Below are 144179 nucleotides of genomic sequence, written 5' to 3'. Positions count from 1 at the left end.
CTCAGCAATCTTTTCCAAACCATAAGTCAGGTGAGGCCACTCTTCTGCTCCAGCCCCTCCGATCACAAGACTCTACGTGGGACGTCCTTGCTATTCTGCTGCAGCCACAGAGTGGCTCTGGCTGTTCCTCGAGAACCTGCCTGTCACATTCTTGCCTCTGATCTTTCCCTGGCTGTTCCCACTGCCGGGATGTTCAACCCTTGCAACTCCATCACCTCCTTCAGGTCTTTCTTCAAATGTCACCTCCTCACTGAGGAGCAATTAAAAATCACAACTCTAACCCCCAGGAACCCCATACTCCTTACCTGGATACGCTTTTTCTTTTGTTTTAAGTTTATTTATTTATTTTGAGAGAGAGAGAGAGAGAGAGACAGAGAGACAGAGAGGAGCAGAGAGAGGAGAGAAAGAATTTCAAGCAGGCTCTGCACTCTCAGCCCAGAGCCGGACATGGGGCTCCAATACAGAACTCTTTTAACTCTTTTAACTCATGAACTGTGAGATTATGACCTGAGTTGAAACCAAGAGCCAGATGCTGAACTGACTGAGCCACCCAGGCACCCCCGCCTTTTCTTTTCTCCATTGTACATGTCACTTTCTAACATACTGTGTTGTTTACTTTTTAAAAATTATGTCTGCTTGGGGTGGCTCAGTCGGTTAAGCGTCTGACTTCAGCTCAGGTCATAAACTTGCAGTTTGTGACTTTGAGCTCCGTGCTGGGCTCTATGCTGACAGCTCAGAGCCTAGAGCCTTCTTCAGATTCTGTGTCTCCCTCTTTCTTTGTTACCCCCCTACTTGCACTCTGTATCTCTCTCTCTCTCTCAAAAATAAGTAAAGAATAAAAAAAATAAATAAAATAAATAAAAATTATGCCTGCCAGGACAATTAAGCAAGGAAAAAACAAAAGGCAGCCAGATAGTAAAGGAAGTTGTAAAACTATCTCTATTTGAGGATGACATGATATACAGAAAATCCTAAGAAATCCACTAAAAAACTATGAAAACTAATAAATGAGTTCAGTGGGATACAGATCCCAATGGTTGTGGGATACAGATCAATAAAAAAAAATTATTGTTAACTAACTTGAATTTAAATTTAAAAAGTAAAAAAATTGTACTGGACAATCCAAAAATGAAATTAAAAAAACAATTCCACTTACATAGTGTCAAAACAAATAGAATACTTAAGAATGAATTTAACAAAGAAGTGCAAGACTTGTACACTGAAAGTCAGAAAATAGAACTCAAAGAATTAAATGGAGAGGCATCTCTTGTTTCTGTCTGGAGAACATCATACTGTTAAGATGAAAATAGTCCCCAAATTGATTTATAGACAATACAATCTTTATCTGAATTTTAACTGCCCCCCCTTTTTTTTTGCTGTATATATCCATGGGATAGAATTGACAGTCCACAAATAAACCCCTCTATGCTCCATTGATTGCAACAAGGGTACCAAAGCAATTAAATGATGAAAGAAAAATTCAGACAACTGAATATCCACAGGCAAAAGACTGAAGTTGGACCCTTACCTTATACAGTATGCAAAACATTAACTCAAAATGCATCTTAAACCTCTACCTACATGTAACCGCTAAAGCTATAAAACTCTTGGAAGAAAGCAGAGCAGTGAATCTTTGTGACCTCGGGCTAACAAAGCTTTCTTATTTATGATACCAAAAGCACAGGTGGCAAAGGAAAAGTAGATGAATTGCATTTCATCAAAATTGAAAAAAGTTTGTACTGCAAAAGATGCCATATAGAAAGTAAGAAGACAACCCACACAGTTGAAGAAAATACTTATCAAATCCTACAACTGAGAAGTATCCAGATTATATGCAGAACTCTTTTAACTCAGCAGCAAAAAGAGGAACGACCCAATTCAAAAACGCTGAAAGGACTTGAGCCGTTTCTCCAAAGAAGATGTACAAATGGCCAACAAGCATGTAAAAAAGATGCTCAATGTCATTAGTCATTGCAGAGATAGGAATTAAAATCCCAGTGAGATACTACTTCTGACCCACCGAGATGGCAATAACAGAAAAGAAAAGAAGGTAAGTGTTGGCAAGGGTATGGAGAAATAGGAGTGCTCGTGCATTGCTGGTGGAAATGCAAACTGGTACAGTGACTATGGAAAATAGTTTGGTCGTTCCTCAAAAAGTGAAACATAGAGTTACCAATCCTACACCCTAGGAATATACCTAAAAGGATTGAAAATATGTCCCCCAAACAAATACATGTATATGAGTGTTTATAGCAGCACTCTTCATGACAACCCAAAGGTGTAAACAATCCAAATAAACATTAATTTGTGAATGAATAAATCAAATGTGGTATATCCATACATTGGAATATTATCTGGCTATAAAAAGGAATGAATGATATATACCCCAACATGGATAAACCTTAAAAACGTTAGGCTAGTGTTGAAAGAAGTCAGTCACAGGAAGTCCCATGTCACATGATTCCATTTATATCAAAATATTCAGAATAGGCAAATCCATAGGGACAGAAAGCAGATTAGTGGTTGTCAGAGGCTGAGGTGAGGGGGAGGGTCGTGGAATGGGGACTGACTGCTTATGTGAATGTGGTTTCTTTCTGCAGTGAAGAAAATGATGGCTGCACAAACCTCAGTATAATAAAAACCATTGAACTGTATACTTTAAATGGATTTTTCTGGTATGTGCATTATATCTCAATAAAGCTCTGTAAAATAAAGTATGCTTGTTTATTGACTGTCTCCTCTAATAAGAATTTAAGTGACATGAGGACAGGGACCCTTACCTGTTTTTTTTTTTTTTTTTTTTAGGTTTATTTCTTTATTTTGAGAGAGAGAGAGAGAAAGAGAGAGTTCAGGGGAGGGGCAGAGAGAGGGGGAGGAAGAGAATTCCAAGCAGGCTCCACACCATCAGTGCAGAGCTCAATGTGGGGCTTGATCTCATGAACTGTGAGATCATGACCCGAGCCAAAATCAAGAGTCTGGATGCTCAACCAACTGAACCACTCAGATGCCCCCTTATCTATGTTCTTCACTCACTTATTTCCAAGCACATAGAACAATGCCTGGTGCTCAGTAAATATTTACTATATGAACGAATACAGGAATGTTTTGTGTTGACTTTTTCATGTCCAAAAAACATAAATACCTCTGCATTGGGCAATAGTGCTACCTTGGCTCATCATATAAACCTACCTGTAAAGGAGTTAATTTACTACCTCCTTCAGATGGAATTTTGATGAGAAATAGTGGAGAAAATAAGAAAACTCTGGAAGGTACCTGTCATCCATGGGAGAGGAGGCAGGATGGGTTATGGCAACGAGGACTGGGCTCTGTTCCATGGCAAAGGCAGACTCAGGCATCCTCTATGTCAGAAGGTACAGACTGGTCACCCAGGAGCCATTCTGGCCTCTGACATGTTTCTCTGGCTCCTGGCAGTACATTTGACATCTATGTGTGAATTCCAGAAAGGTGCTTTGGTCTCTGGCTGACACCACTCTCACTCAAGTGCTGTTAAAGTGGGCTTGGTGGGAGAAGCTAGGCTGGATTTTACCCTCCACACATTCTATCCCTTCATGGATGTCCTTGAAAAATGGACGTGATGTACAACCTTATACAGTGGCTCTGGGCATTAAAAAAATCATTAGTAGGTTTCAAGATTCAAGTGCATAAAGCTTATATGGGAGGTGATTCCAGAAAACGCCAGCAGAGGATTATGGACACAAGAGAGAGAAAGTTGAGAAGACAATTAAGGTCCATGATCAAACTTTTTAGTAATGGTCCTTTCTCCTGGTGGAAAGTCTGGGAAGCACTGCCTACAGTATCCTAATACAGGCCTCGGAATTATCCCAGCCTAGAGAGAGGGAGCTGGGGCATTTATACACCAAGTCCTATCAGCTGGTGAGGCCTGCTCCTGGGACATTAACTCCCTGATAATTCCAGCCTCTGCACACAGACAACAGGGCCTTCCAGTGCTTCAGAGAAACTCCCAGGCCCAGAGATGCTGTTACTGGCAGCTGGGAAGTCAGCTTGCACACACTGAAATAGTGAGGCCCTAGGATTTGAGCATAGCACCCATTGTTTCTTTTTGGTTGCCAAAATTTTAAAAATGAGAGCTTTTATGCAAAATATGAATTTCTGGTTTCTTTTTTTTCTTTTTTTAAATGTTTATTTATTAAAAAAATTTTTTTTTGTTTATTTATTTTTGAGACAGAGAGAGACAGAGCATGAACAGGGGAAGGGGCAGAGAGAGAGGATGACACAGAATCCGAAGCAGGCTCCAGGCTCCGAGCTGTCAGCACAGAGTCCGACTCGGGGCTCAGACCCACGGACCAAGAGACCATGACCTGAGCTGAAGTCGGATGCTTAACCGATTGAGCCACCCAGGCTCCCCATTAAATGTTTATTTAAGGGAGAGAGAGAGAGTGGGTGAAGGGCAGAGAGACAGAGAGACAGAGGATCTGAAGCAGGCTTCGCACTGTCAGCACAGAGCCCGGTGCTGGGCTTGAACTCACAAGCTGTGAGATCATGACCTGAGCCGAAATCGGACACTTAACCAATTGAGCCACCCAGGGGCCCCAAATTTCTGGTTTCTTGAAGAAGCAATGTGAACAGCTGGCAAAAGTAGGCTGACATTTCCACTTGTTGGAAGTGGATTATATTCCAGTTCTTCACTAGCTCTTTCCAGTCTCCTGCACTTGGTCACATTTCTGCCATGGCCCTGGTGGGTGCTTACATTTGTGATTCTTGCCTGAGACCACACAACTCCCAGCCCAGGGTGCATAAGTAATGGCTGACCTGATGTACCCATGAAAAATGGCATAAAGAAAAATAAGATATAAATGGATTTTTTCCCCCACTTCTCCCCAGAGAGCTATGACCTGCACATGCTTGGCTTGTGAGAGTATTGAAAACTCTTGCCATTATTATCATATATGTAGTTCCTTCTATCCTCCCTCAAACCTAGGAGGGGCCAGGACTTTGATCTGGGGCCCCTTCTCACATGACCGACCCTTGGACTTGCATGACCAAGCCCGAGACACTTGAGGACTCAACAGGCCAGCCCTTGTGTGAAGTCTCTGGTCTGGGCCTGGCCTGGGGCCAAGGCTTGGTGGTGCTGTCTGCTGGAGAAATCTGCTGACACTGCGTGACCTGGGGCCTACAAGTGCAGAGAGGGGGCCAAGCTGGGGGTCTTGTACAGATTTGAGGATACCTATTAGTAGCATCACAGTACTCAGTTGCCATGGAAACCAGTGACAACAGTCACTTGTATAGACTTCACCTTCCCACCTTGAATGCAGGACAGGCTACCATCAAAGATCATCAGAACAATTGTTTAGTCTCTGCAAATATAGCAAATCTGATTGTAGGTTCCTGTGGTTTTGGCACTGGCCTCTATCTGTGCGGCCCTATCTTGGGTTGCATGTCAGTACTCTAAGGGTGGGTCTTTTCCTTAAGCATCTCTATCTCTACAAGGTCTTTCCATGGAGACTCTCTAGCATGTCCATGTCAGAGCGGTGGGACTTTTTAGAGAGAGGCTCAGGGCTCCTAAGAGGCAAATCCCCAGAAGGAGAGACCCCAGAGATGCTCTGTCACCATTTATGATCTAACTTTAGAAATCAAGTGGCATCACTTCCACAGACTCTACCAGTGTGAGCAGGTTCAAGGCTTGTCCATCTCTTGGTGGGTTAGTTGCAAGGTCCTAGAAAAGCATGAGAAAGGAAAAAATGTTACAGCCATTTTTGGAAAACGTAACGTGCCACGGTCTCCTAACTGGGCCCTGGTCTATGGGGTGGGGTGCAACTCCAGGGATTCTGCAAACTCTGGAACTCTCATGAGCCTCTTGGCATTATTTGTCACTGGAATTAGCCAGCCAAAGTGAGACCACCATTTATGACTGCTCCATATGCTCCCGGGTGGTGTGGAGGTGTTTGGGGTTTGGGTGAGCTACCAGAGAGTTCTGCTTCAGAGATCTCTAAGTGAATAAACGGAAGAAACGTCAGATTCCAGTCAATATTCATCAAATTTCTGGGGTTTATTAGGTGGTAGACCCGCTCCTAACATTTATAGGGCTCAAAGCAAATGTACACATGGTGGCCTACCTACCAGATGTCTGAACATTTACAATTTACAAATACATACATTGCATTTATAAAATTTATGAACTAATTCTTAAATAAATATCTTATCTTGCCCTTTTGTCAAATACTCTTCATAACAACCTGGAAGGTTACATTTGAATTGGGATTTCTTGGGATCCTGGGAGTTCCTGAGTGGGGAGAACCAGTCAGTCCTCAGCCCTCAGCCCAAACCCTGCTTGCTTCACAGCCCAGCTGTTCCTACCACACGGGCTTTGAATGTGTGAGGGTGAACATTCCAGTTGGCATATTCAAGCCCTATCTGTGCCTCCTGCAAACAGCCACCTCGTGGTCATTTCTTGGGCTTAACATGTATGCACAGGAAGCAAAAGTCATCATGGGAGATAAATCAGGGAAAGAGACCCACAGGCCCCGGAAGCAGGCATGAAAACTCTTTGGGCAGAGAAACCTGGGTCCCAGTTACCAAGAGTGTAGTTTAGAAAAAGAAGATCTGGGCTCTAGGTGGGCCTGTCCTGAGCTTGTGGCCTCTTCACTCCATGTGGAGGACAGGGAGGCTCAGGGTGGTCAGAGAAGGGCCAAACGAGTCCTTTGAAGTGTGAGAGGCACAGGGCCTGCCTCTTCTGCCAGCCTCGAGGGTGCTTTCTTTGGGTTGATTTGGATAGATTTCCACAGGTAGGTGGAACATTGCCCTTGTATGTCTTTGGCGTTTATGAAGATGATCTGTATTTTGTTTTCAGTTCCAATAAAAGCAGGGGAGATAGGAAATTGGAAGGATTCTTGGACAGCAGTACCTGTGATTGCACGAAATTTCCTCCAAAACTTCCTAGGTATAATAACTGCCAGGTACCCAGGCACTGTGTGAATGCTGTCCATGCACCATTTCCTTTCATCTTTACCACAACCCTACGAGGCAGGTTCCATTATTTCCCCCAATGTACAGATGAGAAAATTGGGGATCAGAGAGGTTAAGTAACGTGCCCAACATCACAGTTTCAGGGTTTGAACCCAGGTTTCCTTAATTCTAAAGCACATGCTTTTGACCATTACACTTGAGGAGATCTTACATAAAACAACATCGTTTTTCTTTGAATTGTTAACTAGTGGGTTCCTGGGAGCCTCTTCATCTGGGGACGGGATATCCCTGGATGCAGGAAGCGAGCCACCAACCCATTTTCCTGCACACCGCAGTCTGAAAGTTGTGTTTCACATCTGGGCTTTCCCTTAGGCTGGGGCTTCCGTGAGAAGAAGCTTCAGAGCTGAACCTGACCGCACAATGCTTTTGTGATGAGGAAATATGCCAGCTAAGGAGGGGAAGGAATTTTTTCTGTTTGGTTTGTTGCCAAACCAATTCAAGACATCCATAAAATTTAAGTCTTTGATTCCCCTTATTTTTGTTCCCCCTCTGCATTTGGCTTTCCCATGAGCAGCCTTTCATCCCTTTTACTACTATCTTTGATTGAATTATGAAACCGGAAGAATTTGCAGAACTAGCCAGAGTAAATGGGTCTTGCTAATCCTGTGGTTAGAAGGTCAAATCAGCAAACACTTGGGTGTGAAATGTCCAGGGCCAATTTCCTTATGGCCTCTATTTGTAAAACCCGGGTGAGAAAAGTTATATTAATAACCATAACAGGATACCTTGAGTGGTTTCCCTATTTCACTTATCCCAGCCTCCTCTACGGCACACTGCAGAAATCCAACCATCCTGTAAGAAACTCGTCTACCTCTGTGACCCAGCTTTCTCATCTGGAAATGTAATTCTTTTTTTTTATTATTATTGTTTTATTTATTTTTGAGAGAGAGCACGAGTCGAGTAGGGGCAGAGAGAGATGGAGACAGAGAATCCAAAGCAGGCTCTGCTGACAGCAGCAAACCTGATGCAGGGCTTGAATCCACGAACCGTGAGATCATGACCTGAGTTGAAGTCAGATACTCAATGGACTGAGCCACCCTGACGCCCCTGGAGATGTAATTCTTTATTCAACTTCACAAACGTTCTGGGTGCATTAGCAAGTCAGGTTCAAGGCGGCAGCTCTGCTTCCAAAGAACAGAGTTCCCCGGCCATATTCGATCTTGTTGTTACTGACTTGCAAAGACTATGAACGCATGTGTATTCTCAACTGTGAAATGTCTGACACCATGTGGCATTGCTATAGAGTCAAAGAAAAGCCGATATGGCCGATTGCAGAATTGTTCCCATTTTTTTTTTTTAACCTCCCCTTCTGTGTATGTCCTTTTCCTTTTGACTGGACATGGTGACTGCTCTCCTGCTCAAATGATGTAGGGTTTGGCCCCGTGACTTGCTTGGCTAGTGGGCTATTTAGCAGATATAATACAAACAAACCAAAAACTTGAAATGCGCTTGTGAGATTAGATCTGTCCTCTGGTGCTTCTTTTGTCACCATGATAATGTGCTCTGGAAATCTTGTTCATCCCCAAAGACAAGGAAATGTGAGAAGCAGAACCAAAGCAAATCTGCAGCCTGGACTCAGGCTCAGCACAAAGCCTGGCTGACCACAGAAATGTGAGCTGGAAGGCACAATAAATGCTTATTGTTGTAGCTACCAGCTGGAGGCGTTTTGTTTTGCAGCGATACTGAGAAAGCTAACAGATACAGTCTATCAGGGTTCTTGAGAGAAACAGAACCAATAAGGTATATCTATATCTGTATCTATATCTATATATCGATATCAATGTAGATATCGATATATAGAAGATGGTTTGTTATGATGGATTGGTTTGGGTGATTATAAAGGCTGAGACCTGCTACCATGGCTGTCTGCAAGCTGAAGGCTCTGGAAAGTCCGTGATACTGTGGTTCCAGTCTGAAACTGAAAAACTGAGAACTGGGCACCAATGTCCACAGGCAGGAGAAGAGTGATAGCTCAGCTCAGGCAGACAGCGAACTTACCCTTCCACAGCCTTTTTGTTCCACCCCTTCCTCAGTGGATTGCAAGATGCCCACCTGTATTGGCAAGCGCCATCTTCTTCACTCAGGCTATGAATTCAAGTACTAATCTCTTCTAGAAACACCCTAGCAGACATTCCCAGATATGATGTTTCACCAGCTATCTGGGCATCCTTTAACTCAGGCAAGCTGACACATAACGTTAAATATCACAGAGTCGTTAGAGATGAGATTTGTGCCCTTTATTTCATTAACACAACTCAAGAAAGCATGAATGCCCACGCCACAGCTTCACCATGTAGCTTGGAGGAGTCTCCAGTTGACCCAAGCAGGCCTGCAGTAGAACTGTTCATGCAGAAACGCAAACGATGAGATCTGATAATACAGAATTTATGGATAACTTTTAAGGCTCAGCAATGGCCATCTAAGAAAGCTGGCCTGGCAAGGACCGGAGGGAATGAAATGTAGCCGTCATGAACGGGGCTGTGAAGTTCACGGCTGAGCTAAAATCATGAAATAAATACTGAGAGAAAAAAAGGAACATTTTATGTATATTCTCCAGGACTAAATTCCTCAAGACTACCTTCTGGGAGAGGAGTGAATGGTTTGTGTGTGTGTATGTGGGCTGTTTTTGTTGATTTCTTTTCTTCACTCTCTGGCTGTGGATTTGTTAGAAAGGATTACTTCTTTTGTAAACTGGTATTTGAATAACCTCTTAAAGCCACCCTGTGACGACATGTTTGGCCTCTGTGCCTGGACTTCTATTTCTCTTTCCATATTCACCCTCTGGGTGATCCCACTCAATTCCATGTCTATAGATCCCATCTTGAACCTGATAAATTGAAATATATCAGTTTTCAGTCAGGGCTGTCCTCAGAACTCCAGTCCTATACAACTGTTAATTTGAGGACTTTACTGATAAGTATAATAGTTCTCACCCACTAAGCATGCCCAACATTGAACTGATGTTAATTTTCCAAAAGAATCCTTGCTTCCTCTTCCATCCTCGTGAATAGAAATTTCATCCTTGGGGCGCCTGGGTGGTTCAGTTGGTTAAGTGTTTGACTCTTGATATTGGCTTAGGTCATGATCTCACAGTTTAATGAGTTTGAGCCCCACGTCAGGCTGTGTGTTGATGGCACAGAGTCTGTTTAGGATTCTTTCTCTCTCTCTCTCCCTCTCTCTCTCTCTCTCTGCCCCACTTGTGTGTGTGCACTCTTTCTCACTCTGTCTCAAAATAAATTTTATCCTTCTGATTGCTCAGTCCAAAACCAAAGAGCCACTTTGATTTCTCCCATTCTTTCACTCCTTTATGTTCAATCTGTTAACAAATCATGTGGACTCTGTTTAACACGTAACCAGAATGCAACCACTTCTTTTTTTTTAAATAGCTTTTTTTTTGTTTATTTATTTTTGAGAGACAGAGTTCGACTGGGGGAGGGGCAGAGAGAGAGACACACACACACAGAATCTGCAGCAGGCTCCAGGCTCTGAGCTGTCAGCACAGAGCCCGACGTGGGGCTTGAACTCACAAACCGCGAGAAAATGACCTGAGTTGAAGTCGGACGCTTAATCATCTGAGCCACCCAGGCGCCCCAGAATGCAACCACTTCTCACTGCAAGCAAGGTCACATCACTGGCTCAGGCCACCATGAACCACTAACCATCTCTCTGCTTAAACCCTGGACACTGTTAGTCTATTCTCAACACAGTGGACAGAATGAGTCCGTTTGGATGTAAGTCAGATATGTCGTGCCTCGGCTTCCTATTTCACTCACAGCAAAAGACAAAGTTCCTGCTCTGACATATGCAAATCCCCACGTCCCCTTGCTCACTTCATTTAGTTGGCTGGGCTCCTTGCTTCTCACGGACTATGCCTTGTCTTTGTGCTTGCTGTTCCTGCTGCTGGGAATACCTTTCCTTCCCCAAGACTCAGTGTGGCTCCCTCGCTTCTTCTTGCAGGTCTTCACTCAAAAATCATATTCTCAGGGCAGAAGGGACACAATAAATACCTGTAAAATGAATGAATGAGCTAGACGCTCAGGGAAAGTGTATTCTGGTGAATGCCACCCTGTTTGTCACACTCTGCCCTGGGGATGGATCCAGCTTGTCCCACACAGCCTCTGTCAGCATCAAGTCTGATGTTGACACTCTACTTACCTGTGCCAAGCACTTCCTCTCCTCTATCTCATCTAATTTTCCAACCTCCTCAGGAGTCAGATGCTGTCACCCCCAACGCTGGGGGTGCCCCTAGGCTGAGTCCTGGGGTCTCCCAAGGCCACTTCCTGAGTTCTTCTAGGCTTAGAGAGTCCTTCCCTGACACTGTAACCCCAGCTTATAGAGGGATGGAACGTTGTCCAATCTGACCCTTCAAGGGTCCTGGGCAGTTTGAAGTCCCAGGGCACCTGGGAGAACAAGGGCCCAGGACTGGAAGTGACACCCAAGAGGTCACAGGAGCCTAGCTCAGTGCCTGGCTCTGTGTTTGCTGACTGAATCAGTGAAAAACCTCCCCTCCCGGCCTCCTGGGAGCCGCCTCGGCATGGGACAGCAGAAAATGAGTCAAAGGGATGAATAGAATTAGATTGATTTTACGGGAACAATATTTGGTCAAAGTTGGAGTACTTTAAAAACTAGCCCAAACAACTGGAGGGTCCTGGGTGGTCTCTGAACTCAGAGGGATATAACTACATGTAATGGGGTGAAATTGAGCAAAGGAAAATGCTCTCACAGGAAAGCTGATTATATGGTGCCACTGGGTCCCAAGGAAGTGGTAAAATCCCTTCACTGAAGTCAATTTTGACTACTTCGGGGAAAGTATTCATCAGGCACAGAGCGGAGGTGGGGGCTACCCTTGGGGGGGTGTGTGTGGCTTCCTCCGACGCATAGAGCCTCTAGAAGGCAGCAGGGCCTTCTGCACTAAAGAACCCTAGTTTAGGGCCAGGGTTGGGAAGTTTGACCTGAAAAAGCATTTTGAGGAGATTGTGTGGGAAATCTTTAGTATTTCCTGAGTTTATGATCAGGAAATAGGAATGAGTTCATTTCTTGCCTCTGTGAACACCCTAGAAACATCTCAGTGCAGATGGGGAGACAGCAAACCTCTGGAACCCCCAAGTCAGCTCAGAAATGCAGATGGAGTGTGTGTTTGGAATTCCTCTTACATGGATCAGAGTCTCCTGGGGTTCCCCTGAGAGGTTTCTGGTCGGGTTTGGGGAAAGGACAAGGGACAATGGCAAAGAAATATCCCCCTTTTCAGTAAGCATGTGGGGGTACATGGCAGAGGGGATTTTTTTTCTTTTTCCCAACTTGTTCAAGAAAACAAAGGACTTGAAATGACAGCTCTCAGGCCAAACTCAGTCGCAGACGTGTTTTGCTTGGCCCATACTGGGTTTTTAGAAAACTCTGAGCCAGCATTTAAAAATCGGGTGATTTCACATAAATATCTGCATTTTGGAATGTCTTAACAATTCAGGAGGCCTAGGCATTCCAGTCCACACTCCAGTGTGGCAGCAGCCAGGGGCGCCCCTTTGAGATGAGGCCATCACTCTCCAGCCAATCTCAGTCCCCACCAGGGGGGCCTTCTGTATTGCCATTCGCTGCCTTCTGGATTTTGGATTTTGCCACTCTTGAGATAAAGTCATCTTTCATTTCAAGAAGCAAGCATGGGAATTTGAAAATTAAAGCAATTGCTTCATAGCACAAATAAATTGTACAGCAGACCAAAGGCTGTAAACCTGAGAGTAAGGCCTCACTGGAGTCTATGCGGGGATGGAAACAAATAATTCCCTGTCTTAGCTTGGGTTTCCTAGAAGCAGAGCCCAAGCCAAAGATTCTTGTGCAAGGGATCTGTTTCCTGGGGGTCTCAGGAGAGGGGGGCTAGGGAAGCAGGGCCCAGGGAAGGATCGCGGCCCCAGGGGACTCTGGAGCTGGACTTGCACAGCAGCACTGGTCCACTGAGGCAGGGGGCGCCCTTTCCCACTCCTGTGTCAGGTGCTGGGGAGATAGATGGAAGATGGGCGAACACCAGGGCCAGCGGCTGGCGTCCAGGCTGAGAAGGCTGTAAGCTGTTAGCGGACACGGCTGGGATGGGTGGGTGTGCTGGCTTGACGAATGGGATCCAAGTTACTATACCTTCTACCACTAGTTACAGGAGTAATTCTTACTATAGGGGAATTGACAAATATAGGGAAGGTTAAGGAAAAATGATTATTTATCCCACAACTTAGAGATAATAATTGTTCCTTTTTATATACCTAATTATCCTTACCTCTTTCCTTTAACTCTGAGTGAAAGTTACTTGGGTCCTCATCAGTTCGAATTGGGAGAATCCAGTGCCCTTCTCAGTATTCCCAGCATTCTGCGTGTGCAGTGGAGAAGGGGGAGCTAACTGGCCAAAGGCCACCCTCCTCCTCTGGGCTCTGAAATCCATCACAGTGGTTGTGCTGAGGTGGCTTCCAGGACTCTGCAGGGCAGACCTGTCTGGAGAGAGCCGGACAGCTGACTGGCTTGAAGACTCCCCGAGGGCCTTGCCTCCCTGGGGCTGCTCCCACCCAGCTCTCCTTCCCTCTTTCCTCTCTAACCAGTCTGCCTTGCCTTGCGTCTGCTGGTTCTCCCAGCCGCCTCCAGCTCAATTTTCTCTCTGGGCGTTTCCTTAACAAAATCCTTGCATGTTTCATCCTGTCTCGGCATCTGCTTCTCAGACCTGCACCAACACAGGTACTTACGTCCTCTTAGGGGGTAACTGCCGCTTCCTCCACAATTTGTGGCTGTCTCTGGCCATCTTGGCTTTGGCCCCAGCTGGAACATTCTGCAGGCAGGGGCTGGAGTGTCCAAAGGGAGAGAAGAAAGCAGAGAAAGAGGCCCCAAGGGTTCATCCGGCTGCTTGACAGCTTTCTGGGGGCCTTCTTTTTTTTTAGGATTTCTCTCTCAGGTGCTGCGTCCTGGCCTCCCTTGGAAGCCCACCCAAGAGGCTAAGGAAGGGCAGGGCCAGGAAACAGAGGCGGTACCCCACAACCAGACTGGGGAGGTGTAGCAGGTCTTGACCCTGACCCCGTTGATCTTATCTCTTCTATCATGCCTGGGGTCCTCATTCCCCATCTTGTAAGTTAAAACTTGATGTCAAGGTCACTTTCTTATTCTCTGTACCCCAGAGTGAGCTCCTCACCCAGCTTTCTGATTTTGACACTGACGTTTTGGTTTCCTTTTAGAGTAGAGGCTGCCCGTGCCCCACCCACTTCCCCTTGACATTCATCTTCATGCACCAAGGCTGCACATAGTAGGCACCTGTGAAAGCTTTTTCTGGTCATGGGACATGCTCAAGACTGGCCAGAAGTGCTGTGAAGTTGATGTTCCAGAAGACAGACAAGGCATCGGATAAATGCCCTAGCTTCTTGCCTCTTGGTTGGGATAATTCTGAGGATGCTCCACACTGCCTCCAAGGTTCCCCCAGGGATTGTCTTCTGGAATAGCTGGCTTAAGCAAACCTTTTACTGCCTCCTCTACTGATTCCCCATTTTCCGACCAGCATCTCTTGGAATTACCTCCCAAGTAAAACAGTAGCACTGGAATCGTTCTCTTGAGGTCTGTTTCAGGACAGCAGAGCATGCTATCTCCTCTTGGTCACTGCTGCTCTGGGTTAGATCTTTGGCTGAGTGAAAACCCTGAGGAGCAGGGGTGAGAGAGGCACATGAGGACCTGTGCTGTCCTGCAGGCCTGCAGTGTCATTGCTGAGAACACAGAAGAGCAAACCCCCTCTCTTGGAGGCCAAAGGGACAGGAAGCACAGCCTAAGGATCCAGATGCAAGGGTTGCAGAAGAGGACCCTTGGATTGGACTTGGCCCATGGGATGATTTTGTTTGCCCTGTAATTTTTTGAACTTGATTTAGTTGCCAAACCCAAAAGAGTTCACATAAAAGTCCACATTTGTGTCTCGTCTGGAAAAGTTGGAAGATGCAGCTGATGATGCCAGCACTTTCTCATCATGCCAACAAGCCACCCTAACTGAGCAGCTGCCGCCCCCTTCAGATGGGGCTTGTGTGTTCCAGGTTTCTACATCTCCACTGACCTGGTTTGGTTGGTTTCCTTGGCTTGAGGAGATCCTGTCTAGAGATGGCCGGGGTCCTAGACTTGGGGCAAAGGCATATGGCCCTGTGCTAAATCACATTGAAAGAATGGTGATGTTGGGGCTGCTGAGCTCTGGGCTTGCTATTAGGTGATGCATGGACTATGATTATTTCAGGAGCCTGGTACCTTCTTAACTGAACAAAGCCAAAAAGGCCAACAGGCCCTTGAGTATGAAGGCTCTAGTCCAGAGGTTCTGAAACCCTGGCCTTACTTGTTAAAAATACCAAGATATTTCAGGGCGTCTGGGTGGCTCATTCAGTTAAGCCTCCAACTTCGGCTCAGGTCATGATCTCACTGTGAGTTTGAGCCCCACATGGGGCTCTGCGCTAACAGCGTGGAGCTTGCTTTGGATTCTCTCTCTCTCTCTCTCTCTCTCTCTCTCTCTCTTTCTCTCTCTTTCTCTCAAAAACAAATAAATAAACATTTTAAAAATACCAATATTTGGGCCTTATCCCCAGGGATTTTGGTTTGACTTGTCTGGGGTTGGCCCAGGTACTGATATTTTTTAAGACAGCTGGTGCATGCCAGAGTAGGCTTGTACAGCTCAGGAGAGCCCATGGTGTGTCTTTTGTTGAAATGGACTGTGGTAGAAGTATTTACACCGCAGTGACTAGAGCTCACTCTGTGTCTCCAGGGAGCCTGTTGTTAGACATTAACCAGCATACCTCTAAAGAGCCCATGTCATTCTAATGGGAAATGTGACACGAGCTGTGGCCTTCAGAGGGATTAATATTCCCAACGTGAGATTTGTTGCCCAGTTTGAGGCAGAAAACTCTACACACAGAGGGCCTTAGGTCCAAGCTGGTGGGGGCCTCATGGAATCTTTAATTCAACTTGAGAGTTAGAATTTCCGTTCTTCTGATCATTAACTGTGTGACCTGGGATAAGATGTCCTCAACCTCTGGGCCTCTGGCTTCCTGTAGATTCAGTAGGAATAGCACTGTCTACCTCTCAGAAGGGTCGTAAGAATGAATAAAATCCCACAAACCGGTCATCGCCACAGTGTCTACCAGAGTCACACTCCATAAATGCCATTTGTCTCTCCTTTTGTCTGAAAAGGTACAAAGTACACAGTGTAGTTTCTAGAGCCTTCTTCAAGGAGCTGTGTCATGGCTGACCGCTGATCTGAGTGGGTATTGGAGAAGGTCCACTTGGAGGCCATCTGAGAAGAGCCACAATGGACTGGTTCTTCCATGGCTAGGCCTGGGCCCCAGGGGTGGTGGAGTTAATTTTTCAGGTGGAAATGACTCTTCCAACTATGACTGCTTTCTTTGATACAGGAGAATCAAGGGCTGTTGTCCATTGAAAGAAAAAAAAGAGCTACATTAATTACAGTCTCACCCATGACAATTTACTCTGACTAAAATCTCGCTGCTCACCGTTTCATATGATCTCTTTTAACCTGAAAAGCAGCTTTTTTTTGCTCCCTTTCTAACCCAGACCCAGTATTTAGCAGGGTAATGGGATTTATGATTTTGTTTACATCGGTCTCCGTGGCGATCCACCATAAAAGATCAGTTGCTTGGCAACTTGGCATTGTGGCGTTGCAATGGAGGGTGGAATTTTTTGTCCCTCTGAAGCGAGGGCTTAAGGAAGAATGAAAACTTCTGCTCATACTTCTCATGAATGCTTTTATTTTCAAGGTCAACCAAATGTTTTTTCAGGAAAGACTAATGCACTTTTCTTCAAGCGATACACCGTAAAATGTTTCTCCAAGATTATCCTGTCTCTGAGCCCAGGACAACCGGCTCTCGGTGCTTTTATTCTGTCCTTGCTGTTGCAAAATTAGGTTTGAGCAACTCTGGGACCATCATAATGGAGGGGGTCCTTCTCATTTACTGGCATTTTCTGCACTCATTAGCAAATGCTTTTTTTTTTTTTTTAATGAGCTGCTACACACTCTGAATCACTTCTCCTCATAGAAACCAGTTTCGTTTGGTTTGCAGTTGGTTTACCACGATCCCTTTGATGATGGGGTCACTCTTAGCAGAGGCCTGGAGGGCACAAAACAGGACCCCAATTTCCCTCTGAGGTTCCTATTGACGATAGGCGTTTCTACAAATGATCAAAGGGCCTGTTTTAAAACATGCAAATGCCCTTTCCTGACCTCTTTCTCAACACGGGTACACACGAAGGGGAGAAGTTGACTCATACAGATGTGCATGGACACAGCCTGTGCTGGATAGTGGAGGCTGTTGTGGAAATCACAATGAAGGTCACAGGAGCTAACTGAACACCTGCCATGTGCTTTACATATAGTACCTTGCATGATTCTTGCAACGACACTCAGCCTCAAGTAATCTGCTGGGAGGCCAGTCACAGCTGTTTTATCAAGGGAGACCACCCCTCAAATCAGTAGCTCCATCCTTGGCCCATGCTTCCCCCACTGCTGTCTCCCACCACTAACTTCTCCCTACCTTTGTTCTCTCAAGCTAAATTCAGACCCCAGCTCCTCATGGTGAGTGATCTCCAGCTGCCCGGGTCACAGGCGCATCTTTGCCCTAAGTCCACTTTAAGCTAAAGACTCTTCTGCATCTTGGTGAGGTGTGTTAATAATCTACTTGTTTGTGACTGACAGAAAGTATGCTAGGCCATGACACCTGTGAACTAGCAACTCTCAAACCTGAACGTGCATGAGAATCACTTGCGGGTCTTGTTCACATGCTGATCCTCACCCTCAGAGATTCTGATTCAGGTCTTGTGGGTCCAGTAAATATTTGATGAGATACTTCGTGATGTCCAGTTTTCATCTCACTTCTTGCCAAGGCCTTGGCAGCTTTACATTTGTGGACTGTTGATAATTTACATGCCTTGCGTTATATTTGTGGAGTGATCTATAATTTACATGCATCATGTCATCTGGCCCAGTGGGGAATGGTTTTGCCCATTTTACACATTAATAAATGGAGGCTGAGATGGGAGCTTACTCATGCTCAAAAGGCTGGATATAGACTACAAGCCAGACCTTTGGGTGCGGAGTCCCAGCCTGTTCACCCTGACTCCATTTCCTGTCATGAAGTTGTCCCAATGCTGTGAGGCAGTGGGACACACACACCTTAAGGAGACAGAGAAGGAACCTTGGTTAAGAAAGGAGTCCCCAAATAGAGGCTGAGAGCTTGAGGTCCAATCACTGAGTTGGCACCCAATTCTCCATCCATTAAACAGGGGTAATAGTACTTCTATCTCAGAGGTTGTGCCAAAGATTAAACGTGTATGGTGGGTTTGTCCCCGAGTAAGGTGTTACTAGAATTCCCAGTAAATAAGAGAAGATACTAGCAGTATGAGGATAGTGAGGCCACTTTTCACATTGATTTTAGAAATTTCACAGGCAAAGACACACTCTTGTGATTTCTGTTTAACTCTGCAGTGCTCATACAATTTGCAGAACATTATTTTTTGGTGGAATTAAATCTTGGTTCCGAGGTGGTCCTCCTCATTTTGGAATATGACAACCTGTGGTTGGAGTTCATTTTGTTTCTTTTCTTCCTTTGACTCACATTAAAGCATTTGCAAAGGGTTTAAGAAATTGGTTGTTCAGCCAGCTCATGGACACACATGTTACCAAAGAGTCAGGGGTGTTAGAGAAAAAGAAGAATAGATTCCAGTTATCAAGCACTGACCATGCACCAATCCCAGGGCTGGTGTGTAGAGGTGTGAGGGAGGAGGAAATCGAGGCTCAGATCAGAGGATACTGTGCTCAAGCTTGCGATGGAGCTCACACGGCTCAGTCTCCAAAGCTGGCTTCTTAACCACTCTGCTGTATTGCCATGCCTGTCAAACCCAACCCAAAATCTACTCCTGATTTATTAAAAAATTTAAATTTGGGAAGAAAACTTTTGCCTTCGTTCTATCACAGCTCAGGCTGTTTTCTGAACTGGCAAGTCCAAGGGCGTGATTCATTTCATCTTGAGTTTCTTGCCTCGAGACACCAATGTATGAGCGAGGGGCAAGGGGCAGAGAGAGGCTAAAGGCAGAAAGCCTGAGCTACTGATGCTTCAGAGAAGGCCTGTGGCACCCAAGGCCATATGTCCCCATAGTGTGGCTGGTTGGAAGGCCATGGGTGGTGGGTGCTGCATGGCCAATAGGCTTCTCTGGTGGTAGGTTGGGGTTCATTGGGGTCCTGGTGCCTATTAGGTGAATTCTCAGGCCTGATGTAACCGTGAAGCATCTGCAACTCTGCCTGCAAAGTTCCCTCTGTCAAGGTCTGGAAAGTTCCTGGGTTGACCCCTAAACTGGATAACTTGAGCCCCCCTGCAGAAGCATCAGCTCATGATGTCATCAAAAGAACAGCTTACTCTTCTCAGATACTGGTGTAAGGAGACACCCTGCAAGGTAGCTAGAATTAATTGCATTTTCCAGACATGGAAACTGGGGCTTATGGAAGTTAAATAAGATGCCCAAGAACACACAGCTGGTAAGTAAATGGGCTGGGTGAAAGCATTTACACCTAAATCTGCCAATTCTGAAATACATGTCCTTTTCGCTGTTCTATGCTGGCTTTCATGGAAGGCCCAGCCCCTGGGAATCTTCTATAGTAGGAATGGGCCGGTGAGAGAGGACTCTTGTGGAGTGGCTGTGGTGTCCCCAAGCCCACCTCCTCAGGCCACTTGGCAGAGAGACTGGTGGGTATTCACAGGTGTGGAAAGGTGCTGGAGGACACTCCTGAGCCACAGTGGGCATGCCCTTTTATCTGGACTTAACTGGGACCCAGTGTGGATTAAGTAATGCTGTTGAAGCAGTGTTGACCCGGCCTGAGCGAGAAAGAAAGAGCAGGAACATGGTGAGTGGATGAGCTAATGCCATGCAACGTCATGGTACTTGGCTCTGCTTCAAGAAGTCCAGGTGGAGGGTACAGTGGCTTTCAACATGGATGGACCCCCAGGATGCTTCTCTGAGTGAAAAAGACAAATCATAGAAGGGTAATATACCATTTATGTAAAGACATATAATTCACACAAAAATGCTATAAGGTTTCTGAGAGCATATATGTGCACACATGTGCATGTATACGTGTGTGCACACAAGTATCTAGAAGGAGTTGCTCTCTAACTCTGGCTACCTCAGGGGGTGGGATTGGAGTGGTGGGCTGGAGAAATATCCAAATACTTTAATTGTTAAAAGTAGAGTGGATTTGTGTGTTATTTTTGCAATTAAACACTAAATTAAAAATGATGGTTAAAAGAGAGAAAGCAGCTCATTCTATGATCACTGGTTGAGGGGTGCCATTTTGACAATTCTGCATTGACCATCCCCTGAATAACTGAGGCGCAGAGGATTCTTGCTGCAGTTCTGTAACTTCAGTCTTTGACTCTGAAGCAAAACAGGTGGAGGCTCTGCCAAGTTCCCATTGCTCTTATGGTTTGGGCCAGCAGCAGCCTTAGTAAAGTAGGGAAGTCCTTCCCCAGAGTTGGTGGCCCCTTGCTTTCTCACAGGCTTTTTACTCCTTCTACTCTCTCATTTTTAAATGTCTTTGACCAGTTTTGCTACAGGAAGAATAAATAGTAAAGGCTTAAAGAATCTTCCTTTCCATACACATCTAGATTTCACTAAGGAGTAAAGAAGGCATTCTGGAGGAAAGGATGAGCACAGTCTGGGACACTGGCAACCCAGTTTTATGCAAGTGATCCCATAGCTGGCATTCGAATCTGGCTTTGCCTCAGGCCACAGGGAGAAAAGAGACTTGTGGTCTGTAAAACAGGCAGATTCGTTTTAACAGAGAATTCCTTCTCAACTCATTAGCCATGGGATTAAACAGGTACTCTTTTTTCCCTTCCCCTTAATCTCTGATAATCCCAGATAATCTCCCTACTGAAGATGACAGTCCTCAATGGGGTTGACTCATACATCATCAAGGTTTGGGCAGCCAGATGCCTGCTGAAGTACAAGCTGTCTCCCTCTGGTGCTGACTCCAGTGAATGGATGGGACCCTGGAGTTGGCAAGTTGATCTGGTGTCAGAGTAAAATTTTCACCTCTCCCTTGGCTGTGTAATAGAGCTCCAGTCTTCATAATCCAAGAGTCCAAACCACACAGCCTAACAGAGGGTGTTGGAGTCTGGATCTCATGTACCTTTCCTTCCTTCCTTCCTTCCTTCCTTCCTTCCTTCCTTCCTTCTGAATGGTAAGACCAGCCAGAGTTCCTTGTTGTCATTGAAGTCACACAACACAGCAAAAGATTTGGTGAAAAATTATCCTTTCCTTGATGAGATAGCCTGGTGTAGGGAAAAGAATATGGATTCTGGAGGCAGGAAAACCTGAGTTCGAATCCCACTTCTCCTACTAACTAATGGTGTGATCTTGGACAAAACATTCATCTCTCTGAGCCTCAGTTTCCTCACCAGGAAAACCAATCTTATAATGGCCATCTTACATGGCTCTAAAACTTAGAGAGAACATATGTTTAATCTGCCTGGCACATACTACGTCCTCAATAAATGGTAGCTACTATTAACATATCATCATTTGTGCTGCATTCGTCAGGATTCATAGTCACAGTGACGTCAACCTTTTCACAATAAGACATAAGCAAAAGGGACTTCACTGGTTTATCTAACTGTAAAGTCTAGAATTTCAAGCATGACTTAATCTAAATGCTCAAACTGGTTTTCATGAGAACTCAGTCTTTCTTTTTCTCCACCTCTTAGGCTGCTTCCCTTTGAGCTGGCTTCATTCAAGTGAGAGCAAAGATAGACATCAATAGATCCACATTTATATTCTAACAGTTGAGCAACCTTGGGAGAAAAACGACATGTTTTCCAATTGCTTAGCATATTCGCATATTATTCTTTTAAAAAATATTTTGTTAACATTTATTTATTTTTGTGACAGAGCATAAGCAGCAGAGGGGCAGAGAGAGAGGGAGACACAGAATCTGAGGTAGGCTTCAGGCTCCGAGCTGTCAGCACAGAGCCCGACAAGGAGCGTGAACTCAAAAATCACTATTTCATGACCTAGGCCGAGGTCAGATGCTTAACTGACTGAGCCACCCAGGCACCTCACATATTATTCTAATGTGAATGATTTAGGTATATTATCTTCCTACCTCTACTCCAATTATTGTGTCTAGAATATTTGACTATGTTTGTCATGCTGTGTTCGCGTGTCTGACCTTGCATCCAGGGACTGGTAAACTCACATGAACCAGAAGGAGGCTTGGGGGGATAATCCTAAGGAGAACTGGGTTGGGTGTCATTATCAGAAGAAGGGATAATAGATATTGGGCAGGCACAAACAAAAGACTCCTATTACAAGGGCCTGGTGTCAGTGGATTCTCTAATTGCATGATTGACAGCCTTGGAAAATTACTGTTCCACAGAGCGTTGCCATTAATCGCTGTTTGTAAATTTTCTGATTCTCTAGTTTTTCAGAAATGCAAATGAGTGAGCAAATTAACAAGTACTTCTTAACGGATATGTAGGATTATAATTTGAAAGTGGACAACATCCTAAATTTCCATGTGAATGATCATGTTGCAGTTTTGTTTTGTTTTTAAGTAAGCTCTATGCCCAACAAAGGACTTGAACTCATGACCCCAAGATCAAGAGTTGTATGCGCTACCAACTAAGTCAGGTGCCTCCATGCTGGAGTTTTAAAAGCAATTGGAATGGACTTCTAGAAAATGTTTTTCAGTTCTTACAATCAATGTGGAGGGAACTTGGACACCCCAAGCCCCCAACCTGCTTTAGGCATATTGCCCCAGGACATATGCCATTCCTTCTGTATAATTGAGCACCTTTGAAAGTGGAAGTTCCTATCATGCTAGAAGGTTCTCCTGCCATCACAGAACACTGGGTTTGATTTGCTCCACTTCCACGATTGAATAGCATAACTCAATGACATAGAGACACAAACCCTTACTGAAGGGCACAATAAGTACACAAACGACTGATGCAAGACAGAATATGAATGCTACTGAAAATATATAAAAGGCTCTGGGGGATTCAGAAAAGGATAAATGTTTTGGGAGCTTAAAACCACTTCATGAAGGATAGGAAATTGAGATGGATTTTGAAGGGAGTGGTCATGTTTGGCGGAAGCTCTTCTTGGCAGAAGGAACCTGAGCAGATGTCATGAAGGGTTGTTTCCTGTTGGTCTCTGCCTATAAATACAGATGCTATCAACTAGGGATGCCTGGGAGTGCTGGAGGGTAAATAGCATGCCTGTGGGGCAGTGAGGTGTGGGGTGGAGTGGGGGAGGGAGAGAGAAAGAGGGCAAGCAGACCTGGGGTTATGCCATTATTGGGGCTGAGGGGTTGGTGTCTAGGGTTTTGCAGGTTCATTGGTGAATTTAAAACATAAGAGTGGAATTAAGCCATGGGAAGCTGTGGGGTCCCTTAAGTGATCTCCTATTTAGTTCATCCAAGGCTTTCTAAACAGGGAACCTCACAGGTGGGGGCAGCCTGGCTCCTTATCTGCTTGTTTCACTAGTAGCTGTGTCACACAGCTGGCAATACCTTTATTTGAGATGTTGTCTTTAAAATGGGTGCCTTGGGGTGCCTGGGTGGCGCAGTCGGTTAAGTGTCCGACTTCAGCCAGGTCACGATCTCGCGGTCCGTGAGTTCGAGCCCCGCATCAGGCTCTGGGCTGATGGCTCAGAGCCTGGAGCCTGTTTCCGATTCTGTGTCTCCCTCTCTCTCTCTGCTCCTCCCCCGTTCATGCTCTGTCTCTCTCTGTCCCCAAAATAAATAAACGTTGGAAAAAAAAAATTTAAAATGGGTGCCTTGGCAATCAAAGCTTAATGTCAGCTGCTTACACTCCAAGGGTTCAAGCCTCCAGAGGAGTTCTTCTTTCACAGCCCCAAATAAGAACAACTGGATTTCAAAGAGTGCTGTTGAGCTCACAAAATGCCCTCACAAGCATTTTCTATGGATCTGAGAGCAAGGTCTCCCAACCAGTAGACACACTCTCTCTAACTCCTTGCTTTGGATCTAGGGTTGTGGTTCAGAGGTGTGACCTGCCTTATAATGAATTCATTTCTCTGCCCCTAAAACTGGCCTTCCTGCTCTCCAACCTTTCCTTGAGCTCTATGTAGAGGCTTTGCAGCTTGATCTGGGAGTCAGATCTCACCACTGCAAGTTTCAGAATCTCAGCACTGCTAGCACATCAACATTATATATGAATGAATTAGAATTCATTAGGAAAGGCAGAAAAGACTAAACTCTCTCCTTCTCCAAGCAGATGAGAACCCAGTGTCCAGCAAGGCTCTATCTGAGAGATGACTCTCTCAGAATCATACAGACAGGAATTTTCAACAGCCACTTAAATTTCTTCCTTCACCCCATATTTTTATCATGGCCTGTTAATTTATGCTCTGGAAAGCCTTTTAAAGATTAAAACACTTTTTTTTTTGAATTTTACTTGGCTTCTGTTCTGTTATAATTTAGCTGAAAGGCAGGCCAGAGAGCAGGCTGTTTTGAAGGTCTAAGATTGGAACCAGGGTTCTGGGCTGCTGGATTTTAATTTATACCACAGCATGGCTACCTGTTTCTGGCTTTGCTCAGCTTACTTTTGCTTTTTTGGTGGCCACCTCTCCATTCCTGAAAAGAGCTCCTATTCTGGAAACAAACTCACAGAACAGGGAAACTTTCTTGCTCTCAGTTTCCTCTTTCAAAGACACTGAGTTTGGTTCACATCTCTTGGATGGTACAAAGATGAGTTCCAGAAGAGAAAAAATAAATCCCCGCCAAGTCAGTGGGTGATTCAGGGCCCATTAAGTCTTCCCTGGGGATCATGTCTTGACATTGGTCGTTAGCAAGTATTGTCTCTTCTTTCCTTCACTGGCCAGGCTTTGGCTCTAAGAGGCATTTCCCTTGGCAGTATTAACATGAGGGGGAGATACTCATGGGACACGGGAGGTGTTTATCTCTCGCTATCTAGATTTAACTGGAAGGGAGCAGTGGAGGCTGTCTGGCATCTCAGGGAGTGTCTGAATTCATAGACCCCATTGCCACCCAAAAGGGGGAGAACTAGTTTTAGAATTGACATTGTTGGCGTGCCATTTGTGACTGTGCCAACCTAAACACCTTTCATATAGAAACCTAAAACATTCTACCCGTGAAAGCCACCAACCTAAATAAGAAGGATTAGAGACCTCCTGATATTTGGAGATGTTTAAAAAGAGAGAAGTGAAAGCGGTATGCTCAGTGGGTGATGGCCCCCAAAAGCTGTAGCCACAATAAGGTGCCAGGGTGACAGGATTACACCAGGAAGAGAAAAATATCTGTACCCACAGCTTGGGTGGGAGAACTGTCAAAGGTAAAGAGGAAGTCTGTGATTGGAGGAGTCTTAGCCAAGTGGGGAGTCTGAAATAAATAGCTTTGCTTGGTGGTTCTTTATATCTCCTGTTGGCAGAGTTTGGGAGTGGGGTGAGCGAGCTGGGCTGTGTGAGGAAGGAAAATCACCGCAGATTGCTCTTGGCTGCTTCGTCAGTGGCCACCTGTGAGTAGAGGGTCTTCCCTGGGAGAGGTTCCATTTGATCCACTAGGAAATTTCTGCAAGAGTTGTTAGAAGGAAAGATTATCAAGAAGGAAATCAAGAATACAGGATGCCAGTTTTTCTTTTATTTTTGCTTTCTGTGTGTGTGTGTGTGTGTGTGTGTGTGACAGAGAGAGAGAGAGAGAGAGAGAGAGAGAGAGATGCATGGATTCCTCTTCAGCTAGTGAAGAACTGTGATGGTTTTTCCCTGTCTTGCTCATGGGGGCACACACCAAGGTCATGAAGTGTCAGGCGGCTTACTAAAGTCCTTGGTGAGCTCCTGGGGTAAACTGTACTCTGGATTCAAAGGCAAGAACGCACACCTTGTGGGGCAAAGTGAACTTATCACTGTATTAACAGTGTGGAGAACAGTTCAGATCCTTTCCTAGACCTCATTCCATCTGATTCCACAATACTTCCTGGGGTGGACAAGGTAGGCATTCTCCCCATCTATGGCACCAAGGTGCAGGCAGTTTGGGTCTCCAGCCAAGGGTATGTGTACCCCTTGGCAGAATCCTGTTCTCACCTCCTTTATAGCTTATGAGCTCATGAAACAGCTTTGCTGGGGAATTGGAGCTACTTGAAAGGTAGCATCTCGATTAGCAGTTGTGATTCCGTGGCCTGAAGGTATGTAACTGACTTGCCACCTCTCAGGGAAGGGCAAGCTCAACAAACACAAAGCGTTGGGTTAAGGTGTGCTGGCTTTAAGGGAACAAACTCCACACCTATAACTCTCACTGGGGTCAGGCAGCCCTTCTCAGCTCTCCTGCCATGTGACTCCTTACTCAGCCCTGATATCTTGGGATCTGGAAAGAGTAGAGCCCAAAGCAGACAAGAGCTCTCTGTCCGAATGGCAAAGGATGCAGGATTTTTAAAGAAAAAAATGTTTATTTTCAAGAGAAAGTGAGTGGAGGAGGGGCAGAGAGAGGGGGGTACAAAGAATCTGAAGCAGGTCCTGTGCTGGCAGCAGAGAGTCTGAGGTAGGGATCCAAGTCATGAACCCGTGAGATCATGACCTGAGCGAAAGTCAGATGTTTGACCGCTTAACTGACTGAGCCATCCAGGCACCCCAAGGGTGCAGGATTTTTAAGTAAAAGTGTGGAGTATCACATGGTGGTAGGTGCTGCGAAGAGGAATAAGAGAAGGAAAGTGGGAGGAGGGACAGGAAGAGCAGGAGTTGCATTTTGGAGCAGAGTGGCCAGAGAGGTGCTGCCAAGGGGATGCCATGTGGTAAAGTCACGGAGACTGCAAGGGATGAACCGGGAAAGTACCTGGGGTAGAACATTCCAGCAGAGGGAACAGCAAGGAAGTCACATTGCTGGGACCGAGGGGGGAGGGCTATGGAGGCAGAGTGGGGCAGTGATGCCCATTGTTCAGGGCCCAAGGGCCATCTGAGAGGAGTCTGGCTTTTCCTTTCAGTGAAATGGGAACCTGTTAAGCGTTTGACCAGTGGAGTCCTGTGCTCTATAATCACTGGCTGGTGTTGAGAAGAGACACAAGAGAGGCAAGGGCAGAAACAGGAAGACAGTCTGGGAGCCAGGGCACTAATCAAAGGAGAGATCACAGTGACTGGGTTCTGATAGACTTGATGGGTTTTGTGTAGGGTGTGAGGGAAAGCAGAAGTCAAGATGAACCTAAAATCTCCCCAGAGAATATAAGATGGTTGCCATGAACTAAGTCTGTGGAAGGACAGGTTATTTTGGGAGACTCTCTGAACGCCCTTTGGACATGTTAAGTGTGAGAAGCCTTTTAAACACCCAAGTAGGAATGTCCAAAAGGGCCAGTGGATATACATGATTGGAGACTGGGGGCAAGGCTCAGGCTGGAGATGTTCCAGGGCCAGCCTGTAGCATATGGATGTCATCGAGAGAAGAGCTGTGCACCTCCAGCATTGAGAAGTCACAGAGAAGAGGGGGACCTTGGGGAACATTTTCTGCTATTTTGGAAATGAGTTTGTCAAGACAGAGCTATAGCTGAAGTAGCTACTGACAACTTTACTTCCAATCACCTGCCTGTAGATGAGGTTCCTTTTAGCCTGGGTCTTTGTGGGTGACATTGACCTGTGCCTTTTCATTCTGTTGGGGCGGCATGGACCTGATGCTTTGAAGAGCCAGAGAAGGACTCTGGACACCTGAGACCTGCACAGAGCATCTCAGGCAGGGGCAGGTGAGGCACGCAGCCAGGTGGGGGTGTGACTCTCTTCTCCCCTTAACCTGCTGCAGAGCACCTCCCTCCAGCAGCATCTTGAACTTTTCAAGCCTGGGTTCCTCATTTGTAAAGTAGAGACAATAATGGTATGTGAGTCATAGGATTATTTCAAGGAGTAAATAACGATGAAGGTTAAAACCACTTAGTTGAGTGTCTGAACATAGTAAGCTTCAATAAGCATTAGCTACTATTGTTTTTATGTAATATTACCTTTCTTTAAGAGTACTTTGAGATTTGAAGTGAAAATTGGCAAAAAGGAGAAAAGTACCATTGACAATCAGGAGTTTGAGATAAATTTAAATGTAAATTGGACCATATTTTACTAACTCTTAAAGACTAAAGCTCTTGAATATTCATGTAAATTAACTATTTACTAAAATCTATGTTTGGGAAACCTGGATGGCTCAGTCAGTTAAACATCTGACTCTTGGTTTTGGCTTGGGTGATGATTTCAGTGTTGTGAGATCCATCCCCATGTTGGGCTTTGTGCTGAGTCTCTCTCTCCCTCTAATCTTTCCTCTACCCCCTCTCATGGGCATGTATGCTCTCTCTCTCTAAAAATCAAATCAAATCAAATCACATCAAATCAAATCAAATCACATCAAATCAAATCAAATCTGTGTAAACTAAAGGGGGAAAATCTAGGTGCTCCAATATTTCTCCAGTATTTACTTCAGTTAAATAAAATTCTATTTGATAAGCAGCTGACAATGTTTACTTTATCTAAGGAGACACTGAGATTTCAAGAGTTAAGTAATAAAAATCATCATTTCCCTTTTTCAGTGTGACTGAGTCTAGAGTCTGCCTTCGTTCTCACTGCCTCTGGGTCATTGGTTTCTTTACACTCCCTCATTCTTCCCTCCTTCTCTTACAAAACTGTGAGCTTCTTGGGAGCATGGTCATCTACACCAGGTAGATGTCAGGTGTCACTCACCCATGGACCCTCAGTTCATAGAGAGTACTCAGGACATGTTTGTTTGAAAAAAAAGTTATTGGTGACTGATTGAGTAACTGATTGACTGGATGAATGAATGAATGCATGAATGAAGCTCAGTGCTTTCCATTAAGCTCTCTGTGAAATGGAAAAGAAAGGTGTTCACATAGATCAATTAAAATATAGTGTGTGAGGGGCGCCTGGGTGGCTCAGTTGGTTAAGCGGCCGACTTCAGCTCAGGTCACGATCTCGCAGTCGGTGAGTTCGAGCCCCGCGTCGGGCTCTGGGCTGATGGCTCAGAGCCTGGAGCCTGCTTCCGATTCTGTGTCTCCCTCTCTCTCTGCCCCTCCCCCGTTCATGCTCTGTCTCTCTCTGTCTCAAAAATAAATAAAACGTTAAAAAAAAAATATATAGTGTGTGATTATTAGGGCAAACAATGTGTATAGGAAGGAGTTTTGAACTGCAAATCCAAAGGCCTTCCAGGGTGCATGTGGGCTGAGCTGGTTTTAAGGGAATCAAATTCAGATGCTCAAATTCCACATTGGCTGAAAAAATGGCTGCCTATCACCTTCCTCAACTCCCAATTCACCTGGCCGGAGAGAGGTATGGGCTCTTACTCATTATGAGTCTCTCCATGGGGTCTTGCACAGGGGTGTAAAAGTCTTTGGGGCAGTAAAATTATGATTCAACATATTGGTGTTGGCAAACCTTCTGTAACTGGAGACCACTGACCTGCAGAGAACCTAGTGTCTTTGTGTTATAAGCTGAGTTCTCCAGAAGCAGAAGCTGAAACAGAGTTTGGGATGCCAGCTATTTATAGGAATCAACACCTGCCATAGGAAAGGGGAAGAAACAAGATTGGGCAGAAGAAGTCAAACTGAGATGCAGGCCTGACAAAGGCTTGGCAACTCTTGGAGAGCTCTGGAGCAAGCACTGGCTACCAGATGGGTCCTCACTGGGCAGGAAAGGCACACAAGGCTGGCTTTCTTGAGGCTGAGGCCAGCCCTGAAAGAGCTGACAGTTGCAGGCCATCTGCTGGCTCACTTCCCACACTTGGGCAGCCAGGGTTTCCTTGGAGGGGATCTTCATGGTGCATCGTTATGTCTACCACACTTTTGCTGTGTTGTACGCAGTTCTGCTAAGGGTGAAATGTGGTGCTCAGAAAGGAAGTATTTGGGCCTGTGAATTTAGATGTTTTGTAGAGTGAGGCAGTGGGAGTGATGAGGATTTCTGCTCAACAACTTCTCCTCTTCCATCCTCAAAATAACGTCAAAGGATATATACCTCCTAAAGAAAGAGTCTCAAACATGAAGTAAAGGGGGCACCAATAAGCAATAACAAAGGCCTATTTCATCAAGATAATTCATGACATGGTGCCGTGCCTTCTTGATTGGACAACTGGTCTATCATTTATTTGCCTATGTATTGATCTCTTGTTTCAGAATTCAAATTCAGAAGTAAGGTTGTTGGCTAGGGATGCATATTAACACATATATTTGAAATTGAAATCAGCATTTTTCTAACTGAAACTAAGTCTGGTTTGCCTGCTTGGCTTGACAGTGTGGACTACTTTGCCAGACAGGTTATACAGGAGACGTTTCCCTGAACAAAATCAGCTATACCTGAAAATCCAAGCTTTTGAAGCAAATATATTTAAAGCATGAGATTTTATTAAAAATTGTTTTGGCTGGAGTTGGGGGATGGGTAATGAGAAATAGTACTCATAAAGTGTAGGAGTTCTTAATTGGGTTGATGAAAATGTTCTGGAATTAGATACTGACAACGATTGCATAACTTTGTGAAGACACTAAAACCCACTAAGTTGCACACTTTAAAGGGATGAGTTTTATAATATGTGAATTATATTTCAATTTCAAAAGTAAAAAAAATATTGTATTGGCAAAGTTGTATTGAAATAACAAGTATTTTAATTTTCCCAACCTTTTCAGTTTAAACAAGAAGGCTCTAAGTAAATGAGTAGCAGGTATAATTAGCAGCCATCTGAGAAGTTTGGGTACAGTCTTTTTGGTGTATTTCCCAGAATCAGGAAAGCAAATGACTAATGCCTGCGTAACAAATGTATTTTCAGCTCTTATGGTTTCTAATTCTTTTCTTTCAACAAAATTTAAGGATCAGACTGGTTTGTCAGGTGATAGGTCACTACTAACTTTAGAGGTTGTCATGGAATTTTTGGCATCATAAAACTTCTCATTCATATCTTATTTTGGGGAGAACAATGTTTCTCAGAGTTTCCTCTCTAGAAATGTTTTTTTCCATTGTTACTTTTTAAATTTTATTATTTTATTATCTTTATTTTTTAGTGTGGAGCTTGATGCAGGGCTCTATCCTATGACCCTGAGATGACCTGAACTGAAATCAAGAGTCAGATGCTCAACTGACTGAGCCAGCCAGAAGTGCCTCAAGAAATATTAAATAGGAATAGAAGTGACTCTGAACCCTATCTCATCCTAGTAATAAATGTTTTTCATCCATGGATACATCTAATTGGATTAAAAAAAAGTGCCATTTAAATTCTTTAAGATGTGAATTTTTAATAAAATTTACCTTTGTGCTTAATGGTTATTTATAAATAATTATTGAAGTTATAAGTTGGTGTAGAAAAAGCTGCTTAAAACTCACAGATTTATTTACAGTGATAATGAAATTAAAATTTCAACGTATTTACATTTTCTGTTCCAGAAAAGAATGGTACAATGATCACTTGTGAAAAAAAACATTCCAACATGAAAGTATACGACAATTGCTAAAGTGTACAAAGAGTAAATAGAATGGAAATGTGAGTTCAAGTAGAAAATGGACCAATAAGTTGATAAAGAAGACTTTTCATGAGCGCGCCTGACTGGCTCAGTCAGAAGAGTGTGAGATTTTTGATCTTGCCCAACTCCACATTGGGCATAGAGATTGGTTAAAAATAAATAAAGAAAATAAATAAATAATAAAAAAGAAGACTTTTCACATATTTTTAAAATTGATAAAATTTCGGAGTATAGAATTGCTCGGATACCTAAATCCCTTTGGCAACATTTAAAGAGCGATGTAATAATTTTATTTTAAAATGCTAATATTTACAATACTAAGGAAATGACATCCTCTGGAACTATTTAAACTTCCAGTAAAAGTTTTTTATGTCATCTTAAAACTGTGTGAGAGGGTGTATGGATATTCAAACCGCTTCTGGGGAGCACGCAAACCAAAAACTTAGGAGGCCACAGCTCTTGGGGGCCAGACAAGGGGCAACTAGATCTGCTCAGATGGGTGGAGCTTTAAGAGGGAGTGATGTGTGAGATGGACCTAGACAGATGGCGGAAGGTGTCTGCCAGGCGGAGGAGGGCCCTTGGCAGCTGCCAGCCTGGGGAGGCTGATGTTTTATGGGCATGAAGCCAGCTCCTGACATTTTCACCAGTATGCCCATTACCATAACTTTGAGCCTCATGAATGTGAGAACTAATACCTTGGCCCTTTTATAGGGACCTGAGTGAAAGAAGAAGTTAAGTGATGGGTCCACAATTTAGCCTCCAGGAGACACTGCCATATGCTGGCAGATGCGCTAAGTATTATTCTCCACTTTCTCTGCCCGTTGGCCAAACTGTAGCACCTTTTCATTGTTCAGCTGTGCCCTGAATTAGCTTGGCTCCAACCTCATTCTTTCTCTTGCCCTCAAGTGCAATCTTAGGGCCCACAGTATATCAAAAGAGCAGCTACTCATCCTCAGCCTTCCACAACTCGGGGCGGCATTTTCCATCCCTGTGATCTGTGGGGTCAATCTGAGACTGGATTTGGACAATGGACAAGAATAAGCTCTCAAAGAGCAGGAGCAGAGCTTTGGCTTCTCCTGTCTTAGTGGGAAGAAAAACCTTTGGTAAAGTGGGGGGGATGGGGTGGGGATGGGTCTTGGGTTGGAGAGTTTCCAATGAACTTGAAGAGAAACTCAGGCTTTTTTTACCCTCTGAGCTGAGTTCAGAATTTTGTAGATGTCTTGGGGGGTGGGGGGGAATTTGTGCTGCAGACCTCAAAATTGTATTTGTGTTGAATGGGGAACCACAAAGCAGGTATGATATTCTAACGAGTTCTCACACTTCTCGAAAATGCTACAATTAGAGCCTGTCCAGGGTGGCTCTCCTTGGGGAGGAAAGCAGCTTTGGGTCAGGGTCCACCCAGAGAAGAACCTCAGAGGCCCTTCTCACCCCCCCAACTCCCCTCAGCTTGGATTCTGCTTTTATGCATATTTATTTTAAAGTGTGTATACAGATGTGTGGGTTTTCTGGAAGGAATCTGAGAGGCGGGAAGCAAATGTGGCTGTGCAGAATGTTTTGAGCCGCAGCCATCGAGACCCAGAGGAAACGAGTTTACTTTTTCAAACTTGCCCAGATGGGCCGTGCGTGTGGGTTGTTAGCTCTGGCACCAGCTGCCAGGCTCTGTAAACACTGCATGGCTTCTCCCCCAGGACGTGTGTTGACTGTCATGCCTTACTGCCTAATTGGTTCTTGCTGAAGAGCTACGGGCTGCTTCTTTCTGGACTCCCTTGTTCTGTGGGGAAGCTTTGGGGGTGGTGATGGGCGTCAAGTTATTTGGTTCTGTCCCTTTGTTCATTTGTTCACTTCCCAGTGGACCTAACTTAACAGCTAAGAGGGACTTGCCTTCTCTTCAGAAGACCTTTGAAACATCTGTCCTATGTGTCTTTTGGGATGGAAAGGCAAGTTGAATTTGCTGCTTTAAGTCAAGTCTCAGGCCATGGGAGACTCATTACCCTCCAGCCATTTCCTCCAGCAACCCGTCCCCACAATCACGATTTTTGCTCCTCTCTGGGTTCCATTTTAAATTTTCCCTCTGGATGAGTGCGTTTTCTTTCTGCTCCTTTCATTCTAACTGCCCAGATACTGCTGTGCATAGGGGCGATACACGTGCATGCTGAGTTAAGTCAGCATGGACGGATGCCAGGTGCCAGGCTCCACAACCAACAAATCACACCCTCTCCACAGCCTCGCTACAGCCCTTCAGAGACTTATGTCTATAAATTGCGCCATGACAGGTCGCCTGGAAACTTCCTTTGCTGCTGGCAGCTCCACACCCATGCATTTCCTTTTTCCTGTAAAAAAATCCATTCCCAGCTCCAGCTCAAGACAGAAGGTCAGTTATATTGACACCTACTGCACACAGACACTGTATTTCAGGAAAATATTTTCACCTTTGAAAATTTTCATGTTGGGTCCCTTCCCCTCCCCATCCGCTGCCTAACCCCTCAAACCCTTGCAGTAACAGTCAACATAGAGGCCTGTCTTACAGCTGCACAGCCCACCCCCAAAAGGATGTGTATCTTGGGAAATTTTTCCAATGGTAGTGAGGGGCTCTGCAGAGATACCCATGAATTCTCCCTTCGATAGGGAGAGATGCCTGAGTTCTTTGGTGCATGGCAGGCAGGCTTTCTGCTTAGCTGATGATCTTGGGCAGGGTTTCTCTCTTCCCTGTCTGCCTTTCCTCATTTGTGAAATAGGAGACTAATAATTTCCCAGGAGGAAATATACATACAGGCACCTTGTAAGTTTCCAGTGTTGGGATGTTTTATGGGATGGTGCTCTCTCCTTTATGATGAAGCCAAGGGACGCTTTCCTGCTTTTCCATGGATGTCAATCTGTCTCCAGGAGCCTTGGGTTAAAATCAAATATATTAACTTAGGGAGGAGGTGCGGTGGACATTTGTTATTTTTGCTGTTCCCCATTCATACTAATAGCACCCCATTTCCTTTCCAGGAAATTACCTCATCCCCATTCTGTGCATTCCAGGGAATTAGCTCACCCGAGTTGGTAGACTGTCAATCATAGTGCCCCACTCTCCCCAGCCAGGAGGTGGGCTTGTTGTTCAAGTTGGGATGGCTGGATTCTCCCTGTTAGGTGTCAAATCTGGAGCAGTGTCACGAGTGAGGACATGTGTTGGAGCTGATACATGCACTCCCTCACCCAGCAGCCATGGTTCCTGTTCATTTTGGCTCTGAGAAAGACTAAAGTTAATGTTTCCTATTGGCCTGGTGCTAAATTAGCAGGAAGTAGAGTTCTTCTTACCTATCTGAATCGGTGAGCTGGGGGGAGCAAGTTAATCCTCAAATAGTGGTGGACTGAGGGAGAATATGAGTCATAAATACTGGGAGAACTCTCAACAAATAATGGGATACTGGATTCTGGCATGGCCAAATATACACGCCTTTCTGCATTTGTGTCAAATAAGGAAGACAGGGCATGAATCTCTTCTTCCTATTCTTCCTTTTCCTCTTTTTCTTTTTTGTTTCTTTGTTTTAATGGACAAAGATGGACCTTTTTTTTTGAGGCAACAGTTCTTTGTCTTAGTGTATCTATTTAGCTGAGGGAAGGGTCTCTGTTTATCTCTGGATGATCAGAGTTTGAGGGGTTCAGCTTCCATAACTGGAGTCTGAAAACCAAATTCGTCATTCTGAAGCAGGTTCTCTGGAATTGAAGCCAGTGCTGAAAGTATGTCAAACCAGTTGAACAAAACAAGTTGAAGGACCTAAGTCATGGCGTCTCTCTCTTTCTTCTATCACCTATGGCAGACGGCATAGTTTTCTTGCAGTCAAGCGTGAATCTTCCTTTGTTCCACCTGGGCTTTGGAGAGACACTTTTCTTTCAAAACAACTTTTCATTGCCTGAGCTCACTGGTAACCTTGATGTGAGCTGTACTTACCTCAGCAGAACTGCATGGGGCTTACAAACAATGTTAAAGTTCCAACAATTAAAAACTGTGGTAACCATATGAGCTTTTCAGTGGAGAGAGCCACATTTGAGATGGGTCTCAAGGACCTGCAAGTCTGGACAACACAATCCCAGAGAAAAGATGGACCTTGTCTCATAACTTGGTCTGAGAACTTGGGTAATGAGTTATAAGTTGCACTTTTTCCTGTATGTGTGGAATAGTAAATAGCTTCTCTTTCCTAGAACTCCAGTAGCATAGTGGCTACTGGAATGGTTAGCAGCAAATTTTCACTATTCTTTCTGTTTTCTCTTTGTGTTAGTTAGAGTAATGATAGCTGCTGTAACAAATATCCCCAGATTCCAGTGACTTAATACTAGTTTGTTTCTTATTCACTCCGTGAAGTCCATGGCAGCTGTCCTCCAAAGCAGTGACTCCGAAATCATCGCGTGACTTTGCTGTCTGGGCCGAATGCTTCTAGTCATGTGAAGAAGAGAGAAGATAAAAGGCATACCAGATATTTGATCACTTCAACCAGAAGTGCTAGCTCATTGGCCAAACTAGTCATGTAATCAACTTAACTATGAAGGAATAGGGGAAATAGGAAGGCGCATGTGGATATCAGTGAGCACTAATGCACTCTGAAAGGTCTGCAGTAAATGTCCCTCTCAACTCCTGGTGAAACTTCTCCTCTGCAATAAGTCTTTCAGGAACGGTTTGAAACCTACTCGATACTAAGGTACAAAAGTAACATGGCCTCTTCCTAAGGAATTTTATAATATTTTTTAAAAATTAAAAAAAAATTATTTTAGAGAGAGAGAGCATGAGTAGGGGAGGGGAAGAGGGTGAGAGAGAGAATCTTAAGCAGCCTCCATGCCCAGCGCAGTGCCTGACATGGGGCTTGATCCTAAGACCCTGGGATCGTGACCTGAGCTGAAATCAAGAGTCAGACGTTCAATTGAGTGAGCCACCCAGGTGCCTCAGAAATTTCTTATTTTAGGGAAGGCTAAACTTCTTAACCTGAAGGGATTAGGGAGAGGTCTTTTTCTAGCTTTACTGGTTGACATTGGAGTTTTCTTCATTTCCAGGCCCCTGAAATTTAGGCGAATGCATGTAAGGATGGCTTGCTGCACTGTACTCAACCCTTGCTCGAAGAGCCATCACTCAGAAGAAATCAACACAGAAGGAAGTTTCACTGGTGATACATTGAATGAAGGAAAAACTGCTAGGCACTCATTCTTTTGGGTCCAGAGCTCGTCTCATTTGCCTTTTAATTTTCTAGTCAGACTTATGCTTGGGGCTTTTCAGCTCACAAACAATGGGAGTGATTTCCATTGGGTGGTTCTGTCATCTGGTAGGTCACCCTGGAACTTTATTCTTTGTGCTCTGATTGAGAACAGAAATAAGCTAAAGAAAGAAAAAGGGCAACAAATCTTGACTCACAAGTATAATGTGAATCAGTAACAAAGCTCTACGTTTGGTGTGTGGGATAAAACATTGCTTTCTGTCCATCTATTTCCTGGTTCTAATTTCCAAGAACCAAGAAAAGAGCTTGAGAGAATGAGGAAGAAATAATAAAACCGTGGGGAAACTTGAGAGACATAATCAACGAGAGGCTGAATTCAGTATGAAAATATCAGATCGAGGTTACAAACGGAAGACCTGGAGGCCAGCTCCAGTCCCCATACATATTTTGATGGGCTTCTGGTTGGTTGGTCCACACAGCATTGGGTAGACAATCTGAATTAGTAGCCAGTATCTAAATACTTGGAGATTTCATGTAAAAAGGCAGATTTACGACTTCTTTTGAAAAATCAAAATTTGAAGCAACATTAGCAGAGCAGCAGAGCAATAATTGGTTTGAACTAGTGAGTGGTTTCCCGTTTGGATAAGACAGTGGCTGTCCCCTTGCAGTTGACTGTGGTCTCACTACTCCTTATTGCACCCCCAACTCTAAGCCCAGTGTCTATCTTCTTTATCTACTACCTGCTTCTTCCTAGCAAGTCTCATTCATTCATGCCCCCTGCCTGGACACTGTGGGTATTCGCATGTCATGCCCTAAGGGCTTCTATGCCTCAAACTCAAAGTTGCTGAAAGGCAGTTAAGACAAGGAAAGACTGATCTAACAGATATTTAAATACAAAAGAAGAAAAGAGGAATAAAAACCTTGAAGGCTGTAAGAAAAACTCAGGGAGTCTCATTGCTTCCCAGATTTAGAGCTCCTTGATAGTCCTGTATTAGGATGATAAACTGGGACTCTTTCTATCTCAGCTGTGACTAAAGCCCAAAGGCCAAGGATAGAGGATACAGTAAGTGCCAGGTACCACCCTGTTGTAAGTGAGGGGTTGGACATGGTCTGTTCCAGGCTTGCAAAGGGGAAAACAATCAAATGGGGGTGGGGGAATGGAGATGGAGTTTAGACAACTTTTTGAGGAGTTTTGCTGAGTGGAGCAGAGTGAATTGGGGCAACAGTTGAAAAAGATGAGCTCAGCCTTTGTTTTTTAAGCTGAAAGATAGCCCAGTATTTGTTTATTGATTGGAATTATTTAATAGAAAAAGGAAACTGTTGAGCTAGGCCCTTGTTCGAGTATAGGTGTGTGGTCTCTGAGTCAGTGACAGAGAATGAAGCTGCACCTTAAGTTAGAAGCCCAGATGATACATACGTTAAAGTCAGAAAGAAGGTGGAGCATAAGAGGCAGGCACAGTGACGTTGGTAGATTTAGACGTTAAAGTGTGGAATGCTCTTTGATAATTACAGCCTAGTCATCTTCTTTTCAGCTATTGATAATCATAGTGAAATTTGATTAAATTTAATTTATTGGGTCTTATCTTCATATAAGGTTGTGTAAGTTGTTCACTGCACATAGGGCACCTGGCTAAGAGGATGAAGTGAGACAAAAATTCAGTCCATGCTCTCTGCTCACAAGCAGTGGGAGCAGGAGTAAATCCCCTTGGAGTAGGGAGCATCTCTGTTTTCCAGTTTGCACAGAGCATCTGATGGGCTAGAAGAACTCTCTTTATTTCGTTCTCTGGTTGCATGATGTGAGTCAATCCTGTCTCAGAAATGGGTGTGAGATCCTTGAAGGAAGAGCCTGTCTCATGTTTGTTACCACCAACAGCACCCAGACCAGCATATGGTCCATGGGGCACTTCTATAATATTTAAATAGATATTCTATAACAAAGAAATCCATGCAGAATTTTTTAAAAAAATAAGGGGGGTGGGAATCTGCAGTGAAGACAGTCGGTGTCACAAAACAACCTTGAGAAAAGTAACATTTACGCCCTCCAGTCATGTATCACTGGGCTGAAAGGTGCCCACTGTGGTCGTCCTGCTGAGGCCTCTGCATGGAACACCCCTCCTGGAAGTCTGCGGTGATGTCTCAGGGCATTTAGGCTCATAGGCAAAAGATGTTCCTCTGGCTAATCTGAGTACTCCAAAAGGGTTTATGTTACTCCCAAGAGTGAGGTTTAGGCCCTGGAGCAATCTGACTCAATATTTTCCTTTACCAGGAAGGTAGTGCCTGTAAGATTCGCTGCATCATTCTCACTCCTTAGCATATCCAGAACTCTTTCATTGCATTTAAACTCCTCCCAGATTTCTCTCAAAACCATTCTAAGTTTTTTCATTTTTATTCTTCTCTCCAAGAAAGAGCAAAACTGAAAAAACAATAAGCTATCTTTCATGTGGATAGAACTGTGGTGATAGTATCTCTCAGGGGTACTGGTGTGAGGTCGACTTCAGTTCTAATAGTTGTGTGGCCTTAGATGAGTAATTAAACCTCTCTGGGCCTCAGGTTCCTCATCCAAAAAAAAAAAAAAAAAAAAAAAAAAAAAAAAAAAAAAAAAAGGGAGGTGGTACCAGGACTTTTGTAACAATAAACAAAGTAAATATAGGTAAAGTACTTAGGGCTTGGTTCATTGGAAGTGCTCAGAAAATAGTGTCATTGTCACCATCATCACCTTGGTGCAAAATTCTAATCTTGATACATTGAGAATATCCTTGATGCAAAATTCTAATCATAGACTGCACTCCCTCTTTCTGTCTTGCAAACTTTTACCTGTCCCCTCCCTCCAAATGCCACGTATATCTCTCATCATCTGACCTACCTTTCCCAGATAGACTTTCTCTCCAGAAGAATGTGAGAGCTCATTAACAAACCTTGCCAAAGATGGGCTTGGATCATGTTTAGCGCCCAAGACATCCCTGAGTACGATCCGAGTCCTCACATGTTCTAGGTGTAAGATTTTCTGCACGCAGTCTTGCCTGATGCTCACACTCAGAGCCCTAGAGACACAGAAGGATTAATTAAGGCCCAAGTTTGAGAGCCTGTGGTGCATCCTGCTTCCTGGAGGCAAGAGGGCAGCCAGAGCTCCTAGACACAGGCAGCTTTGTCTTGTTTGGAGACCAACGGGCACCCTCATTCTGGTCATTTTTATAATTCCTCTCAGTCTCTGTTCTCCATGCAGAGCTGACAGCCTCAACCAGAGTGCCCCAGGGAGGCAAAGGCCAACACTCGCCTTTGGAGAGAGCTGCATTCTCTCCGCAGGCCTTTGAACTTCCCGGGAGCATTGCTCTGGCCTGTAGATCTTATCTGAAATGTTTTCTTCAAGAGGCCCATTCCCTCACCCGCAGCAGCGGTGTGACACGGGCCACTCTCTCATCTGGTTCCCAGCAGCTGGAAATGTGAATGTTTGCCTCCCAGCCAGCACACACACAGACTGGGGCTGCCCCCCACATGTTCTTGGAGAACTGGCACTCAGGCCCCTTTTCTTGATGCTTTGTTAACACACACTTCAAATGAGTGGGCAGGGCTTGATCTTAATCAAGTGTCTCATTAATATCTGCCCTTGGCTTAGCTCCAATTCCCGAGTGCTGTGTGTGAGAGGCATTTGCATAAACACGCACATACCCTCACACATGTGGCCGTACCACCCACCGTCATAACATGAAGATCCCAAGCATATGATGAGCCTATTTTTTCAGCAGAGATGGTTTAAATAAATGGATAGAATAAATACTTCCTCTCCCAGCAGTACGTGCTCAAGGTCACCCAACAAGAAGGAAATGGGATAAAAGTTCCTGACTTGATAGTTAAGTCCAAGGCAAGCCCTATTCGCAACATGTCTTTTTTTCTTTTTGCTTTTTTTTAAACTCATGAGTGTAGATGCAATGGATGAGTGTTTGCTTGGGATATATCTGGGTATTTGGACCCAGATTACCATGTCAAGTTCTTCTAGCCCATGAAGTAGATGGTTGCTCTGGCCTGTAGATCTCATCTGAAATGTTTTCTTCAAGAGGCCCACCAGAAGGACCTCATGGAGACACAGTTTGAGGTTAATGTAAGCTTCAGAGCCTGAAGCTAGGTTTTTCCATGCTGAGTTCCCACAGTTGCATGCTGTTTCTCTAATTTTGGTTGGCATGCATGGAAATTAATGGGGGCAGCGTTGGAGGTACGGGGTCCTTTTAAACCCAGTTCCTGAGCCTCATCTCCAGACATATCAATCCAGCAGGTCCAGGATGGGGCCAGGAATCTGTGCTTTGACAGCCCCATATTCTGATATGGCTGGTTCTCAAAGATGGAGACCCTTTGAGGGCACTCGTGGATGCTCCCGCCCCTGAACCCCTGAATGCCGCCCCTTGAGGCCCCCTGAACATGGGAACTTGGCTGCCACTTTGCCTTCCTCATTCTTGGCAGCCTTGGCACAGTCAGCATTGGGGACAGGCCCTGCCTGTCAAGGTGTGGACGCTTCCTGCAGAGACCCTTCCTGGGGATGCCAAGGCATATTCTGTCCTTTGTTTCATTTGAGTTTTCTCTGATAGGATGATGACAAGTGCCACAGAAATGTGTAGATCACAAGTTCTGAATCGAAACGAAAATGTCTTGAAGCTCAAATGAGATTTTCTGCAATTTTTTAAATTATTTTTTTAGAGGTTTTTTTTTTTTTTTTTTAAGTAGGCTCTATGCCCAATGTGGGGCTTGAACTCACAACCCTGAGATCAAAAGTCACATGCTGTGCTGAATGAGCCAGCCAGGCACCTGAGATTTTCGTCAGTTTGAAGCCTAGAGACCTTTGTTGTTGCTATTGCATTAAAACAGTGCTATAAAACCAGGCATGGGGTGGGGAGGAGGCCACCTCTCTGATGGTTTTGTTGCCTCTGGTCATGTAATATTTATCAGGTACTAGTAACAGGCACGTGTCCATCATGAACAGTTCATTATTCTGTCAGACCCATCCTAAGCAAAGTCCTTTTTCCTTTTTATAACAGTTTTTGTTTTTTAAAAATGATTTTAAATTTTTATCAAAGTTATATATGTACATACTTCTGAAAGTTAAATAGCACCATAAGGCTTATAACAAAAAGAGTAATATCTCCTGGGAAATTTTCCCTCATTTTCTTTGTGAATTTCCTGTCTTGTTCTTGAACTCCCTTGCATATTGAATCCCCTGGGTTGATCCTCTAAATTCTTTATCTTTTCTCGTGTTCATCTCTTTATCTTTACCCTCATCTAAGGGATTCCTTTGTCTTTGTTATCCAATTCTCCATGGACATTTTTACTTAGCTACCATATTTTCTAATTTTCAAAATACTTTTCTTATTAATATTTACAGTATCCTGGTATTGCTTTATGGATACAATATATTCTATTAGTTCTCTGAGGTTTGTGATTTCTGAAGTTTTTATTTAGCCCTTTAAATTGCTTTTGTTTCTTCCAAGGCCCTAAGAAGGACCCAATCTCTTGAATTGGGGCCAAAGAAGAGACCAACGCTTATTTTTTATTTTTATTGAAAAAAAATTTTTAATGTTTATTTATTTTTGAGAAAGAGCCCAAGCATGAGTGAGGGAGGGGCAGGGAGAGACAGAGACACAGAATCTGAAGCAGGATCCAGGCTGTCAGCACAGAGCCTGATGTAGGACTCAAACCCACAAACTGTGAGATCATGACCTCAGCCAAAGTTGGCTGCTTAACCAACTGAGCCACCCAGGCACCCCAAGAGACAGGTGCTTATATTCTGGTTTTGGAGCACGAGGAAGCTGGAATGCAGACTCTTATTTAGAACTCCTGTTCTGTTCAGTTCAGTTTGGGAACTGAGACTGCCCTGTGCCTGTGTCTTTGAGTTCAGGGGTTTTTGGTTCCATTGCTCTAGACCCATGCTGTCTAATACCATCATCCCCTGCTACATGTGGCCATGGAGCCACAGAAAAATGGCTGGTCAGAAGTGACATGTGCTGTGAGAGTAAAACACAAACATGAAAGACTTTATGAAAAAAACTAAAATATCTCATTACACATTTAAAAATACTGATTACATATTGAAATAATAACATATTGGGTTAAGTAAAATGTATTATTAAGATTAGCTCTACCTCTCTTAATGTGGCTGCTGGAAAATTTGAAATCACATCCGTGGCTTGCATTATATTCCTATTTCACAGAGCTGTTCTTCTGTGGTTGCAGGGATGGGACCCATGGCTACACTGTTACTGTTTCAGCCCCACGTGTTAATGGGAGCCATTGCTTCCAGTTCCCAGTCCTTTCTGGGCTATGCAGAGCAAATCACTTGCTTCTCCCCAGCGTAGGCTCTTGGTTTCAACGGCTTCTGCTTCCTCTGCTCTGTTTAGGTCAGTTATTCCCCATAGGCTTTCCACCTTAAAAAAGTCGATTGACATATCTCCTCTCCCATTCTTCTAGCATTTATGGGTTGGATATTTGTCTTTCCTGTCATTTTAGTAGGGTTTGGAAGGGAATGGCAATAAATACATACAATCAATCTGCCATTTGTAAGTTCTAATGGCCCTTTGACTTAAAATAAACCAGTAACTTTAAGGACCATGATAATTTCCCCTAAGATCTCTGTGCCAGCCAGCCCAGACTGCAATAATGAAATATCATAGACTGGGTGGGGGCTTAAACAATGAATTTATTTCTCATGGTTCTGCAGGCTGGAAGTCCCAGATCAAGGTGTTAGGTGATTTGGGTCCCTGGGAAGGAATCCCTTCATGGCTTGTAAACAGTTGTTTTCTCACTGGGTCCTCACATGGCAGAAAGAGAGAGAGGAAGCAACTCTCTGGTATCTTTTCTTATGAGGGCACCGATCCCATCATAAGGGACCTACCTCCATGACCTCATGTAAACCTAATTAGCTCTCAAAAGCCTTATTTCCGGGGCGCCTGGGTGGCTCAGTCGGTTAAGTGTCAGACTTCGGCTCAGGTCATGATCTCCCAGTTTGTGGTTCAAGCCCCGTGTTGGTCTCAGTGCTGACAGCTCAGAGCCTGGATCCTGCTTCAGATTCTGTGTCTCCCTCTCTCTCTGACCCTCCCCTGCTCATGCTCTGTCTCTGTCTCAAAGATAAATAAAAACATTAAAAAAAAAGCCTTATTTCCAAATACCATCACACTGAGGGTTAAGGGCTTCAACATACAGATTTTTGAAGGGACATGATTCAGTCTAAGCAGTCCCCATTCTGGCTCATGGTGCAAGATTTTAATCAAGAAAAGCTTCTAATTGCTCTTGACACACATGTTGTTTGCTCCCTTTATCCCCGGGCACATGCTTGCCACCAGGATATTCACCTCAAAGTTTGTTTCATCTTTCTCATAGCAAAGCCTTGTTCCATCACCTTTAATATATTGCTGGAAGACTTTTATCCAGAAATTGATAAGACAATTATAAAATTTATTTGGACAAGCAAAGGACCAAGGACAGCCCAAAAAATCTTGAAAAAGAACCAAGTTGGTAGACTCATGCTACTTGACTTCCACGCTATTAATTAGATTAGAGTGGTATTGATGACAGGCTGGACATGTAGATCCATGGGGCAGAATAGAGCATCCAGAGATAAATCCACAAATATATGACTAAATGGTTTTTGATATGAATGTTAAAGTGATTTAATGGGGAAAGGAAAATCTCTCCAAGGAATGGTACTGGAACAATGAGACTCATACGTATATGAATATCCTATTATGTGTGTATCCTATTATGTGTGTCCTACTTTATGCAGAACAATCAATTTGACATAGATGTAATATCTCAATGTAATGTTTAAAACAATAAATCTACTAGAAGAAAACCTAGAGGGATATCTTCATGACTTCAGGCTAAGCAAAAATGCACCGGAAAGGATACAGAAAGCACAGATCATAAAAATAATGTAAGTTAGAAGGAGCATGAGGATACATTTTGGGGGCAACAGAAATGTTCTGTGTCTTGATAAGCATTTTTCAAAAGTGAATGGTACATGTAAGATCAGCACATCTACACTGTGTAAGTCATGCTTTAAAAAAGGAAAATAGGGGCGCCTGGGTGGCTCAGTCGGTTAAGCGTCCGACTTCGGCTCAGGTCATGATCTCGCAGATTGTGGGTTCAAGCCCTGCGTCAGGCTCTGTGCTGACAGCTCAGAGCCTAGAGCCTGCTTCGGATTCTGTGTCTCCCTCTTTCTCTGACCCTCCCCTGTTCATGCTCTCTCTCTCTCTGTCTCAAAAATAAATAAATGTTAAAAAAATAAAATAAAAAAGGAAAATAATTAAAATATAAAATGCTCTTAAAATTCACCTACTGGGTTCCATTTTATCAGAAGAACCTAAAGAAGTTACTCATCTTACTTCACCTACTTCCTTAATTTACACATTCTTCTAACTGGTGTAAATTGAAATATTTCTTAGTTTATTTGTTATGAAATTTCTTTCTCCAAAGATATATCTGTTTAGATAAGATGCTTGGCCTGCCTAACTGGTAACCTGGAACTAAAAACAGGAAAAGGAATTTCTTACAATGTCCCCCAAAACACTTGGATTGTTAACAGCTGAGTTACACATCTCTGCATATGCTCTCCTTTATGGCCAAGTTGCTCTTTTCAGAATTCTTATTCCATTGCATCAGCTGACAGTATGCTTTGACAAAGCATCTTTATGTATCTGTATCACCCAGGAGGCCTTCAGGTGTATGTATTAAAAAATTCATCCTGGAATGGCATATTCTTTAAGGAAAATGTATTATCTCATGTTACGAGAAGTTTGCAGAGAAGACAGGTCCAGAATGGGTTACACTACCAGCTCAATAATTCATCAAAGTCTTCCTTTTCTGCCATTCTCAACACAACCAGCTTTGTCCTAAGGTATTAAGTATTCCTATTCATGGTTGTACCTCATGGTTTCAAGACAGCTGCTGCTGCTCTAGGCATCACATCAAGAAAGAAAAATCTAGAGGATGAAGATCCATTTCTTATTGTCTTTTTTCTTTTTTTAAGCAAGAGGATCTTTCTCAGAAACCAGTCAACAAACCTCACTTGGCCATCTCATTGGCCTGACATGCAAAGGGAAATGGGACTGTCATTGTTGAGTTAGACTCACCAGGCCCTTCCCCTGAGGGTGGTACTTAGGCCATTCTCCTTGAAGTCATGGGCATATACTGTAGGGTTTATACCTGTCCATAATTAATGTCTGTTAGAAGACTGGAAATGGCAGTCTTGATGGATATTGGGTTGGCAATTAAAAATATCTGCTACAGTGACATTTGTGTTTGTTCTGTTTTCCTCAGAAACTTAAACTTGAGGATAGAGACTCTTTGCCCCATTTCCCTATATACACAATGAATAGCCTACTGTGTACTCACAGCAGGCCAGCCCTTCATAGTATTGCTTGATTGATCACATTCCAGAAAGAATCTAATTCTTCTCAAAAGGCACTCAACAAATAATCTCAAAATGTTTCATGATCTCAAAATGTTCTAACTGATGGGACAAGTTTAATAAGAGTACAGCTGAAATCATATAAAAATGATGTATTTTTAAGAAAAATGGGATTTTATTATACAACCAACTAGAGTATCCTGTTTTGGGGGGATTTTCCTAAGTTTCCAGGTTATCCTGCTTATCTTGGTCTTCAGTGTGACCATTCAAGAATACGAAAGAATCAGGAGAACTTTGACTTTTTAAAAATTGATGTCCCTGCTTGTGGAGTGGGTTTGATGTCTACTTCTTCCGGCCTTCATTAGTGCTATCACCTGTCATCTAGAATGATCCAATTCGAAGGATACCGCCTTGATGCGTTCACTATATATGGGACCAGATGTTATTTGAGCTGGGAGCTGGTTTTTCCCTGGAGTCAGGGGGAGCTGGTAGCTCTCTGAGATGCCTGGAATATCTGGTGCCCAGTTTACAAAGCGCTTTATGACAGCAGATGGAGGTGTGTGGAGCAGGGGATTCCAGAGTGGCTCGATGTCAGCACCCCTGCAAGGAGGGGGGTCTTGTTAGTTGACCTAAGAGATTCCATTCTAATGTGCTGAAGATAGATTTTAGGCCTGGCCTTTGCTGAGGCTAAGAAAGATTCATTGCAAATTTCTGTTTACTTGTCTGGCTTTCGTGGGATAGCCAGTGTTTTCCCTTGTCTTAGGTTATCTTTGGCTGGAGGGCAAGAAAAATAGTCAGTGATGTCTTGGAAGTTTAAGTCTATACTATATGGCTCTTCTAAAAACTATTTGGTTATCCAGCAAGATATTTCTTGTGTTTCTACATCTACAATTTCGCTGTGGTTTGGCAATATCATAGCTTTTCATGGCTGCCAGTCATATCTTAATTGGATCACCTTGTGGAAACTTCAGAGACGTTTCCTAGAATTTGTTTCTAATTTCTGATGCCGACCCAGCTTTTATTATTTAAGGTGAGACAGACATGACAATCTCCTCATTTCCTTTTCTTTAAAAGAACTTGTAGCATTTTGCAAAATATCTCCCAGAGAGTGCTCACTGGGGGGTAACATTCTCCTTTCTTGGCAAAAAATGTTCTTGCTAGCTCTGTGACCCCTCAAATGATGGTAACTTATTTTTTTTTTTTCAAATCTGACTGAGGAACTAGGTAGCCAAAAATTCAAAGGGGGAGAAAAACTTTACTTTGTACTCATCCCTGAGCCCATTGTGCTGTTATTTTTAAAATTCATGCTTATCTACCTTATTCTATCTTGTATTATGAGCTACAAATGTCCTTGCTTCTCTAAAAATTTTTTTGCATATGCAAAATTATAAGCTCTTTGAAGGCAGGCAAAACATTTAATTCCTCTTTCATGTTTCAACATCAGCCAGAAAGGCTAACATGGAATAGGTAGGTGCCTAGGACATACTTATGGTTAAAATACTTGAAATACACCCATGGAAAACACTTCAGTCAGTATTTGGGTCTTAAAATCTTTTTTCCCACAACATCTAATGGCATGGAGAAAAATGGTTTTAATGAAAAAAGCCAGGCACAAACTTTACCTATAACGGTATTTCACTTTTTTTGTAAATGGGCATAAATATGTAGACACAGGAGACAGACTGGAAGGAAATACGATAAAATAGTAAGCATAGTAATTTTAGGGTGATGAGATTAATTTTAATGCTTCTGTGATTTCACTTATGTTCAAATTATCTACAATAATAATTTTATAGTTAGAAAAAACTAAACTTGAAAAGTTTTGCGCAGTTATTTTTATTTTTTTGAATTTTATTTCTTTATTTAAGATTTTATCTATTTTTAAAGATTTGATTGATTGAGTGAGTGATTTAAAAAGGCAGTTTTTAAAAAAATTTTTTATTTGGGTGGGCTGGGGGGAGAGGCAGAGGGAGAATCCCAAGCAAGCTTCACGCCCAGCCCACCGCAGGGCTTGATCTCACGATGGTGAGATCATGACCTGAGCCTGAATCAGGAGTCGGTTGTCCAACTGACTGAGCCACCCAGGCACCCCTTTAAGCTTATATTTTTAAGTAATCTTCAAATCCAACATAGGGCTTGAACCCAGAGCCCTGACATCAAGAGTTGCATGCTGTACTGACTGAGCCAGCCAGGTGCTTCTGTGCAGTTATTTTTAAAAGATCATTTTCCTTAGCTATTTTAAACCAAAACATTGCAATATTTATTACATTATGGCAACATTTTGTATCTAGTCTGACTGTGTGCCAGGCACTGTGTGGAGTGCTTCACATTATTATCTCTTACAGTTGTTACTTAATGACCTTGCTCCATGTATCTTACTATCTCCATTTTATCCATGAGGCAGTTGATACACAGAGAGGCAAAGGGGCAGCCCCACAGGAGGAGAGGGTATCTGGACTGGGTCTGGCAGATGAAAAGTCTCAGCCATTAACCACTCACTCCACTTGCTCCCAGTTGGACATCACACATGGATCTCCAGCACGGACCTTTGGCACCTGTCAAATTTATGCTATTCTTTTTGCCGCTGGCTCACGTATTAAAACATGTCACGACTGTATCATCTTTCTTAAGTTTTTAGTCCTTTGTAATTTATGAATATATATCAATGTAACAAACACTGATAACACAATTGTAATGGTAAAGGTTATCATATGTGTAGAGAAATTGAACCAATGGGGAACATGCCCCACACTTTTGATGAGAGTTGTCAGGGGAAATTTACTTTCCAGGTAAAACATTACTCTGTAGTGTTTTAATTTTGTATAATGAACATGCATTATTTCCAGCGCAAGAGGACAATGAAAATATGAGAAAAGATGGAAATAATTTGTAGCTGAAAGCTGGGTCAGTAAATTTTTTCTGTAAACGGCCAGGTTGTAAATAGCTTCAGATTTGCAGGCCATGTGGTCTCTGTCACACCACTTGACTCTGCTAGGGTAGCAAAAAACAATCAGCAACATTTCATAAAGGAATAGGCAAGGCTCTGTTCCAATAAAACTTTATTTACAAGAAACAAACAACAGACCAGATTTGGTCCATCAGCCATCATTTGCCAACTCTCGTGTATTAGTCTCTTCTTAACATTGTAGCGGATTACTGCAGATTAGTGGCACATAAACAACACAGTTTTCTTCTCTCCCACTGCAGGAAATCACTACCACTAGGCTAGAGTCAGATATCAGCAGGGCTGCACTCACCCTGAAAGCTCCAGGGGAGATTCGGGTTCCCTTCTCTTCTGGATTCTATGGCAGCAGGCTTGGCTGGTGGCCACATCAGTCCCTGCTTCTGTTGTCACGTTGCCTTCTCCTCTTCTGTAGGTACATCTCCCTCTGCCTTCCTCTTACAAGGACACCGTGATTGCATTTAGTGTCCACCTGGGTAACTGAGGATACTCTCCCCATTTCAAGGTGCTTAACTTAATCATTTATGCAAAGTCTCTTTTGCCATGTAAGTACATTTACAGGTTCCAAGGATTAGGATGTGGCTATCTTGGGGGCCATTGTTCATTCTCCCACTGCCCTGTTCAAAGTAACTGGAGGCTTGGGGGCTGCTGTAAAAAGAAGACCAATTTAGGATCTAGCTCACTTGAGTTGGGCCCCAGATCCAGAACCGTATGTATGGCCTTTGGAGGGTCATTTTACCTCTCTGGCTTTTAGCTTTTCTCATTTATGATGTGAAGGAATTAGACTATATGGTCCCTACATGCTTTTTGAGCTCTGTCATCTTTACATTTTATGATTTTGATAAAGAATATCTTTTAAACATCTGCCTTATGTCACAGTGACCTTTATGGTAAGTAATATAAATCCATTCTAGGCATCTTTGTGCTAAGTTGTATCAGGGAAGATTCAATATTTATCAGCAAAATAAAGGAAGAGATAAATTTTAACTATTCCCAAGTTAACATAAGCATAGAGGAATTATAAGCCAACCCTCTCATTAAGAATGAAACAAAAATTTTTACATGCCACTCTGCACAGAAAAGCATTCAGAGACTCCACAAAAGTACTTTAAGAACTTGTAGGTAAAGAATAATAAACTCAGGATAGTGAGAGAGATAAGATTGAATTACTATGTGGAACTAGATCAAGGGAAAATATGTAAAGCCATACGCTTAGGGCTTGTGCAATTCTTAAAGGTAGGCTGTAATTCTGTCTCTGAGTTTGCTAGTGGCAAGAGCAAAGAGGGAAAGATGATCATGTAAGAATAACATTGTTAATAGAATTTTAAAAATTGCTAGGAATGCCTGCAACATGAGTGATGTTTCCCAGGAACCTCCCTAAACAGGGAGACTAAAGTTGTTCTAACAATATCAGGTCATTTACTCATGCATTCAACAGGTATTCACTGATTGCCTACTACCTATCCGGCTCTGTACTAGTCAATTAGGAAGAGAGGTGTAAACCAGAGAGAAATGCCTCTGTGCTTTTGGTGCTCACAGTCTGGCACTGGGTGCAAATATTGACATGTGCAGTGAGTACCAAAGAAGTGGAAGAACAGCGAGGCACAGGGGTCTAAGAGCAGGTAAGGAAGTTTCCAGATAAGGTGGAGATAAGGCTTGTGCCCATGTTAAGGATTTTGGACTTTGCCTTACGGTTTATGTAGAGTGTATTAGTGTACTGTCAGCTGCTGTAGTGAATAACACCCAAGATGTTGGTGGCTCAGTGCACACTCTAGTGTTCTTAGAACCCTCATAGTGCTCTGACACTGTATTTCTGGTAGATGGGCAGTTTTACCTCAGATGGTGACTCTGTTGGGTGTTTCCTCCATCTTCTGCTGATAGTGGGGGTGAAAGGGAAGTCGTGAGAACATAGGTATGTCTTAATCACCTTGGCCTTGAAAATGACTCCTGTTGCTTCCACATAATTCGCTGGTAAGTGGTAAGAAATTGTCCCAGAGTCTCCCCTACATGCCGGAGGAGGGGGGAGTGGAAAGATAATCCCTGGCTGGGCAGCCACTTGGCAGCAGTATCTCCCCACTCTGGAAGGGGGCGTGGGATTTGGAGGACAGTCAGCTGTTTCTGCTGCAGGAAGCCCCTGGAGAGCTGTTAACAGGGTCGTGGTATGCTCAAGTTTGAATTTTACAAAGGCCATCCTGACCGCAGAATGGAGAGTGGATTGGAGGGGTCAAGACCAGACACAGAGACAAGTTATATTGTGCAATAGAATCAATAGCAACAGTTACAGCAGAGTGCCTAGTGCATCTCTCAATGACAGCCAAGGACATGATGCCAATGTGCATGTCAGTGAAATCCAGGGTGTCAGGGGACTGTCAGTTAAGAATATGTTCAACAAAGGGATTCTTTTTTCTTTTATAAGCAGAAGTCTGTAGGTAGGCAGCTAATTGGCTGATGCCAAATGTGATCAAATGTGCCCCAGGAGCTGGTTTCCTTCTGTCTGCTGCTTCACTGTCTTTAGTGTGTGGTTTTTATCCTCAGGGTCACAGGATTGTTACTGCAACACTAGGCCGGAACAAGGTGGGGCAGACTGACCAGTAAGAGTTGTTTCCTACTGACATTTTATTCAGGAAGGTAAGACCATCCCAGGGACCTCCACATCTCATGGCTCACTTGACATCCTGGGAGTCTGAGAGGCTGAGTATTTTAGCAGTGTGTATGCAAGCACGTGCGTGTGTGGGAGTGTGTGCGTGTGTGTGCTTATGCACATGGATGTGTAGGAGGGAGACTTGACCAAGCATTGTAGGGGACACACTGGGGATGAGCCATGAGACTGGAAAAGTCTAGATTGCTCCTAAAGACTAGCCTTATAGCAGAGGGTAGTATTCTCTGCTGAAAACAATTGTTCCATTGAGGCTGGGAACGCCACAGCTTTTATTCTTGTGCTGACTCTCCAAAGTCCTACAGATGGTTTATAAGTGATCTTCTCCTATTCATAGTGCAGTCACAACACCAGTGTGAGGAATCTGTTTGAATGTCAGGGATAAACATCTGAGCCCTGTGATCTAGATGGCACCAGCTCACTGCAGCAATTCCTGTCACCCCAGTCCCAGGCTAGGAAGTGACACTGGGTTACCCCAGCCTCCCAGATGCCGCTATGGGAGAAGGGGGGTATGAAGATGAGTTCAGCTCTGGTTCTCTCCCTCCCAAACCACCTCTGCTGCTGAGAAGGGAGGGAAAAAAGAAAGAAGAGGAAAATTTGAGGGCTGGTCGGGAGATCTGGAGGCACTGGTCCCAAGAACTCTCCTCTTTACACATCCACAAGGTTAGTGCCTGGTCACCATGGCTCTAGTCAGACCTGTGGTAGTAACACCTCTGCCATGTAATATGTGTGTAGCAGTGACTTTCAAAAGTCTTCTTCTGGGATGATTCCTCTTGAAAGGAGTTTCAGGTGATACTAAATGTGTTAAGAGGGGTATTTGGGGGAAAGAACCCCTCAGCCCCTGAAATAGTATTAGACATGCAGGGACAGACTCTGCTTTTTGCAGCCTTGTGCTTATCCATGGATTCCCTTTCCCTGGCTGTGGCAGCTGTCCTCAAGATGGCATTTCAACTCCCTGTTTCTGCACAGGGCTCCTGCCTTACTGGCTTCCTCCTACTTCCCATGGTGTTTGTTGCTGATTTCACCTGCGTTCTGGCTTCCTTGTCTGGGAAAAGGGGTTATTATTTATCATGCAGGTGGACATATGGCTCACCTGCATTAGAGGAAAATGAAAAAGAATTTTACTTCCATCTCATTTACTCCATTTACTGTTGCTTAGATTCCCTGAATGGCATCTTGGTTTGGAATGCAGGCATTCTTTTTTTTTTTTTTTTTTAATATTTATTTATTTATTTATTTATTTAGAGAGACAGAGCATGAGTAGGGAAGGAGCAGAGAGAGCAGGAGACACAGAATCCGAAGCAGGTTCCAGGCTCTGAGCCGTCAGCATAGGGCCCGATGTGGGGCTCAAACTCACTAATGGTGAGATCATGACCTGAGCCCAAGTTGGATGCTTAACCGACTGAGCATCGTCGGTGACCCAGGCACCTGGAATGCAGACACTCTTTATCCTCAATAGCACAGTCTTAGACTGTATTTCCTCTAATCTCTGAAATCAAAGGGGTTCTAAGTGCCCAATGATCAACCATCTATTGAAGGATGAGGTTGATTTCCTTCTTTCAAAACAAGTGATTGGTTATGTTTCTCAAGAGGACTTGAGTTCCTGATGTCTTCTGTGCCATCAGGCTGCCACCCTGCTGCTGATGCTGACCCACATTCAGTGACACCTCAACAGCACTGTCCTGTATTTCCACTTAGTCTGAAAGACCATTTGTGTAGATCTTCTCTAAGATACCAACTTATGGGTAGGAGGTGTTTATCAAGATGTAAGCATCCATTTCTTTTTCTGACTGACTGGGTACAGAAATCCCAAGAAATAGGAAGACACATTCTGAGTGGAAAAGCTGTAGATCACCTCTCTCATTATAAGCTGTTTCTCCTGCAGGGGTTAAAAGAGACTTATTCCTTGTGAGATGTGAGATGATTCATTTTCAGAAATACCGGATAAAAGCTGTGCTGTCTGTCTAGTTAATAGTAGGTTTACAATCTATTGGAAACAACCTATTGGAAACAACCTATTGGAAAGATGTATGAACCCATCCCCCCCCTCTCCACAATGGAGTCCCAAACCCTTAGACACTTCACTTCCTGGTTCTTCCCCTCTCCATTTCTTGGGCTTATTTTTCACGGGCTTTGCAATGAGTAGGCACCAAAGAACTGAAGTGTCTGCATCACCTCGAGGAATGTACATTTGTTCCAATCAGACTACTTTTTGGCCTTATGTGGGCATAGGTGACTTCTGGATGAGGCTGTAAACTCTGTAGTACTCAGCCAATGAGGAACCAGGGGAGGGACTTCATGCTAGGAGATAAATTGCCTGCTGTAATGGCCTGGAGTATGCCTGTCCATGAGACACCTGCTCTTGCAGGAACGTTGATTAAAACCTTGCTGCACTGTGTCCGAGTCTCCATGTCCCCCCTTTGATTGTGGCAATGGACTTATTTCTCACACCCCTGCTACACAGTTTGGAACTGAACATGGTAACAGCAAAATGTAACTAAGAAAAGGAAATGAGTTACAGGTGGTAAGAGGTACTTAGCAGGTACTGCACCATGGATGGAGAATATGATGACAAACCTCTGGTACCTTGGCTGAAAGAAAGCTTTCCTCTGTAGCTAATAGGACTACTAGTTTTGGTTTTTAAAATGTCCCATTCCAGCCACCATACATTATGTGTGCCTCCTGACAGAAGCATGAAACACCACCTATGCAGTATTTTTGCCAAAAATTCAAGCCCGAAATTTTGTCAAGTCTAGATTTGATTTATCAATTTATAGGATACAGAGTGTAGTATAATAAACAAATATATCTAGTGTTTTTCCCTGTTTCCTGTCTCAGAGCTTCAAAAACTCTTGGAATTCACCCAGCTCAGAAGTGTTTTATGCTAATGAGGAAATCCTGGTTACTCCTAGATGGTTTCAGGATGGGACGGGTCACTAGAAAGACCAACCATGGGATTGGTTGGAATCCTGCTGTAGCCTCTGGTGGGGCTTTCCTTTTTATATTAGCATAGTTAACCACATTCCAAGACTGCAAAACTCTGCAGAAGTGAAATGCATCAGCCAAGTTTGACCCAAGGTTTCCCAATCTATTGGCCTGTGGAACACTTTCTTCTTGCCATCCATTTTAAGCTCCATGGAAAAGCGTTCTCTAAATTACTCATTTGGGAAACAAATTATCCATCTGGTTTAGCACAAAAAATTTCATTTAAAGAATCTTTTCTGAGAGGATTAAGAAAAAGAAAATACAGGGTTCTTCTGGCTTTTATGAATTACCAAGAAATGAAAATGCACTGATTTAGAAGAGATTTAAGAAGAAATTAGCCTTTTCAAAAGAATGTCGTTTCCTATTATGTTCTGTTGTACACTGGGCAATATATCCTTACCTGAATAATTTGGAAATGATTTACTAAGTTTACAAAACAGTTTTAAATTTTTAGCTTTGGCTTTCACTATTTTTAGGGGGAAAAAGGAATCAAAACTTGATTATTAAGAAAATTGAATAATTTTTAAAATCCTTATCTTGTTAGTTGGTCCTTTGATTCAACTCTGATAGTCTGCCCATCATCTGAGATTTTAATAAATACATAGTCTATGTTTTCATTTACATCATTAAAGAATGTTAGGGACACCTGGGTGGCTCAGTTGGTTAAAGTGTCTGACTTTGGATTTTGGCTCAGGTCACGACCTTGAGGTTTGTGAGTTTGAGCCTTGCATCAGGCACTGTGTTGATAGTGTGGAGCCTGCTTGGAATTCTCTCTCTCTCTCTCTCTCTCTCTCTCTCTCTCTCCCTTTTTCTTTGTCATTTTCTCTCTCTTTCTCAAGGTAAATAAATAAACTTAAAAAATTAAAAATAAATAAAAGCTGTTGAACAAGACAATTCCCAGGTCTGAATCTTGTGATGCATCACTAATGAAACGAATGAATTAATTGATTCAGTCATACATCAACCCACTCATCACTATCCCCATTCATCCACATTGCCCACATTTTATCATGATTTTGTCAAATGTTTTTTCTGATATCAACATTTTCTGCATAAACCACAGTTCTCTAAGCTACTAGTCTAACAACCATTTCAAAAAAGGAAATGAGGTTAATCTAAAATGGCTTGTTCTCAGTGAGCCTATCAAAGCTCATAACAATCACACTGGTCTTTAAATAATCTGTTCATGTTGCTTGCCTGAGATTGAAATCATATGGTATTCAGAATATGCCTTTTTCTTCTTTCTGGAAATTGAAATAGCATTTGCCCATTTCTTGTCTTTTGGCCCCTCTCCTGGTCTTCATTATTTTCCAAGGTCATGGCTAGGCATTGATTCTACCATTAGCCTCAGGTATGATTTATCTGGATCAGAAGACTAGAATTCATCTTAGAGTGCTACAGAGTTCAATCCCCTCTAACCAATACTCTTTTTGCTAAAGTAATGTCTTTGAAAGAGAATACAAACTCATACTTGCTTTTTGCCATCCATCAACATTACAATATAGGTTTCCATGGAAGATCTACTTCTTCTATACATGTTTTTCAAGCAAAGTTGATATGACCCATCATAGCTTAGAACTGCAAAAAAAAAAAAGTTTATGGCTATTTTTCAGAGTCAAATATGTATTAAATTAGCAGGATACTCAGTTCCTCTGGAATACTTGCTTAACCAATCTTCCTGTGACAGTTTTTCAAGATTTCCAGGGTTTTAGCCAGTTCAGGGTGCTATTTTGTTTGGTGTACACACTGTTGGAGAATCTGATTTACTCACTAGCTCCACTTGTTCCCACACCAGTTTGTTACCCTTGTGCACTGCTGGGATGGTTCTTCTGCTAGTTCAGTGCCTCTGAGTTGGACAGTCCTGGCTCCTGAAGCATTATACTCCATTCTTGGTCTTCCAAGGTAAGAATCTTTGGATTTATCCTCCTAAGCCATTCACTGTCCAAAGTGGTCTGAATACCAGGGTGGCTGGGTCAGAAGGTCCATCTGAGCTCAGCCATACTTTGGCCCAGAAAGAGTTCTCTTCTCAAGATCGCCCAGACTTTGGTGTGAGCCCAGATCTCCAGCCACATTCCCCTCCCTCATGATATATTCTTTTGCAAGGCCCTTCATGCTTTTCTTGCAGACATCAGTGAGAATATCCCAAATCCAATAAGGTGGGGGTTGAGTTCTTTGTCCTGGTCTCCAGTACAAGTTTATCAGTTTTTCAGGTCTCCAAACCACAGGAGAAGAGGCAGTCTCTGCCATGCCACAAAAGCCCCATCATGCTCCCTCCTAGGGCAAAGGGGGCCGGGACTCCCTAAATTTGAATGACCAAGACAGCCATGACCGCATTATTCTGTCCTGCTCAGAGGGGTCTTCCTGTCCTTACCTAAAAGACAACCGTTTTTGGTTTTGTTTTTTTGAGAAAGAGGGAGAGACAAAGAGAAAACAAGAGCTTTGATCTAGGGAGAGGGATGGAGAGAGAGAGAGAGAGAGAGAGAGAGAAAATCTCAAGCAGTTTCCACGCCCAGTGCAGAGCCTGATGTGGCGCTCAGTCTCACAAACCATGAGATTGTGACCTGAGCCGAAATCAAGAGTTGCATGCTTAACTGACAGCCTCCCAGGTGCCCCTCTGCCTAGAAGACAACTTTTGAACTGCAGTTCCTCTAGCTAAAGCTCTGCCTAGTCAGCTCTTGCTGCATGAACATAACTAAAGGAAGACATTTAAATTGCCTTCAATGTTTTTCACAAGCTTAGTTCATTTGAAAGTTTGTCCTTCTTCCTTCTCTTCTTTTAGAACTCTGATAGATGGAGCTCAGTCATGGACTAGTGGGAGAAGGAGGGACCATATCAATCTGGGTAGGCTAAGCTGTGGTAACAAAGATACCTAAATATGTAATGGCAACAATATGGAAGTTATTTCTCACTCACATGATGGTACTAGGCTGGTCAGTGAGGCAGTGGGACAGTCCTCCTGAGCAGAGCCACCCTGGGCCTAAGTTGATGGAGACTGTCATCTTCAACGTGTGGCATGTCAAGAATGTATCTTACACCTTACTTTTTTATATATATAGCTTTTTTATTTTGAAATAGTTTCAAACTCAGAGGAAGTGGCAAAAAATAGTACAAAGAGTTCCTGCACTTCCCTTAGTGATTATATCTTACAGAAACAGAGTACATTAGCAAAACGAAGAAACTGACATTGATACAGTACTATTAAGTCAGGTGCGGACCTAATGTGGCTTTCACCAGATTGCACCTGCATTTTTGAAAATATGCCTTACTTCTCACCAAATGAGACATTATTGTGCGTGCGTGTGTGTGAACGTGTGTGTGCGTTTCAGACACTGTGGTAGACTTGCTTCCAGGGGCTGTCTGGATAACTGAATGGCCTCCATCACTGCCAAGTGTTTCTTCCATCTAGCCGGCAGCTAACCATATGATCTCACTTCTTTTCCTGCCTCCTTATATCTACATCCAAATGCATTCCAGTGGTATTCAATCCTGGACTCACATAGATCCGGAGGAGATAATTTTCTCAATGTCCAGTTACTGCATGGCTTAAAGACAGCTGTGTCCAATGTACAGTATACACCTTTCCCTCCCACCAAAATTCTGGTGTCGATTCGACTGAAAATCAAAGTCTGTGTTTTTCAAAATTCGTGTTCAGTTTCTTTTTCTGCTTATCCAATGGCCCAATAATTCTTAGAACAGAATTGGCTCCTCTTGAAGCCTCTGGTGGATAATGGCATCATTTTATTGTGTTTTAGTTTTCATTTTCAGCTTAATACAATGATCTGGAGAAAATACTTCCATCTGTATGCACAGCTCTATGGCACCTCCTTGCCACTGAAAACACTGTTCTTAAACTGCACAGGAGAGTTTAAACAATTGTGAAATTCCTAAAACTGCCCATTTGGTTGCCAAGAAATCTTCTTCTGGCTGGTGTCCAAAGTGGTGGCCTCAGCTACCTTTCTGGAGCCCGATTTCCGACATGGCACTCTTTTACTCTTAATAAATGGTTTGAACATCTAAAGTAGCCACAAGGATTCCTGGCATTTGTCAGAGGCGGAAATCCGCATGGCAGACTGAGAGAGTCATAAAATCTTTGTTTTAGTTTGGACTCGTTTAAAAACTGGAATGAAATTAAAAACGTTTTTTTCTTATGTGGTCACAGAGGTTTCCTCTTAAGAGATGGGAATTCTACCAGGATGTAATGTATAGGGAAAATGACTATTGGAGTTTCGTTTTTATGCTTTGTTTTGCTCATCCGTGGAAGTATGAATCTGCTAGCCTTCTTCTGAGTGTGCTCGAGCCCCTTCCCTATAGTCAAAGCCCTTTGTCTCACATGTATTCTTACTGGTGAGTTTTAAGTGTTTTTACACCATGGTCTACAAATATGCTTCCAGAACGTGCCCTCCTTTGTGTGCAAACATCCATTCCCACATTCTCATGTTTGCGGATTCTCTTTGTCTTCCAGAAACACTAGTGTCTGTCCAAACCTTTCAGACCAAAAGGGTGTAACTTTTGGTTTGTGGTCTCATCTCTCAGTGTCTCTCATTTCAATAACACACAGAAGCTCAGAAAGTTCTGCTGGAAAGGGAAGAAACGGTCCCTCATCCCTGTTTCCCAAGTTGCTCTATTTTAGACACATTCAAAGGCACGAGAATAGAAGGCATTTGGTGTGGTGATCCTCTAGTTGCTGGACAATACTGATTGATTAGAGACCTGAAGACTATTTATAAAACCATACTTTAAACTAAGAAATATGTCAGCAAATACAGCTTCAAGCTTGAATGAAATTTGATCTTGAAGTTAAATAAGAAGTGATTCTTGTGATGAATAAATTCAGTTTTTTGAACTTTAATGCATCCAAAGCCAGCTGAGAGCCATGATTGAGATTTTCTCCTCCACCAAACCCTCCATGAATGTCTCCACCTTTGGCCAGATGCTGTGTTTGTTTCCAGGGACACAGTCCTGATAGCCAGCCCTCAAGGGGTTCCTGACCCTGGGGTGACAAGCACGACAGTCACCTAACACAGATCTGCGTCCTGAGGACTGTGAACATATGTACAACAAGCATATGGGGGCCTGGAGAAAGACTGGGGAGGGGTTGGAGATGGCAAAGAGGTGTTGGAAGCTGTTTTCAAGATGAAATAAGGCATGGCCTGAATCTTGAAGGTCAGGGAGGAGTTAGCCTCATGGGCACGATTAAGGATGGGCATGTTGAGGCAGGGAGAGTGCAGAAAACACAACTGTGTAAGAGAAGAGCAGGGGGTTGAAGAGAGAAGAGGTTGAAGCTAGGGGGGCTTCCATACAAAGTCAGCTTAAGGAGTTTTAACATTTTCTTCTGCAGGCACTGCAGTGACTAAAAAGTTTAAGCACAGACATGATGTGGGCCAATTTGTGGTTTAGAATTACCTGCATGTATGTTATTTATTGCAAATAATAGGTGGCCCATGTGATACAAAAATAAGAGGACAGTTAGGCCAACCTGGTCCTTTTGAGGAAGACTTATCCGTTGAAGCACCTTGAAAACCTTAAGTGGTTTATTCTTTCAATGTAGGAGTTGTGGATTAAGATGTGCTTCTAGAAAAAAAGTTTCCTTTATGTTCCCATGTGCAACAGTGAAATTCACTCCACTAGCTCTCCAATTGCTCCTTGCCCCTTGGTAAGTGGAAATCAGTAAAACTTTATTTTGAGTAGAGGTTAAAAAGAGACTATAAAAGCTTGGGTGGAAATATTTACACATTTTCATTACAGAAATTAGAATTGAGAATATTCTCTGGCTAGCAGAATTTATATACTACTTACGTGTAGAGAAAAGTTTTCTCAATTAAAAATATTATGGTCTATTGAGATGCCTTGAAGATGCTAATGCTTTAAGACTTATTAACCACAAAAAGTGACTTTGAAGAAGACTGCTGGCAGTTTTATAAAAAAGATAAAAGGTAATACCAAAACCAAATTGAAGAAAGTATATTTTTCAGACAAAAATATTAGTGGCATGACATTCAAGAGAGAGCTAGCTAAGAAACTAATTAGAGCAAGGGGCTATGCACCAAGAATAATTCTACTTATGTTACTTTCCAGCACTCAGATAATCAATATGAGGAAGTTTTCAAGTTTGACTCCACAAGTATGTATTAATTATTATTTTAAAAAGTTTATTTTTGAAAACAGTTCTTGAACTATTTTGTAGATCCATCAAAATAGTTAACACCAATGCTAGTCAATAAAAAATAGTTCAAAATGACATAACTTTAATTGTTTCAATGCCCATTTCCCTCCAAAAGTGTCCCAGGTGGGGTAATAAATTGCTTTGAATTCTTTTTACTTTTTGTACTAGTTAGGCTTAGGTTTCCAGGTTTTGTTGTTTTTCCCAATGGCAGCGGCCTCAGCAAGGGATTGGCTTCTGTTTCTCTTTTTTGTAAAGTCTGGGGCCGACTGTCCAGGGCCTGCATGCAAGTCTTGCCCCTTCTGTCTGACTCATCCAGTGTAAGGAGTTCCCACTGCCAGGTCTGGCTGTTCCAGCCTCAGCCCCACAGGAAATCGGCAGTCAGCCAGAAGGAAGGCAGACGGAAAAGAAAGATGGGCCATTTGCCAGTTGTCTTTACGGAAAATTTCAGAAATTGTCTCATCACAATTCATCTTTTGTTACCTTGGCCAGAATTTAGTCACAGAAGTGTGCTTAGCTGCAAAGGAGGCTGGGAAATCCAGAACTGGGCATGGCTGGTGACGGATCAAGGTTAAAATGAGGGATGTAGGGGCACCTGGGTGGCCCAGTTAGTTGAGTGTCCGACTTCTGATTTTGGCTCAGGTCATGATCCCAGGGTCATGGGATCGAGTCCTATGTCAAGCTCTACACTGAGTGTGGAGCCTGCTTAAGATTCTCTCTCTTTTTCCCTCTCCCCTCTCCCCTGCTTGCATGCACTCTCTCTCTCTAAAATAAAACATAAAATAATAAAATAAAATAAAATAAAATAAAATAAAATAAAACAAGGAATCTATTACTCTGAAAGGACAGTACATAACAGCAGTCCCCAGCACACACCCTCCCTGCAAACCCATGCCGCCCTCCACCAACCCCACCGGCTGACTGGTTTGGTTAGAGAACACTCTTGTCTGTGCTTTGTAAGTATGCCAAAGACAGGTCCTTAATACCTCAGGCCTGAATTAGTGTTCCTCATAACATTTCCTTGAATCTCTCCTTTCATTTGAAGATTCATGCAAATTTTGGTATTATTCTATAATATTTCTGTATTTGGTTTAAAATATAAATTACGTTAGGGTTTGTTAGGGTAGAAAAAACAAACACTCTAGGAAAATGCACCTATTTTGTCTGTGTACACATAACTCTGGCTTGAGGAGAAACTGTTTCTCTAACCTTGGATGGCTCAGCTATCCAAAGGGTATTTGCATTTTAACAGGGCTCTTCAAATTCTAAAGAAACACATTTATTCTGGTGGAACTGAGGTGACTAGGAAGGTACTGTGGACACGTTGTGGGGGGGGGCTCCCCAGCCCTCTACTCAGACCTCCCAGATAGACATCCCTTGGCCATGAATTTTGTCTGTGTCTGCGACTGGTCCGGGGTTTTGATAGACAAGGGATTTACTTCTTTAATTCACTGTTAAAAAAAAAAAAAAAGCAGAGGCAAACTAAAGTTCTAAACGAGGAGGCCTGGAAACCACGTGTTCTCTATGCGTTGTTCGTGTCAATATTTAGAATTCCTGTGTCAATTATTTGGAACTTCAGTATGAGCCATACGCCCCTTGCATCCATCCACTAATTATTATCACACTTAGCCACAGCATGCACAACCTTCCTAGAAAGGAAACTGTACAATAATTATAAGGCAGCATGTCTAACATCCTCATGTTGCGAGGCCAAGATTAAATCTTTAACTAACGCTTTAGTTCCCATTAGAACGTAATAGATACGCTATAGAGATATCTATCTGGAATTCTGAATGTGGGTGGGAAATAATTATTCATTCAAAGAGTTTCGATCATATGCCCACATGTGCCACTCCTGTGCTGAACACTGAGGATAGATCAGCGACCCAGAGTGAGTGTGGATGTCAGCCCGGTCATAGACCAGACACTCACGTGAGATTTAATGAATTAATTGTAATACATGCTATGAAGGAAAAATACAGCCTGTTGAAAGACTGCATAATAAAGATACCTAAGTTACTCTGAAGGTCTGGCAGGCCTTCCAAAAGAGCCCCACCCACAGGATGACAAACTTGGGGAACGGTGTTTTCAGGGCAAATGGATTGCCTGTGCAGAGGCCTCTGAGCTGAAAAGATCTTGAGTTATTAAAAGAACTTCACATAGGCCACCTTAAGGAATTATTGAAGGGTTTAAGCAGAGAGATGATGTAGTTAGATGAGCCTTATCCAAAGACCCTGGGGGTTGGTGACATTGGCTTGGGTTGGAGGGCAAATGGCTCAGGTGGAGTGGAGGCTGGAACTGGAAGTAAAGACAGGTAGGTGGAGATGTAAGGAAGGATACAGGACATAAAAGTGACAGGGCTTGCACGTGGATCAGATGTGGGTGTGCCGGGGGGTGAGGGGAACCTGAGAGGGGACAAGTGGCACTGTAGGTGGTGGCACCAAGTACTGCAATGGGGGTCACGGGGGAAGAGAAGGAAGGGCAGACTTGAGGGGAAGCTCATGAGTTTGTAGGATTTAAGAGGTCAGTAAACGCAACCCTTCATCTGACAGTGGCAGTTACTCAGGCCCAGAAATAAGAAAATGTCTCCATCTGGGGTGGCCTTTCTCCTTCAAGTGTGAGCCAGGGACCAGCAGCATGGGCTTTGACTGGAAGTTTGTTGGAAATGCAAAATCTCGGGCCCTCCCAGAATTACTGAACTATGTTTTAACAGGATTCCTCAAGTGATCTGTATAAATAAGATTTGAGAAGCACTACTCTAAGGAGCTCACTACATTGCAGAGGCGGATTAGTACTAAAGTAAACATATGATTTGTAATAACTTTTCTTGTTTGTATTAAACTTTTTCTGTCTACGTGGGTTAGGAGAGATGCCCAAGTTAAAAAAGTTAGGTTGAGGGCTGCCATAATTTAGGGATACTTTATTTAATGGACAAAGGGCTCCTAATGCTTTACCTGTAATATTAAGGAAGGAAGGAGGGAAGGCAGAGAAGGAAGGAAGGGAAAAGAGAGAGAGAGAAGGAGAGAGAGGGAACAGGTAAGACCTTCAAAGGCCACGTATGCAATGGATTGTTCACAATGTGAATTTGGGATGAGAAAGAACTGGCCCAGTCCACTGAGCATTACATATTGTGGACACATGCTTCAATATATTCTTAAAAAGGGAATCAAAACTCCCAAATTCCTTTTTCTTTCATGAGTTTCTTTTTAAGGAAAGGATATCGGTAATGATTGTGGATTTCTAAACATTGCTCACATAACCAGCACTATAAAAACTCCTCAGCAAGATAGTTCCTTTTGTGTTTGCTATTTGCTAAACCCCACTGGGCAGAAATTCCAGCTCGCACTGTGCCACGTGGCAGTGTGCCGAGCACATTGTTGGTGCTCAAGTCTCAAACCTCAGCACAGGTGTAGAGTTCAGAAATGATGCATAGCAGTGTATGGCATCTAGTGTTGTGTGACGAATTACTGCAAAACTTAATGGCTTAACACAACAAACATTTCTAGTCTCATAGCTTCTGTGGATTAGTAATCTGAGTTGGACTTCACTAGGTGCCTCTGGCGCAAATCTCTCATGAAGTTGCTGTGAATCTGTTGGCTGGGGCTGAGGTCAGGTCTGTGGGGGCCACCTTCTCTGAAGCCCACCCAGGTGTTTGCTGGCAGCCCTCAGTCCCTTGCCATGTGGGCCTTTCCATGAGGCTGCTGCCTCATTTCCCCAGGGCAAGCCATGCATGAGAAAGAAGATAGATAAGGCAGAAGGCAAAATCTTTTTATAACCGAATCCCAGCCTGGTCACCTGATCATTGCTGTCATTCTGTCTTTAGAAACAACTCATTAAGTCTAGCCCACACTCAGGGGGAGAGGAGCTGCACAGGGTGTCGCTATGTGAAGGTGGGCGTTCCAAGGGACCTGTTAGAGGCTGCCTACCACACAGAGCTATTTTCTCCTTAATTTATATTCTTATCAGAGCGATATGATACTTAAAGCTTCTTTTCCAATGAATCATTTTTTCTTTTTTAAAAAAATGTTTATTCATTTTTGAAAGGGATCTTTTTAACAGATGGGATGTGCTCCCATCTGTTAGCACAGAGCCCAACATGGGGCTTGAACCCATGAACTGTGAGATCATGACCTGAGCTGACAAGTGTCAAGCACTCAACTGACTGAGCCACCTAAGGCACTCCATGAATCTTTTTTTCTGAGCAGCCCAGGGTGTTGGGTTTTCACCCCAAATGTTCCAAGGAGAGACCTGGTTTACTGCTTTTTGCCGGTGAATAAGACAGGACCAGAAAGCCTGCTGAGGAGATCTGAAAGGGCTAGGAAGGAAGGGATGGGCGACTGTCCTGGCTGGCAGGCCTCTGCTGCTCTGCTGGCCACCTCTCACATTCCAGGACCTTGCATGCAATAGGGAAAAGGTCTTCTCCTGTCCATTTCTTCCCTCCTCTCTGCCTTCATAGTTGAGTACATTCTAAACTAGGCCGATCTTTTTAAGATCCCTTTTTAAGGCAGATCCCTTACTCCCTTCTTTGCATTTCTGAAAGCCCAACTCAAAGTACCAGCTCTGCAGCAGGGCTCATACCCTACCCCATGCTCCTCTAGACCTTCATGACTGACAGCCTGCATATGCCTCCCCTGGGCAGGGTGCTAAGCACTCCAGTGTAGGCAAAAGGGACCTGTTCCCTGCCATTAAAGACCTCACAGTTCATTTGGAGAGACAGATACTAATCAAATGACCACATGAATAAATGTACAACTGCTACAGAAGAAGTGGACCAACAATGCAGAGACCCAAGCCAGGCTGGGGGTTTGCACAAGGACTCCGAAGGGACATTTATGCAGAGTCTTAGGAGGGGAGCAGAATTGGCTGGGTGTGGCAGAGAGGAGAAGTCATTGAGTGGAGGCAAGCCCAGGACAATGTTAAGCGTGGCCCTTCTGAAAACGGAAAGAAGGCCTGGGAGCCTGGGATGAAGATCCAGTGGCAGGGGCAGGGGAGAGCAGCACACGGAACATAGGCTGTGACACAGAGGTGGGGCACATCATTTAGTGTGTGTTATGGAGAGACAAATGTGGACGACTGAAGCAGCCCATAGCTCAAAGCCAGCTTGGGTGTAGAATATGGGATTCCCAGCTTCCCAGGAAGGTGACAGATCTCAGAAGATTTAGGCCCCCTGGGACTTTTTGGGCCAATTCAGGAAGGGAAGTGGACAGTCTTTACACCTGAGCTCCTCCCCTACTCCCCTCCCCCATCACTGTCCCCTCTCTCCAGAGCTGAAAACTCCTCCTGGACCACCCCATGGAGTCCTCCCTCAGCCCCTGGTTGTGCCTCTTCTTCTTGTCCCTCATTCCAGCCTCTGCCTTGATCAGAGTTTCCTGCCATTGTCAGCTTTCTGTTTTGTGAACACACTGAGCTTATGCCCACCTCAGGACCTCTGCACTTGCAGCTCTCCCTCTTTGGAATAATCCAACTTCTACTCCAAATGCCCCTTCTCAGAGCAGGACCAAGGATGTAATTTGTGGGGTTCAGTGCAAAATGAAAATGTGGGTCCCTTGGTTTTAAAAGCAGGAAACAAGCTTGTACCTTTCTTCTTATGGTCTCTTCTTTGACCGTCATGGGGTTTTTATTTGCTATTTAATGTCATGCTTCCTTGGGCATGAAGAAAGTTGTAGGCCAAGTGCAGACCCTCACAGGCTCCTGGGGGTCACGCTTAACGTCGCGCCTCCTTGCGCTGGTGCCACAGCCCTTGCTGGGCACAGACCCTGAGAAACCATCCTCGAGCATATGCTCCATTACCCATCAGACGCCACTTACAAAACACAGAGCTAAAGATAGAATTACCAAGAATTTTAATATGGCAACTGCAGGGTATTAATTTCAGAGTGGGGAGGCCCCTTTGAACATAGGGTCCTATGTGACTGCATTGTCTCAGGGACCTGCTCAGATCCCGGATCTAAAATAGCACCATTCCATACACACTGTGCAAGGCACACCATATCGGATCACCCTATTTTATGTCTCTTATAGCAATATTATGTTCCAAAAGTATCCCTTTAATCTGTTTTCTCTTTTTGTTGTCTGCCTCCATCACGAGAATGTAAACTTTACAAAAGCTTGTCCTAATTATCTCCATGCCTAGTGTGGGAGCTGGCACATGTAAGACCTTCAATAAATATTTGTTGATTGAATAAATAAATGTAAAAGGGAATTTATTGTGCATAGTTTTAAGTAAACTTGCTGTTTCTCCTAGCTCATGCAAACTGGCAACAAGACAGAACCTTCTAGCTAATCATTTCTCAGTCCTTTATTTGGAGTTACTGGTCAAAACCTGGATGTTCCTGCCCACATCATGTCCATGTAAAGACAGGTCCAGTCTACCTTTGCCTTGAAACTTGTTCCTGAATTCCTCTGGCCCCTGGGTGTTTTCTCTTTCTGTTGCCTTCTCCTGGCCTCAGTGCTGACAGAAGGGCACAGGGAAGCCTGGTCTTCACAGTGACCTGTTGTTTCTTTGTTCATCTATGCCACGGCTGGCCTTCCTGGCACTCCCATCCTCCCCTTCTTGGTCTCTCTGCCCACAACCTAGGAGGCTCTACCGCCTGGGGCGCCCATCCAGTCACTGTGACGACAATCACCTCCCATGTTGCTGAGCAATTGCCACTCATCTACAATTAGCCTGGATTTTTGGAAAGCTCCCTAGTGTACCAAGATCTCCTGTTCCTACTGAATATAGGCAGTAATTCATCAAGATGAATTCTAAGCAGCTTAAACTATAGCTTTTAAAAATTATATATTTAGTGCATTATTTCTGACAAGTGTGCCATTAATGGAACCCTGAAAGTTTTCTTAGTTATGTAGAGAGTTTTATACTAAAAAATAATGCAGCATGAAAACTACCAGAAGGGTGGAGAGAAAAGTGTCTACACTGTAGTTATAAATGATTTCAAACAGCTCTATTTCATATATGAGATGAAAAAATATAGAAATGAAATAATCCTCTATTTTTAAAAGCAACCTTGGATCTTATTTTTTTTCTAATAAAAATAGCAATATTTTGGGCAAATTCCCACATGTGGTGTGTATGTGTATGTGTTTCAATTTAAAATGTGGTTTAGGTCTTTTTCTGTGGGCTACTCAATTTGACCAGACATATGAAACCAAACTATTTATTGCATGCATAAATATGATTTTTTCCTGCTTTTTTAATGGAATAAATATTAATGGCTAATCTTTCTGGAGCAATTTTCCCCTCTGAACAAAACATAAGAGTGGACATGTGCGATGAAGCATTTTTTTTAAAGTAAGTCTTTCCACAAACCAGCATCTGGCTTTGTTGATTTTCTGTATTGTTTTTTTTCTATTACTTTGATTTCCATTTTTATCTATATTCTTTCCTTTCTTTTCCTTTCTTTTCCTTTGTCCTTCCTAATCTAGCTTCTTAAGGTAGACGGTTAAATCACTGATTTTAAACATTTTTCTTTTCTAATATAGGCATTTAAAAGAACACATTTCTCTCTAAGGATTGTTTTTGCTGCATCTACATACAAATTTTGACATGCTGAGTTTTTATTATTCAGTGCGAATACTTTCTAGGTCTCTGATGACTCTTTCCTTTAAAAAAACTATTTGTTATTTAGAAATGTGTCATTAATCTCTAAATACTTGGATGTTTTCTAGCAATCTTTGCTAAAAGCATCATATTATTGATCTCTGATTTAATTCCATTGTGGTCAGATTTCAGTCCGATGCCATTTATGGATACTTGCTTTAGCATGACATATGCATCTTTAATGAGCCTCCAGAGCACTTTTTGTTTTCAAATCTCACTTCAAATTTCTCTCTCCTCTTTAAACTTAGCATGGAGTCTAGCTAGAGTGAACATGTATGCCCAACAGATAATGCCAATGTGGGCTCTATTTCTGTTGGAAAGATGTTTATTTTGCAATTAACAAAGATTGGTGGGCTTCCCCTTAAAATGTTGACTCCAGGGCACAGATTTCAAATATCTCTCCTGAAATCAAGTAATGAATATAAGAAAAATGTGGTCATTTCTGTGGTTTCCAGTGAGTTACCTTTGACAAGCAAGAGACATCCAGTGGGTTGCAGCCTAGTACAAAGTGTAGGATTTGTCACTATCATTCAGTATTTAAGTGTCCATGTCATTGTCCTATCATGGTTTCTAATTCATTGACATCCCACAGTGCCCTCACAGTCTTGAGTATGGCAGATACTCAAGAAATTCTACTTCAGGGGCGCCTGGGTGGCTCAGTCGGTTAAGCGGCCGACTTCGGCTCAGGTCATGATCTCGCGGTCCATGAGTTCGAGCCCCGCATCAGGCTCTATGCTGACAGCTCAGAGCCTGGAGCCTGTTTCAGATTCTGTGTCTCCCTCTCTCTGACCCTCCCCCGTTCATGCTCTGTCTCTCTCTGTCTCAAAAATAAATAAACATTAAAAAAAATTTAAAAAAAAAGAAATTCTACTTCATTGAATGATGAATAGGTAAGGAGTATCCTCTAGCAGTGAAATGGTGACACTGAGAAAACAAATTTATGAAAATGGACATCCCCATTAGACACTGGACTGAAATCTTTAATGAAATTAATGAATTGGATGTTGCCAAAACACTCAAGTCGTTGTTAAGTAATACTGCAGCTTCTCTGAAAGTATAAAGTCTTCATTAAAAATCACAACTATTGGACTCTAAAATCAAGCCCCAAAACTTTAACATGAACATAGTGAGGAGCTTTATTTATCAATTAAGAAGTAAAGGGTTGAATATAGCATCACAGTATAACATAACAAAAGGCAGAGTTGATGACAGGTGAAGGCAGAGGAGAGAGGTAGTTTTCTCTCTTAAAGGCTGGCTGGTATATTTACATTTGTTGGTGGATTAAAGAAATGTCTGCAAGACAATTTTATCCTTGTGATTAAATTTAATCTTGTATGGAGAATGGTGTGCCAATTATATTTTTATGGTTTTGTTTACCAGATTCCAAAAGAATGTGTTGATTCAGTACATTTAATTTTCAAATCAATGAGTATCATGTACCCAGATTTGCTGAATGTTTGACTCTTTCTGCTAATAACTGGTTATTCTGGTGTTGCACTGTGCCTAGTATAATATCTGATACATAGTAGATGCTCAGTACATATTCTTGGATTTAATTGATTTTTCATACAACTGGAATGGGAAACAAAGTAAAGCCTTGCTGTCATGAATGTTCATTTTTATTTAAGTGGGATTGACTTAGACTTAGAATCAATAGCTAAAGAACTAAAGAAGATCCTTTTCTTTCTTCTATATCAACCCCCATTTCAACAACACTCCTGTTCCATTCAACCTTGCTCATGACTTTGTAAAACTGACTTTCACTTTTCACTCCTCTTGGATGTGAGGGCATTTTTTGTTTTTAGAACCCTGACTGATGAGGCGGACTTGGGCTTTGCTAGGTGTTAAGTCTGGTTCCCTGGAAGGAGACTCTGAGAGAACATTTGCGAGCAGAAGGTTTATTGGGAAATCCTTTGACAAAGAAGCAAGGGAAGCAGGATGGGGCAGAGGGTGAAGGTACTGTGACACAGGTGCAACCAAGGTCTCAGCCAGTCCTACCAGACTCTGGATCTGGGCTTGTTCAGTGTTGTCTGAGGTCAAGGCTAGGGAGCCAGGCTTCTGCACCCCTGTCATGGATGCAAGCTGCCCTTGGAGAGGGGCGGGGGTGGTGGTAGTGATGCTTTGGATGATTGGACAGGACAAATCCCTATTGCCAAAAGCCATTCCCAGAGAGCAGGTGAGCTGTGAGTCTTCAGGCAGCAGTGATTCTGGCAGCTATGGGACCATGGTCTCCATTCTAAAGGGTAGCGGGCCACAGCGCCCGCTGCAGCTCGTGGGTATAAGGTGAAGCAGGGGCAAGAGAGGCGAGGAGGGATTCAAGGGGGTGTGCATAATGACAAATCCTAGATTCTAGGTTCTAAAGAGAGGTGTGAGAAAGGGACGGTGAAGGCAGACCAGTGGACTGTAAGCCCTGGTGGAGTCCTGGAGCAACAACACTACACCTGCCAGCACTGGACCTTAGGGGTTCCTAGCGCCGGAAACGCAGACCACAGGTTTCCGAGCTGGTGCCGGTGAGTGCGGAACACAGGACGCGAGGGAACCAGGAGCGTCATCTACAATGACAGTAAACTCACTCAAAAGGTTGGTTTAAAACCACAGGAAAATACTTCAAAAAAAAAAAAAAGATTCAAATGTCTTTTATTGTCCTTTTTTGGTATTTGAAAGAAAAAAACATTAAAAAGTGTGTGGAGGAAGATAAATACATGTTTTGTTTAAAACAAGACCACCAGTTGAGTCAGATTTTAGTTCCTAAATGAGATTTCTTAGGATCCAGGAGCCCTTTTCCACTCTCAAGCTGTGGCCTTTTTTCCTCTTTGGGAGCTGCTGCAGCCACCTCGGACCTCTCGGAGTTGTAGAGTTGTAAACCAGTCTGTCCAGATACTCCTCTCTGCTCCGTTTCACTGCCCTTCTCCTTGGGAGGTTCATTCGTAACCATCTGCACATGGCTCTACCGTTCTCTGCTGCCTCGCTTGGGGCCAGCTGTGGCTGCCAGATGTCTGACCTCCTCTCAGGGAGAGAGCTGGGGTCACCTCTTCTGCCTGGAGGCTTTCAGCTTTTGTGTCATTCTCTGAACCTGGTCTTGGCTTCCAGCTACTAGGAGAAAGCCAACTTTGATCATGCTTGGCTTACAGAACACCATTAGAAGTTGGAAAGTGCTATAAATTTTATTTTGGACAGAGCATTTTAAAGGCTAATGAATGAAATTGAATGCATAGAATTTTGTTCTCTCTCTTTTTGTAGATTTCTGAAAAAAAAATTCCACTCTTTGCTCATACTTAACATCTAGCTATCTAGATTCCCCACTCTTGGTGTCTGTTTCTGCTGGTCCCATTTCTGGGTCTGACTCAAATTTCTTTCCCCATGTTGATTTTTTTTCACCATGCAAGTAATCACTATTTTGAATAATCTACTCTTTTCTCCTCTCTTCCTCCTCTTCTCCCTTCTTGCAATATAGTATCTTTATTTTTCTAATACCCTTTCCTGAACAATTCTCAACTTAGAGATAATTCCCTCTGTGGTGCTTCATTGGTCTTTAGCCTCATAGTTAAGGCTTTTTTGTCAAATTAGTCTTAGAATACCTTTGTGGCGTTTCAAAAAGGCTGCTGAAGCAGTTTTGCTATTGTGGTTAGGGACCTTTAGGTGGTCCGAGGCTACTGCTTGAATTTTGTGAGATGGTTTCTAATTCATTAAGTTGGAACATTTTAAAGCATTTAAGTTTGGTTTGTACATGGAATTCATGTTGCTTGGTCCAAGTATTATGGTTCCCCATGACTCTAGGGACATTAGTTGGACGGTCATCTATCTCTGCTTTCTCAACATCATTGTCAGCCATAGATTACTGAGTTTCCTCATCATATGGGTCAACAGGAGGATCTTCCCCTAATAGCACATAACATGCCCTAATCACTACTATTGTCAAAACCTGGCATGAATGCTTCAGCAGTGTAGAAAGTGAACTTTTGTCGCTACAATTCCAGGACATCTTTTGCAAGTAGAGTTTTGAGCGTCTATGTTTTCCTTAATTATTATCCAGTTAATTATTCTTATCCAGTTAATTAAAAATATAAAGTATTTCTCTGATTATTATCCAGTTGATTAAAAATGCAAAGTATTTCTCTGATTATAAAGTGAATAGGTGTTAATTGCAGAAAAATTAGAAAATGATGAAAAGTGTAAAGAAAAAAATAAATTGACCTTTGATTGCACTGATTACAGAGAATCACTGTTGATCCCGAGGCAATTGCTTTCCAATTTTTTTTTTCTTTTCGTATTACCAAAGTGGGACCAAAAGAGATATATAGCATGTAAACTTTAATTCTTTTCATATTATGGACAGTTTCCCATATCATTAAATGTAAGATAATTTTTAAATGACAGCGGTTAGTTATAATTTAACATTTCTGATTTGTCCTATATATTGGCTGTTTTGAATGTTTTATCATCACAAATTATGTTGCCATAAACACTGAACACTCCAGTAGAAGTGTTATTATTATTGGGTCATATTATGGTATTTTGCAATCTGACAAAAGCTTGTAAGATGAAGGCAAAATTTCAAAATCAAATTTATGAAGATTTTACGATCTTAAAAGAGATTTCATTATTGTTTTGGATGAACAATTGGGTGAAGTCTCCCTTTCATTTCTTCTTTTTTGTAGTTTATAACATCATTACAAAGATCTGCATGTGGAATGTTCATCCCCACCATTTTATTGGTGCCAAATGGGGCACAGTGAGTGAGGACTTGAGGAGGGGCTCTATATCCTCACCAAGCTAAAACCACCAGTTTAATCAGTGTGTCACAGTGGTCACGTGCTTTACTGAAAGCCAGAGAAGACTGTCGACCTCAAATTTGCCTGGACTTGTATTGTCTGACCCTGCAGTCTATAGCCCTGTCATCCAAATCCTAAGCCACCACTCTTCTCTCATGTCTATAAATCTATTTGTCACCACCATTTCTCAGCTCTGCATTTGTTGGACCAGAAGTTAAAGACAGAGCTCCTCATTTCCTGTGGCCATTAAGATCTCTCTGCTCTTCATTCAAGGAGTGACCCCAGGGTGATCATTTTTTACTCCCTACCTTAATGCATCCTCATTCTTGTGCAACTCAGTGTATTTCTTCTAGGATGTCATCTCTTCTTCTGAAACAGTTAACTATTCTCTCTCTCTCATACTCTCCTTTCTCATTGGATAGTAAATTATGTTATGTGATGATTATTAGTTTACCTGCCATGCATTCCTCATTAGAGACTACCTATTTATCCTGATATTCCCTCTGTCTTCCCAGAACTTGCCAGAGTGTGTGTAATACGAGGTGCCCAAATATTGATTAAAAGTATGAATGAGTGCTAAGCTTTCCTAGCTGCCTACTTGTGTATAACTCATGGGATATTTAGAGGGGAATAGACCGTATTGAAGACTATTGTGTGTATGGTGAACAGAAGCTTTTTTTTTCTTTCAGATGGCTTGTACCTTTCCAATGTATTAAGAGCAAATGGAAAGGTTTCACTAGGTTTTTAGCCTTTTACTCATAGGCTCTTGAACTTTTATAAGACTGTTTTTTATCCATAGAACTTTGGCTTATTTGCCACCATGGAAGCATCCCAAACTGGACCATTCTGCTCTCAAATTCATGAGAATTGATGGGAACACTTAACTGGATTTATTCCACTTGGTTATCTCCTAGTCTTTCTATTGTGTCTCTGCACTCCTCTTGCTTTTTAAACTCTGTAAATATACAGTATTTTATAAATGTGCCCATGGATAGTGTGTATATAAGAGGAGCTCTCATGATATGAAAAAGATGAACCAAGAAAAGACTCAAATAATTACTATTAATCTTTTACATTAGCTGGGATTTCAAATTCCACAACAAACACTGCTTCCCCTTCAGCATACATACTGGCCCTTTACAAAGGAATGAAATTTTGTTGAAACTTTGGGTCTTTGTGATAACCAAAAAAAATACAAGAGTATATTTCCTATACATCAAATCTTTTAGGGAGAAAATTAGCAAGTGGAAATATTTAAGGTAAATTAATTGGTTTTCTAACTGAGAAAAGTAGAATGGTATCTCTTCATATTGGACTATAATTAATTGACCAGTAGTTCTTAGAATATTTATTTTGTTTTGGAATATCCAAGTTGCAAAATTAGGAAGAAAGATTTTGCTACTGAGGACATTTCAAACATGTAAGCATGTTTTAAATTGGTTAAATAAAAGCATGTAGAAGTTAAAGGATTCGTTTTTATGCATCCATTTTAGTCTAATTGTCAGTATTGCCTTTTTAGATTTATAATATTGCTGAGCAAAAACACTTGGGTCATGCATTTTAAAACGGCCTCTGCAATTTTGACCCAGCTAACCAAATATCTGGGGATACACAAGAGTTAGTGAACTAGAACACTTCAACTGGCACAGGCATACTGACACGCAGGTCAGGTACAAAATTATACATAGTATTCAAAACCTGCTAAAGAACCTGATGTTTCTATATAAAATTATTATAAACAAATAAAGCATAAGGCAATGTGAGGCTTGTATTTTAGCTGGAGTCCAAAGAAATAATATTCTCTAGCTATGAGGCTAATGCTGCTTTGTTTAGTTTTAATTTTTGAAAAGCCCTGTGTTTAAAAAATAATTTACTTTTGTTGAAGTTTGATCATTAGTATAACAATTAGGCAGCTGCTAATAATCAGTTCTCTTTCTGGGGGTCTCAGAGGAAATGAACAGTTTTCTTGTTCAGCATTCTTGAAATAAAAATTGCAGGTCAGGTAGAACTTTCTGGGTCACTGTATTCCTTCTGTGACTTGGGGGAGGAGAAGAAGGAGGTGAGAAAATAGTGCTTATTTTACACTAATTGCTCTTCCCATTCCTTGAACACTCTGATGAGCTAACAAGATTCCCAAAAGAAGCTTGGGCTTTGGCTCAAGACCACTCACGACCCACCATTCAGTCCACTCTCTGCACCCCTAAGACAGATGGCACAGTGATGTGTTCCACCTATAGCTTCATTGCAAACCATAAGTGCACAAACCATGCTCACTCTCACGTGAACCAAGCAGCCACATCTACGTGTGCATGGACACCACTGTTCTCAAAACTGGCTCTGTGCATTGACCCCTGGGGCTGGTTGGTTGATCTGTGGCACAGCGGAGATTGCCATGGTGGGGGAGTGCTTGTACTAGTTCCGTGGCTGGGTGAGGCATGATCTGGCTGGGGCTGTTGCCACTCCCCATCAAAGAGAAAGAAGGTTGTCACTGCCATTCTTTCTACTGCCTGCAACCTTAGATTTTAGGGACTAGTGACTGTGGAGACTGCTGGCGTGCCCTCCAATAAAGATGTCCCTGGGTCATCTCCCCATGGGCTGATTAGGGCTTTATCATCCCGTGATAGAGGGGGAGAGCACCCACTGATCATGGCTGATAGACTTTCGCCTCATCCAACCACGAGCTGCTTAGTGATAAAGCTGCATGCATCCCCAAACCTTCCTATAGACAGGTGGTTGTGCCAGGAAGGGCTGAGCAAGGTTGCTGCCTGTTAATTTAGTGGCTTTGTTTGCACGTTTCCTGTACAGATAAGTTAAGCATATATGTCAGATATATAGTGTATTTGATCCTTCATGTTCAGTTGATAGTGGGTCTAAATGTCTCATTTCTTCTCTTATATTAGAGCGTGTGTTCTTGATTTACCAAATGCTTGAGACCTTGCTGTGTAGTATGAGATGGAGTGCTAAGCACTGAGTAGAAGCATCATGGTCCCCCCATACACAACTAATTAGAAATGGTTATTGAGTTTTATCAAATGTGTCTTTTTTACATTTTTTTATTAAAAATTTTTTTTTAACGTTTATTTATTTTTGAGACAGAGAGAGACAGAGCATGAATGGGGGAGGGTCAGAGAGAGGGAGACACAGAATCTGAAACAGGCTCCAGGCTCTGAGCTGTCAGCACAGAGCCCGATGCAGGGCTCGAACTCACGGACCGCGAGATCATGACCTGAGCCGAAGTCGGCCGCCCAACCGACTGAGCCACCCAGGCGCCCCTCGAATGTGTCTTTAGGAGGCTGACACTGTATTATGCTTTCCCTAATTTCTTGGTATGATATGCTATATTGAGAGCTTTTTTATGTTGAGTCATTCCAGAATGGTGTATACCAAGGGAGTCATAGTATGTACAGTGGCCCTTGAACAACATGGATTTGAACTCTGCAGGTCCACTTAGAGACGGATTTTTTTTAATGTAGTACTGAAAATGTATGTTCTTTTCCTTACAGTTTTCCTAACATTTTCTTTTCTCTAGCTTACTTTACTGTAAGAATGCAGTATATAATACATGTAACATACAAACGATGTGTTGACTATATTATCAGTAAGGCTTTCAGTCAACAGTAGGCTATTAGCAGTTCAGTTTTGGGGGAATCCAAAATTATAGGTGGATTATCAACTGAGTGGAAGGTTGGCATCTGTAAGCCCCACATTGTTCAAGGGTCAACTGTAATTATTTTATATGCTGCTGGATTCTATTTGCAAATATTTTATTTAGAATTTCTGTGTTTATACTAATTTGAAAATATTTTATTTAGAACTTATATTCATGAGTGAAATTAGTCTGTAGTATTTGTCCATCTTTATCAGATTTTGGTATTATGGCGGTCTTAGACTTCAAAATGAACGGAGGAACTTTTCTGCTGACCTAGAGTAGCAGAGCAATGATCTGTTGTCATAAATCATTTCCTGAACTTCAACCTCACCTCTGCAAAATGAAAATCACAGACTTCTTTTTCTATGTTTCAGAATTGCTATGAAGATCAAATGTAACGGAAATGTTTTGCAAATTAAAGCACGCTGTGCAAATGTTAATTATTATCATTCTAACCCAAAGGTTGAACTTGTCTGTGTATTTATAGCTGCATTGCCTTCAAATATCTTTTCCTCATCCTTTCTCTTTTATGTACTTTGCAGGTTTTTGTCTAATTGACTTGGAAATCCACTATGATTAAGAACTCAGTTTGAATTTTTTTGAATGTTTTTATTTTAGACAGACAGCGCAAACACACACACACAATGGGGGAGAGGCAGAGAAAGAGAGAGAGAGTATACTAAGCAGGCTCTACACTCAGCACGGAGCCCATTGCCAGGCTAGATCTCACCATGGTGAAATCATGACCTGAGCCGAAATCAAGAGTTGGAAGGTTAACCAACTGAGCCAACCCAGGCGCCCCAGAACTCATTTTAATCTTTGGTTCTGGCTGTACTAATTTTATGACCTTTCATCTAAACACTGAATATTTTCAGACTCAGTTTCTTTTTTTCTTAATTTTTTTAATGTTGCATATTTTTGAGAGAGAGAGAGAAGGAGAGAGAGAGAAAGAAAGGGAGAGAGACTGCATGAGCAGGGGAGGGGCAGAGAGAGAAGGGGACACAGAATCCAAAGCAAGCTCCAGGCTCTGAGCTGTCAGCACAGAGCCTGACGTGGGGCTTGAACTCATGAACCGTGAGATTATGACCTAAGCCGAAGTCAGATGTTTAACCGACCAGGTGCCCCAAACCTCAGTTTCTTTATGCAATAAGGATAATAGAACATTATTCCATGGGCTGTTGTGGGGGTAAACCTACTTCAACCACTCTTTAAAGTTTACTCATGGGGTATCTGGGTGACTCAGTGGGTTAAGTGTCAGATTCTTGATTTCAGCTCAAGCCCCACATCCAGCTCTGCACTGACAGTGAAGAACCTACTTGGGATTCTCTGTCCACCACTCTCTCTCCCCTTTCCCTGTTTTCTCTCTCTCTCACAAAAAAAAAAAAAAATTAAAGTATACACATAAAAAGCATATCTTGGTGTCTGGCACAAAAGAAGCCTGAAATAAGTGTTAGCTATTATTACTATTATTAATAATACTACGTTTAGAGATCGACTCTGAATTCTTTGGAAGAGCTGGGTTGGACTTATGAAGCAGTTTGACTCACTGAGAAGCTTGTTACTATCCTGCTGTTAGTAGGTGAAAAGGATTTCAATTCAAGTTCTTCCCTGAAATGACATTTTAAAATTTATTATTATTATTTTTAAAATTTTTAAAAATGTTTATCTATTTTTTTGAAAGAGAGAGCACAAGCAGGGAGGGTCAAGAGAGATGGAGACACAGAATCTGAAGCAGGCTCCAGGCTCTGAGCTGCCAGCACAGAGCCTGACACAGGGCTTGAACCCACAAACCGTGAGATCATGACCTGAGCTGAAGTCTGGCGCTTAACCAACTGAGCCACCCAGGCGCCCCAAAATGACATTTAAAAAAAATATTTATTTTAGAGAGAGAGAGAATGTGGGGGGGGGGGGCAGAGAGAGAGGGGAACAGAGGATCTGAAGCAGGCTCTGTGCTGCCAGCAGACAGCCTGACGCAGGGCTTGAACTCACAAACTGGAAGATCATGACGTGAGCTGAAGTCAGATGCTTACCTGACTAAGCCACTCAGGTGCCCCACCCTAGATGGCATTCTGATACACACTAAATAATTTGGCTTTTTGTTTTTGTTTGTGTTTTTGTTTTTGTAAATCTTCACTTTAGCTACTGCAAATTGTGTGACCACATGCACATTTGGGGAAGAACTAGGTGATTTTCCACTATTTTGGTGCTCTGGGATTTGAAATGCAAAAGCACATATTTGGAACTGTGTTATTTTATTACATTTGGATAACACCCCAGATTGTATGCAACCCTGTTGAAAGATGGGGGAAAGAAGAAATCTTGAGAAGTTTTTTTTCCCCCAACTATACATCCCTTCTGCCAATCACTCCTGACTGGTTGTATTTATGACTCAGATGTCCCCAAAGCAGGGCCCGACAGGATGGAAGAAGAAGCAATCTGAGGGTGGTTGCTTCTTTCCAGAGGTCACTCCTACCCTCAGGTTCAGATGGGTAAGATCTGGACACACAGCATGCCATGGAGAGTTGGTTTTCCTGAAAAACTTGAGAGAGGAATTTATTTGTATTCCCCAAACAAACCTGAGGACATGTCCACTCAGTGTGCTGTCTGAGGAGCTGACTGCAAAGAACAAGCCTAAACCTTTAAGATGGTTTTTCTTAGTGAGAGTTTTACCTTAGTCTCAGCCATTGTGGTTATTTCTTCGTTCATAACAAGTCACCAGTGTTCTGAGTTGCAGCGTTGACTGCGAACCTTGTTTTTGTTCATTCACCAGAGTGGAAAATCATAGGGTTCATGTAATTAGCAGTCTAGAAAAATATCAACAAACAGATGTGTCTTCTGTGGCCAGAAAATTTTGAGCCTAGGAGACCACCCTGAGGAGTAAGTGACATCTCGGGGGACATGGTGTGCAGAAATGCTTGACTGTGCAGCAGTTCATAGGGACAGAGGGGATTGTGGCCACATAATTGCTGTTTTTCTCCAACATTTTATTTAGACTTAGGAAGGCTATTTTAATGTGGCTATAACACCAACCAAATGATGGATCTGCATGGTTTCCATCAAAAGTAGCTAAAAATATGTATATTTTTGACAAAGTGACAAAGATACCTCTTGTAACTGTTCCCCTACCCAACCCTACCCCAACCTTCATGTCTGACTTAATTTAGTATGTTTTGAGGTATTTTGCTATCACTTTGGTGGCATAAGTAAGGTATTCAGTTTGCAAAACTCTTATGAACATTACTCATTGTCAGTGGTGTGCTGGCACCAGCTTATACTGGTTTGTACCAGCTCATGAGGGCTGGCAACACACTCAGTGGCACCATGTTGGTAACTTGAAATGGGCCATGGTAGGAGTGTTTATACCATGGACATCAGCAGATGCTACCAATCATCTCTCCAGAATGCTGGCTGTTCGACACTTCCCAACACTCTGCCTCGAATCACTACTCTTTCAATGTTTGAGCAATTGAAACAGAGTTGTGTTTTAAAACTTACTTCATGGACTTCACAATCCATGAAGATACCTTCTACGACTGGTCCTTCTTGGAAAAGGGGAATTTCATTCTGTAGTGAATGTTTGGCTCCATGTGGAGCCAATATATTTTCTTTTTATTTAAGTTTTTCAGGGTTTGGTTTTCTATTGCTACAATCCAAACAACATTCATTGGCATCATGACGAATCTGCCAAGTAATTTCTTCCTGATATCGTAAGAAGTATTGTATTAACCCTGCTGCTAGCCTAAGGAAATCACTTCTAGGTCTCCATAACCTGGAGTGACATAGTATACTTTACCCATTTTATAAGGGGCTAAAGGCATTTCTTAGATAGTATCATTTATTCATAAACATCTATTGCTCCTAATTTGAACACAAATAAAAAGAGTCTGGAGAATCTCAAATGAAGAACTCTTCATTTAATTTGCTGCCTCAATCTTTAGAAACAGGATGTGGTTCCAGGAAAAAAAGAACATTTGGACAATTCTATAATTCATCAGTGGTGGACACTCATGACAAACACTCTTATGATATTTGAACAGATTCCTCTAAGCCAAGGAAGAACATAGTCTTTCTGCCATTGCCCAAATTCGTGTGTCATTCAGCCTCATGGGGAAAACGCCCTTCTTTGATCTACAGAGGACACTGTGTTAGTGTAACCACAGTGTAATTCCCTACATTCTCCTTATTGGGCAAGAAAGATGAGGCTAATCCACTTGGATTCATGCCTTTCCCAAATCTCAGATTTGTCAGCATGTGGTGTGGCCTTGTACAGTACCTGGAACAGGGCAGGTTCTCAGTAAGTGTGCTGAATGAATGGCCAACAATGACCTTAATAAACAAGTAAATCACCTGGTACTGCGAGGCACGCAGGATACAAAAATAACTTGTTTATATTAGTCCACCTACTTAGGTACATTCTGAAATATTAGTAAATATTTGTTTCAGCTTTAAAAGAATAAAGATCTGTTAGAACACAGGCTTTTTCTTTAATTGAAAATTTTATTCACATATTGAAAAAAGGGTTTTTGATACTTTTATTAGTACATTTATTAGTCAACTATTTCCCTGAAGTTGTAATTTTGCCTATTTCTCTTGTTACAGGAAACAGGTGAGGTTCTTAACTCATTGTTGCTGAAATAAATGCACTTAGCATTTCCCCTTCTCTCCCGAATCCCAATCTGGACTCTCTCCTGTGACTAATTATGCTCACTTAATGACTCAATCAGCTGGTTTAATTGCATAGCAGAGTTAGCTTTAAAAGAGAGCTGGTGGCTTTATCTATTAAATCACAGTAATCACAGTGATCAGAGTGCTGTTGAGGTCAAGGTAGTGAGGTAAAACCTGAACAAGGCAAGTAGTTTTATGCAAAGCAAAACAAGAAAAATTTCACTATATCCTAATCAGTCACAGAAAGTGACCTCAAACCTGGCAAGTCTAGTGGGTTTTTGTTTTGTTTTGTTTTGTTTGGTTTGGTTTTTGTCACAAGTAGACAGGGCAAGATAGTCCAAGCCCATTGTTGTGTCTCCCTGATAAGGCTTGTGAATGGCATCTGAAACTGCAGAATGGGGACATTTTATGTTGCAAGAAGCCACTGGTGAAACCCAAGGTAACAAAACAGGTCCTTTGAATTTCCTTTTTGCAAAGAGTTCATTCTGTTAGGTCTTTACGTTTGTCTTTGCACTAGAAAACCAACAAAGTCCTTGGAATCCAAAAGTATCCACCCAGTGGCCTACAGATGAAATAGTTACTAAAAGAGCAATATAGCAGTCAATTCAATAACAGAATAGGCCAGAGATACCCAAACTTTTTTAGTTCAAGGCTCCTTTAATGTCACAGTAACTTTTTCATGGCACTCTAGGCCAAAAGAAATAACAAATAATTCCATTTATGGAGTCCAAACACCTTAAGATATTTATGTCCTAACAACTTAGTAACTGTTTGAAAAAATAAAACACATACATTAAAAAAATATTTTATTTCATTCTTTAATAACCGCAGTTACTACTGGGGTGTGTGTGGCTATTGATACTGCATAACTTCTCAGACTTTGGAATTAGATTGGCCATCACCCTCTCATTTCCTCCTCCACATTGGTTTTCATGCAATACTGGCTTTTAATCATAGAAACCACAAAAAACCCAGTTTTGCAAAGATATGGCACCATCAAAAGGATGTCAAGTGTCTCCACATTTTCTTCAAAAATCTAACATATTCTGTTATGTCCTTTGGTGTTCACGGTAGCCTTGATACATAATGTGAGAACCATGGATACAATCAATAGTAATAAACACCCTTGGTTCATCATTAACAGTGACAACTTTTATTATACTTCAGCAGTTATTTTGAAAACTGCATAATGTGTTTCATTGTGATTTTGTTTGAAGTTTAAATGTTTTGATCATCTGTAATACTTGTCTAGCAAAGAATTTCCTCATTGGTAAGGAGGGTCAAGACAAGTAGTTGTCTGTCTCCTATAGTTTTGAGAATACCACCATATTTAAGCATGTATGGGTCAATTTTTGTCATAATTGTTCATGCTTTTCATAAAAGGATATATAGGAAAGTTGTTGAATTGAGTTGAACTGGCAACTAAACTAGATGGGTCCAAAAGAATTTGAGTAGCTGGATAAGGAAAGTAGTAAGAAGTAAAGCAATAAGATATAGGATGAACTAGCCTTTCAATGGAAAGATTGGAAATCCACATTCATCCTTGAAGACCCAGCTCATAGATAATCTTCCCTGAGAAGCTTCCTGACTCACTGTTACTAGGAGGAACTATTCCGTGTTGACCTCTATCGCACTATTGACCACACTGTTCTATGACTGCTGGCTCATACACTAGCCTCACCCACTCCATCCGGAGCTCTTCGTCTTTGTTATTCAAGAACCAAGAACAACACTTAACCATGAAAGAATAGATAAATCACAGCATTAATAATAAAAGCTATAAGAGTTGGGGGAGAAAAGTACTGATAAGAAACAATATTGCTAAGAAAAATTATAGAGGGTATAGGAAACATAGGAATTCATAAGAAAGCAAAGGGGAAGAGGAGCTTGGGGGAGGCATTGTAGGTAATCAAAACAGTAAGTGTGAATTTCAGCAGGTATGGATAGAAGTGGAATATTTGAAAATATATGAGAAGTTCTGAGGGGTTGAGAGGGCAGTGGATGTCTGGAAATGGTAGGAGTTGAGAATGGAGAGGCAGGTCTGGGCTTGAACATTAACAGCCTTTGACTGTTGTGAAGAGTGTGGGTTTAATCCATCAGACAAGCGGAGCCAATAGGGGATTCCAAGCAGGGCAGTGGAATAATCAGACCTGTGTTGGAAATAGAGTGCTCAGGCTGTGGGGTTGGGAAGTGAATAAAGGCATGCAGATCAGTTAAATGACTTTTCGAATAGCCGAGAAAGGAAAGGAGGCGGATGTCCTTCATAGGGCCTGGGTCTCTGACTCCATGGCCTTCCTCAGCCTTTTATGTGAAATGTGTTGATATGACATGACAGAGACATTTTCAAACTTTTCATCTTGAAATAATTTTAGACTTACAGAAAAGTTATAAAAATAGTAGGTATGGTCCTATAGAGTATTCACCCAGTTTTTCTTAAAGTAAACATCTTACAAATCCATAGTACAGCTCTAAACCCAGGAAATTAATGTTGACAAAATACCAGTAACTGATCTACACACCTCATTCGATTTTGTTTTTTCCCCATTAATGTTCTTTTTGTGTTCCAGGATCCCACACTGTATTTAACTTTCACGTCTCCTTATCTCTTCCAATCTGGGCCAGTTCCTCATCTTTCCTTATGTTTCATGATCTTGACACTTCAGAAGACAATTGGCCAGCTGTTTTGAAAAAACTCTCTCAGTTTGGGTTTATGTAATATTTCCTCATGATTAGTTTGCTGTTATATGTTTTTGGCAGGAATACAGAAGGATGTTGTGCCTTTCTCAGTGCATAGTATCAGGAAGTACATGATACTGATATGTCTTATTATTGGTGATGACTGATGAACAATTGGTGAATATCATGGTGAACATTTTAGAAAATCTTGGTTTTGAGCCTCTCTCCTGTCTTCTCTACAAATTTAGATCCTTTATTGCTTTTATTCATCACTTCATAAAAACGTTCCATGAATTCTTTGGTATAAATTGGTCTCTCTGGAGGCACCCGGATGGCTTAGTCGGTTAAGCATCTGAACCTTGACCTCAGCTCAGGTCATGATCTCGCAGTTCAATGGTTTAAGCCACACATTGGGCTCTGTGCTGATGGCACAGAGCCTGCATGGGATTAGCTCTCTCTTTCTCTCTGCCCCTCACCTGCTTGTGCTCTCTCTATCTCAAAATAAATAAACCTACAAAAATAATAAAGTTTAAAAAAAGTAAAAAAATAAAGTGGTCTTTCTGTTCTCAAACAGCAGTCATGTTACTGCTGACTTCCCAGTAGAACCCTTCTTTTCTTCCTCTTAGTAATAGACTACCCCAAAGTGCAGCTGAGTATGTGGCTGTCCAGCCGGGGATTATGTTTTCTGATTCCCATGAAACTAGGTGTGACTTTAGACCAAAGTGAGGCCAATGGAATGTGAGTAGAGATGACTCCTGCTCATTAGAGATAAGGGCTTTTTCCCCTAGACTGCCTCTGGGAGCCATCACCACCCATGCAGACTAGAGCTGCCACCTCTGTCCCTGACTAAACCACAGGACAAGGATGGCAGAGCTGCTCTGGGACTGTTTCATCAAAGAAATAATACCACTGTATTTGAGGTCTTTTCTGTCACAGCAGCTAGCCTATTCTCCATCACAGGTACATAGAGTTAAGAGAGCACAGCCAAGAGGATAGGTGTATTTTTTCTTCATATGTTAGCCTTGTTTATATAGATATGTTGCTTGGGGGGAGGGAGCTAAAATTGCATCATATATTCCTTATTATTTTCCAGAGGCATATTCCATAGCTTATGGATGTGAGTGTTCCAGGCTATTGCATTCTTTTATGGAGGTGGGAAATATGACAAGCTGTCAGAGAATTCTTCTGTTTCAGCTAGGTGTAGGTTTGCAAATAGTAACATATGGGTTGCTACTCCCGTCTTCTAAACACAAGACAGACATTGCTAATTGATCCCATTACTCTGCTCCTGACTTGAGATACAGCATCATAATCTTTCTCAAATAAAATGCCAGCAGCTGCTACTTTTCTATTGCAATTGATTCAAAATATGGCTCTTGTTTGCCATCCTGGAACTAGAATTTTCATAGAAATAGTTAACCTTATCAAGTAGAATATCAAGTTTTCTCCATGAACAATTCTGTCATTTTATTATAATTGGAGAGACTATTTTAAGTATAGATCAGGTGGTAACTAAATACATAAAAGATTTTCCTTATCTTTTTCCTTCACATTTAAAGGGAAGAAACATCTCTCACCACTTTTCTTCACTTTTTAATTCCCCTGAGGCTGGGTTTACCATTCACCTGTGGCTATCTAATACTCATAATTGTTTTCCTGTCTCTCTCTCTCTCTCTCTTCCTGGGCTAGGAGTTTCTGCAGAAAAAGGATACTGTGTGACCACTGTGGTGTCCTTGGAGCCTGGGTACAGAGTGGACAACTGTCAACAGAGGTCCCATTACACCGGAATAGCAAACTCCCAGATCTCGCTCTTAATGAAAGATTCTCATCAAATGAACTGGGGCATGGAGGTGCCAACTTGCCCTCTGCCTCCACGGTTGTGGATGTGTGGAGAAGGGAACGTGGGGAGTCACACACTAGCAGTTGGAGCTTTCACATTTCATTGGTCAAAGCAAGTCACATGACCACTCCTCACTTCAAAGAGGCTTCCAACTTACAGTGAGGTAGAAGAGAGATGCGAAATAAGATATTTGTGAAAAATCCTAACGACTACCACGTATCCAGGAAGTTGTTGGAAATGAATGCAGTCACGTCTGGCTTTTGCTTAACAACTGGGATGAGAACCTCAGAGACCACACTTTTCCCTCCCTACAGCTTGAAAAAAGCCAGAACAGAGAGACAGTTACACCAAACAGTACAGCTACAGGTCAGCAATATGAATTCCCATCATTATCTTTGTGTCCCCAATCAGAAAGGAATATATTTTCTTTTTAAAAAGGAGCATCAGAAAAAACTTGAAATTTTCAGAAGGGATTACACGTATTCTTAAAACACTTCAGCAGTGTATCTCCCACAATTGTTTCAGATGAACTAATTTCAGTGAAAAATATCTCTTTTCTTCTTATAGAAATCCAAACCTACTTATTTATTTATTATTTTTTTAAGTTTTTTTTTAAGTTTATGTATTTATTTTGGGAGAGAGAGCACAAGTAGGGGAGGGCAGAGAGAGAAGGAGAGAGAGAGAATCCCAGGCAGGCTCTGCACTGTCAGCGCAGAGCCTGATAAGGGCTTGAACTCACAAACCATGAGATCATGACCTAGGCCAAAATCAGGAGTTGGATGCTTAACCAACTGGGCCACCCAGCCACCCCTGGAACTTTACTTTTAAAACATATTTATACTGAGCATAATGACATTTTATTCATTAAATTCAGAACACTAAATATTAAATATTCATTAAAGAGCCAGTGTTCTTTTCTCCCATGCTGCAACACCAAACCTAGAGCATATGGGTGTCCAATAAAAATTTGGTGTTGAGTTGGTTTTTCCCTCTTTAACTTTTAACTTGGAGAAAACTCTCTCCTTTCTTTGTTTCTTTCTCTGTTGGCCAGAAAGACATTCTGAGACTATGGAGAGTTAATTTAATCCTTTTAGCACTTTAAAAAGATTTGCTAAATTTTTTACATCCTGATTTTCAGTGTTAAATGTAATAATGGTGCAAGTACTTATTTTAATTTCGATTTATTTTCACTAGTGTTTTCACTCATTGTCATTATGGTTTGGCTTGAGAAAAAAGATGAAAAGATCCCGCGTACTAGAATTTCTCAAACATGAAAGGCCGTTGCTTTGTTGAAAATCCTGTTTCTCATCACCATCCTCCTTTGGACCCAAGGAGGATGTGGTGCATCCCCATCACAAGTTTGTTCTGTAGCATGATGTGGGCAATAATGGACTGGGAACAGGCTGTGGGTAAATACCAACCTCCATGGCATGATATACAAGGCCTTACATAATCTGACCCCTCCCTACTTTCCCAGTCTTGCCTCCCACTGTTCTCTCTTTTCCAGAGTAGAATAATAAATGTCCCGTGGGTAGAGATTGTGCCTATTTCATTTAGCATCAAATCCCTAAAACCAACCACAGGAGGACTTAATAAACACCTGTTGGGTGAAGGACCCTGCTGTAGTCTGGGCATATGACTTGCTCTTTCCTACTATCATGGCTTCCCTCAAGCTGTTCCCTAACTTGGCAAAATCCCCACCCTTCTTTCAAGGCTTGGCTCAGCCATCACCTCCCTTGTGCACCTCCTTCAACCCAGCAAGCAAAAGTGATCGTTTCTTTATTTCTGTGATGCCATGAACATGTCCCCAGGATGTGTTATTGTTCTATACCTGCCCGTCTCACTTACTGAATATACAACACCTGAACAGTAGGATATTGTCCTATTTATTTCCTTTTACCAGAACCTAGTTAAAGTGTCTGGCATAAACCCTTTGTATTTAGGATTTGTTGGTTATAGCAGTATACCCTCATTCACACAGGTCTTAGTTAGAATCATACAACCAAAGACTAATGTTTATACAGACATCTAATGAATGCTTGCTGACATGAAATGAGAAGCAAGCATAAGATCCAGTGAACCTATATTTCAGATCTCAGGACCAATGTGATCGCTCCAGATCTCTGTTGCTGCGATGAAGCCTGTGCCCAAGTTTCAAGGTGACCATCAACTCTACCATTGGGGGAGATGCTCCTTCCCACTTTTACTGTTTTTTTCCATATAGAGGGTGCACAGTTAGTGTAGGCTCCTGGTCTCTTTCTGCCACTTTATTTACTCCGTCCAGGGACATACAGGGACTTACTTTTTTTTTTTTAATTTATTTTTTAATTTATTTTGAGAGAGAAATGGAGAGAGCAAGCAGGTGAGAGACAGAGAGAGAGGGAGAGACAGAATCCCAAGCAGACTCCAATCTGTCAGCACAGAGCCTGATGCAGGGCTCAAACTCACAGACCATGAGATTATGACCTGAGCTGAAGTCAAGAGCCGGACACTTAACCGATTGAGACACCCAGGCACCCCAAGGACTTACCTTTTTGATAAAGCTGAGAGGAATACATTGGGATTGCTCATTTCAGCCCCTCTCTTTTCTTTTAGATGCGCACAGAAGTATGTGTTTTCCTGTGCTCCTCCATGTCATAAGTTTCACCACGTTGGGAGCCCCCTGTCATCCAGTGCTTTCTTTGGCTGGATGATGATGCTTACCTAATTCTGGGGTTCACAGCATAAGCCCATGAGCATATAAGTCCTGAAGCTGCATCCCCCCCTCATCAGCTTTATCAGAAGGAATGTGAAGTTCCAGTCCCCGGCTCACACACATTGGGTGGTGGGGCATGGGGATTATTTTTTCTCTATTGGTTTAAGCTCAGGTTGGGGAGAGGGCTGCTATTTATTGTTTCTCCTCAAAAGACCCAAACAGCTTCCATGGTGTGACAGGGGGGTTCCAGGAGACAAGACTGAATCCATGATCCACCTCAGATTTGCTCAGAGCCCACCCTGCTGCCAGCTCTGGGCAGTCCAAGCATAACGTGGGTGGAGGTGAGGGTGGGAAGTCCTCTGAGGATCTCACTCTTGGGTGTGCTTCATTTTTAACTGATTACTGGTAGCTCACCACACAAGTATGCCCTGCCACAGGCAATAGTTCAAGCCTCAAAACTATTTCTTTCTTCTCCCTTCCGTTCAAGAACTAAGACTTCTATTCCTTCCAAAACTCCTAAGAAAAAAATCTGATCCATTTATTCATACTTAGGAATTAGAGTCCAAAGAAGTCAATTAGATGGATGATTATGCCCGGGGATGCCTATACTTTAAACATCTAGAAGGCGGAAATACATTAATCCAAAAGATTCAAACTGAAGAAATAAGCTGGTGTCCAGCTGGGAGCATTTCTTTCCTCACGTAATCTCTGGGCTTTCCATGTGGTCTCTCCAGTGGCCTCCCCAGCATGGTGACTTTGGGGTAGTTGGGCTGTTTACATGGCAGCTCAGGGCTCCAAGAGCAAATGCCTCATGCTACATGTACATCCTAAGCTGGCACAGGCTCTGTCTGGGTAGGAGCTGCAAAGCTTCTTATGCCATAACCTCAGAAGTCCCATAACATCACTGCTGCTGCATTCTGTCAGTCCAGCAGTTTACTGAAACCAGCCCAGATTCAAAGAGGGGATAATTAGACTCCAACCCTCCATGTATTAATCAAGTGCCTACTTAAAATGATTAAAGCCTTGGAAAATGGCTTCTAAAAATTAAAACATATGGAACATTAAATATAGCTGAATTAGATTTCCAATCCTTAAGAAGTATCATTCTGATTTATTATCATTTTCTATAAAGTCAGCCACTAGTAAGTAAGGCACTCTATTGTTCCACTTAAATTAGATATAGGGGTGCCTTCGTGGCTCAGTCAGTTAAGAATCCGACTCTTGATTTTGGCTCAGGTCATGATCTCATGGTTTGTGGGTTCAAGCCCAGTGTTGGGCTCTGCACTGACAGTGCAGAACCTGCTTGAGATTCTCTCTCTCCCTCTCCCTCCCCCACCTTTCAAAAAAGAAAAAAAATTAGTTATATCCATGGGACTTTCTTTGGCCAAAAAATAAAAAATAAATAAAATAAAATAAAATAAAATAAAACGTAAATGTGACATGTCATTTCCAAGCAAAAGCTTTAAGAACCAATACATGATTTTCCATTTCCTTTTTTCCTACCCCCAGCGACTGTGGAAATGTGTATGGGATGGCGGCATCACCAACCTGGGTCCCTGAGGGATTACGATGGGCCAGGTCACCCACCAATTTAGGATGTATATGTAGCATTAGCAAGAAACAATTCACTGTTGCTGAAGCCCCTGAGACCACGAGGGTCATTGTCACCGCAGTGCGACCTAGACTGATCCTGACTGATACATGGTTATTCTTCAGAATCACAATCTTTCAAAAACACCTATCTTCTTGAAGCTCTGAGTCTGACATTTTTGAAAACATCTCACATCTCATGTCCATGTTCTCTTAAGTAGTTGTCTAGAGAGTTCAGTTGTTTGTTTATAACAAGCATAGGCTTTTTTATCTTGAATTTGAAGGGGAACAAATAGCTCACTGTCCCATATCCAAGACAGAAGAACTGTCTTCTGTTTCTCCTGCAATTTGTCAATGAATTGAACACACAGCTACCACCTGGAAAGCATTTTTGCTGCAAGTGGATGAAAACTCCCCAATCCATGGTTTAATTTTAGTTTTGGGAACTGAGAGAATACAGAGAACCACTGAGAACAAGTCCTCATCTGGCACTTTCAACCCGTATTTCCCTATTTTAATGGTCTATGTGTGCCTGGAGGTGTCCTGTCCTCTGAGGACAGGTCTACTAATATGTAACCTGGACCAGGACAGGCCTGTGATTTTCTTCCATGATAATGAACATTTTTCATGTGTGACAGCAGGTTCACCCATTTGAAATTTTCATGGTTCCTGGAACCTTTTCTCCTTAGGATCACATCTGCTACGCTCATTTACAGTTGTACTCCCCATCAGAATGCAAACTCTGTGAGGGCAGGGCTCTTTCTGTCTCATAGCACTGAGTACAGTGCTGGCCCAGAACATGGACACTGTTGTCAAATGAATGACTGAAGCCACCATCTTTTTAGCAGCAAGGTCTTATGATACCTGGCAGAGCTGTCGTAGGTCACAGAGACAACACCCAACCAAAGACTGAGAGTTATTACAGACAATTAAGTATTTTGTTGTTGTTAAATACTTAAAAAACCATTTACTGTAGAGCAATCTTTAAAAATGTTTTCATTACTACATTTACATTATTTGGTCATTTGCATTCAGACCATTTCTGTAGCATTTAGGAAGTAATATGGACATAAATTTATTTTCTTATTTTGATCTTCTACCCAGTACTTATTTCCTGAAAAATGTTGAGAAAGAAGAACTTCCTATACCCTTCTGGGTCCATGCCCTGAACTCCATATGTGAATAAAGATACTCTGGTCTTTGACCTACAGGGTCCCATACCCTCTCTGTCCCAGGGTGTTTCTGTCTATCCTGCTGGAGGTAAAGGGAGGGAGGATCCTATCAGCAAATAGATGGCTTTAATAACAAATTATAATATTTACTCCATCTGCCAAGCTTGTCCACTCTGTTGTGCCTGGCACCTTATGTGAGCCCTATAGGTTGGTGGTTGGTGGCTGTGATGGACACCTAATGTCTTTGTCAGTCCAACTCTTTTTCCCTTTCTTCAGAGAAGTGCTGCTTTCACTTCTCCAGCTTGTCGGTTCAAGTGAGGGCTTCCAAGTTTTTACTCAATGCCATTTCTTGGGCTAAAGAAGTCCCCTGACCAACTTTTCATCAATCCTAGTGCTCCGCTCTCACACATCTGGCCATAGCTGATTGACTACCTGATCTAGTTTTGACCAATCAGTGCCCTTCCCTGGCAGTTTTTTAAGTGCAGCTGTGGAAAAGGGTTGGACCACTCTCTGATGGTGATGCTGAGGGATAAAAGGTATAGCAGAGCCTGGAAGACATATATATTACCAAGTAGAGAAGGCCAACCTGAATGATTTAAGGTAAAATGCAGAAAGAAGCAGAAAAGAGAGGGAGAGTGCAAGAATCTTGTCAGGGTTCACCCCATATTCTAGTTTTTTTGAGCCCCAGCTCTTTCTCTGTCTGATGACTGGGTTGTTCAACTCTCCTGCAGAGTCTGTGAGATAAATTCTGCATTCTTCCTGAGCTAAACTGGTTCCTGTGGCTTATGACCAAAGGATCTGACCAATCCAGTGGTTTCCTTTGACTTCCCCATCCCCATCAACTCCCTTTCTCAGGATATGTGATCAAGAATATCTGAGAATTTCTAAGTTTTGAAATAAAAGTTCTCGCCCATGTGATATTATAAGGGAATAATGAACAAAACCATTGTGGAAAGTCCCTCAGGTTCATGATGAATGGGTCACTGTTTCCTCCCTCTCTCCTCCTGTTGCCCAAGTAATGCAGAGTTACTTAGGACAATTTGTCTTCTCCTAAACGGGAGGAAAGTTTCTCAGGCCAACTTATGACTCCACTATATCTATATACTTAAAATGTGTGCATGTCTGGTGCCCAAGGATTTGGGGATATTTTGCTACCCTCCTTTGGTATACAACTCTTTTTATGTTAAAGAACTTTTAAAAATGGAAACATCCATAGTTCTTAGGATAATGCTGTACACTTTGTGGTCACCTCTTGGTGTCTGTCTGCTTATCAAACAACTAAGAAATCTCTACCTCTTGTGGATTTTTAGAAAGTTCTTACTCGATACCTGTGCATCCCTCCTTTCCTGACGTGAACCTGCCAGAGGACTGAGACTATGGCCTCACTCTTGTCTTACCATCATACTCATTGGCCTGAGCAAGGCATACAATGACTCAGATTAGGCTTCAAACCAATCAGCAGCAGGACTGAGAGAAATCTGGTCATCTTGTCCTTTGGGCAGGTTTTGGTGGGAATTGGTAATGGGGTGAAATTCAATTTGTGTCACAGAACCACCATGCCTGAATTTTTTGGAAGATGACATAGTTAACTGCAGGTGGGGGCAGCTCAATTCAATGTAAGGTCAAAGTTGACACTGTACAAGTGTTCATTTGGCTAAGAAGCTGCTGACTATATTCATAAGAACGTTTTCCTTTCAATATGAGAATGATTATATCCCCACTTTTGTTTTTCTCTCTTTCTTTAATTTCTATTTTTTTCCTACTTTCATGCTCTTATGTTGGAGGTTTTATGTTCTTTAAATTTTTTTTAATGTTTATTTGTTTTTGAGAGAGAGACACAGAGTGTGAGCAGAGACAGAGAGAGAGGGATACAGAATCCAAAGCAGTCTCCGGGCTCTGAGCTGTCAGCCCAGAGCCTGACGCGGGGCTCAAACTCACAAACAATGAGATCATGACCTGAACTGAAGTTGGATGCTCAACTGACTGAGCCACCCAGGTGCCTCAGAGGTTTTATATTCTTATAAGCCAACTGAAATCTTTCTTGGAACAAGGCAAGTGAACATAGATATACATATGTGAGTGTTTTTACAAAATAAGTACCAATCAATATTCCTTGTGGGCTTCAGGACTGAAAAAAAGGGAAGGGATTGAGATCCAAGCTGGGAGGATTTGGTGGGACATGGAGAGGTCTGTGCTCTCTAAGAGATAAATTCATGAGCAACCTTAAGAACAATGATTTGTGTTGTCCCCAATTATTTGTGATTCTTGTCTAGGACACACATGCTCAAGGTCATGTGTGGCTTCTTAGTTTTTTGAGATGAAGTCATTCATATCCTTTCTGACCAAATCCATGTGCCAGGGGTACAGATAGGAAGACACAGTCCTGCCTTCAAAGAGCTCATGGTCAAACAGCAGAAACATACATAAAACAGATCATCACAATAAAGTGTGATGTATACAATAATAGAGATGGGCAAAGAATTATGGGATCCCAGAGGATGCTAAAAGGATGATATAAGAAAGACATGATACAAACACACACACACACACACACGCACACACACACACACACGCACACACACACACACACGCTAGAATATTACACAGTTATAAAAAAATGAGATCTTGCATTTGTGACATGGATGGACCTAGAGGGCATAATGCTAAGTGGCATAAGTCAGACAGAGAAAGACAAATACTATGTTATTTCACTCATATGTAGAATATAAAAAAATAAAACAAGTGGATAAACAAACAAAAAACAGAAATAGACCCGTAAATACAAAGAACAAACTGATGGGTGCCAGAGGGAGGGAGGGTGGAGGGATGGGCAAAATGGGTGAAGAGGAGAGGGAGATATAGGCTTCCAGTTATGGAATGAGTAAGTCACAGGAATATAAAGTACAGCATAGGGAATATAGTCAATGACCTTGTAAAATCGCATCATATGGTGACAGATGGTGGCTACATTTGCGGCGAGCCTAGCATAATGTACAGGGAAATTAAATCACTATGTTGTATACCTAAAACTAATGTAACATGTTGAGTACACTCAAAAAAAAAAAAAAGAAAGAAGAAAAGAAAGGCTCTGTGATAAGTGGAGAGGGTTTAAGCTTAGGGTCTAAGTGCATTGGTTTTAACAGTATACTCTTAAAAAATTTTTGTTGAAGTTTATTTACTTTTGAGACAGAGAGGGGGGGGGAGTACAAGCAGGGGAGGGGCAGAGAGGGGGAGACCCAAAATCTGAAATAGTCTCCAGGGTCTCAGCTGTCCACACAGAGCCCTATGCAAGGCTTGAACTCATGAACCATGAGCTCATGACGTGAGCCGGTCTGATGCTTAATCGAATGAGCCACCCAGGCGCGCTTTACAAGTAATACAAGTCCATTCTCCTCAGGGCAAATAACTATCATCTTAAACACTGCAAGCCTCTTCCCGTAAACCTGTTGTCTGAGACACAAGCTGAAGATGCTACCATCTGAGGAAGAGCATTGAAGAGCAGCATACAGCAGCACACACCTTTCTCAGCACACAAGGCATTAAAAAAGAGAGGGCAATAAAGCTTGTGTTGTCTAAAAAAGGAGAGGGAAAAAGAGAGGAACAGGGAGGGAGGGCAGCCAGGAAGAAACCCAGGTGACAGGAAGCTCAGAGAAAGGGATGTTGAGAGGTAACAGTGAGGACACAGATGAAAGCGATGCTGGCTTTATCTCTCAGGGGTGTGATGCTTGTGATGCTCAGCCAGGGTGGTGGCCTGGTGCAGTAGCACAGGTTGCTTATTGCACCAGTGCACTCAGCCAAGAGGGAAAAGCGGCTGAACCAGAGCCTGCACCCTGAGCCATGTGCCTCCATGCGGGGCTGACTCTGCTGGTGGGAAGGAAAGGCAGTTTTCTAAATTATATAGAAGATTTATTAAGCAGTGGCCTTGAGTACAACCCTCTCCACCCATATGTTTCTGCCTTTAAATGAGTGCTAGCCTTGGCTTTCATAGCTATTTAAACAAAAATTTCATACTATGCTTTTTAAAAACAATGTTTGTTACATGGCTTTAACATCATAAAAGCAACGCATAATCTTCAAAGCATGGTGTGGTGGAAAGTGTGGCGTTTGGAGTTGAACAGATGTTACTTCGCATCTTGGTTCTCTCATTAACTGCTCTGTCGTCTTGGACGAGGTGGCCAATCTCTCTGTACCTAAGTCTGCCTACCTGTACAAGAGGGATCAAACTGACCTTGACTTCTGTCCTGGGGATGAGAGACCATATCCACAAATGGTTTATCATTGGGCCTGGCACACATGTGCCCTATAAACAGGAGATATTATTACATGAAATCTGGAAATTATAGGAGGAAGATGGGGGGAGCAAGGATTATGCTTCATCTTTCTACCCAGTCACAGCCAACTTTAATATGTTAACATATTTTCTTTTAGTCTTTTCTCTGTGCATTGTTGTCTCTGGTACAGAGTTGAGATCACAGTACGTGTGTGTTGTGCTGTTTTTGTTACAGTATAAGCCATGGCATTTTCCTATATTCTTAGAAACACATCACAAATGTCATTTTTAATTGTTGCATAGTGGGCATCCTGTGGCTATACAGACTTTACTTAACCAATCCCCGATTGTTGGCCCTTTGAGCTGTTTCCAGTTTTGGGTTTTTTTTTTCACAATTATAAATCCCATGCCTACTTTTAACTGCTTACAGGTTGCCAACCCCTTAGCATGCTGTTGTGTGGAAAGAATGCAGGATAATTTACAATCCAAGCACTAGACCAATGTTCAGATTATAAATTTGCCCGAGAAAGGCAGGGGATAAGTAGCTAAAAGCCCAATGATCCTTCTGTGGCTGACCCAGAAGATGAGATCTTCCAGGTGATGAACAAAGAACCGAATCAACGATGCAGGTGGAAATGAGAAGCATTAACAGGACATTCAGCTCAAATTTTTACGGTGACGAATGCCGTGTCTGCAGAGCTGAGAGAGTCGCTGAACAAACTCTTAGAGCAAATGAAGTAAATCACAGGTAAGCCCTGACCAGGGCACACCCACAGGCGGTTTCATACATGAGAGACACCTTGGAGATGTTCGGGTTCTCAGCAGCCTTCTTACACAAGACCACACTCCAGACAGCTAAAGCATAACTATCTGAGAACCGGGTCAGCCTGCCAGTTCCTTTAATGCCACGGCCGCTGCCCATGGAGTGCCATGTGCCAGGTGCCCCTGGCAGGCTCTGCTACCCCTCCCATCAGTACCAGGAGCTCTTCTTACCTGTTTTACAGGTAAGAACATTGAGGCTTAAAGAGATTAAGCAACATGCCCAGAGTCAATGACTAGTAGGTAACAGGGTTGAGCCTCTCCAATTCAGAGCACCTACTGCCAGCCCTGTGTGTGGTTCCCTTTTGAGCCCCAGACCCCAGGGTTTGTGCTGGTAGCTTGTCCACCACAGGGGGATTTATGTCACAAGAGGCAGATGCTACAATTCAGGGCTTCTCTTGTTGCTGAGAGCCTTCTGTTCACCACTGCACTATTCTGCCATCCTACTAATTGCATGTGTCCATCCAATACATGCCTTCCTTTCCTCATTGAAGAAAGGAAATAAGACAAATAAAAATGAGGCCTTTATGTATTCAATGATGGGGCATCAACCCAATTATATCAAGTCAAACAGCTGATAAACTTAATTCTGAACCATTAAGATCACTGCCTGATTAGGGGCGCCTGGACGGCTCAGTTGGTTAAGTGTCATCGGTTGGAGCCCCATGTTGGGTTCTGTGCTGGCAGTGCGGAGGCTGCTGGGATTCTCTCTCTCCTCTCTCTGTCCCTCCCCTGCTTGTGCTCTCTCTCTCTCAAATAAATAAATGCTCAAAAAAATCACTGCCTGATTGAATTCTTTATCTAGGTCAGTGTGATGTGGGAAACAAAGGCAAAAAAGAAACAATTAAATTCCTTACAACTTATAGCACATTGACAAGTCCTTGAGACAGGCAGAGTGACATTCTTCTAAGAGTTCAGCTGCCTCCATGTTGACAGTTTGCTAGGGGCAAAAGGGAATCTTAGCTTAACATTATCCCAACCTCCAGGATCCTGTAAGTCTACTTTAACATATAAAATTCCTTTGGAAACTTCCTTTATCTCTACTTCCCAAGATATATGTTAGCAATCATTGTCCAAGCATATGGCCCACTGATACACATCTGAAGGGTCTCATGACTGAAGTTTTATTAGATAATAAAAAATGACCTTTTCCTAACAGCAGCTAGCCCCCTCAAGGTCCTGGAAACCTTGCTTCCAAAATTCCTTAGAGACTTATGCTGTCCCTAACTCCCTCCCAACTTGAAAGTATATAATCAGTCACTGCTCACAACCCCAGTGCAGCTCTTTCTGCCCACAGGTCCTATTCCCATGCCTTAATAAAATCACCCATTTGCACCAAAGACGTCTCAAGAATTCTTTCTTGGCCATTGGCTCTGAACCCCAACATTTCCACATCAAGTGGTCCTCAAAGTGTGGTGTCCAGACTAGCAGCATCACCATCACCTGGGAACTTGCCAGAACTGGAAATTCTCACAACCTACCCAGCCACTTGTGTTTTAACAGAGACTTCAGGTGGTTCTGATGTTCACTAAAGTTTGAGAACCACTTTATTTTATTTTATTTTATTTTATTAATTAATTAATTTATTATTTATTTATTTGCTTTATTTATTTATTTTATTTCTGTCAACATAGGTGAAAAAGCACTTACTAGAAAAATTCAGTTCATATAAAACATGTAAAAATATTTTTCTGTAACTTTTCTTAAAAGATAATTCTATTTTTCTTGTTAATGTATGGGATAAAACCCAAGATACCAAAGCAATTCTAGAGCTGCTTTGTATTTATAAATTAATTGATTTTAAAGTTCAGGCAAAGCATCAAGTCAACTGAATAGTGGAAGATCAGTTAACTGATTAGTTGTTTGGTGTTCACCATGCTGAGCTACTGGTTTGGGTCAATGCGAGGCTGAGGCTGACCCAAAAAGCTACTACAGCCAAAGCCAGAAGAGGTCTGGAAGGACAGAGCTTCTAGAGTCTTCAGATATATTCATGTATGTGGAAGTCCTTGTAAGTGTTAAAAGGGTTGAAATTCTATATGGCCACTCAATCAGCAGGCATCTATTTTATGCCCTAGATGTTGCCCTCAGCACTGAGGATCAAAAGTCAGCAAGCAAATCTTTAAGCTTGAGGAGGTCATGGCTAAGTGGCCCAGGCAGAAGTGTTAAATGTCTATTCCCCAGTTGCAGTGTGAACGAAGAACTCTGGGAGCAGATGCAGAGGTGACCAAGTCTGTGTGTGACTGGTGTGGGGTGGCAGGATTTTGTTAAAATATCACAAGAACTTTGGTCTCTTCCACACTTGTGTTTTTCTCTGTGGGTCACAAATAGCTGTCATCAACTACTAATAAGGCTAATAGGCAGCACACTGACTTATTCCATTCTTGGAAACCTTGAAACACACCCAGAGGTACCTTTATTAATCGGAGAGGCTTCATTTGCAAGACAATGGAAGCAGAGTTGGAGCTGCTGATGTTTCTCTTGGAAAGGGCCCTTGTTTGGATGGCAGGGGTGGGGGAGGTGGAATTCCAGAAGACACATTTTCCAAAGCTACTGTCTGCATCCGGAAAGTGGAGACTGTTTGCTTCATCTTCGCGTTGTCATCTTGGGTTGGCAAACCCTTTCCCCGCTCATGAACATAAAGCACGTGTTGTCTCCGCAGAGTGCATCGCTGTCTTGCTTTTCTCACTCGACCAGAAAGGCCTCTGACAAAAGGCCCAGAGCTGATGGAAAAATCTTGGAGTAGAAGTAATCAATCTCAGGAATACCAGAACAGTATTCCCATGGTTAGTCAAAATATACATACACACACAGCATACATACAATTATGTCATTTAGATCGTCTGCATTAGTGGCTCCATTTGAGAAAGAATGTAGGGGAAATAGCTCCTCTCAGGTTCCATTTGTGGAAAGAAAAATGTTAAACTTCATCTACAGCAGAACATGCTATTCTTCTTAAGTACGAACTATGGAGACATCAAAAGTTCATAAAGCATTCTCGGCAGAAATCAGAAAAATGATATAGTAAGAGTGGAAATAGAGCTCACTCTTAGTTAATACAGTTATTTACAAAGTAGTTTATGAAGTTTATAAGGATAACGATCACAGTTAATGAATTCAGCAGAAGCATGGAAATGTCATGTGCAAATTGCAGTAACTATGTCAGGATAGAGCAAAGACTAGAGTCTGTTTATCAAAAATGGTATGGACACAATTAGCAAAATATCTTTGCACTTGGCAGTCTGACCGTCATCTCAAAAGATCAGTTCCCTGAGCGATTCTTCTGTCACAATGGCTTACTGAACACATATATCAAGACTTTTGCTGCTACTGCAGTTACTCTCAAAAATATCACAGCAGTAGAACCGTAAGAGACTCTCTCCATCACATACACACACACACACACACACACACACACCCTGCTTGTCTTTTTCCACCAGGAGATTCCTGGTGATGAAGTAAGTGGCAGAAGGAGCAGATGGCTTGTCTAAAGCCACATTGAGTTTGCAACTCATAAACATGAAAATTTGAACTAGAAATTATATAGAAAAAAAAGTAGATGAGAAGTCCCACACTATCCCTTTTACAGAATTTCTTCATTTCCCCACTTCTGGCCTCCTAAAGCTGAGAATCACTCTTCCAAATCTTTCTGAGGTTGACTTTCCATGTTGGTGAATGTGTCCTGGTGTATGGGGTCTGGGGAGGTGTTTTCAGTCATCCATGGTTCCAAGCCACTCATGTATAGACCAGAGGCTCTAGAAGCAGACAGTCCTCAGTTTTAAAGTAGGATGAATGTAGGTCTGTGGTCAGAACCCTGTGTACCACCGCACTTGATCATTCTTGTTGAGGGAGCTTGGATTTGTCCAGAAGTTTGCTTGATGCCCTCCCAACTTTATTTTTATATTTTTTCACGAAATAATTGCAAGCTGTTTATAACAAATTCTTCTTGCTCAATCCTTGCATGAAACCATAAGAACAAACAACACAAAGGCTCTCCACAGACATGTTTCACATTACAAAGTGATTTAGGGCTCTACAAAGGATTCAAACTATGCAAAACAGCCCCCTGCTTTTTGGGAGGAAAAAGACTATTATTAGATATTCCATATTGTCATGAAGTATGATAATTGTGCCCAAAGGGAGCAAAGCCCTCATAGAAGCTGACTGCCTCCAGGTGAGTGGTCTATGTCCCATGAACAGAAAATGGACCACCACCAGTCAATACCATGGCTTCCTTTGCCCACCATTCTGGGAAACTGGATGACATTTGACAGTCTCTAGTTGTACCAATTCCTAAAATGTTAGGTCCGTTTTCGGTATAAAATGCCATTGAATTGCTCCAGACTTCTGTTGGCCCCTAGCAACCAGAGTGTTTCAGAGCGTTTCAGGGAGTCCTTTGATGGAACATCCTTTATGTAATACCATCGGGGTTGGTACTTTACATGATTTATCTTGTTTAAATATGCTAACAACTCTACAAGTTGGGTATGATTATTTTATAAAAGAAGAACGTGGCTCAGAGGCAAGATTTGGCAACCAGTAAGGAAGAGGAAGAGACAGGTTCCCAAACCAGATCTGCTCGATTCCAAAGCCCCTGCACAATCTCCTACACCAAGAAGAATCTCTCATTTCCGTGATGTGTCTCCTTTCTGAATCTCTTTCTCCTATATCTGACACAGAGCAGACCCTCAATAAATAAGTATTCTAATACCTATTAGAATAGAGCCTCTTAAAAAATTGGAAATGAGTAAGCTAAGTGAGATAGAATCATGAACTCAGATTTGACCTATAAATCATCTTTAACAAGAAAATAATATATGCCAGTGAATTTTCGGTGAATTTGTAAGTACTATGAAGGCTTCCAGGTCAAGCTTTCTTGGTTTCCTGGTTGGATTTAGATATTTTAGAAAGTAATTTAAAGTGTTTACTTCCATAGTCCAAATCAGATCAATCTTCTGAGAACAGAGTCAGGTTGCCACAAATAGGCAACTATTCCCACCAGGTGCTGCACCCAGGGCCTAGCACAGTGCTGGTTACATTATCATTCTACCACAGATATTGATTGAAATCGTACAACACAATATAATAGCAAATAATATGGGTGTGTCTGTGTTCACAGGAGGCAAACTGGGTACAGACAATCCCCTCCAAACACTCAGGTTTGGAGACCTAAATCTTTCCTCATCCCACAGAGGCTCATCCACAAAGGATCACCATCATCATCCAAAGTGATTAAGTCTGCATCAGTTTGGGAAGAATCTTAACATCTTAACCTTTCCTTGTTGGGCATTGTTATGGCCAATGCTGAATGTAAAAAGTAGACAAAAGAAGTATCTCCTAACCTATCTTCTACTCTCTATGCCTTCCATTTCTTAACTGTGGCTAATAAATTTAAAAAAATCATGTTTTTGGAATGGAAAAGAAATCCCCCTCTATTCTTCACTCAATGTACTTATTATGCAACTACTGTGTGCTAGGCACTGGTTTAGGTGCTAGGAATACAACATTCAGCAAAATCAGTGTCCTTGCTCATGATGCTTATCTTCTAGTTGATAGGAAACAGATAACCAAAAAGAAAGATATTGTATGACAGGAAGCAATGAGGAGAAAAGCATAAACAGAAGAAGGACACTGAAAGGGGGTACTGGAGAAGTGGGGGGACATTTATCTGGAGGGAGTCAGGAAAACAGCCCATGTAGTTGGTATTCTGGAAAGCCCCAGGCAGGTGGTCCCATGTGCAGGATCCCAGTAGAAACCTGATCTGTGTTTGGGCCTGGTATCCAGACTAGTTGTGGGGGCTGAGGGAACTTGAGGAAATGCTGTGGCAGAAACAGTTGAGGGCCCAGCTTTGGCTCAAGAACAATGGGCCGGTGGATGGGAGGGTAGCTCTGAATATGTATCATGATGTCAACTACTCACACTGTCCTCAGCCCAGCCCCAGGGACCATTGCTGAGTCCTGGGAAAGGAGGCTGCAATAGTCCTCCAAGCTCAGAGCTACACAGTGTGGGGCGCAGGCCTCACTGCCCTGTGTGACAGAGCAGCTGTGAGGCTGGGGGTGATGACAGTCCTTTCTCTGGGGGTCTCTGTTGGAGCCACATGTAGCCAGCATGCCAGATGTGCCATTGCATGGACATATGGACATGATAGCCCCCAGGGAGCTTGAGTGGCTTCAACTGCAGGTGCCACGAGAGAGCAACAGCATCCTAAGAAGAAGATGGCAAATTTACTGAAAGGCTTCATGTTCAGTATGTAGGAGAAACCCCACAGGTTTGTATGTTCTGAGGAAACAAGACCAAACTCAGCAAGAGCACTCTGCTTTAAGCCTCAGTTCTAAAGCCCCCTGGCTTTGCTGGAGCCCAGAGTGAGGGCAAGACTTACAGCCTCCAGGGTTCTTGACAAAGAAAGGCCTCCCCTCCAGCAGGCAGTGGGACTGATCTAAATGGCCTGCTGTGCCAAAAATGTTGTCATAGGGTAAAAGATTAGGACCTGGGAATTTGCATTTAATAGGTAATAAAATGATTATGAGGAATGCAGTAAAAATAGTCCAAATATGTGGCCAGGAGAAGCTAATGCCTCATGACAAATGTGCCACTTTCATGCTTGCAGGGTCCTCATACCCAACCTTTGGACAATAATCTTTAAGCTAAACTATGACCTATGACCCCGATTTGCCATAATTAACCTGCCAGGCTACAAGTTCATCAGGCATCATTTAAAAGGGAGAGCTTGTACTTCACCATACAGAGGTGCTTCTCTCTAAACTCATGTTTCCTTACAAAACACAGGAATCTCAAACTTGGAAGCTCAAAGGAGCCATGCAGGAGGTCTAGTGAGGAGAAACCAGGCCACTTGGAGACTCAGGGACACTCGGCACCAGAGGACACACAATGTATGAGAAAGTAGGCCATGTTTCTACAACTTTGAGTTTTTTAAAGAGAAGTTAGAAAGTTATTTTTAATTTTTTAAAAATGTTTATTTATTTTTGAGAGGGAGGGAGAGGCGAGCAGGGGAGGGGCAGAGAGAGAGAGACACCGAATCTGAAGCAGGCTCCAGGCTTCAAGCTGTCAGCACAGAGCCCCATGGAGGGCTTGAACACACAGACCGTGAGATCATGACCTGAGCTGAAGTCAGACACTCAACCGACTGAGCCACCCAGGAGCCCCTAGAAAGTTATTTTTAAATGCAAATTCTCTCAATAAAATATTAAGGTTTTACATTTTCTCCCAATAAAAGTTGGCAATTACTTTTTGTTTTTTTTTTTAAGTACAGTATGGACCAAACAAATATGTCTGTGGGCTGTTTAGGCCACCAGCTATTCTGAGGCCTCTGGATGAAAGGCTGGCTGGGACCCTCTGTAGAGCACTGTGCTCTTTCTGTATTCTTTCCTTGGTGCTCCCAGCACTTCCGTTAATAAGTCTTCCAAGGTGAAGTAGGAACTCTTTTGGCTAGGTTGTGCCTCAGGCCACCCACTGGACATGATCTCTGTCTGTGCCCTGAATCAGCAATGTTCAGTCCAAACTGCAGACAATTTGACTTTAACTGCAGCTATTATTCTACATCCTTGAAACTGTGGACAACTCTGTGCTGGCTGTGGAGGTGAAGTGTGAGGGGAAATGGCTCCTGGAAGAACAAGGAAGGAGTGATAGAACTCCAGCAACTTGTACATCCCAGTGACGTCCACCTTTCACCCAGAGAGCAGCCTGAAGATGGCACGAGTGTCAAATTTAGAACTCAGAGATCTGAATTGGGATCACTGGCTCTGTGACCTGGGCCCCCAGTCATCTCAGCTGACGCCCCAGGCATCATGGAGCAGAGACCAGTAGCTCCTGCCAAGCTCTGCCCAACTGCAGATTCATAAGCCAAATAAATGACTTGTTTTAAGCCACTAAATTTTGGGGTGGTTTGTTGCTCAGCAACAGAGAGCCAGAACAGTTCTTATGACTATGGATGGCCAGGAACTCAGAGCTCTGAGAATCCAGGGCATTACAGTTGCCCCACACAGGCTCTGTGCCTTTTGGCCCTTGTGGCCATGAGTCTGCCCTTGGGGTCCTCTCTTTCTGAGCCCCCTTACCTTCTGTTCTGTCTTCTAAATGCATGGCTTTCTTCATGTCCCATGTCTCCTCTTCAAATCCCCTTGAAAGAGAGCCTCTGATGGGCTCAGCTTATCATCTTGTGCCAGGCCTTTGATTGCTGGCCCACCTATAGATTAGCTTTTGTCCCATCAGATGCCACCCGTGCTATAGCTGTGGCAGGTGTCCCTGGGACCACAATTGCAGGGTATGCCATTTCAGAAGGCCATGGAAAGGATGTTGCGCTGGGAACATGCTTTGGAATTTATTGATATGATCAACATGTCTAGAACAGAGATGAAAGGAAGAACAAATGGAGGTAGAATTCTGTGCAGTGGACAGCAGTCTTCAAGTAGGGTTCACACATTTTCCAAAAGGTACACTAGCAGTGTGATCTGTGATCCAGATCTGGATAGTTTTCAGAGAGTCAACTTGTATTGTTCTCTTCCTAAAACTGATCAGGAGATATTCTACTGCTTTTCTTTGCTCATCTTTACTTTTAAAATCAGCCTTCTCCCATTTTACAAAAGCAAAGCGTATCCTTATTCTTCCTGAATATTCTCAAGTGAATTGCTTCAAGGTCTGAAAACTTTCAGAGTGACTACCAAGGTCATAGTTAAAATATTAGTGTCTCCTAATGTGGATCCTCCATTCTAGGGACCAAAAAACAAAATCTCCCTCCATCACAGTAAGAGATTCATTTCCAAAAAGTTACTTTTTTCTTTTTAAAGATCATCAAAATTAATATCAACATTTCTTTCAATCAATTGTAATAACAATGAAATGACAACTCAATCCAGACTACATTTTTAATTACTTGAAACCTTATGGTCCTAAGGAATGTTTTATTTTTCAAAAAAAAATTTTTTTTAACGTTTATTTATTTTTGAGACAGAGAGAGACAGAGCATGAACGGGGGAGGGTCAGAGAGAGGGAGACACAGAATCGGAAGCAGGCTCCAGGCTCCGAGCTGTCAGCACAGAGCCCGACGCGGGGCTCGAACTCACGGACCGCAAGATCACTACCTGAGCCGAAGTCGGCCGCTTAACCGACTGAGCCACCCAGGCACCCCATAAGGAATGTTTTAAAAAATGAATTTGGATTTATGTATTTTTGCCACAGAGGAATAGGATGACCATTTTATTTTTATTTTTTAAATGTTTATTCGTTTATTTATTTTGACAGAGAGAGAGAGTACAAGCAGGGGAGGGGCAGAGAGAGAGAGGGAGAAAGAAAATCCCAGGAACCATGAGATCATGGCCTGAGCCAAAATCAAAAGTCAGATGCTCAACCGACTGAACCACCCAGGCTCCCCAGGATGACCATTTTATTTTGAAGTGGCATTGTGATTGAATCTCTGGGAAGGGGATTGTGACATTGAGTTTTGTGTGCAGAAAGAATGTCCTCTGGGGGTCCCTTGAGAGGAACCTCAATTGAAAGAAGAGGGGGAAAGCAGGAGTGGCAGAAAAAGTCAACCTGCGGCACAGTCCTGGTGCAGCCTTGGCCAATCCTAAGGGAGCTCTGCCACTAAAAAGGTCTGTCAGCATTGCCTGCCCCTGCCCTATGCCTATCACAATCATCCAGAAGTGGTAGGTTGCTGGGAAAGGATGTGATCTTGGATGAGGCAGCTCTGCAGCTGAGACAGACCCTGGCTGGGCTGTAGCGCAGCATCAGGGGGTTTGGGGGCAGCAGGTCTTTCCTTGAAGGGAGATCTGGGTGGCAGCTCACTGCAACCATCACAAACATCCTATTTATAATATGCTAGGATTATATGCTTTCACAACTATTTTATACTTATGGTGAAAAATTTCAGGTGCAAACTTTAAAATGCAAAAGGGTACACAATTTGTGAGCACAGTTTTAGGGGGATATGAATGCAAATCTCTGGAGTCATGGCAGCAAGATTGTCCTCACCCTGATCACTGTTGGAAAGCTTCTTTTGGAACCTTTTGTAAACATTGACATCTGTGGCAGAGGCATGTTAAATGTCCATTAAGCTCTGCTTTCTTTTCCTCCTGGGCACCCAGATAGACTTCGTTTCCCAGATTTCGCCTGCAGACATGTGGGACCATGGGCCCAAGCTCTGAGCAGAGGATGTGGCTGAAGGAACATCCTTCACTTCATAGTGTGGTGTGTACCACATGTAAGTACAGACCATGAAACCACCTGTGGAATCCCCTGCCCTCTTGTTCTTCTTTCTCCTCCTGCTCAGGCATGGATGATCCAGTGGAGGCCTGCAAGGCCTGAGGGCATGGCAGAGCCACCACAAAAATGGTGCTTGGTCCCCAAATGCCTGGGGAGAGGGAAGCCTCCTCCAACCTGCTTTGAACTGTAATGTGATCAAGAAATAACCTTTATTTGCTATGCCCCTGAGAGTTTAGCATTTTTTGTTGCAGTAATTAGCCTATGCTGACTGATACAAAATCTGTTGAAAAGAAGAAACTCCATGAACTCAGATGTTTAATGTTTTTAATATTATACATGGAGGGGAGGATGCTGCTTGATTTCCAGGCAGCTTAGGAAAATTAAAGTGGGAAAGATTCCTCTGGGTAGATTTCACTGAGAAGGAACCCAGGTTGAACTGAATCAGAGGGTGTTTGTCACAATGAGAAATCAGTGGTTTATTAATGGTACCCATGTAGGTGATCTTCGTGAGTGTGGATGGTACTAGGGATGTGTATCACTTAGGGTTCAGTTCAGCAATATTTACAAGAAAACCTGTAACTGAAGCTTAAATAGCATCAAAGTTTATTTTTCTGTCATGTAACACACTTAGTGTTATATGGTCCAAGCCTTTATTAGCTCCATGGTGACTCAGGAGCCTAGATTTCTAATAACTTTCCACTCAGCCCTTCTAAGGGTATGGCCTCGTCTCATGCTCATGGTGACTAGAGTTCCAGCTGTCATGTTTACAATCTGGGCAGAAGGAAAAAGAAAAAGTGGAATGCACATGGATGTGTGCTGGTTCTGGTAGATGCTGCGATGCTCTGACCACATTCCCTTGGCCCCCTTTATTTCAGCCAGCCAACACATTATAAGCATTACATACCAGCCACACTGCAGCATCTCTTTGCTTTGTTGGGGTCACAGAAGACTACTCAACCACAAGCAAGAACAACTGGTTAGTGTAGATCTCAATCAATGGAGTACAAAGGGTGCCAACTCACTTGTCCTCCAGTGAGATGGTCATGAGGCATGTTCTACACAGCTCCTCTTAGGGTCGCTAGTTGGACTGAGGCCACCACTGGCAACTGGCTCCCTAATGCTTCCTTCCTTTGCCCTTCTGCATTCCCCTTCCTACTCTACCTTCCATTTCTGTTTCCTGTGATCACTATCTGAGTAAACCACCTGCACCTAAGTCCTTATCTCAGGATCTTTTGGGAGAACCCAAACTAGGATACCAATTGAGTCCACCCCATTTAAGGGGCTTTCCTAGGAACCCTTTCTAATAAGCTCCAGCTAATTCATTGGTCAGAATCAGGATGTGTGGTCATTCCAAGCTTCAAGGGAAATTGGGAAATAATACAGTTTCTTAGGTGGGCACTTTGGCACTTCCAACTAAATCGAGGTTCTGTTTCTATGGAAGAAGAAGCTGCATTTTGACAGATAACTAGGTGGTCCTTCACAGACACAGACACCTGTAAAATTAAAGATAAGAGATGTTAATAGCAATCTTTTGGTGATTTTTAAGCATTAAATTAGTGAAAGAAATTAGGGAAATGAAATATATAAAAGTATAAAAAGTATAAGCAATACAAAAAGAGGATTTTTTAAAAAGTTTTTAAATCATAATTAGCATACAGTTTCAGGTGTACAATTTAGTGATTCAACACTTACATACAACACCTGGGGCTCATCACCAGTGCCCTCCTTAATCCTCATCACCTATTTAACACATCCTCAAAATAGGGATTTTAGAACCCAGTCCTTGGTCATTAAGGAATCATTTAAGCTGGGAGTATTTTACATAGTAAGAAAATGTGCTGTGTTTCAGTCAAATTATTCTTTGAGGATGGCCCCTTTGATTTACCATTGTGGTGACTGCAGCTTTTTGAGTTGGCTTTGATAAAACGTGTTGAAATAAGAACACATTAATTCTCTCTCTTCCCCAGCTACCGATTGTTCCTTTTTACAGAAAAATTGATGTGGGTTATAACAGGATATAGTCAATAAAACAATAACAAAATGAAAACCATGTCAGGAAGAACAGGAAGACAAATAAGCCTCTCCTGGGGCCATGCACTGTTACAGCTGTGGTCCAACATTGGATCTGTACTCCCTGGTACCCAAGGCTATGTGGATGGGACCATGCTTTACATTATTTGTGTTTGAAAGAAGACAGCATGCCAATTTCCCTACAGCAAGAGACTCTTTCCCAGCACTGAGCTCTAAAAGAAATCTCTCAGGGCTTAATTTTGGGAATAAGGAACAATGCATGGAAATTGTCCTCAAGAACAATTTTACAGCAAATCTCAATAATGGATTTCATGGGCTTGGGTCCTATAGTATAAGAGATTCCATGAGCATTTAAGATATACCACTAACATCAGTTAAGTGACAGTGATTCTGCAAAGGACAAACGTGTAATCCTTAGTGACTCAGCAACCTTCAAGGATAGATCTCAGAGTTTCTGGAGGAGTGGAGAGAATGCCTGACTCTCTTGTAAGCTCGATGAGAGATTAGTACTGATGGAGCCTGGAAGTCCTGGTTCTCTGCCTATTGAAGCAGCCACTCATCACTTGGCTAACACAACCTCTATTCCAAACCTCATTTCTCTTGCCTGTCTTTTTCTATAAAAGCCTCTTTTCTCTTCTTCATGTTTTGAACATGGATGTGATGCCTGGCACAGTGGTAGCTATCATGGGGCAAAAAGTGTGAGACTGAAAAGCCAACTAGTGGAGGAAGTCCTTGAGAAAAGAGAGAGAGCTGACACTGAGCTGTCAGTCCAATCTTGAGACAGACCACTAGTAGATTCTTAAGTAAACAATAAAGTAATAGCAATATAATAAGAAATCATAAATATGGTCTATCCTTCTGGCAGTGAGGCGTTACCTATTTCTTGCTATTGAAAGCAGTTCTACCTTTAACCTTTGTGAGGAGATAATCGAGGAGATAATCTGTGGACTTAAAAAAAAAACCAGGCAGTTGATGAGGTTAGTATCCTGTTATGAAAATAAAAAGTCCAATCAGGGATTGCCAACTCATAAGCAAACAGAGATGGGACATTCGTAGAGTCAGAATTTTCCTCAGGAAATAATTTTGTGCCAACTACAGTATGGGAATCATTGCTTAATTGAGTTCTCAATATATGATGGCCTAAAACCTGGCTAAAGAGGTTTTGATCACTAAAATTTTAAAACAGGAATAATTAGTCACCCATTAGAGCCATGTAAGTCCTCAATATATCTATCTTGAACCAATTGATTTGGAAAAAACAAAAAAACAAAAACATGGCTTCTCAGTGAACTTACTGGGATAATTGGGCTGGAGAATGTATCCCTGGATTACTGAATCGATTCATCTCCAGCTTGAGGTTAATAAATACAAATAGATTTGATTCTGGACACTGTTAAAGAAAATGCTTTTAGAGGCACTTGAGTGGCTCAGTCAATTAAGCGTCTGACTCTTGACTTCAGTTCAGGTCATGATCTCAGGGATTGTGAGTTCAAGCCCTGCATTGGGCTCTTTGCTGTCAGAGTGGAGCCTGCTTCAGATCCTCTGTCCCCGTCTCTTTCTACCCCTCTCCTGCTCTCTCTCTCTCTCAAAATAAACAAACTTAAAAAAATTTTTTAAATATAATGATTTTAGCTTCCAAAAAGTTAATGCACTTCTAATGTCATTATTTCTGAAAAATAGCACTCAGTTCTATTCCTTAACAATAAAATGGTTCTTAACAATAAAAGTATTTGTCTGACAATCAGGTAACATGCATGTAGTTCCTTCCAAAGCAGTTTCAGATAATTAAAAGATAATTTAAAGGAAAAGGAGGATGCAGAACATCATAAGCCTGTTTAAAATCAGAGTTATTCTTTGATGTCCTGATGTCCTGTGAGTGTTTTCATGCCATTCTTGATTTTTATGATAGCTTTGTGTGTGCATCAATGACCAGAAGTTCATGTTGTTTTCATGCAACTTGACCACACAATTGTTATTATTACTGATAGGGGTGTGGAAAGCATTTCTAGTCCTGCCTCCTTCTTTTGTATGAACTTGCAGACTAGGTAAATACTTCAACAGAATGCCTTGGAATGCAAAAGACAGCTATGCTGGTATGTGCATGTATGGGAATGCTGATGTATTTGTTTCATTTGTTTCAATGACATAATACTTGTCATTTGTAAAAATTAGAATACTAATGAATTGAGGGGAAAAGGTTTAGTAATACTCCCTATGTACAATTAAGCCCTTAATATGCAGCCTGAGTAGACAAAGTGCCATTTCCAAATGTTTCCAATTATAAGAGGAAAATGAAATTGTTTTTACTATTCTTGGGTCTTTTTTGTTTCAAGTATAGTATTTTTTGAAAATGTGGGAGACAGAGAAGCAAATAACTGTTTTCTTTACAATCATCTGCTATAAAACTCCAAGTTTCTCTTTTGTTTCTGTTGGGTGTAATTTATCATTGCTAAAATTGTGTCAAAATTCGTTTCTGTGAAATACACGGTGGAATGTCTCCTATGGTAAATGAAATAGTAATTCAACTTGTCATTGTTTGGGTCATAGCCTGTTGTAAGAGACCACTTTTTCTGGATCACCAGCAACATAAACAAAGGGTTTATCACAAAATAAATAAATGTAATCTACAGTTTTCCATTTAACTGTATCAGAAAACATTTGGAGGACATAGCTACATGCTCATTCAATTTAGTTTCAATAACATTATTGGCAAGACCTGGCCAACAAGTATTGCCAAAGTCAATACAGTAGGCCAGGATGTGCTGGGCAGGTTTCACAACGGTGGTGAGATTTTATGTCAAGAGCCTTGGTGTTCATCCAGGCATGGTCTTGTTTTGGGGCCTCCCAAATAAGGGATCCCCTGTTTCCAAATTAGATAAGACTTTGAGGTTGCTGGGAAGTCTGAAAGGTTTGGGGGAGATAGGGAGAGAAGAAATGACTGAAAAAAACCACTTACATCAGTAATGCGTTAAGAGTCCATGTGTGAAAGTTTGGGATTGAGAAAGTCAAAGAAACATCAATAAAACCTAATCTAGCTCTAACTCTCATTAACATTTTTAAATTACTACACCAATAATTATATTATTTTAAAAACATTTTTTAGACTTGTATTTGTTAGTTGCTGGAGTAAATCATGCATGATAATGGTACATCACTAAAAGTTAAAAATGTGTATACACTGAAACATAAATCTCCCTATTGCTGCCCTTCAGCCACACATCTCCCCTCCCCAAAACAACTCCTGGGACCAATCCGTTAGAGATACTTTCAGAAACATCGCATGCATGCACAAATGCACACATACATAAGAGTTGCTCTTTTGCTTAAAGATATAATAATCCTTGAGACTATTTCATATCAATATGTACAAACCTACCTCATTCTTTTTAATGGCTGCAGAGTATTCTGTTGCTTGGAACTTTCATTTCATAATAATATGTAATTTCTTATGAGATATTTTAATCTCCTATCCTTGGATATTTAGATTGTTTCAATCATATAAGATGTCACTTATAAATACCACTGAAAGATTATTTCATGAATGTGAAGCACATAAAGAAAATATATTTCTGAAAGTGGAATTATTGGGTCAAAAGAATTTTGTCAGCATTAAAGCTTTTGCCAAACTGTCCTCCAAAAAAGTTTACCAGTTCCCCCTAGAAATGCAGGGGAATGACTCCTCACAATTCACCAACAGAGTACATTGTCAAACTCAGTCTAAAATTTGAATGGTCTCTTTTATTCAGACATTAACAGTAAGTCAGAGTCACACTATTTTAACAGCTTCTTTTGCTTTTAGGGACTATAACAGACCAAACAACCATCTATTCATCCGTGTAACAAATAGGCATTGAGTCCTTATTAATTCATTCAAGAACACCTTCTATGTACCAGGCATTCTGCCAGGCCTGGGGATACAGTGGTGATACAATGATCCCGGATTTTATTGACAATGAGGGAGAGAGACAAATAATCACATACAAGAGCTTGGAAGGAAAAGCACAGTCTGTGAGGGTGTAAAATGGGACAGTCTGCTCTGGTCAGCAATGGCTACAAAAACTTCCTTGAGAAATGCTGAGCAGAAGGATGAGGAGGAGTCATGGAGTGTGTGTGTGTGTGTGTGTGTGTGTGTGTGTGTGTGTATACACACAGGACTTTCCAGATAGTAGAGAAAGAGCATGTATCCTGCAGAAGCAGGGTAGTATGTGGAAGAAGGGAGGAGCAAAGAATGCAAGAAAGCCAGGAGGAAAGGTCTTGTGGGACACATTCCCCAACATCAAGGGGCTTGATACAGAAAGGATTGGGTAACATCCAACTGTAAATGAATCTAGTAAAGAATTGAATGGTAAGAGCCATTACAGAGGTAAAGTACAAGAGGAACTTAAGTGAATTCCTATGGTTTTAGTTGCCTTGTACAATTTGTGTGCTTGATTTGTTTATTTCACTTATTTGTTTTGGTAAAATAAATACTGTGATACTTCTTAACTCTTGAGTCTACTCAGTTGTGGTTGCCTGGAATCCTCTTCTTATCATCTTATCCTAAAATAACTAAGAGATTTGGACATTTCAAACTCCAGTGGTTTCTACATGTTCTCATCAGTGTAATTGATAACTGAGTCAAGATGGATGGCCCAATCTACCTTGGGTGGGTCTCTAACCTCTCCAGGTATGTTATGGTGCTTGGAATATTGAGACAGGCTAGGTAGGTGGTAAGGCACCCAAGTATTTTAGAATATATGGAAGAGTAGTTAAGACCAGGAGAGCTGCCCTTTGACATTTTTTTTCTTCCAATTTCACTCCCTCCCCCCAACACCCTCCCCTCAGGTGATCATCAGTTTGTTTTCTGTATTTATGAGTCTGTTTTCTCTGTTCATTTTTTTTTAGATTCTACAATAAGTGAAATCAAATGGTATGTGTCTTTCTCTGAGTTATTTCACTTAACATAATACCATCTAGGTCCATCCATGTGTCACAAATGGCAAGATTTCATTCTTTTTATAAAAAATTTTTTTTAATGTTTATTTATTTTTTGAGAGAGAGATTGACACAGCATGAGCAGGGGAGGGGCAGAGAGAGAGAGAGAGGAAGACACAGAATCTGAAGCAGGCTCCAGGCTCTGAGCTCTCAGCACAGAGCCCCACGCGGGGCTCAAACCCACGAACAGCAAGATCATGACCTGAGCCAAAGTCGGACGCTCAACCGACTGAGCCACCCAGGCACCCCAGATTTCATTCTTTCATAGGCTGAGTAATATTCTATTGTATATATACAGCACCTCTTCTTTATCCATTCGTCTATTGATGGATATGTAAGTTGCTTCCATTCTTGGCTGTTGTAAATAATGCAGCAATAAACATACAGGTGCATAGATCTTTGTGAATTAGTGCTTTTGTTTTCTTTGGGTAAATGCCCAGTAGTGGAATTACTGGATTGTATGATATTTAAATTTAAAATTTTTTTGAAGAAACTTCATATTGTTGGAATACTTGGAATATTGAGATAGACTAGGCTATAAGGCATCCAAGTATTTTACAATGTATGGGAAGAGAAGTTAAGATCAGAAGAGCTGCCCTTCCCTTTGAAATTATTTTTTTTATGTTTATTTATTTATTTTTGAGAGAGAGAGAGAGAGAGAGAGAGAGAGCTCCCTCTTATAAGCTCGATGATCCAAAGCAGGCTCCACACTGACAGTGCAGAGTATGATCCACCCACAAAACATGAGATCATGACCTGAACCAAAATCAAGAGTCGGATGCTTCACTAACTGAGCCACCCAGATGTCCCTGAAACCAGCCACCCAGATGTCAGAACATCAAGCTTGGTTTATATTAACATGATATAAATACCACAAGCAACTATAAATGAAATAATGACTAGAACTTGGGCTATTGATACAATGTACTTTTCAAAAAGTTAAAAACATGATGACTCTTTTATTCAAATATAAATTATATACATTAAAAATTGTATATAACTCATTAATTGGTGAGGGAACCAGTAGAATATTAAGACTTGTTCAAAGGAGTTTGTGAAGAACAGCTTTATATATTCAGACTAAAAAATGCTGAAATAAACTTGCTAACAGAGTGAAACTAGTATTCTACAAAGTAATAAACTGTAATGTCTGGGGTTTGATTGGGGCTATCCTTTCCATTAGATGGAAACTGAATGCATCTCTACTGAGCACAATTCATTTGTGTTGTAATACGTAGGAATCATTTGCATTGCCCTCAAACAAGAATCATTTCTCATTGCTATCAGTGTTCTACAAGTTAATCTCTTTTCCTACAGAGCTGTAAAATAGTCTAGTCAATGGGAAGCCAAAGGGACATGCCCAGTAGCACTGCACTGATAGAACAGCCTATAATCCCCCTGCTTTTTTAAACATTGTATTCTAGGGTATTAACTCTGATGAAGTCAGAGCACTCATTTATTCCCAAGGATTTGATGATCAGATGATCACCTCAAGTCTGATGTTAAAAACTAGCATTCTGCTATTGCACCAAGATTGAAGAGAAGTGTTCAGATATCACATATTAATAAGGACTAGAAATTAGTACTTGAAGCAGTTAGGCTATAACCTATAATGAATTATTCTCACAGCACCAACTAGAAGGATCTCTGCTCATTGAACCACATTTATTATCTTTATTTCTACTACAAATCTTTGACTTGAAGTTTTCAGTCACAGAAAGTAAACCTTTATATTGTCTTTAGATTCTTTAGTAGTATGCATGTAGTGTTAAGTTACTCGCTTTCTTTTTGACTAGAGACCTTTGTCAGACACTGGTGAGAGGGTGAGAAGTAGAAAAAATCTTGGACTTGTGGCAGGAGGCAGTATCTAAAGATGCCATTTTCAGGGCAGGATGTTCAAAGCAAAAGTGAAGGCTGGGAATAAGCATAATGGCCTGTGAAAGAAAACCAGAGTGAACTGGACTCTAACATTAGGGCAGGCCAATAGGAAATATCAAAATCTGAGCAGAAGAACACAAGAGCCAGGGTTCAGGGTTTTATCAGCCAGGGCTTAGAGAAGCTGAACGATGATGAATATCATGGAATGAAGAATTTAGTGTAGAGATTGGACTTTATGCAGTTGTGGGCAGAGATGAAGAAGCAAGAATCTGAAAATGGGAGTTGAAGGTTTGGTGAAAAGCCCTGATGCTGGCGAATGAGTCAGAGTTTTCAGGAAATCTTGAAGCGAAGCACATTCAGGTCCCGCACTGGGACTGAGAAGGGGAGTCCCTGGTCCCTTGAGGCTAATGGAAATGTGAGTTCATGGCAGTGCATTTGGTGGAGGACCTGACACTGCCATTGGATATCAGGGCAGCAGTTGGGAAGGACAGATAGATATGGAGTTGGGGAGGGGTGAGGAGAAACTGGAACCCACTGGCACTGCTTGCTCCACATTGAGCAATGACCTTCAGGAAACAAAAGTACTATTTCACTACTGTACCCCAAGTCTTGTGCAGAGACATTTTTGGTCAACTCTAACTTGGAACCATAAAGAGAAGAGAATTCAAGGACACACAGTTAACAATAGAACAATCCAGTACACAGTGGGCAGATCTGAAATCATCTGGTGGGAATCAAGTCAAATAAAATGCATCAGTGCCAGATAACTTCCAAGAATCCTTTTGGAGCATACTTATGGTACACAGACTTCCTCTGAAGAAGCAGAAGCTACCAGTAAAGACATGCCACGAGAGTACTGAAGGATCCAGCAGTGACATGTATGGGAGCGATGTCTACAGGCTCCTTGTGAACTGAAGAAAAGGTATTTTGTGTCCATCAACATGGGGTAGCAGTTTGGACTACTTGAACCGTTCACTAGTGGTCTCATGTGAATTTTTGTGACCAGTTCACAGCAGCTCATTGCTTGAGAGGAAAACATCAAAGAAAGTCAGTCTCCATTTGGTTGATTTGCTTCCAAATCCTCACTTCCAAATTGATGCAAACTTCTCATTTTACCTTTTCCTCTTTTTCCTCTCTTTTCTTTTTCTTTCCTTTCTTTTATCCCTGCTACTTTTTTTCTCCTCCACACTTCTGCATTTAACCATAGAACACAAAATGGTGGATAGGTTGATGGATAAGATCAGAATTGATAATAATGGGAAACAATTTTAGGGTGCAGCATACATAATACAGTGCAAAGGGCAATGACTGTGAATCAGAAGGTGTGGGCACTATTATCAGTATGATGACTGACAGTGAACTAGTCAACAGCTCAGAGGCTCCAGATATCCAAATTTCCCCAAGAGTAAACAAAACAAAACAAGCAAAGAAAGAAACAAACAGAGGTGTGTGTGTTCTATGAAAAAATTGCTTTGGAGACCTACAAGGCATCTTAATTTAATAAAAGCTCTGAGAACTCCTACAGTAAAGAAACCTTTCCACTCTTATTCACCCCAATGTGTCCCAAACTAATTTGACCCTGAACCCCTTTTTTGTAATGTCTATTAATATTCTGCAGATGAAATACACTTTGAGAAATGCTTCAGATGATGTATAGGTAGTTCTTTCACCTCTATAAGACCTTGAACTTACCTACTTTTCTCATAAAACTGAAACCATAACATAAATTCTATGGCTAGTTGAACATTGATCAACCTGGAAATTTATACTTTTAGTTTTTTTAAGTTTATTTTGAGAGAGATAAAGCAAGAGCACATGTGTGTGCAAGTGGGGGAGGGGGAGAGAGAGAGAGAGAGAGAGAGAGAGAGAGAGAGAATCCCAAGTAGGCTCCGTGCTCAGCACAGAGCCTGACACAGGGCTCACTCTCAAGATTGAGAGATCACAACCTGAGCTGATATCAACAGTTGGACACTTAACCGACTGAGCCACAAAGGAGACTGTTTTTTTATTATTTTTTTTAATTTCTAAAATTTTTTCTTTAATTTTAGAGACAGAGACAGAGACAGAGACAGAGAGGGAGGGAGAGAATCCTAAGCAGGCTCCACGTTCAGCACAGAGCCCAACTCGGGGCTTGATTCCATAACCCTGGGATCACGACCTGAGCCCAAATCAAGGGTCAAATGTTCAACTGACTGAACCACCCAGGCCTTGCCCATATTTTTTATTCTTAAAGACTTCACTGGGCCAATTCAAGAGGCAGTATATAAGATGCACTCGGTAGTATAAAAATATGGATTATATGGATGCGTCTGCAGTCAAGAGACCCAAAGTTAGTTATCAGTGTTTTACAGATACTCCTAGAGAATAATCTCATTCAGGAATGTTGTTTTTAAATTCCAACAGCAGCGATATACAGAAAAGTATTACTGTCACAGCTTGCATTGGACTACATCCGATGTTCCACCAGGATGGCCAGGATTCTAATCTTCCACATTCTTGAGACCTTGGGTAGATCAACTGGCAGAAAGTTGGACACCTTTCAGTTTATGCTGGAGATCAAAATTCAGCCATTCTGTTATACAGATCTTTTGGGTTTACCACTAGGGGTCACTAAAGAGAGATGGGAGACAGTCTCAATTTTTTCTAAGTATTCCAGAATAGCCATGGGCTTTGGACAACATGCAGATTAGTGCTTCTTCAACTTTAATGTGTGTATGAATAACCTGGGAATTTTGTGCAGATTCTGATCTAGTAGTTTTACGGTGGGGTCTGAGATTCTGCATTTCCATCAGACTCCCAGGTAATGATGATGATGCTGTTGGTGCTACAGTACTGGCTGTTCAGGAAGAGCTCAAGATCTCCAGATGGAACATTGCCTCAATTCAGCTTCCTTATAGAAAATAGAGCTTACATCTCATCCTAGCTGGGTCCATATTTCTTTTTATCCTATCCTCCTCTTCTTCCTTCTCCCTCTCCCATTGCTCCTCTCTCCCTCCTCTGCTTGTCTTTCCTTCTCCTTCCCTCCTCCTCCCATCTGCCAGCTGTATTTTGAGTTCAATCATCTCAAAAGACATCTTCCCAAACATTTGTTATTATAGCTTTTCCTCATGAAATCTAGGTTGGTGGCACTAATATTTATTTATCAAATAAACCTTAGAGAGCCAGAGGCATTGCAAACAGTTAAATGCATATTTTTTCTGCAATTTCTTCCCCCCTTTTTTTGCATAAATTAAATTTTGTATAAATAGGTTAAGGCAGTCTTGAATAACTGGTTCTGGCTGAGGTAGGCTAGAATAGATGGGTATATTATATGTCTTTGCTGATAGACTCTATTTGGTATTATTTTTCGATTCTAGTTATGAAGGAATTTCACCAGTGAAAAATCTATTTTGTTTTTTTTTTTCAGAGTTGAGATGAAAAGATAATTGCCCATGCAGAATTCAGAGAATTTCATTTTCCAGACAGTGTAGTAGCTTAATGGAAATAAAAGTGAGAGATAGAACAAATTGTTTTTAGTGTGTGAGATTTGAGAATAGACCTCTACATAGGTAAGTGTCAAGATTTTGCTGTTAACTTTTTTTTACTGACTGTCATTAAAAAAAAAAAAGAAACAACATCAAAATACCCCACCCAGAGTTAAACACTGTTAATATTTGGAGATCTTCCAGTTTGTTTGTCCTTATGTGCTCATTTTCTTAGGATTATGGGATACTGTTTTATAATCTGATGCTTTCCCTTCCCAACATAGAATAAAAGGTATTTCATTTCCACAAGTATCTTTGTACACCATAATTGCTAATAGTTTTGTGATAATCTATCATAAATATATTCTTCAATTTCCTTAATTAATGCCCTATTGTTGGATATTCAGGTTATTATTAATTGTTTACATGAATGACAAACATTTTTATGAGCATTCTTATACAGACATATTTGCCCACATCTTTGGTTTGGTTTGGAAAAGTTCCAGAATGTAGAAAAGCCAGGTCCAAGGCTTTGAAACATGGCAGTAATGAATCTCCTGGGAAAGTTACACGCCTATGGGCCAGCAGCAGCAGCAGCAGCACAGGGTGCAGGTGGAATTCGCAGGGAGATTTCCTGTGCTTGAGTCAACCCTGGAAGATTAATCTTGGTGCCTCTGTAACATGGGATAATACTAGTTCCTACCACATGAAATTGTTTATCAAGTAACAGGATATATGTAAAGCCTGAAATGGTAAATAATTAACAAATGTCAGCTATTAATACTATTATTATTATTGTTATTATATTTTTCCTTCATGCTCAGCACTAATCCCAGGGTCTTTAAATGCCAAATGATTCATAAACCTGGCTTCTACATTTCTTCCAGGGCCATCTGCTGAGGTCAGAGAGACTGGCAATGGCTGGGAAAAGCTTGTATGGACAGGACTTGTTTGAGAGGGAGGTATAAAAAAGACTGTTCTACCCCCTAACCTGGAAAGGCTCATTGCAAACCTTTCCCAGAAATAGAGTCTCAAAAACCATTGAACCAAATAGAAGCTTTCAGGGGTGCCAGTGCTAACCTTTTATCTCATACCAGCAGCCTCTGAAGATAAAACACGCCAAGAGACAAGGAGAGGAGTTTCTGTGGGAGTGACAAACTCATGCTTTACCAGAAAGAGGAGGTAGGAAAGGTAGGAGGTAGGGGTAGGAGAGGTAGGAGAGCTCAGAGGAAATGCACCCTGAGATTGAGGAGAGGGGAGACCAAAGACAAGAGGAGCACTTCCACATGAGCCATCCCCCAGGCTGGAGTCCTGGCTTTTGGAGACCTCCTGGGGACCAAGGGGAGAGGCCTCACCCCTGCAGGAAAGACCACAGCTGGAGAGGGACTCTGTCCTTGGTGGCACCTTTAAAGGGCATCCACACAGTCTTATTCTTCAGCAAAGAATGATTTCCACCTTCCACCACGTGGATTTAGTCTAGGGAAGGGGTGGGGCCGTTCCTAGGATAGGTAGGGAGAAGTTCTTCCTCCCTGGACATCAGCAGCCCCCAAATAGGGAGGGCAGGGAGGACCCCTCCTGAGAAGGACTAAGGTCACCTTCCTTCTGTCTCTACAGAAGGGGCTAGAGATGTACCACACACAACAAACTGAGAGACCCCCCACAGGATGGAGTTCAAAAATCCAAAGTACATACAGCAGGCATGGATAGGGTCTCACTTGGGCATGTGAGGTGTACTTCTGGGAGAACATTCTATTTTCTCATTAATTAGAGCAATAAAAATGTAGCTGAGAAAGACATGTCCCTATCACATAAACCAGAGGTTGACAATTTTTTTCCATAAAGTGCCAGATAGTAAATATTTTTGGCTTCGTGGGCTACACGGTCTGTGTTTCAACTACTTACATTAAAGTCCCAGCGTAGACACAGATAATACATAAACAAGTGGGTGTGGCTGTGTTCCAATAAAATTTTATTTACAAATAAAGGAAGTTGGCTGGATTTGGTTTGTGTGTCATAGTTTGCCAAGCCCTGATACAATCTTCTAAAGCACTAGTCCCTTTTTTTATTGGTGTTAGAAATTAACTTAAGAAGCTTGTGGATGACAACTCTATAGACACTATGTTATGTCGGCTTCAGACTGACCTTGAGCATTTGTGTTTGAGCCAACATGAGCCTTACCTTGGACAAAGTCTGTTGCCTCTCTGGACACCAGTTTCCTTTTCAGGGATGTCAGGACCTTATTGAGACATATGATCTGCAGGTGTTCTCTTTACAAATTCACTTATTCATTAAAATGAAGCTATATTTAGAACAAATTCCTATATAACATAGATCTGAGAATCTTAACTCACATACATTCTAAAAAGCTGGCTCAATAAATATTGTGACCTAATTTACAAGCAGATTATGGTAAGAAACAAAGTGAAATTTCAGCTTTTCAAAGAGAGAAAAGAAACCTTTGCCAAAGATGTGTGAGACTGTAAAAAAGATGTTGAACAGATCTAAAACCCATGGCACATGAAAGACCCCCAAAGTTCTAAAGATCTAGAACCTTGCTCCCCTTTCTTTCCCCAGAGAAGATATGAGATGGGCACAATTATTAGCCTATCCTTCACACTATAGAGCATTCACTTTTCTGTAGATATTCATTCAATCAGATCAACAACAAAAACAGCTTAAACAAGATGGAAGTTTGCTTCTCTCAGATGAAGGGGGTAATGAAATCTGACAATCCAAGGCTGGTACAGAGGCTATTTTGGTATCATCAGGGATCCAGGCTCTTTCCTTTTGTGACAGCATTGTAAGCCTCTGACTTTCACCTCAAAGTCCAAGATGGCCACCCAAGCTTCTGCCACCACATTCCAGCCACAAAAAAGAAAATGGAAGGGGAAGGGAACAGGTCATTATCCAGAACCTAGTTAACTGTCCACAGCCAGCCACAGGGAAGAGTGTGAAATGCAGACTTTTCATCCTTAATGAAAAGGCTCATCCACCCATCCACAGGGAGAGACGGCTATTAATCTAACAGTGATAAATATAATGATTTGCTGTGAGAAGCACAAGAAAAGAACTACCGGAGTGAGTCAAAGCCCATGTTTGGAGGGTAGGAGTGTTTAGGAAGCCCTGCTCTTGCAGAGCAACTCTGATCGTGAGTGTGACTGGTGGGTAGGCATCATCCAGGCACAGAAGCAGGAGGAAGGGCATTCCCAGCAGAGAGTGCAGCACTGGCAAATCCCAGGGGTCCAGGAGAGTTTGGCTCTGCCATGGTCCAGCAGCCGAATACAGGCCGGCCTTGTTGGTCTGGAGTGTGGGCAGGGGAAAGAGGCCCACAGCTAGGCTGGGAAGGCAGGAAGGAACAAGATCACCGGAAGTTTTAGGAGTCATGTTGAAAATTGTGCTTTATTCTTGGTGCAACAGAAAGCCATTAAAAGATTCTAAGTGGGGGGTTGGCTCCATCTGATTTATGTTTCCGAAAGATCACCCCCGGCTGCCTGCTGCGTAGAGAGTGCTGGCTGTAGGGCCTGAGGCGATGCGGCGAGAGGCAGTTCTCAGCGCAGGGGACAGATGGTCAAGGACAGACAGTGGAGGTAGAACTGAGGCGTCTTGGATAAGAGCTGGATGTAGGGGCATCAGGCAGAGGGGAGAATTCTGGGTAGAATGATTAACACTGAGCACACTGACCAGGAGACCCTGTTTCTGGGGACTAGCTGTGGGAGCCTCAACCCATAGGGGACAAGGGGTTCTGAATGCTAATGAGGCTTCAATCTTCCTGTGTAGGATCAAAGTGAAGAGTCACAGAACAATTAAGATGGGTTTCTCAGACCAGGTTCTTCCAGCATTTGCTCCTTAACCAAGCTAACAAGGGCATATGCCAGTTTATCAGCCATCCTGCCGGCTCAGAGCCACCAGGGCGAGACAGGAAATGATAGGGTGAAAAGAATGGCATGAAGGTGAGGGAGGAGATTCGTCTCTCAAGTCCACACCTGTCTTAGGTGGTGTGCGATCCTGGGACTCAAGGGACTGGGAACTTATTCCAAACTTATTCAAACATAATTAACCACCTCAGCCTTCAAACCTCCAGCCTGGAAGTTTGTGAAGTTTAGCCTCCTCAAAACTCCCTGCGTTACTACTTGGACATGAAGCCTGTTTTCTGAGTCACTGACCCACCCTGATCACAAGAGTTGGCCTGTGCCTTGGAGGTCACTGCTGAACTCGAGTGAAAATTACAAGCTTAAGACAGAAACAAACTGTCACTTCCTTGTAAATCAAACAACACTGATGGAGCAAAGCACAAGTTCAAAGGTCAACACTGACATTACCAAAATGTTTTCTTTGCTATATATTTTAATTATGCGAGTATAACTGGAGATGAATAATAAACATGCTGTAGTTAAGAGTTTTGTTTGGAGAGAGGGCTGGACGATGAAATGAGTGACCCCATCATGTTCGTTGCAAACCTTGTCAAGAATTGCTGTTTGGGGCAAGGGCTCTAAAGAACTGGACTGGAGCAAATTGTACAGATGGAGCATTTGAAAAGTCCAGATCTGTTATTGATATCCCCATGTCACCTCTGGCCCACGTGCACAACTAGATTTATCTTCTTGCAACAGATGTACACAAATCTTGCATCCCTTTCCCACCGAGATGTTACAGCAGTAATAACCAAGCTCCTTGGGGGCCTGGTTATCTTGGTTGAGGAATTACTAACACCCAGCTCTGAGCTCAAGGCTCCAGGGATGTAATTATCCCATGATAACCCTGAGTACTTTGTTCTCTGGATGTCTCTCATCTAGGGCGCATTTTCTGGATGCCTTCCTTTTCCATGAAAGCATTTATGTCTGTAGAAGTGCTTTAGAAGTCACCAGGGCTCTAAAAATTAAAGGGAATGAATTTAAAACCACAGCTCTTTTACCTACTGGAAAACACAAAATAAAAGCTGACATCTGGTAAGGAAGAAACTTCCCCTGGATCCCAAGTAACTAACTTTTATTTTCCCATCCTGAAAGGGACGGATCTCCATCGGTGGCCTTTCTTATTTACACCACACACATGGCGATGGCTCCGACATCCAGTCCCTTTAGTATAAACAGAAAGGGTGGCCTTTTTCTGTGGAAGTGAATGAATTGAAAAACAAAGCTGTTCTGTATACCCACTCCTTCCAAACGAATAAAAGAACTACAGTGTTCTGAGGCTTGTGCAAAATAGTTGCATTCAAATTAATTTTGCCCCCTTCTTCTTCCCCCTCCCCACTTCCCACTACTCCCCCCCTTTTAAGGAGAAAAAGGACCATTTAATCACCTTATAAGGGCAGAGAGCATTAAGGGAATTGAGCAGGAGTCAGGAGGCCCAGATCTTATTCTTGGCTCAGACAGGGACTTTCTGGGCAATCCCGGGGCTGTCCCTTAACCGCGTGCCTCTGTTGATGCAGCTGTAATATGGGGACACAGATGTATGTGTGTGGTGCCCAGGCGGAGCCTTTGGTGAGAGGTCCAAAGCTAAATGTGGGGTCCATTTTGCTGGTTGTGGGCTGTTTCCAATTTGAAATGGTTGTTTGCAGTTCAGGAATTGGAAATGACCTGGTAGGTCTTAAATTGATTACCTGTATATAGGTGCACTAAAAAAACAAACACGCAAATAAGCCTAGGGGCCCCTGATCTCTAGCAGTTAGATTGCTATGAGAACAACAGCTACTAGAATCTGATTGTACACAGAGCTTATCACAATTTTGTACCATTTTGATCAGTAAAGTATGGTGCAATTTTCCTCTGAAAAATTAGCATGTTTCCTGTGGTGTATTTGAAGAATGAAGAAGGAAAGGAGTGGGCATGTTCAAGTTCCTCTGGGCAGCATCTGGGGACCCCTCTTGTGGTGAAGGCCTGGTTAAAATCTGCACCTGGGCCAGAGGTCTCTGGGGTTTTGCCTTTTCCTCTGTGATTTCATTGTGTTCACCTGCCAAAATCATTTAACGCTGACTGTAGTTACGTTGGCTGGTTTTCTAGTGAACGGAGCTGAGGCTGCCTTCTCACAAAGTGCTCTCCTTGCTTCTTCTGACTTTGGTGAATCCCAGGAGAGCTGCCCTTCTCATGACTCTCCCTGTGGTCCCAAGGCTTTTCCTCCCTTCTCCATGGCTGCCCAGCCCTCGGCTGACCCAGAAACTCTTAAACATGTCTATTGGGAACAGTGGAGAAGATTTGCATCCACTACACCTGAGAAAGAAGGTCCAAGGGTTTGTCTTCTTGGGATTGTGGTGGGTGTCTTTGAACTTGGGTTGAGTTAATCACCACCTGATGGCAGTGTGATAACAGAGCTCCTGACCAAATTAAGGCCATGGAATGGGGACCTCACCCATCCTTCTCTCTCCTCCTCCTTAGAATGCATCACTGAACTCCATCAGCCCAAAGTGGATTCTTGTTCATGAGAGACAGTGAGACATTTCACATTGGACTGGCTCCCAAACATCCCATGGAAAAGATCTATGCTTTTAAACTTTTCCACATATGCATTTCAGGTGTGCTGGGATCAGGTCATTTTTGCACACCATGCCTCCTTCTCTTACCTTCTTCTGCTCTAGTCTCTTGTCCACCATATTTACTGCCAGAGTGAAACAAGAAAGTGGTCACACTGTCTTTAAAAACATCTGACCTCCTCTCCACTGTCTGCAGATGGGCTCCAAATTCCTTTGCACTCTTAGGCGGCCCTTCTTGAGTTAGCTCTGACCTCATTCCATCTTCTTCTCTTTCCCTCCCCTCCTCTCTCTCTATCTCTTCCTAGATAGCTTCAGGTCTGCGGACACATTGTTCCTTCTCTAGCAATGCATTCCTTTCACTTCCTTGGCTTTCCGGTGAACTCCTGTGCAGCCTTCATGACCCAATTGAAATGTGATATATTAAGGTTTCCTAGAGGTTGCTCCCAACACTACCTGCAGACAGAGTCAATTACTCCTTCCTTTGAGCTGTCATTGCCCCTTTGTGAATTTCTCTTTCAGAGGAAGTATCATGTCATACGGGAACTATGTGCTCACATGCCCATCTCCTTCCCTAAACTATGAACTCCTCACGGTCAGGGGTAAGATCTTATTCATCTTTATTCTGGGTCAAGGCCAATGGGTGCTCAATAAATAGGACAGGAAGGCATGTATTCAACTCTAGGGTCTGATAAGTAGATTTCATTATTTTAGATTTTGAAGGCATCTAGACATTGACATCACTAATAACTTACATATGTTTTCTATATTTTGGAAGGTAAGTATTAATGTAAGCTCACTTTTAGAACTACCACAAAGCAAAGATACAACTTAGGCTAAAAAGCACCATGTAAGTGGAATAGTCCTGTTTTAGGCAGACCGCTTTAATGGAGAGAGGTTCACATACTCTCACTGGAGCAATAAGAACACTTCAGTTTTCCTCCACATTTATTGTGTGTTGGGCCCTTCTCTGGCAATGCATTTCCTTCCCTGTACATTGTTCACTGGGCCCGTCCAACAACCTTTCAAGGTGGCATTATTATTCTGATTTTGTAGGTGGGGAAATGGAAAATGAGGTAAATTGCAAAGTCATGCAGCTAGTAATACAGATGGTGAACTGGCAGGCTAATGTTGAAGCCTCTACATCTCACCAGTGCTAACCACCGCACCATTGCTGCCAACCAGCCCCCCGCCGCTGATCACCACTGACCACCCCTCCCCCAACCCCCTCGCCCCCCACCTTCACTACCATCTAATGAATGAGGGGAATCGGGGTTGTGCAAGTAATACTAATAACAATTTTAGGAAACATCGTGTCTTAATCACTATTGTATGTATTAACTTATTTAATCCTGACACTGACTCCATGAGAGGGATACAATTATTATCCTCATTTTACAGATGAGAAAACAGAGACAGAGAAGTTAGCAGTTTGCCCAGAGGCCACGTAGTTAAGTGGCAAACCTGGGCTAGAAACCCAGACAGACTGGCTCCAGAGGCCACGCTCATAATGACCTTGCTCGGCAATCTCCCAGGAAACTCGTCCCCGGGGAACCAGGACAGCTGTTCCGAGAAGATCTGGAGCTGTAGGAGCATGAGGAATTTGGGGTCTCAGGGGCCATACCTGGGCCCACTGAGGTCCTCCACTATCAGGTCCTCTGAAGTCACTCTAAATAGACACAACGTTCCAGGTAAGAACAGCGTTGTTCCCATGTAAACACAGGCCTCATGAGGAGCAGTCCGGAAGGCCACCCCTGCTTCTTCTAGACAAACATTCTGAAAGGCTCAGAAGACTCTCTTCTCAAGGGCTCTGCTCTTACCCCGCTCAGCAGAGTCACTTTGTGGCCTCCAACACCCCCTACCTGCACTCTGTCTCCCTCTACTATACACAGCTTCCCCCCACTCCCCTCCACCACCTCCTACCTTCCTCAGAGGCTCAGGTTGGCAGGACCAGGCTGGCCTCCCTAACATGTGGACTTTGTTTTGCCCAATGACTCTCTGTCCACCTCTCCACTTCAGGTGCAGCTGCCAATCACTTTATATTTTTTCAGATTCAGTTTTTGGAAGGAAGATATTGATAGGTCTGCTTTGACTTTTCAAGCTGAGTATGGCATAGCTTTCCACGAGCCTAAGACCTTACTGTCTTTGGTCCAGGTATGAGGTCTTGAGCCAGCTTTAGGGACACAGATGGGGACAAGAAAAAAAAAAGCACAGAGACACATGGGGAAAGAAATGGCCACCCAGGGCTGTCTCTGCATCAGGGGCTGAGGACAGGGTGGTCCCTTTGAAGGGGCTATAAATATGGCAGTCACCAGGATGGATGTGTTGGGTATAGTACCATGGGGTGTGAACAGTCTCTCTGTTCTCCGTCACCCAACACCTGTCCCACCCCGATCCAAGAAGGGTTGCTCTAGAACTACAGAAAGCAGGGTCCTCCCACTGCTGAATATCTGTAAAATGAACTCATTCTGTCAGGTTCCAGAAGAAAACAGATGAAACAGAAACAGGCGAGCAGGGTGACTAGAGAGAGTTCAGTGAAGGAACTGTTTACAAAGCTGTGGGTGGGCAGGATAAAGTGGTGACACGTTGGAGACCCACGGCCATCTTTAGGTCACCGGGGCCTGGAGAGAGCTATAGCCATCACAGTGGCTGTGTCTGCAGGAGACGGCCACACAACAACCACACGGCTTTCAGGAGAGGAATACAGTGTCTGCCCACCTGTGACTCAGAAAGAAAGGAGCCAGGGAGATCAGTACCTCCCTCTCCCCCTCCTCCTGCCCTTTGATCTATTGCCAGTGTCTGCTTGAAGCTGCTGGAGCCAGGGGCAGAGCCCCGAGGGAAGATATGGCAGAGTACAGAGCACGGTGGGACGCAGAAGGTCAGAGCAGATCACACTCAGCACCCTCACTTTCCTCACCCTGAAGTGCTTGTTGGCCAGAAGCAACCACACTGACTCGGTCCCAAGGAAGTAGCATATTCCCTGCTTATTACATTTCACATATTTTCAAGTGAAAGGAAATCAGACTTGGAGTTCGCATCCTGGAGCTTCAAGTATGTTTTTCTGGGACCTTATGAGAATTTCCACCTCAGTGGAGAGGTGGATATTCCTGAAACACCAAAAGGATGTTGGAGAAAGTGGGACACACGGATTTGCTAAGGACTGGCTGTTCAGCTGAGCGTGTGCAGCAGGGAGCAGGAGTGTGTGGCCGACCCAGCTGGAGGCGGGTGGGCCTGTGGCGCCTCAGGGAATGGCAGGCTGTCATCCCTGACAGCCAGGAATCCAACATAAGGCCTCCAGAATGTAAGGTACAACCCAAGAGAGAGACGGGAAACTGGAAAATGCTGAAAAGAATTTTGCACTTTACGCTTCTGCCAGGTGGTAGAATGAGGGTTTCAAATAGAAATAAAGTTTTATGTAAAAAAAAATAATAATAATAAGGGGCCCCTGGGTAGCTCAGTGGGTTAAGTGTCCAACTCTTGGTTTTGGCTCAGGTCATGATCCCATGGTTCATGAGTTCGAGCCACGCGTCGCGCTCTGCAATGACAGGGTAGAGTCTGCCTGGATTCTCTCTCCCTCTCTTTCTGCCCCTTCCCCCCAAATAAATAGATAAACATTAAAAAAATAAATTGTGTATGGGGTTTTTGTTTTGTTTTGTTTCTTGTTTTTTTGTTTTTGCTTTTGTTTTTGTTTTTGGCACACTTGCCTTTGGCAGTGGGATATTCAAAACACAGCAAACTCTACTGTTGCTGCTTGGAATAGAGGATAATGCCTAAATCCACAACTACAGTACACCTTTGGCCCTTCCTATATCTGCATTCCTTTAGGATAGAACTATTCCCAGAGGAGGAGTTTATCCTGAGTTAAAAGGTGTTAATTGATGTAGTGTTCAAGTCTACAAAAAGTTGCTGATAGAATAAGATACGGCACTCAAGGAAAGTTGCTTCATTATTTCATCTTTGAAGGTCCAAATGAAGTCTTGTTTAGTTTTAAAAAAATACCTCCCAGGGAGTTAAAAATGTACTGGCCTCAAGTATATCTCTTTCCCATCGCTCATGCATGTTCACACAAAGAGGAAACCACTAAGGGATGCTTGATGTTTAGTTGTTCTAGATGTTAGTGGGAGGCAGGGAGGTTGAAGGTCCTGGCATGTGCCTCTAATTTATTTCCTTCTACTTTCCCAGGAGTGGGAAAAAAAATATTTGTGAACTTTCTGTTATTAAAAAGTTCATGCTGTCTGCTTAGCTCCTACCTATAATCTCCTCCTTTCTCTGGACCAGGAATGAGCTTCGATGTCCAGATTAACTCAACTAGCAGATTGTGATTTTGTGTGCTTAGCAAAAAGATGAGTATGAGTAATTTCTTCTTCAGAAAGACTCTTTTGACCTTCTGCTCTGTCTTTTATGTCTTCCTTCTACTGCATCAGCCACTCCACTCGTGAAAGACACGGACTTTCTGAAAGGGTCTTTCTTCTCTCCAAGCGTGCGCCTCCTCTCTCCTTCTCAATCTCTTTGTCTCTTCCCAACACGCAATTAAAACATTACAAGTTATGGCCAGTGTTTTCTTAACAACTGAGGATTCTGAGCCTTCATCACTTACTTAAGGTTAATGGTCATGGGACACATGACAGTCGTCCTTGTGTAATAACCTCCCATTTGGCAGCTAACCACTCCTAATGTCATGAAATTAAGATATTGTTCTTTTTTCCGTTATCCTTGGGCACTGATTTTCACACTTCAGGTCCTGAAATCAATGCAATGTGCCATGACCAGCATTAAAAATTAAAATAGAATAGAATAGAATAGAATAGGTCAGACTATGTTGCATATATGAAAATAAATATGAGAACTTTGTTTTAGTTATGCCTATTTCTGTATGCTTGTTTTGGCTTGGGGCATAAAATGTATTTCTTATTGTGGATCACTGCAAAGTTCTGAAGCCACTGAACTAAATTATTGAAAAGCAAAGTCTTAAACTCACAAGCAAGTTTTTGCCATAAAGACTTGGCCTCATGGGCTGGTGTCAGGTGCCCTGCTAGATTTCAGGGTCCTATCTGTCCCCATGTTTCCAGTTTCTCAAAAACATTTCCACTCCTAATTCCATGTCCCAAAGTGCTGCTGTCCCCCAACTAGCACCACACTCCTACTTCCTGCTAAGATGACAGGCCTCAGAAAATATATTACCTAGATACATGCTGTGGTACATCCTACAGTAGACTTTGGATTCTTTTGTCTGGGAAACTGTCGCAGACATGGTTCTGGGACTGATCTCATAGAAAAACTTCGGACTTTTTTTTTCTTTTCCTTCCAGCACACTCTCTCATTTGTCTAGCCCAACCCACCAAACCATGACTAGGGGATCTTTGAGATGGTTTTATAACACTCTAGGCAGCTATAAGAGGACTGTTACTGATGTTACAGTCTCATTTTCTCTGTTTACTCTTGGATGATAGTCTACTGGCTTTTAAAAAAGGGTAAACCCAAGAGAAAATTTAAACTTCAGCCAAAAATCTCAGTGATTTAACAAAACTCCATCAAATAATCATACATTTTCTCAACAAGCATTTACTGAGCAACTATTTTTCTGTGTCAGGCCCTGTGAACAAGACTGGCTATACAACAGGAATGTAAATCCACTTACTAGCCTTAAACTCTGACTCTGGGGCAAGAGAAGTATCCTGAAAAATAATTATGATGCCAGTTTTTATTGATGTGGGAATAAAGATCTGTGGTTCTTCAGAGAAAGGAAATAACACTTGACCTGGGAAAAGGTGGGAGAGCTTTTTACAAAGGAAGGGACATCTGAGCTGAGTCTGGAGGCACTGGGGTTAGTGTAAAGCCTGGCTGGAGAGGAGGCTCTAAGGTGAACTGGGGCTGGATTATAAAGAGCTTCACGTGCCAGATTTAAGAGGATGGGTTTTCCAAAGGGCAACAGGGTCATAGCCAATAATGGTTTTAAAGCAATTAATTGATTTGATTCATCTTATGAACAAATTGTTCAATCCAGATTTGTTTGCAATAGCAAAAAGTTAGAAACAAGTTACTGTCCATAATGATAGGACATCAATGAATGTCTACAATAAGATAACATAGGGCCAGAAAAAAAAGACATATATGCTATACATTAGCACAAAAAGAATGGTTGATGGAATTTTATTGAAAATTTTTTTACTTTTACTATCGCAATACTTTCTCTTAACCTCATTGCAAATTCTGACTTTAAGTCTGAATATTTTTAAAGATTTCCCAGTAAAATCCTGTGCAAAAGAAAAGAGTCTAAGATAAAAGTAATAAAAAGTAACTCCAGATCAACAGAAGGCTCAGAATTTTTTCCAAGTCCACGATATACTTAGGGACGTTCTTGGAGCCTTATGGTGATGGTAACAGAAAGACACACTTTTTCCTTGCATTTCTTTTTTTTTTTTAATGTTTTTTTATTTTTATTTCTGAGACAGAGACAGAGCATGAGTGGGGGAGGGGCAGAGAGAGAGGGAGACACAGAATAGAAGCAGGCTCCAGGCTCTGAGCTGTCAGCACGGAGCCTGACGCGGGGCTTGAACCCACAAACCGTGGAATCATGACCTGAGCCAAAGTCAGTCGCTCAACCGACTGAGCCACCCAGGCACCCCCCTTGCATTTCTTAAATTTCAGTTCCTGGTGATATTCCTGGGATCTTGTATCTATATTGCTATCCTGTTGTCATAGTTTTTTGCCCTTCAGTACTCAGTATTGTGACCCCTGCTCGTATAAACCTCCTTCTCACCCCGATCTGTTATGCCTACTGTAAGCCTAACTGGTTCTGGCAGCCAGGCACTCCTGTCACCACCAGCATTTATTCTTCTACTCAGACCAGCATGATAAAAAGCAAGAAAGAGTGCCCCTCTGTTCTTACCTGGCAAACCAGGTACCATTTCCAGCTGTGTTTCTCATACAGTATTTTGCTGAGGGTTCAATTCTACTATCATCTGGATGTCTCTTCATGATTGACTGATTCCCCTCATGAGTTGGACTACAGAAAGTTAAAAATGATGAGAATTCCTGTACTATTTCAAGTAGGCACTAGTACAAGGAAGGAGCAGAATATACATCTCAGAGGAGATTCTAGTATATTTAAGAATTTAGTAGTACAACCAAAGTAAAAGAATACATAAACAATGCATTTGCAAATGAGGCACCATTCCAAAGGTAACCCAAATATATGTCCCGTGTGGGCCAGTTTTTGTAGTCCCATTCAAAGAAAACATTTTCAAATGAATATGCTTTGAAGAATGATGGAAATTTTACTATACGTTTTCTTAACAAAATTCATCTCTAAAAAACTTCCCAAAGTTCTCTAGAGATATTTTCTCCTCCCAAAGCTCAATACTCCCAATAGCTACCAAATCTCCCTCCTTCCTCTCATCCATGCAGCATGGATGGATGCAGCATGTTCATTGCTCCCCCACTCTCTCCTTTAAAAGCTCTTCTTTCTTCCACACTGTATCACAGTGTAGTACCTCACTGGCCACTAGGACTTCTGTGTCCACTTGCCTCTTCTCCTAGATCTCTCTAGGATGGCCAGAGAATCTAGAATTGCCCCTCTTCCTGACCATCCCTTGGTTCTTGTGGACAAAAGCATCTGGCAAGTCCTTGGAGATAGAGCTGTTTTCTCACTTCAATAAAGAACTCAAGAAGCATTTTGAGGAATAAAATTCTCCACCTTGCTAACAAGTCAGTAGCTCATGGCTGATACTACTGATTCACTATTTGGGGGAAAATGTTAAATTTCCTACCTCACACAAAAATGCACTCCAGATGGTCTGAAGAGTTCAATGTGTAAAATAAAAACATCGATGAACTACAAAAATACAGGTGGATATTTACCTAGTCACATAAGAGTGAAGAAAGGAATCATAAAACTAAAGACCTTGGCTATCACTTCATAAAAATATAAAATTCTGCATGTCATAAAAAGCCACAGAAATTTTTAGAAATGAAAAGCTAAAGGAAGATTTGCAACAGTTAAGACAAGTTGACATTTCTTTTTGCTAACATAAAGAAGCTCTTACAAATCAATATGAAAAAGACAAACACTTCACCAGGAAAATGGGCAAAAGCTGTAAACAATTTATATAAGTCTGGAAAGCCATTAGATATTGAAAACAAAATGTCCAGGCTTCATGAAGGTAACATCCCTGTGAAAGGTGGTCCTAGCTCTGCTAGGAGGGGTGGCCTGAGGTTGCAAGGGAAACAGTGGCTCATGGCTTACAGTTGGGTGATAGCAACAATGGTCCTGCCTCAGGGCATTAGATGTTGGCTTGGACCTAGGAAGATGTGAGAGGAGGTTCCTAGAGGTGTATCCTTACAGGCTTTTTTCTTGTGAAGCCCTGGAGGCCGAGTATGCAGCAGAATAATCCCCTTGTCCATTACAGCCACTGCAAAATACCTCTGCTCAAAGCACTCTGAGTGGCTCCTCCAAGGTTTTCTGGCCTCAGCCTTTAAGAACCACCTTACCAGCACAGGTGTCTCTCCCACTTCCTTGTATCCCACAGCTTCTGCTGGATAGAGTCTACTGTGGCCATATGTCCCATTTCTTTGTGTCCTTTCCAGAAGGCACTGGCATACAGAATTCCTGGCCTGCCCCTCAGCCAGCAGCCGCCCACCTCTGCAGACCTCCGAGTTTAGCTGGTGTCTCTTCATTGTGCTAGATTAATGGCAGTCCACCCCAAAGAACTGCTATTGATGGGAACAAAGCCCAGATGCTTTTCTGGGCTCTGACTGGCATTAGCTCGCTGAACAGGCTTCTTGAGCTGGCTTTGCCTATCCAGTACCTTTCCCTGCACTGACCTCCCTTTCCCACACCATCTCTGACTCTTGACAGTGGAAGAATCTTGAGAATGGGGATAGTTTTGGATCTCCAGTCACTACCAGCAGGTGGAATGCTCTAGCTTTCACACTTTCAAGGTGAGTGGATGACATTTGTTGAACCCCACTCTAAAGACGTCCTTCCACAAAATATTATCTGGTCTAAATTAATGAGGAGCTGAAATCCTTTCACATATGAGCTGTTTTGACTAGAAGTTTTTTGTTTTTTAAATTTAAGTAAACTCTACCCTCAACATGGGCTCAAACAACCCCAAGATTAAAAGTCGCATGCTCTACTGACTAAGTCAGCCAGGCATCCCTTAACTAACAGTTTTTTTAAAAAGTAATCTTTTCATGGAAAAAATGTTTTTAATTAATTGTACATTCTTTGAGCTGAAATCTTTTTTTGATCAAAATGCGTGTATTTTGATCTAGTACACTAATGATCTAGTCAGGATTCAGAAATGGCAAAGCTTGGTTGGTTTCTCTAACAAACGATGGTGGCTCATCACTAAACTAAAAATAATACTGTGTTTGGGGAACTCTGCTTTTCCTCCAGTTTCTCCATTAACTTCATACTGAGGACTGAGTGAAGCATTTAAGCATGCGCAATTGAAATGTGCTCCTACCATGTTTCCTATTCACGGCTTTCTCTACTGACATCCTTTTCATGACAACCCTCATAATTTTATGGACCGGGGAGTTTCGTTTTCCTTAAATCACTGCATATTTTATATACTCCTAACTGGTAGGAAAAATGGAAATCTTTAAAAGATCTGGATGATTCAACAAAAAATGTTTAAGCAATTTTTAGTTCCAAGACTCAGAACTTGGCAGGCTTTCAGTGACTTATTTGGCATTTAGAGCCATTGGGTTGTTGTAAGGGAAGAACTCTATAGTGATACACATTACTCTGAACACTTCTGTCCTCTAAATATGTGGTTTTCCTCCCCACACCAACCAATTCGGCAATACCAGCTGGGTGTCCTACGATTTAATTGAATTCTGACACTATCTACCTGGAGACAAGCAGATTGGTTCCGCCTCCCCCCACCACTCACACTTCAGATGCCAATCCCCTGTCCAGGTTGTCACCTGTGTTTCTGACTACCTATGAATTCCACAAGGCCCTCCTCGGATTCAATTAATTTGTTAGAGCTGCTCACGGAACCCAGGAAAACACTTATTTACTAGATTGCAGGTTTGTTGTAGAAGGATATAACTCAAAACAGCCAGATGGAAGAGATCCATTGGGCAAGCTATGTGGGAAAGTGCTGGGAGTTTCCATGCCCTTTTCAGATATGCCACTCTCCCCAGATTTCCATGTGCTCACCAACCTGGAAGCTCTCCAAACCTCATCCCCCTTTTGGATTTTCATGGAGGCTTCATGACATAAAAGTTCATCAATCATGAACTCATGGACCATTGGTGATTGAACTAATCTCCAGCCCCTCCCCCCTCCCTGGAGGTCACAGTGAGAGTCAGTGGGAAAACTGAAATTTCCAGCCCTCCAAGCACTGTTGGTTCTCCTGGCAACCAGCCCCCATCCTTAAGTTACCAGGAGGCTTTCCAAAAGTCAATGTAAACTCAGGTTTGGTTGAAAGGGGCTCATTTTGAATAACAGGATGCTGCTTTCACCTTTATGTTTTAAAACTATTTTAGGAACTAAGGACAACAGATGTCTAAGGACAACTAAGACCAGACGATGTAACAAAAGATGCTCCCATTGCACTTAATTAGGAAATTCCAAGAGTTTTAGGAGCTCTGTGTCAGAAACAGGGTAAAGACCAAATATATATTTCGTAGTATAAACCATGGTATCACAGTTGTGCAAATGAGCTTCTGTGTGTGTGTCCCCATGAGTGTATGTGTCTATGAGTGTGTGTTTCCTAGTAGTTAACCAACCTAATTCTGGGGTTCCCATTTATTTGTTCACCCTTCTATGTGGACAGCTTAATTGTTATTTTCCTTACATCTAACTAGAGGTGGATCTGAATAATTTCTAGAAACATCAGGAAGTATGAGTTTGTGGAATGTGTTCAGTCTTTCAGATATTTATAAATTAAGTTAGAAGTCCGTGAAATGTGCTTCTACCCCTAAAAGTGCTTTTTGCCTACAAAATCCTCTTATCACTTCATGGCAATTCAGCTCTATCCACTAGCCTACATTTAATGCTTCTTGCTGATTAGCACAAATGGGAGTCATTCTAGCCTCTGGTCAGCATCCTAGAAAACTTTGCCACTGTCCGCAGTAAATGAAGTGATGTTTTCTGTTTTCAAGAGACAAAAAGAAAATATGTGTTGTTTCCAGGTAAATAGATGTTGAAGCTATATAACTGAAAATGCTTGGGCAGTTTAGGAAGCACATTGCATAAAGACGTTTTAGCTCTGGTCACAAAGAGACCTTAATTTGAGTCCACGAGGGCCAAAAACAGCAACAATTCCTTGGATCTTCAAAAACTCCTGCTGGTCTTGAGAAAGTTCCTTGGCTGTAGGTAGAAACAGGTTCCTGGATAAACCAAATTTCCCCAGAGTCTATCGGTATCCCTGGGATCAGCTCCAGAGGGCTTTTGCATTACAATGACTATAATGCAGGAGCCTTTTGGTGTCTCACCTGTAACTTGCATCTCCTCAGTATTCTGCTTCTCCAATTCTCCAAGAGGCTTTCTCAGCTGCAGGACCATGCTGAATCCACACGGGAGACAGGTTGGAAGTGTCAGGGAGCTAACAGCCCCTGGAGTCACTCTCGGCCGACAACCCAACAACGGAGAGGAGCTGGAAAATGACAACTCAGAGGCACGTTTTGCACCCCCCCACCCTCTGTCTCCTAGAGGTTCCCAGCAGGTTGGACCCTTGTCAGAAACGGTAACCTGCTGCCTGTAAGGACATTCCTCTCCTCTCTGCCTCACTCCCCCTCTACTCCTCTTGGTTTCTTTTTGTTTTATTAAAAGTGATTTTTTAAATGTGTATTGTTTTTGAGAGAGAGAGAGAGTGAGCAGGGGAGGGACAGAGAGAGAGAATCCCAAGCAGGCTCTGCACTGTTGCCACAGAGCGCGACACAGGGCTCCAACTCAGGTCATGACCTGAGCCGAAATCAAGAGTAGGAGGCTTACCCGACTGAACCACCCAGGTGCCCCTCCTTGGTTTCTGAGATTGTCTTCTAAATGAAGTGGGGCACATCAATGTGTCTCAAAATCAGCTTCCAGGGAAACCGATCCTAATGCAATGTTGTGGAATAGTTGTTTTCCGTGCAATGTCTCTTAGGTTAACTGGAGTCTCTTGGTCTAACATACAGGTGACTTTAAATTGCATGTCAGTGAGTAGGAGGACCTGATAATTATAGCCAGTCATTTATGTTAGATCGCTGCAGCTAAGAGAGCTGAATTAAGTGAATATGAAAAAGAATACACAAAGGTCACTACCAAGGCAGGACCGTGATGCACAGAACTCTTGTCTCCTCCCCCACAAAAATCCCTGTTCTCCCTGGAGCTTCCCTATCTTAGTCAAAAGCAACCCTAATGCTCAATGCACAAGCTCCTCCCTCAGGAGGTCACCCTTGACTCCTTCTTTCCCTCATATGCTCTATTGGATTTGTCACTGAATTCTGTTGCCTCTATTGTCAAAATACATCCCCAGTCCTGCCAGTTCTTATCATCACCTCTGCTGGACTCTGGCCCAAGCCATCATCATCCGCCCTCTATGGTCTAGTGCAAGTGTTGGCAAACCTTCTCTTTCTTATAAAGGGCCAAACAGTAAATAGTTTAGGTTTCTCTGGTCTTATGGTCCTGTTACAATTACTCATGTTTGCTCTTGGAGCACATAAACAGTCACAGATAAATGGACAAGTAAATGGATGCTGAAACTCAAATTTCACAAATTTTCACATGTCACAAAATAGTGCTTTCGGGGGATATTTTTGAACTACCTAAAAATGTAAAAGCTCTTCTTATCTCTCATACTGTACAAAAAACAGGTGGAAGACCAGATGTAGCTCCCAGGTTTGCGTACCTCCCTTGATCTAATCATGTAGCTACAGCCTGATCTCTGTAAAACCTGCCGCATCATGTCCTTTCTCAGCTCTTCTCCCGGAGCTTAACAGGAAGGGCCCTCAGTGCATGTGGCCCTGCACACCTGACCCTACTTTCTCCGGCACTCTTCCCTGCCTCTTCCCCTGCTGTCCCTTCTCTCCACCCACGTGGGCCTCCTCCGTTATAATGTGCTTCAGAGCCGTGGCACTAGCAGGCCAGATATTTGAATTCCCTTTCCCTAAATTTCAGGCTCTCTAAAGTACTTTTCCCTCCCCTCCTTTGAGCCTCTGCTTATGTGTCACCCTTTTAGAGTGAGTCCTTCCCCAGCCACTGTATTTAAACAAGCCCACCTACACACACACACACACACACACACACACACACGTGCCGCTCCTTGTCCCCCTTCCCTGCTTTACGGTTCCCCACATCATTCACCACCTATGACCTACTGTATATTTTGGTTGTGATTGTTCGATTCCCTGCACCCCTCTTCCAAAAACTAGAATGGAAGTTCCTCGAGGCTAAAGACGTTATGCCCCCAAACTTCCAGAAGAGTGTCGGATATGCAGTAGTAGGCAGTCCATGAAGATTTGTTAAATCAGTGAGTGAGTGAGTGAGTGAATGAATGAATAGTTCCCATTCTTCTGCTATTCTTTGGTAGAAAATGGGTACCTGCACTACTTACTGTATGTCTCAGGAGAAACATCATAGAAATGTTCAAGTCAGCCAATCAACTCTCCACTGGGGTGCAGACCCATCTGAGAGACCTAAGGAAGGAGATTAGCCATGTCCTACTAGCTGCAATTCCAGATTGATTAGTCATGGTGATGGAGAGAAATAAACATCATTCTCATCTTTGCTGGTGTATTTGACTCCAGTTGGGTTAGTTTTTTTTAATATCCCCTCTGCATAGTAATATTATTTTCAGTACTAATCATTCATAATCATGGTTATCCTAATTTGTTTATTAGTTCTAAAACAACTTAAAAAGAACAGTAAGTTGCAATTTAAAGATACGATTCACATTCATTAAAATGGTTCGCGGATGAAGCAAAATCTACACTTAATGAAAAGATACTACCCCTTGCAATTCGCACCAGAGTTTTAAATTTTAAACACAAACACTCCAAGTGATCACCTGGAGTACCTGAACTGAATACCTTAGACCGAGCTTCTCATCTTTACACGCATTGGGCTATCCCCGTGGATTGCAAAGCTGCCGCTTACTCCAGGAATATGGTGCCGCGGGGGCTGCTCTGGGAAGGATTCCTACCTGAAGTATTCCAAAGCCTTCTGAACTCAGTCTTAAGATGAAACCGTAGTAGAGCTGGGCCCTCATGTGTTGGAGGTCACCTGTATCAGTCAGTGGAAGCACTCCAAAGTAACCTCATATACAGTGCAATGTTATTAAAGGATAAGTCCAAAAACATGCTGATGTGAAGCATCTACACCATTAACACTCCACTGTAATCACAGCAATTGTTTACAAAGACCAACAAATTCCTACCCCCCTACCCCCACCCCCACCCCCCAGGAGTACTTTATCACTGGTGCTGTTTAGGATGATTGCACGTGGAGAAAATAAAAAGCCGGCCACACCTTGCTTGGGTGGGCTTTATGATCGTTTTTAAATTTCCCTCGAACACTCCATCCCATTGTGCACTTGGCTGGACCGCTCCTGTTGCCCCACCCTTGATACACCACCACTTATCATTTGTCCCCCATTCAGGAAAATCTTGAATCCCTGGTAGTAGAAAGCAGCTGCCAGTGCGCACAGTGTGTTCCCACATGCCTCAGCTTCAAACTGCGTTGTCGATCCATCCTGCAAATCTAGTAGATTACAGGGGAAAGGACCTAAGAGAGTCTGTTTAATACATTTCATTTTACGAAGAAAAAATTTATTTGTAATTTTAAATTTTGCAAATGCTTTCACTAGCATCATTTTCTATGTTTCTCAGACAAGCCTTTCAAGTGGTCAGGGTAAGCATTATTGCCTATTTAGAAGACATAAGTGTGACTTTGCTAGTTATCCCACATGTCCAAGGTTATACCATCTAGTACATCTCAAAGTCTAGTCTTGAAGACTCAAGGGCATGTAAGGCCTATATTTGCTTTTTACAATTATTTAGAACTCAAGGCCTTTGTTTACACACCTAGGCTCAGACACCATTACTTTAGGGAACTCTGAGCTACAATTTCAAAATCCACAGAGTAACTGAGGAAACAGCCATTTCTTGTAGGAAGGAGCCAAGTTTGATTCAACCTTGTGTTTCCAGGACACACAGGGGCACTTGGAATCTTGAGAGGTTGGTGCTGAGTTGGTAGGCATAATGCAATGACTCAAAGACCATTTCCACAAGAAGCGGTATAAAGATCTGAGTGGTTTTATTACTAATTTTTATTTTTTTAAGTTTATTTATGTTTAAAATAATCTCTATACACAATGTGGGCTTGAACTCACAGCCCTAGAGATCAAGAATTGCATGCTTTTCTGACTGAGTCAGTTAGGCACCCCAAGTCCTGTGTGCTTTTAAAGAAGAAAAACCTGGGGGCGCCTGGGTGGCGCAGTCGGTTAAGCGTCTGACTTCAGCCAGGTCACGAGCTTGCGGTCCGTGAGTTCGAGCCTTGCGTCAGACTCTGGGCTAATGGCTTGGAGCCTGTTTCCGACTCTGTGTCTCCCTCTCTCTCTGCCCCTCCCCCGTTCATGCTCTGTCTCTCTCTGTCCCAAAAATAAATAAAAACGTTGAAAAAAAATTTAAAAAAAGAAGAAAAACCTGAAAACAGTCCCTAAAGTTTTCCATGATGATAATAATTGCCATTTTTGAGTACTTTCATTTTTTATATAATTTTTTAAATGTTTGTTTTCAAAAGAGAGACCATGAGTGGGTGAGGGGCAGAGATAGATGGGAACAGAGTTTCTAAAGCAGGCTCTATGCTGACAACAAATAGCCCAATGCAGGGCTCAAACTCACAAATGGTGAGATCATGACCTGAGCTAAAGTCAGACGCTTAATCAACTGAACCACCCAGGCGCCCCTTAAGTACCTTCTATGTACAGGCACTTTCTCCACCATCATGCCAGAGAAAACCCCACCAAGTTTTGATCAATATATACAAATGTGTTCTACCTACAATCAAGGCAATGTGTGTGCACTATTATGATACCATCTGGAGGTCAGGGTGTTAAGTTATACTGGTTGGGCGAAGAAGGGGAGGTTAAAGGGCACCCTGCTGAGTGAGTTACTGGACAGACCATAGGGTTAAGCCTAGCCAGGGAAAGGTGTCATGTTCATTAGGGCACAGCAAGAGAGTGAGGATGTAAAACAGTGTTGTCAGGGCAGTGACTAGCTCTACTGTGATGCCAACGTGACATGGTAGGAAGCCAAGGGAAGACTATATTAGTTAGGAATACAAGTCATTTTTCCAACTTTTTAAATTATATCCTTTTAAAAAATGCTAACCTGTTGATCCTTTTGGGTGTGCCAAAAAAAAAAATGTGTTGCTATTCGAGAAGGACCATGTTGGGCCTTTCACATATTATTTGTGATTCTTACAATGTTTCATTTTTGTTGTTGTTTTAATTTTTTTAATGTTTATTTATTTTTTGAGAGAGAGCGAGAGCGAGAGGGGTTGTTCAGAGAGAGAAGGAGATACAGAATCCAAAGCAGGCTCCAGGCTCTGAGCTGTCAGCACAGAGCCCCACTTGGGGCTGGAACTCATGAACCGTGTGATCATGACCTGAGCCGAAGTTGGACACTTAACAAACTGAGCCACCCAAGCACCCCTGTTGTTATTGTTTGTATTTATTTATTTATTTATTTATTTAAATGTTTTATTTATTTTTGAGAGAGAGAGCACAAGCAAGGGAGGGGCAGAGAGAGAGAGAGACAGGGGATCCAAAACAGGTTCCTTGTTGACAGCAGAGAGCCCAATGCAGGGCTTGAATCCACAAACCTATGGATATGTATAAGTATATGCCTAAGTATATGTCTATCTTACAGATAAGAACACCAACTGTCATGGGTTTAAGAGCCCACCCCAGTTCACGCTGTAGGTAAGTAGGAATCGTATTGAGTTTAGGTAAGTTTCCAAAGCCATGCCTTTCCCTCCACATCTGCTCCCTCACACCTATGTGAAGGAGGGTGTGGAGAGTGGGAAAGTAGTGGTGTCTTGAATGCCAAAACTTGAACCAGTGGTGGAGCTTCAGGGAGGCAGATCTATAGCCAACCTAAGAGTAAGAATGCCCCATCCCAACAAACATAGCTGTCCAAGGGTGGCATGGACCAGCAAAAAAGCATGCAAGATCCTCAAGGTCAGAGAATTCAAGCAGAAGCATGGGATCCTGCAGGAGCAGTTTGTCCTCCAAGAAAGAACTTAGAAGGTGACCAGTCCTGTCAGCTAGCCTCTGGATGGACAGTCGTGATGCTAAAGAGCCAGGCCTACAGAGGTTGGTCAGGGCACTAGCAAGGGGACCCTCTTCCCATGCCCTTTCAGGGAAGACCTGTGCACATGGGCTACTTCAGCTGCCCCTAAAGGAGATTTTGGTCACATACTAAGGGGTCCCAATGAATATCAGGCCCAATGACACCCACCAAAGGATGGTGACTCCTTACTGCCTTTACCAGTGAAGCAAGTCTTGAAACAGAATAGGGAGCAGAAAAATAGAAGGTAATGGGGACCAGGAAGAAGACTGCCATGAGAATGGGGGCCAGGGACATAGGATCCCACCATAAAGACCTTCAGCCCTAAATTAGGCTAAGGAGGAATCAGAGAGAGACCACAGGGCATCTTGGGCTGAGATGGGCAGTCCTACCAGCCTGTCACCTCAGCTGGGCTCAGGTGAGAGACGTTAGTGGAACAGAAGCATCCAGATCTCAGGCTCTGGAACCTAAAGGGCTGGGTTGAAATATATCTCTGATGTGGGACCTCCAACAAGTCTCTTAACCTCTTGTTTTACTTGCCTATGAAAGGGGTTCTTCCTCCTTCAAGATGATTGCAAGGGTTCAAGAAAAAATGTTTGCAACACACTTAGCAGGTGGTTTGCCTCCTAGGAAGCAATCACTAAAGGTAACTGCTCATATTATTTTTATTATTACTTTGAGTTTAGGATTTTCTAAAATCCTGTTTTCTAGTGCCCATTATCCACATACATTCAAACTCTTCAGCTCATGTTTGGATTCAGAGAATAGGAAATGGTTTGGAGTTAGAGAACATTCTGAAAAGCATTCTGGGAACAGTGTTCTTGGATCAGGCTCAGATCCTCCATCAATAAAGTTGCCATGATAATGGGACCTACCTCCTTTACAGTGGCTGGGGTTAAAGAAAATACTGCATATTTTAGCACAGTTCTGGTTCCATAGAAAATCCTCGAATAATATTATCTTTACTGTTTTAACTAATCACATTATCATCACCATAGTCACTTCTTAAATTTTGGAGGATGATGTTAGTTTTTTTGTTTTGTTTTGTTTTGTTTTGTTTTTTTGTATTTTGTTTTCAATTTTATTACCAAGAATTGTCTAGTTTTTGATTCACTAACTGACCACCATTTTTTGTCAAGAGACAACATAATCAGAATTTTATTGGCTAATTAATAAATATTTACTGACAGTCTATTCTACACTGCTCTAACACACTGCTCTAGTATGGTGAATTTCTCCTATCTTATCAGGGTAGTTCAGGCTAACTTCTATTTC

The 144179-nt window shown here is 42.5% G+C and overlaps 1 non-coding gene across 1 annotated transcript; it reads right to left on the bottom strand.

Annotated features, from left to right (window-relative positions):
- Positions 1-132151: 132151 nt before the first annotated feature.
- On the bottom strand, positions 132152-132236 carry TRNAQ-UUG (transfer RNA glutamine (anticodon UUG)). Its single transcript has one exon. It is a non-coding gene; the product is annotated as a tRNA-Gln (tRNA).
- Positions 132237-144179: the final 11943 nt, after the last annotated feature.

Source organism: Prionailurus viverrinus, chromosome D4 (assembly GCF_022837055.1).
Source record: "Prionailurus viverrinus isolate Anna chromosome D4, UM_Priviv_1.0, whole genome shotgun sequence".
In the NCBI taxonomy this organism is placed as follows: Eukaryota; Metazoa; Chordata; class Mammalia; order Carnivora; family Felidae; genus Prionailurus; species Prionailurus viverrinus.
Note: the sequence above shows the minus strand (reverse complement) of the source record. Positions and strands in the feature narration are given on the sequence as shown.